The sequence below is a fragment of the Phodopus roborovskii genome, unplaced genomic scaffold, assembly GCF_943737965.1.
Source record: "Phodopus roborovskii unplaced genomic scaffold, PHOROB, whole genome shotgun sequence".
NCBI classification, from domain to species: domain Eukaryota; kingdom Metazoa; phylum Chordata; class Mammalia; order Rodentia; family Cricetidae; genus Phodopus; species Phodopus roborovskii.
Window position 1 is genome coordinate 984,826 of NW_026126539.1, and position 144,179 is coordinate 1,129,004.

Genomic DNA, 144,179 nt, shown 5'->3' on the forward strand with positions numbered 1-144,179 from the left:
GACAGCCAATGATGGAGAGGGAAGAAAGAAGAAAACTCTTACTTTGTGGCTTTCACATAGCTCCAAACATTTACATAATTTGCCATATGAGTGCCATGTGTCTTTCTGTGAGAACATTGCTATAACCCATTTTCCACAAGAATGTTATATAACACCTTCTCAGGTCTCATGTAGGAGTTATTTACTTAAACTACTAACCTCTAAATCTTATATAATGCCTCAATTTTATAGATAAGTGGTAGGGACACTCTGACAGCCTTTGAACTAGTTCCCAAAGCCTTGATAGTCAATACCCAGCACAGCTGCTAGAACACTTCCAGGAACTTTGCCCATTGTCACAGATCTGTGCTGTGTCAGTCAATTAACTTCTTTAGAGAACTAAATGAGATTAGAACTCAGTCACTGGATAACACACCCCATCTACCAGTTGACTGTATTCCCTATGAGACTTATCTAGGTGAGAAGGGCTCCCATGGCAATCTTTCTGTATGGCAATATGCCATGTGACTCATAAAAATGAACTACGTTCATTTAACCATAGGCAATACTACAGGACTCAGATTCTTAAGGAGGCCACAGGGTTGAAACCAGTGCCAAAAGGAAGAGTTAAGTGAAAGGAAGGAAAATTAACCCATTTCTAAGAGAACAATAGAGCAGGGAATAGGTGTTCCAGGTGGTGTGACAGTTGGTGGCTTCTGTTTCTGTGAGGAAAAAAAAATAGCTTGTCAGCTCAGAGTGAGGGGAGGCAAGAAAGTTGTGAAGGCATAAGTAAAATTCAAAGGGTGTGATTTAAAAGATAATGAATTAAGTAGATTTGAAAAATACAGAATTCTCTGCTGATAGCCATAGGACTGGCTTGAGGAAAGGCTCATGAATTCAAGATGAGGTTCAGTCAGATGACATGGAGTGAACACCTTTCCTTTATAAGTGGGCATCCTCATATTCTCATTCTAGGCAGCTGGTAAGAGAGAGATTTTTTGTTTGTTTGTTTTAGAATTGACCCCAAGAATCTCTATAAGATTTGGCAATTAAAGTATCATATCCAAAGTAATTTTCTGGCTTTGATAATGTTATAGTGGCCACTTAAAGAACTTCTTCTGAAATATTCTATGGCTGCCAAGATGGCTCCCAATGCAAAGGATAAGAGAAGAGAACTGATTTACACGTTTCCCCTTCCACCCTCCACAAAATAAACAAATGGAATTAAAAATGTTCAGGATTTGGAGGGAATGGGGCATCACATGTGTACTTTTCTCTTAAATGGTTTTGAAAACTTTTTTTTAAGTACTTGTAAGTACAAAATGAAATACACATTGTTGTGTTTTTCAAGGTATCACTAACAAGCACATTATTCTATGAGAAAAGCCATGTCTTTTGTGAGACTGGAAGCTACAAACCTGTCACACTGAGGGCAAACTAAAGCAAACAGAATGAAACAGCAATCAGTATTAAATCAAGAACGGTGAAAGCAAGAATGGCGAGGATGATGGGATTACTCTCAGGTCACACTGGCAACATGCATGGAAGAGTCAGTCTATGCAGGATCTTTGTTGGACAGGAAAATCGGCCAACTTAAGGCAATTTTTGGTTTTTGTTTGTTTGGTTCGTTGGGTTTTTTTTTTGTTTGTTTGTTTGTTTTAACCTCAGCATTGATCTTTATTTGTTGTAAAGGTTTGCTCTCTGCAGTGGCTTGGTGTCTACCCTCTCTGGCCTTCAGTAGCAACTTTTATCAAATGATGGTGGTCACATATGCTCCCGGGCTTATAAACATTTATGGGAATGATATTACTCCATGATAACAACAATCATCCCTGTGATGCCTGTAATTTACATGTGTGCAGCTTTACACACACACACACACACACACACACACACATATGTAAAACAATAATGTAATTATAAAAACATTGTAATGGTGATGAAATTAATATTGAGTCACAAACATAAAAAATCAAGTTCCACCTTTTGGGGGGGGGCGGTGGGGGCATGGTGTTTTTTTGAGACAGGCTTTCTGTATGTAGTTTTGGAGCCTGCCCTGAAACTCAATCTGTAAACCAGACTGGCCTCAAACTCACAGAGATCCACCTGACTCTTTCTGCCAGTGCTGGAACTTAAGGTGTGGGCCACCACCACCCAGCCCTACTCAGTCCCACTTAATCAGTCATCAAATTTGTAGAATTTGTGGGATTAAGAGTGGGATGGGAGTCAGTAGGTTAGCATGGAGTAACAGGCATAGCAAATATACTCATTAAATAAAATGAAAAATGTTTTAAAGGCTGTATTGCATGGTAATGCAAAGCTGATTTTAGATAATTAAAATCTATAAAATAAAAACAGTGTTTCAAAGAAGAACTTTTCATCAGAAAGATAAATGAAACTGAGAAGAAAGGGCAGCCAAGACAGGTGTTTGTTACTCTCCTCTTTGAGAGTATGTTGCAGAGCATTTTGCAGGGTATTTAAAGGAACCTATTGATGTAACCCTGTTGGCAAGCCTTCACTGTTTTGATGCCAGTAGCAACTTTTATCAAATGATTTCTATTATTTGAGGATATTGTAAAAGACATTGTTTCCCTGATTTCTTCCTAAATCTTTCATTTGTATATAGGAGGGCTATTGATTTTTTTTTAGAGAATCTTGTATTCAGTTACTTTGATGAAGGTGTTTATAAGCTGTAGGAATTTACCAATTTAATTTTTAGAGTCATTTATATACACTGTCATATTATCTGCAAATAAAGATAAAGATTCTTCTACTTCTTCCTTTCCAATTTGTATATTTATGATCTCCTGTGGTTGTCTTACTGTTCTAGTTAAGACTTCGAGTTCTATATTAAATAGGTATGGAGAGAGTGAACAACATTGTATTGTTCCTGATATTAGTAGAATTGCTTTGAGTTTCTTTCCATTTAATTTGATGTTGAATATAGGCTTACTGTGAATTGCTTGTTTTATGTTTATCCCTAATCTCTTCAGTACTTCTATCATGAACTGGTGTTGGATTTGGTCAAAGGCCTTTTTTTTTTTTTTTTTTTTTTGCATCTAATGAGATGGATCATGTGCTTTTTATTTCTTTTCCAGCTTATTTATGTAGTGGGTTATGTTTATTGACTTTTGTATGTTGAAACACACCTGAATCTCTGGGATGAAATCAACTTGATTACAGTGAATGGTCTTTTGATGTGTTTTTCAATTCAGTTTGCAAGTATTATACTGAGTTGTGTGTGTGTGTGTGTGTGTGTGTGTGTGTGTGTGTGTGTGTGTGTGTGTCTTTGTTCAAAAAGGAAACCAGTCTGTAGTTTTCTTCTTTTGTTGGGTATTTATGTGGTTTGAGTATCAAGGACAGGGTAACTGCAACCTTATAGAATTAGACAATGTCCTTTCTGTTTCTATTTTGTGAAATACTCTAAGGAGTATTGGCATTAACTACTCTTTGATGGACTGCTAGAATTTTGCACTAAAACCATCTGGCTGGGATTCCTTGTTTGGGAGACTTTTAATGACGGCTTATATTTCACTAAGGATTATAGATCCGTTAAAGTTGATTACCTGATCTTGATTTAATTTTGGTAAGTGGTATCTATCTAGTAAATTATTCATTTTATTTTATGTATTTATCTGATACTAATGGACAGTACATGCATGACTGTATGCATATTTGTATAGCATTTTACATGAATTTAATAGCAAGGATTGTAAAACCTTTTGTATTGAAACAATTTGTTGACAAATTATGTTTTGAGACTTTACATATATTATTTTCCCATCAGTAAAGTGTGTATGTGTTCATTTTTTATGTGCTTCCTAACAATGAATTGTTTTGGTGGGAAAAGAGGTGCAGAGAATTGAATTCAAGGATTCCCACACTAGGCAAATTTTCTATACTAGATTTTTATTTGTATGGACATGGTAGGCAACAAAGGATCACAAGTTTTGCTTTCATCAATTTTATTTAATTATGCAATATAGTAAATATATTTTCTCATGCCATTATTTACATTAACTTTTCTGTTAAGAGTTTATCAACTTTGCTTTTTTTCTACTACATTTTATTTTATGTGCTTAAAGTGAAAACCCTCTGTACGTCTAAAATAAGTCACCTTGCAGTTATGTATATATTTATGTATTTCAAATATTTTTTAAAGTTAGCAGCATTTGTATTTGTGCTATGTTTCCATGTGGGTGTTCTCTCACATGCATGCATATGTAGAAATCACTTCCATGAAAGCAATACAAAATCTGATTAACTGGAGGCATACATTAGACCACCTGTCTCAGGAACTGCTTGGCAGCATCTATTGACTAAACATGTAAATATCCCCTGTGACCCAGCAATTCAGTTTCTAGGTAGGTTTCAGAAACATATTTATACGTGATGTACCCAGCATTAACAAACTGAAAAGTGCTAAAATATCTCAACTCCAAAATGAAAAACAAAATGCAGGGAACTCACAAATGAACAGACTGAGACAGTGGATCTCTGATATGTAATTATTCTCTCCAAATGAAGCATTTCCAAACAGCCAAAAGAAGGAGTCTCACTGCACTTAGGAAGCTGATAAACAATGCCAGTATCCAGAAGCTAAAGAATTATATAAGAATCTTGAAGCCTCAGAAGTTCCCAGATTCACAATGTCTTTCTTAAAGATTGGATAAGCGCTAAACAATTTTTGGTGAGCAGGAGACTTTTTCAGTGGAAATGCCTGTAAATTGGACAGGAAGTTCAAGGATGTAGTTGATGTAATATGCCATGGGGTTGACTTTCAATTCAGTGGGCTTAGGATCAATGTTCCTCTTATAAGTAACAAGTCACCCACTTATAATCCTGTAAAGTGACCCCAATAAACTCCTTGGTTCACCAAGATGAACTTCTGTGGAATCTTTATAAGTCATGCCATATTCTGTTGCCTTTTTCTTAAACATAAGAAATTTAAATGGCCAAGGTATTAATGAAGACCTTTGACTGCAATTGCCAGACATTTTATGGTAGCCTTCTAACAGATCCTGACTCCAGACAGCAAAAGCGATATCTCTGCAGCTCTGGGACACATTAACCTGTACATTTCTCCCTAAAAGAATCAGCAGTGTCCTATCTACTGTTTACTGCCTCACTCTACCATCAGGACCCTAGACAATGTTCAGCTAAATAAACATTTTATGAATGAACAAAATGTAATCATGACAAATAAGATATGAGGTGATGTGACAGGATTAAGAAAAGAGGCAGAACAATGTCTCTCTACCATTCCATAGGCCGTCAAAGCACTTGCAAAAGCAAGCACCAATGTAGTGAGTTAGGAAAATAAAAACCTTAGAGAACTAACTAAAAGGATGACATCCAAGGAAGAACAAAGACATAAATAATGACATGAGCAAAACTACAATCAATAAAAATGCCACAAAGTAAGCAGTCAAACAAAAAGATCTTAAAGTATTATTAGGGAAAAATGAAAAGCTTCATATTGATACACAAATAAATCTCAGTATTTTATTAATAACACAATCTCCTAGTAAAATGGTTATTTTCTGAACTCTAGTAGGAAGAGGTCAAGGCAGTGTCCCTCAGAGGCACTGTTAGAGATGATTTCATAGTTGTTAATTTTAAATCCTTGCAGAATAAGTAATTTCCTTCCTCCTACAAGCTTCTAGATCTTCAAGGAATAATTGTCAGTTTCAGGTGTATATTAGAAGATGTTTACTGATAGGAAAAGTTGGATCAAATGACATTTAAAATAGAGGATGAGTGTACCCTCTCTACCCATCCATGTAAAGAGAGGCTTGTCTATACAAAAATTAATGTCACCATTCTAAACTGTAACCTTTTTGTTTCTTACAGTACGTATATGTGTCTAAGTACAATCACAGGTAACAAAGTTAAGACAGAGAGAGGCTACTTACATTCTGGAAGGTCCCACAAGTAGGAGACTGTGGGGCCTAGGTAGCAGCACTACCTCCTTTACTAATGAGACAGACCATTCACCGAGGTAATGTTTTTACATGTCTAATTCACAAGCCAGAGTAAGAAAAGGAAAAACAAAGACATACCACAACCAAAAGACAGACAAATAGCTTTAAAGCTACTTATGCAATCCTTAAATTCCAAATAAATTTAAAAAACAATGGGTTATAAACAGAACAAAAGAACTATATATAATAGCATATAAAAATATATGAAGCAAATAGATGATCATTGACAAGAAGTTATAAACAAGTACAGATTTAAAAATGAAAAGAAACGATGTGGGAATTCAGTATAAGCAGAGTCAAGTAGGTCTCTAGGCAAGGAGACCAGAATCCACAAGTAAACTTTTAATGCCTTGTTCTTTGGACCAGAAAGTGTTTAAGTGCCTAGGGTGGTCACAGCTCAGACTGAGGCTGGCATACTAGGTTCTCAATTACTGACTCAAAGTTTACTCTTCCACTACCAGCTTTTGAGGGTTTGAGACAAGACTCAGATCTTCCACTACCAGCTTTTGAGGGTTTGAGACAAGACTCAGATCTTGTGAATTTGTAGCAAAAAAAAAAAAAAAAAGTATAACTTCTCACAACTACAAGACAGTGTTGTCATTGATCTGCAAATGTCCTTTCTCTGGGCTTACTGAAAGCTGCAACCTCATTATTAAGGATCTTCTTTCTCTTCATTCAGTGCTTTATTAATGTATCAAGTGGCATATTTATTGCTAAACTGGTTTACACACATTCATCCAGAATTTTTTTTTCCCTGTATACAGGTACTTAAGGCAAATGCATTGGTCTCTTTGGTCCTTAGCTCATTCATTCATGAAATTAGGAGGTTATTCAGATAATCAAGGACTTCTTCCACAACTGACAATCCATTATTTTTATGTCTTTCAAAGGAGCAATGCCTCTGATGGGATCAGAAAAAAGCTCTGAGATTAAAAAGTCACAAGGTGGTTGTAATGATTGGTGTCGGGATAAGATTTGGAGTGGAGGAGGGGGTTCCTATTGAAGCTGCTGTAGCATAGTGCATGGGATCCCACTAACTAGGTGCCTGAAACAAGAAAGATCTGTTCTGACCATTCTAGAGAACTCCCAGAGACCAGAGTGTCAGCATGGTGACATGTGACCATTACATGTGAGGGCCTTTTTGACTGTTTTTCTCACAGGAACACTAATCTCATTATGGGGACCCACATTCACGGGCTCATCTAAATATAAACACCTCTTAAACGCAACATCTTCTTATACCATGTTATTAGGAATTAGAGTCTCAACATACAGATTTGGGTGAGCAGACAGTGTAAATTCCAAATCCTTCCAAACTTTCTCTATGGTTCTAAGTTTCTCAGGTTCTAAGTTCTCTGAGATCTTATGACCGTTTTGGTGTGGTCTCTTAATTCATTATTTCACATTTACTTATTGTGTATGTTTTTGTATATATATGGGCACACATATGCTATAGTACACATGTGGAAGTCAGAGATCTACTTGTGGGAGTCAGCTCTATCCTTCCACTATGTGGGTTCTAGGGACTGAAATCATGCCATCGGGTTTAATAGCAAGCACTTTTAACCACTGAGCTATCTCAGGTCCCTAGAGACTATTTTGCAGGTAATATATGTCTAAAAGGTTTTCCAAATTAAAAGCAGTTTATGCAAATAAAGTATATATTTATTCCTGTGTGTTCTGCAATATAGAACCATGAAGGATGTCTCATGTAATACAAATCTGTTTTTGTTACTGATTTATGGGAATAAAATTGACTTCATATGTAGGACTAATTTATTTCATCTTATTAGACAAATTTTATAATTCTAACAATTTACTTATACCATATTTTATCTTTTTACTAGTAACAAATCAGGTCATTTGTAAATAACACATATTTTCTTTTCCAAATTTGATAGAAATTTTGCTACTGCCTATTGCCCTAACTAAAATTTCTTGATTATACTGCATAGAAACAGTGCTAGTTACCATTTCCATCATAGAACTCTTTTAAAGTACTTTTTTAAATACCTTATTTAATTAATGAATTTTGCCTTTTTATTATGTTATTTTACAGTGTGTGTGCGCGTGCTAGCACACACATGTATATGTATCACGGTGGGGGGGTTCCACTTTTTTGACATGGCACACATAGAGAGAGAAGAAGATAACTTGAGAGGTTCAGTTCTGTCCTTCTACTGTGTGAGTCTGGAGATCAAACCTAGGTTCAGGACTGGAATCACCCTTACTGAGCAATTTCACTGGCCTGTGATTCTTTGCCTTATATAGTTGATGTTAATTTATATACAACATCATTTAACATTTCTTTTGATTTAGGTCTGTTGTTAACAAATACTTTCTAGTTTCTCTTCCTTCTTGTGACACTCCTGATCCTATGGAATCAGGTCCAGGAATTCAAGTGTAATAGCCAGCTGCTCCACTACTGATCTCTGCTACTGACCTCACTCACCGTGCACACACACACACACACACACACACACACACACACACACACACACACACACACACACACACACACACACACAAACGCACACTCCCAGCTACTGAAAAGGATACTATTTCTACCCCTGCCCAGGAGCTTTGAAGTTAGCTTTGCCATTGTCTTCAAGCATTTATTCCTCATAAGAATTTAATTGTCCATCACTGTTAGCTCTTAGAATTTCAGATTGCTATTTCTCTCATTGTAAGTCAGCCAAAGCAATCCTCTTTGAACAAAAATAATTATTTTATAGGTAACATCCAGTATTTGGACGAACTTGACTAGGTAGGTACATAAAAGGGGAAAAATCAGAAATGAGAAAATACAAAGGACACAATGAACAGCCTCCCTCCTGCGCCATCCCCTACTCCTCAGTTAAAGCTTTTCTCCTACTCTGACTTTAAACATAATTACTAAGTTGTATATAGAGGTGACAGATCGTTCCCTTCCTCCCTTCCATTTCCCTCCCTCCCTTACTTTTACCCTTCCTTCGCAACTTTCACTTTTGAAAACTTGATTTGAAATCTTCCACAAATTTTAGAAAATTCTCAGACTGTTTCTGAATATTGCCTCTACCACATACTCTCCTCTTTCTGTGACTCTGGTGACAAGTATTTAGACAGGCTGGGTGCTTCACTCAGTGCCTGACATCCTTTCTCCTTTGCTTACCCTTTGGATTCTCAATACTTCATTCTAGCTCACTGATTTTCCTGAGAGTCTGTTCTTTGTTCAACAAAGGGTCTCTCTCCTTTTCATTTTCAGTTGCATATCAATATTTCCAAGCCTCTATTCAATACTTTAATAAGCAGCATATTTTTTAAATAAAAAATAATTTTCTGACCATTCCGTCACTTATTGCTACTTGGTCTGCTTCTATTTTTCTATAATTTCTTTAAAGTTTTTTTTTTTTTTTTGTTCTTTCTGTTCAAAGGCCTGGCTGTTTTTGATTAAATGCTAGAAATTATATATGAAAATTATGAAATAGTTTTAAGCCTGGTATAATATATTCCTCCATAGAAGGCTTATGCTATTGTCTTGATAGTATTAGATGAGTGCAATTTTGTATGATTTTAACCCAGTTTTAGGGATACATATCTGTTAACTGTGCTGACTTTTTTTCTTTTTTTTTTTTTTTTTTTTTTTTTTTTTTTTTTTTTGTCATCGCGATACAAGCTGTGGTATCTGGAACATCAACTAAGAAAATGACTTCATCAAATTGGCCTATAAACGAGTCTGTGAAGCATTTTTTAAACTCGTGATTGATAAGGAAAGGTCCAGCCAACCCCAAAAAAGTTGTCCTGAATTTGAATTTTACTAAAAGTAGCCTTAGCCAGCCCCATGGAACAATCTAGTAAGCAGCATTCCTCCCCGGTCACTGTTCAGTTCCTACCTCCAGCTTCCTGCTTGAACTTTTCTCAATGATAGAGCTTGGTCTGAAAGTTGTAAAATGAAACAAACCCTTCCATTCTTGAGTTAGTTTTATTAGTGTTTTATTATAGCTGTAGGAACATAACTAAGATAATATCTAACCTTCAAACCTGCAATTCGGTTTCTAGATGTTACTTTTAATGTTTTTTCTTTTTCTTTTCTTTTCTTTTCTTTTTTTTTTTTTCCTTAAGGTATAGCCCTTTGGGCCTTCATCACAAAGTAAAGGCTGGCCAGCCTCCCTTTTGAGGGACTAGCTGACCCTTATTGCGGTAAATAAGGGTCAGGATAAACAAATAGGCCGAATAGATGTTTATTCAGGGAGAAATAACTTACAACCTAGACAGATGAACACCAGGAAATTCAACCCGATCCTCTCCTGTCCGAGTCACGCCAGAAAGAGAGCGCCTTCCTGGCCCCCTCCGACCTCCTTCCTCAGGTCACCTCCGCCCATAGCTCCACCCCCCAATGGGCGTGGTCAGTGCTACAGAAGGACTACCTCACTACAATTCCCCTTTTAGTCTAAAGAAAAGATTTAGGCTTAATACAAAACTATATACAAAACAGTGAATAACAAGTGTGCTCTAAGAAAAGGAAAATCGAGAACAAAATGACCTACATATCTAGTCCTAGGGTGAGGGCATAATGGAGTTTACAATAGAGTTGTCCTAAGCTGGAAAACGTAAGTCTAGTACCTAATATATCTAACTAGGAAGAGAGAATAATAGTTGTGATAGTTTAATCTTCAACCTCATCAAGACCTGAGAAGGAAAATAACAATACTAGAGTAGACAGGAAATGCGGATGGACAACTTCCAAAACGGTGCAGCAAGGACAGAAACAGCAAGCCACCTGAACAGTCACCCTAGGTCTCACAGCGACGTTGGTACACCCAGATTTGGCTAAGGCCAAGAGAACTTGACAGACCACAACAACAGCAGGGAAATAGAATGGCTGTCTTACCCTGACTTGGCAAGGTCAAGCAGTCTTTTATATTTGTCTCCTGTAAGCACATAGGACTGCATGTCCAAATCAGTGGTCAAGGTGGGGGCAATTCTATGCCCAACAGGCCATTAGCTGAGGCGAGATTGAACTCCAGCAGGAGCAACAACAGTGTCCAACATATTTTCGGGAAAATGCACGGTGCTGTCAGGAGCAACAGTGTCTCATGTCAAAGGAGTACTAATATTAAAACATTTAAATGTCATGTTCTGCATGTCTATGAAGGATTGAAGATTAAGCATCTATATCTGACTAATCTCATAGGTACAGGAAATGTGAGTGAAGATAATCTATAATACTCGGGAACTTAGCTAAAAAGACTGATTAAAACTTTCCTGAGTAAAGCAGGAACAAATACTTAAACAATATAACTATTTACATATACCTACATGTAAATCCCTAAAATAGAGGTAGAGTATAAGTGTCAAGACAAGAGGTAGAACTATAAAGGGCAGCAAGATAAATATCCCAAATTGTATCAATATACAAAATGTCTTGAACACAAGAAAAGTATACATACATAGAATATGGTAAAAAATAATGTGCATAAATATTATAAGTGGAAACATTTAACACAATATAACAAAATATAAACTTAATTTTACATAGCTTACCACATAGGAATGCATAACAATGTAAGCTGTAAAATACTATCTCATTCAAACTCAAATTCTCAAGGAAATAGGCTAATCTACTTATATCCCATCTAAACCATACCTTTACCCACCATTCCCTATTCCTGTCTAAAAGATAAACCCGAGTGTAAGCATCACCCAATCCCAAATAACTAAAACCAACCCAAAGACGATGACTATTATCCCAAATTTCCAAGGGTAGGGAAAGGGGGCGTAGTCATATTAAGATTACTTCCTGCTGAAATGGGACGATGATTGCTCCAATGGATCCTGTAGGAAGAAAATTTTTAGCAACCAAATTTCTCAACAGAACTGGCTGTGACATATGTAGTTAGTTACTGTGTGGCAGAAAATTCTTGACTGTAGTTCTATTTGAAACTGGCCAGGGTGTTGGGGAAGGTGGGGGGGGGGGGCGGCTTCTGCCGCCTGGGGGCAAAACCCAGGTAAATTCCGCTTCTGACACCAGATATTGCGGTAAATAAGGGTCAGGATAAACAAATAGGCCGAATAGATGTTTATTCAGGGAGAAATAACTTACAACCTAGACAGATGAACACCAGGAAATTCAACCCGATCCTCTCCTGTCCGAGTCACGCCAGAAAGAGAGCGCCTTCCTGGCCCCCTCCGACCTCCTTCCTCAGGTCACCTCCGCCCATAGCTCCACCCCCCAATGGGCGTGGTCAGTGCTACAAAAGGACTACCTCACTACAGACCCTGCTAACCTCTCCACGCCCTGCCTCTTTCTCTTTTTAAACTCTACAAAGCTGTCAAATGTACTGCTAAATTTCAGTCTTTTATACATCTCTTCATGAATTGATAGGCATCCCTGAAGAAAAAGAAATGCTCAAACTAGATTTGTAATCTCCTAGTTTCCCTGCCATTGCTCTTGACCCCATTGATTTTTACCATTCCACCATACTCATATTCATGCTTTGTTTTTCACAGAGAGCGTTTTGTTCTGAAATGTGTAGTCTGTCACTATAGATAAACACTTCTCTTTCACTCAAGCTACTGAGTTCTCTTGGTCACTACTATTGTTGACAGCATCTCCCCAACATATGTGGAGGAAACTTAATCCACAGCAATCGTGCTGAGAAGGGAGTCATGATGACTTCACTCTCGTGAAAGAATTAATGATTATAAAAAAGTTCAAAGGGCAAGTCTTATCTCTGATTACACAGTACATGAGTGTTTGTGAGTGTGCTTTATTGCCCTTCTGACTTCTACATTTGGATGGTACCTTAAGAAGACACTTGACCCTTGAGCCTCAGGCTTACTAGGGTTCCTAACATGTGCCAAAAGCATTCTTATTATTCATAAATTATCTCATCTATGGGATTCTATTACAGCATTACAAAACAACCTAAAGCAATTATATAAAACACACATACACACATACACATATATACATATATATATATATATTTAATTTTTTCTCTATCATGAGATGGCTGAGCATTTTACTAACAAAATTGTCAGAGAAACATGTTTTTTATATTCTATATTAAAAGAGGTCAAAGTATTTTAAATTGTACTTCTAGCTCTCCAAGATACAAATCAGACAGAAATGCTTATTTTTTCAATCACATTAAGGCAATCTTCTGTTCATTATATACCAGATTTTGTTATGCAAATCAATGTTAGTAAATATTACACCATTTCAGAAGTTTCAGGAGATGCAATTATATTTTCAGGCTAAAGAAGCCAAATAAGAAAACAAGCTTTAACAGAAAGTTATTTAGGATCAGATCATGATGATTTTCCTGTTATTGAGAAAGTGAGAATGTAGTAGCTAAAGTAAATTCTCTCTCAACAGTTTCTATCCCTGTCACTGGAGTGATTAAAGCACCCTATTTTATTCCAGCCACACCACTATAACACAATACCTTTGATGGGGGTGGGAGGATTTATAAACAGCAGAAACACATCCCTCACAGCTGTGAAGCCTCCAAAGTTCAAGGTTAAGGTGCTGGCAAATTTGGTATCTGGAGAAAGTCTGTTCTTCATTGATAGCACTGTCCATGATCTTACAGAATACAAATAGGCTTGCCCCAGTTCCCTTTATAATGGAAGGAATCCTATTCACAGACCAGGCCTTTCATGATCTAATCACTTTGCACAGGCCTCACCTCTTAAGACTACAGTGTATGCAATCTGGCTCCAAATATGAGTGTTGGGAGAGCCAACACTGTTATCCTAGCATTTTAATGTGCAAAAGGAACGTAATACTTAGTCAGAAATATTTTATGGATAAATAAGTATTGATCGTAAATTGTTTAGCACTATGGTCAGTATAAAGTAAATATTTAACAAAAACATTTCAGCCTTAACCATTATGCTAGGCCACAACAATTTATTTATTCATCTCTCTCTCTCTCTCTCTCTTTTTTTTTTTTTTTTTTTTGACAGGTCTTTCTTGATAGTTGTGAATGTCCTGGAACTCACTATGTGAATCAGGCTGCTCTTGAACTCACATAGATCTGCCTACCTCTGCTTCTTGAATATAGGCACTGAAAGCATGTACCACCATGCCCCACTTGGACCATAATTTCTTAACCATAGCTCCATTGATATTTTAGATAGAAAATTCTGCTTTAAAAGAATTTTATTGTACAAGTGTTTTAGTTAGGGTTTTATTACTGTGATGAGACACCATTACCACAGTAACTTGTATAAAGAAAACATGTAATTGGGGCTGGCTTACAGTTTCAGAAGTTTAGTTCATTATTGTCATGAAGGGCAGCACAGCAGCATGCAAGCCGACATGGTGCTGGAGAAGTAGCTTAGAGTTTTACATCTGGATTGGCAGACAACAAGAAGAGATAGTGAGTCACTAGGTCTGGCTTGACCTTCTGAAAATCGAAAGACCCCATTGTTTGTTAAGACATTTTCCAGCAGCCTGGTCCCACAGCCGCATCAGCCCCAAATAACACACAGAGACACTGTATTAAATATAACATTATTGGCCTGTTAGTAGCACTTCTTATCGGCTAGCTCTGTCTTAAATATTAACCCATTTCTATTAATCTAAGTGTTCCCACATGGTCTCCGCTTACCGAAGAGAGGGTGTAGATCTCTTCCCTCAAATCTCTACATCTTGAATCTCCACTACTACATCTCCCAGAACCCTACTTGTCTCCTAGTCCCGCCTATCTTGCCTTCCTATTGGCCAACAGTGTTTTATTCTTTAACCAATAAGAGAAACATATTTACAGAATGACATCTCCTGTCACCCTTACACACACACACACACACACACACACACACACACACACACTTGCTCCAACAAGGCCACACCTCCTCCAATAAGGCCACAGCTCCTACTAGTGCCATTCCCTATGAGCCTGTGGGGGCCATTTTCATTCAGACCTCCATAACAAATAAGTGTTCAAAGGCCTCTTTGCTAGATTCCAGTAGCATCTCCTCAGTGTGGTAGCCAAAAATATCCCCGAGTGTAGTGAAACATTGCCAAGTGTCACCTAGGAAGGAAAGCTGCCAATGAAACTTCCACACCTCAGCACCAAGTAGCTATAGTCACCACACCCAAGTGGAAATATTGTTAAAATGGATTTTAGAAGGCTAAACTAATATATTGAGATTTTTCATTATTTCTCCTATCAACTTCAGAAAACAGTTTAATCTCTGTCCCAGTTTTTCCTGTATATGGCTATATCAACATAAACATGTGAGCACACACACACACACACACACACACACACACACACACCAAGTATGTGGTATATTTGGTGGTTTGTTTTCATTTTGTTTTTATGTTTGAAAGGATCATACATGAATAAAGTGGGAACTTTATTTATATCCCAATAAAGAAGATAATAAAAATTATCATTTAGGCCATGGAAGCATAAAACTGACCATCCATAGTCTATTATAGAGAAGTTCAAACTTACTAATGACTTCACAGAAAGAAATGCTACAGAGCTAAAAGTACTCTTAAACTCATTAGAAAGCTGATACACTAGAAGTCTGCAAAAGATCTCTCAGTGATTAAAATATATGCAGTGTTATTCCCCTAAACATCCCATATTAGAATCCATAGCACCAGATGATGTGTTTGGCTTGTGTTTGAGGAATTTATTTCATAGAAAAATTACACAGCTGTACTAGTTTTGGGGTTAGCACAAGAGAAGATGGCCATGACATGACAGAAACCCAGGATAAGTATGCCTAATGGGAAGAAGTCTGTCTTGCACTCTTGTGCAAGTTGATATGGCCACTATATAGATAATGTGGAACCTTACTCCACACACAGGAACACATCATATACATGACTTAATGACAATGTTTCCATGTATCTTCTTATAGGAATGCCAGTCACATCACATAAACAAAACCTTCTTTAGTGTGATCCTTTCTTAGCTAATTATATCTTCAATAATTCTCATTCCCAACACAGTTCAAGGATCTCCAGGAATGAATAACACTTTAGGGCAACACTATTCAACAGGTGGTATATTCTTTGACAATTCACTTAAATATAAATCTTGTTTGTGAATCATGTGTTGTCTTAAAATCACTAGTTTGGGAAGTCTTTCCTATGAAGCTATAGCTACAGTTTCACATTCTTGTTTCCTCTTTTATAACAATAGATAGTACATGGGTGGACTTAGTTTTTATGAAATGATATGAATTAATTCAATTTCGTCTATATCATAAGGACAAATGTCCAACTAGTCTCTTTAACTTCAAATAAAGAAAAACAAAACACAAAGTTTTCAACCAAAATACGGGACTCACAGAATTTTATTTTCTTTAACCCAGGACTGCATAACAAGAACAGAAGTGGTACACCAGAACCTCACCAAATACAGACAGTAAATTGTATATTGATGTATAAGGGAAAGTTAGCTTCTGAGTGTTTCCAGCCATGTGGCAGAACAGGCAATGCTAAAGGGAGCCATTCAGGAAAATAAGCACTCCAGAGTTGGGCATGGTGTTGCACATTTTAATCCAAGTACTCTAGAGGCAGAGGTAGGCAGATCCCAGTGAGCATAAGGCCAGCTTTGTCTATAAAGAAACTTCTAGGCCAGCAGCTACACAGTGAGATCTTTCTTCATGCTCACAGTATATTTTCCTATAGAAATTATTTCTTGTTATCATTATACCTATTGGGGAGGTAATTATAAATCAACTAAAATCAAGCACAAAAACTAAAGCATTTGTATGTTTTTAAAGTTTATTGATCAAATTTAACTTTTATTTTCCTTTTGAAATGCTTCATGAAGGGACATTTCTCAAACAAGACATGAGAAAACAGGCATAAGAAAAGATGCTCAACCTTACTGGTCATTAAGGAAATGCCAATTAAGTCATAATAGCATTGCAACACATCTGTTGTAATGCTAAATTTTAAAGCCTAGCCAGACCAGGTGTGAGGAACTTAAGGCAAATGGCACTCTCAGACACTGCTGCTGCAATCTCAGAATGCTACAAGCACTTCTGAACAGGGACTGACAGTTTGTTAAGAGGGGGGTTGTACTGCCATATCACCTAGCTATTGCATCCCTCCTGATATCACTTGGAAGAAATGAAAGCATACACTCATGTAAGAACTTGAACATGAATTTTCAGCTTTATTTTTAATGGCTCTGAGCTAAAAACTATCAGGCATCCATCAATAAGAATAAACAAACTCTAGTACACAGAAATGAGAAGATAAATTTTTCAACAATAAAGGAATGGAAGGGTTCCACTACAGAGATGAACACTAAGTTAATTCCACTCACTGAAGAAAAAAATGTAATAAAAAGCATATTCCATAATTATACCTATAGAAAATTCAAACTAACATATAATAATATAAGATGATATTGTTTTGACTGTAATGGTCCTTTCATGGGTCTGTAGACCTGTCGAAGCTTATCAAATAGTACATATGAACATATATAAAATTTATTGAATAGCAGTTACAAAATAATAAAACTAGTGAAGACAAAATAATTCCTCCTGAAATTTAGATACTATAGGTTGGACTGAAACAATAGCATTGATACATTGATATTAGGACTTAATTACATATCTTTTGTAGTACCCATTCTAACATTCTCCATTTTAACAGGCCTATTATATACCTATATAGCACAAGTTTTGCTGAATTTTGTTTAGCACAAGGGAAATTTGGGGATTCGGAATTTTATAGCAGTAGGGAGCTATTTTTAATGTTTTCTTTGTGTCTGTTTTTGTATATGGGGAAAGTGGCTCACGAGGGGAGCAGGGTTTGTGTGCATATATCCCATTTGGAGGCAAGAAGTTGGTGTCAGCATCTTCCTCAACTATTCATCTTAAAACAAAGTCTTCAACTGAACCTGAAGCTTGATATTTCTGTCTGCCTGGCTACTAAATTTGTGAGGTCCTTCTGCCTCTAATTTCTCAACACTGCATGTGTTGATCAGTTTCGCCCATTTGACACAAACTAGATTTACCTGGGGAGAGGGAATCTCTATCAGGGAGTAGCATCCATCAGACTGACACATCTTTGAGGGTATTTTCTTGACTAGTGATGGATGTGGAGCCCAGGCCACTTTAGACTGACTTTCTGTCTTCTTTTGCCTTCTAGTACTGTGCTAGACCACTCTGACCAAGAGCAGCATGGGAAGGATATTTTATCTGGCTTATTCTTCCACATCATAGTCTAACACTGAGGGAATTTAGGGTACGAACAGAAGCAGAGGTCATGGGGGAAGGCTGTTTACTGACTTGCTTCCCCTGTTTCCCCCAGTTTGCTTTTTTATACAACCCAGAACAACCTGCCCAAAGGAAGCACCACCAACCCTGACAAAAACAAACCAACACACTGGGTTATAGATGTGCCCAGAATTTATATGGGTACCCTGGATCTGAATTCAGATCCTCAAGAATATAAATTTCTACAAATCAGTACATCCTGAGACATTCAACCAGGAAATCAACATAAACAGCAAAATGAGATGAATTTAAAATCAATTAATGTCTTTGTAAATACAATGTTTAAAATGCTTATAAAATTATCTTGGAAAATTAGAGAATGGAGTCTGTGATGGCTAATGTTGGCTTTGAGGACTGCATGAGTAAAAGGATTTAAGAGGCTCACAGCTGTAAAGATTTAGTAAGAAACAAATTTTAATGAAAGTACTAAGTTGTCAAAGGTAACTGCAACGTTCCCAGCCAAACTGAGGCAATGTTGATCAACAGGCAGACAAGACCATAGGAGAATGGGCTTGTCTTGCAAATAGAAGGAAGGTAAGAAACTCTCTGGACCATTGGTATAGGTTTGAGTGCAAAGCTGAAATAAGAGAATGAGGATTTCTAGCCATAGTCTGGAAGGAAGGATAGGAAGGAGGGATGCTGTTCTAGTTAAGTGGGAAACAGATGCAAAAGAGAGAAGGAAGAATTGGTCACAACACAGTGCAGTGGAAACAGAAACTAACATCTGAGAACTGTGTGGATTCAACACTGAGAAGGAAGGCAAGGCAATAAAAGGAGAAGCTGAAGAATGGGTTCAGAAGGAACTGGTTAGTGCTGATAGTGAGCAGCTAAGAAGCTCATTGAATCCCAGGAAGATGGGACACATAAACAACACATTTGAGGGATGATGATCAGCAGTAGCAACTAGTGTTATAACCTGATCCTTCCTGTGGTTCCCAGAATAATGCCAGTCACTCCCTACTAGAAAACAGTGAAACTACAGGAGATAAAATGAAATGTCTTTACTTTCATTAACAACTGTTTCAACACATTCTTGGAGAAAACAATAAATCTCTCATCAGAAGGAGGCTCACTGAGTTTCTGAAGAGGCCCCATTACCTTAGGCTGTATTAATGCTGGCACTCACTCACCTTAACCAGCATGTGATTGAGCCGAACTTTTATCATTGTACACTATCCAACTCAGCAAAACAACTTCATCAGTGGAAAGTTGCCTTGCTATCCAGGTCCAGAAGCAATAGGAAATGGCCATAGGAGGCCAGGAGAGGTTATTTTCTCTCAAGAATATATCTTCTGCCTTGACCAACAACCAATCGAAATCAGAGGTGGGCAAATACAATAGTCAACTCCTCTGTAATAGTAGCATGATAAGACAAAAGCAAGGGAGAGCAAAGCATTTAATGTTTTGGGCACAGACTCTCACTTATATACAATTATGTACTAGCCAAATGATTCCTATTAATAGTTGTAAATTTTTTCTGGCCTATCTGGTTTTAAAAGTTATAATATTGTGCAATTTATAAGTCTGTGAGATAGCATCACTAGATTTGAAAAGACTTTACATTATAAAGCATTTTGTCACAGTCAAAGATTTACTCTTCCTAGGACTTAGTGTTCTGTTATTTAAATATCATAAAATAGCCAAACCTCTATGTACCCTCAGGTCCTACATCCATAAATTCAACCAACAACCACAAAGTCCAAACTGATTTAACAATAAGAAACAATACAAATTAAAAAGTACAATAACTAATTGGGGTTTACACTGTAGCAGGTATCATAAATTACCAGTAGATGATTTATGGTACACAAAAGGATTGTGTAGGCTACATTTCTAAAGGGGACTTGAGCCTCTCTGAATTCAGTAACTGTGTGGGGTCCCAGAACCAGTTCCCATGGATTTTAAAGGACAGGTGAATATGCTGAAAGACAAATGTCCTCACATGTAGATCAGATTGATTTTAAAGAATGTTCTTTTCACTTAGACTTGATAGAATTATCAGCAATGACCCAAACTGGTTAGAATGTTAACTGGAGGAAGGAGTCCTGGATAGATTTAAAATGATGAGGTTAAAGATGGCCTCATAAGGATTGGTATGTTAGAATGTGTGAATAAGTAAAACGAATCTACAATCCAGATTTACCTTTTCACATGGCACTTTTCCTGGAAGCATTATGGACCTGGGAGACTCTAGAAATTTATTGCATATAGAATATGATTATTTTAAGGCAAAGAGAAAACCTTCCAATTCCAATGTCCCCTAAGAAGTCATGTTTCACTATGTTGCTTGTACCAATTGGACTATTTGGGATAAATACCTCTGCTCAAATTCAGAGTCAGAAAAACCCAGAAACTTAGAGATTAATTGTGTCAAAATTTGATAGCCATCTTCTGGAAAAATAATAAAAAAAAAAACAACAAAAAAACTTAGCACATCCTTCTTATGGATGCTGATGTAAAGGACCCAGCTCCTTGCCTTTACCTCCTGGTCAGGGACAAGACCACCACAGAGTGTGCATCCAAGAGGTCTACTGTGAGTAAAGGAGATGTACATGTGCCTTGGTACGCAGTGATGGGATGGATACCAAGGGCTCAGATCAGCCTTCCTGTTAAGCTAGAATTGGTTCCAGATGAGTAATTGCCAAGTGTCTACAGGAATGTGTTATGACAACCCACTTCCACCCCCTTTCCCTGTTCCTTGCCAGTAAAGGAACTGGAGTACATAGCTGGAACCATCTTGAAGACATGAGACAATGTATCACTACAGTGGATTTGAGTTGTTCTCATGTTTGGGAAAGTGCAGCCTGTCCTGGTAGGGACTTTTCTGCCTGTTAATGTCAGAGCACATGGAAAAGTTTAGCCAGAGAGCAGACTCCAGAGATCCCATGTTTTAAAATGTAATTTTCAGTTACCTACAGTCAACTTGAAAACTGCTTAATGAATGGCTGTTTTTAAAACAACCATTTGGATACTATTATTTGTTCTTGCACAGTATGTGAGCCTGTAATACCAAACAGTCTGATTTCTCTCCTCATCCAGTTATCACTGTATCTGGCAAGTAACAAATACCTAGATGTTTGGTATCAAAATGAACCTCCCATTGTTGTTCTGTCAAAACACATAAAATCATTATTTCCACTACTTGTCTTACATCTTTTATTTACGTTTAAAGAATATTGCCTAAGTATTACTATACTAGTTTTCTATCCTATCTCCATGCTTTCCTGCTTCTGTGGACTGTTTTCAGTCTCTCCACTGGCATTTAGATGAATTATCTCTGATTTATTTGCTACTTTACACATGACCCCACTATGACTTTCAATTGCATGCAATAAAATGCAAACACTTACTATGCCCCTGATTCCTCATTGTACTGAACTGCACCCTTCCCTCAAGAAACTGTTCCTATCTCCTCTTCCTTATGGCATCTTTCACATTCCAGCAATACCTTCCTTGAGTGGCTTATCCAGAGGCATCAGGCTATTCTATTTTGTTCTCCACAAGACTCAAAAGACAGTGTTCACTATGTTTTCTGTCTGGAGAGATCTAACAGATCTCTCTAGCCTGGCTAATCCTCAGATCAAGGAAATGTGTTTTAAGACGTGGGGGTGTTGGGGGGCAGAACTCAGTAGCTAGAGTGCTTGCCTAGCAATCAGGGGCCTCTGCATTTGAAACTCAGTACCACATAAACATGGCAGGCTGTGCAAGCCTGACATCTCAAGACTTTGGAGGTAGAGGCAGAGAGGTTAGAGCTTCAGGGTCATTATTTGACACCCATTGAGTTTGAGACCATCTTAAGGCACATGAAACCCTGCCTCAAAAAGCATGTGTCATATGATGAAACTTCCTGATGCGATGTTAACCTAGCATATATTTTAAGTGAACTTTTCCTATAACTCAATTAGAAAATTACTGTATTTTTCCATTATTCATGCCTGCTTGCCCTTCTCCTAACCAGGAAACTATGACATTTTTGATTGTACAGTCATTATATCTTTCTTTGCAATTGTATTATCACACATAGGCTTTGCCCACTTTTTCACTCAACGGTGTTTTTCTTAGAATTACCCATATCAATATGTTTAGCTACTGTTGGTATTTTACATTCTATGTAGTATTCTATTTGGAGTATATAAACAATATTTTGTCACTTCGACCATAAATTAATGTTTGTATTCACTTGTTAAACACTTGCTACAAATAGTGTTGCTATGAAATCTCGAATTTATCTCCCAGAGCATGTGTGTACCTAAAGGTAAAATGTTGGACTTCTCAATCACATGATTTCTAGATATTGTAAATATTTCCCAGTATGGTTTGCTGAGTATAACTTTTGATTACTTGATCAAGGTTTTGGTGCTGGGAATTGAACCTACGACCTTCTGCTAAGTAGGGGCTCTACCACTGAGCCCCAGTCCCAGGCCTTCTTACATTTATTTCTAATATTTTCAACACTTTTTATAAATATAAAGTTTTGGAAGTTAGAGATGGCTTAGCTGTTACAAGCACTAGGTTTAATTCCTATCACACATAATACAGTTCTCAACTGTGTAGAATTTCATTCAGTTCCTGAAAATCTAATACCTTCTTTTGGCCTCTTCAGGTATCTTTTACGTGTGATACACAGGTATACAGGCAGGCAAAATATGTAAAATGATAAATATATACTTAATTTTATTATATAATATGTGTATATGTAGCATACACACGTTTTATATATATATATATATATATATGCTTATTGTAAAGAATCAGTAATTTATGTAGAACTAAAGGAAGTTCAAATTTTGATTTCCAAAAAATAATTTACTAATGAAAATTTGCCAGATTGTCAGAAACTATAAGTCACCTTTTCTCAACAGCAGAGAGTTGATATCTAAGGTCAGTTCTGCATATATGACGTACTGGGGTTCATTAAACAACACTCTCAAGTGAAAACCTCAGGAACAGCTTCAGAAGTGAATGTCCTTTCTTAATACCTGTGTCTTCCTGTCTCTTCTCTTCATCCTTTCCCATGGCCGGCCATAAACACCCAAGTCATTTTACTTCAGACCATTCTAGAAAGGCCATGCCCCATAGCAAGGCGTGTGGGGAGGAATGTGGAAACTGCTGGCCAGAGAATCTGCAAAGACAGGCCTGCTAGCTTTGCACACTCAGTCATCTATCATTTGACAATGACTTTTGTGTTTGATCAGATTCCTTGAAACTCCTTATGCTTTGCGAAAACTGAGCATAGACATAGGGAAATCATGGGACTGAAATGACTCAGCTGGTAAGGACACTTGCTGCCAAGCCTGAGGACTTGAGTTCAATTCCCAGAATCCACATAGTTGAAAGAGAGAACTAACTTCCACAAGTTGCCTACTGAAAATAATACATCTACTTTGTGTGTACCCCTCACAACACACACCCGAAAATAACTTTTAAAAAGATGAAAGGTCATCTTAAGTCTTTGTATGTCTGCACATTCTCAAGCATCCTATGTGAGTCTGGCAGTTACAGCTTGGTTGATTATCTCATCTTTTGTTGTGGGTATCTGCCATACCCCTTTGAATGGGCAGGAAGGAACAATAGATTTTCTTGTAGAAGTCTATTTTGGATCATTAGTATATTTTATTATCCCATTTTCCTGAATCATTCATTGATAACTAGTAAATTATGGAATTACTACGAATAATGTTGTTTTAAAATAAAATTTTGCTGCCATATAAAGGTTTTCTAACCTTTTCTTTAGGATTACACTGGCTATAATCTTCTTTTTCTTCTTCTAAACTTTTTATAATCTTTGTTATATTTTAAAACAATTTCATTGAGCATGTGACTTATACATAATTTAGTTTTTAGATCAATTTGAGGAAAATTTGCATTTTTATTGCATTGAAGTCTTTTGTATTAAATATTCAGTTTCAACTGCCTGGCTTGTCTTTCAATTACATGGTCATCAGTACATTACTCAAGACTTTCACCCTGCCAGAAAGTATCTACATTTATATTTATATCACTGTGTAAAAAGATATTTTTACAATTTTGTCAGCATTTAGCTTTGTTACTAGTCTCTCTTCCTCCATCCCTTTTCTCCTCCTTTCTCTTTTCTAAGGTACTATCTAGATCCTCTAGCAGAATGTTCAATGTATATCTAGAGATTTTAGAGTAGTGTTTATATATCAAGGCATTTCACTCCCCTTTTTAGAATTTACTGTTTTTTTATTAGCATACAATACAAATACTTTTCCTTATGGCATTTTTTAAACAAAGTTTTTTGCTGTTGCTTTTTTCTCTTTCAGTCTTCTTCCCCTTTATCCCTCCTACCGTTGGTTTTTTGTTTGTTTTGTTTTATCCTTTAGGGGGCCACCATCTGGCTCTCAAATAAATACACAGAGACTTATGAGTGCCTGGCCTTACCTTGGCTTGTTTCCAGCTAGCTTTTCTAACAAAAATTAACCTGTTTATCTTTATGTTTCGCCTCTTGGGTTTTTCCCTTTCTTTGTTTTCTATATCTTTCTTTCCTTCTTAGTCTGTGACTGGAGGGCTGGTCCTCCTCTCTTTCTCTTTTTCTCATTACTTGCTCTTATTCTCTACTTTCTCAAGCTTATATTTCTTCTCCTATTTATTCTTCTTGCATGCCAGCCCTGCCTGTCCCTTCTCTGCCCAACTATTGGCCATTCAGCTTCTTATTTGACCAGCCAGATGTCTTACGCAGGCAAAGTAGCAAAGCTTTATAGAGTTAAACAAATGCAACATAAAAGAACACAACACATCTTTGCATCATTAAACTAATATTTCACAACACCCACCCAGCCTTGTCTCCATCTATACCCTCTGTCATCTTCTTTAATATCACATGGTCCTATTGTACCTACCCACACTTCCCAACATATTTTGCCCCCTTCTCCTATATTCTCTCATTGCATATACTCACTCTGACATCCCCTTGTTAAAGGTCTGCATATGGTAGAGAACATGCGAGATTTGTCTTTCTGTGTCTGAGCCACTTAATATAATATATTCCAGAGCCATCAATTTCCCTGCAAATCTCATTTTTTTCTTTATAGCTGAATAAACTCCATTGTGACATTTTCATTATCTGTTCTTTTGCTTATGAGCATTAAGATGGTTTTCACTTCCACAGTGTTGTGAATAATGCACATATATAAGCATAGTTGTTCATGTATCTATGTGGTAAGATACATGCGTAAGAGTGCTATAGCTTTGTCATGTGGCAGTTCTAGATTTAATGTTTGGAGAAAACGTTGGCTGTACTAGTTTGCAATCCTACCAGCATGGTGTCATTTGTTTTGTTGATCTTTTGTTTGTTGGTTCGTTTTTGTTGTTGTTATTTTATTTTTGAGACAGATTCTCACTATGTAGCCCCAACTGGCCTGAAACTCAAAAGACCCTCCTACCTCTGCATCCCAAATGTTGGGCTCATCACTTATTTTCTTGATTATAGACATTCTTGCCATGGTAAAATGAATTATCAAAGTTGTTTTGATTTTCATCTTCCTGATAGTTAAGGATTCTAAACACTTTAAAAAGTATCATTAGCCATTTGTGTTTCTTCTTTTGAGAACTGTCCATTTCATTACCCTATTTATTGACTGGCATTTTTTCTTTATAGGGTTTAATTTTTTTACTTCTTTATATAGAACATATATGAACCCCTTGTCTGGGTTATAACTGACACAAAGATTTTCTCTCATTTTGTAGGCTGCTTATTAACTCTGTTAATGAAAGTAGAGAGATGTTTTGCATCTTTCTGTACAGAAACATTTTAATTCTGTGTAGCCCCATGTGTTGATACTTGAGACCATTTTCTCTCTTATTCAGAAAGTTCTTGATCATATGGCAAACTAAAGTACATTGAAGATGTTAAATTGAGGTCAAATTTATCATCCATTTTGAATAATTTTTGTATGAAACAAGAAATTATTTTGTTATTCTGACAGATAATTTCAATTTTTACTAGACCATTTGTTGAACAGGCATACCCCCAACACAAGTGTATATTTCTGTCAAAAATTAGGTGGCCATGACTATGTGTGCTTACTCTAGGCCCTCAGTTCCATACTATTGGTCTACATGTGTATTTGTTTTGTGGCAGTACCATGTTGCCCTGGTCACTTTAGCTCTGTAGTATAATTTGAGATCAGAGATTATGGTACTTCAGCAATGTTTTACTGCTTAGGAGTACTTTTGGTTATTTTTGTTGTTTTATGTCTCTATATAAATTATTGGATCTCTAACCCCTAGTCCTATGAAGAATGCCATTGAAATTTTGGTGGGGATTATATATATATATATATATATATATATATATATATATATATATATATCCATCTTTTGGTAGTCTATTAATTTCTTAAAATTAGTTCTGTCAGTACAGGAGCATGGCAGTTCTCTCCATCATCTAGCATATTTTTAATTCCTATTTTTCATTGTCTTAAAATGTTCATTGTAATGGCCTCTTACTTTATTTAGTAGGTTTATTTCTAAGTACTTTATTTTGGAGGTGCTATTGTAACTAGGATGTAGTCCTTAAATTTTCTAAGAAAGGGCTAGAGAGTATTCTGTCTGCATGTATGCCTGCAGGGCACCAGATGGTTGTGAGCCACAATGTGGTTGCTGAGAACTGAACTCAGGACCTCTGGAAGAGCAGCCATTGCTCTTAATCACTAAGCTATCTTTCCAGCCCTGAGATATGTTCTTTCTATTCCTATTTTCTCTAGAACTTTTATCTTGAACTTTGTCAAATATTTCTGTGCATCTATCATGATGATTTATTTCTGTCCTTAAGGTTGTTTATACATTGGATCACACTTATTGACTTATGAATGTTGAGCACACCTTTGCATCTTTGGGATTGGGATAGAACCTATTATATCATAATGTATGGTCTTCTTTTGCTTTTGAATTCTGTTTGCAAGTATTTTGTTGACAATGTTTGTGTCTTTATCTGGTTTGTTATCAAGACAATACTGGCTTCACAGAATGAATTTGTTTATGCTCTTTCTCTTCCTGTTTTGAGGAAAAAGTTGGGAAGTGTCAGTATTTCCTCTTCCTTGAATGGGGAGCATGTAGGAAGAAGGACAGGAAATAGTGCAGATGGGGAAGAAGGAAAGACACAGACCAAGGCACATGAGCTGCAGAAGGGGTAGACAGTTCATTGCTTTCCTAGTTTTCACTCTCCATGTTTGTTGTCGTTGTCTTTTTCTGTGGTGGATAAGTACATTGAAATATAATTGAGTTTAAAATGTAAAATCCTAACTGAATCTTCATGGGTTCACAATGATCATTCTAACTCCAATGATACTCACTGAGATATATAGAGTTTGGGTCTGGGAAGGTGCTTGTTTTAGGGGCTGCATTAATCTAGCCACAAAGTGGGGTTTTTTCAAGTTAATTACAATAAAGTTATTTTTATAAAAAATTGATAGAATTCAGTAGTGACTCCATCTGGTCCTAGGTTTTTCTTTTGTGGGGAAAATTTTAATTACTGCTTCAATCTCATGGCTCATTATAGGTTTATTTAAATTATTTATATCTTTTGGATTTAATTTAGGTAAGTCATATGTGTTCAGAAATTTATTCATTTGTCTAAGTTTTCTTCATACTATTCTCTAATGACCATCTGGATTTCACTGGAATCTGTTGTTGCTTATGCACTGGGGTCTTTTCTCTCTTTACATTCCTAAGTTATTTTCTTAATATCTATTTTTCTGTGTTTATTTATTTACCATGTTGGGTATTATAAGGTAGGTCCTGATAAAACTAGGCAAGAACTCTAAAATTGAACTGCATCCCATCTCCTCCTTTTTTCTAATTTCTTAAACATGCAGTTCAACGAATTTCAGCCTGTCCCATTAAAGCAAAAGCATTTTAATACTTGTTGTTCAGATGCCTCATTTATTTCACACACACACACATACACACACACACATACACACACACACACACACACATATATTGAGATTGAGATATAGTTATTCTGGCTAGTTTTATGTCAACTTGACACAAGCTAGATTCTGTGAAAAGGGAGCCTCATTTGAAAAAAAAAAAAAATCTCCATAAGATCAGGCTGTAGGCAAGCCTATAGAGTGTTTTCTAATTAGTGATTGATGTGGGCAGGCACCGCCTATTATAGCCTAGTGGTTCTGAGTTCCATAAGAAAGCAGACTGAGGAAACCATGAGGGACAAGCCAGTAAGCAGCATCCCTCCATGACCTCTGCATCAGCTCCTGCCTCCAGGTTCTTTCCCAGTCTGAGGTCCTGTCCTGACTTCCTTCAGTGATGGACTATGATGTGGAAGTTTAAGCCAAATAAACCACTTCCTTTGGGGACCCTCTCATGCTATATAGGAATTCTTCCTTCTCTGTATCACCTTCTGAAGTTCCTACCTAAAAATTTAATAAATGTTTTTTTAAAAAAAGCCAAAAATCCTTTCTAAGTTTACTTGTAGTTTTAGTTTATCTGTTTTTGGTCATTTAAAATCCAATAATATATTATTTATAATGTAAGTCTTAAAAACTCATCGAAACATTATAGATTAACATATGATCAATATTTATAAATATTCCATGGATACTTGAGGAAATGTTCTATAAATTTCCACAGGAGAGTCTTTTTATAGTGATTTTTAGATATTCTATATACCATTATTGCTCTATGAACCTGGTTCATCAAATATTGAGAAAAGTACATTGAAAATTCCCATTATCATCATGAATTATTAATGTCTCTATTTAGTTCTTATGTAATTGTAAAAAAAAAAAAAACTACTTAAAATGTGTGGTACTGGATATGTTCTAGAATTGTACAATAATGCTGAAATAACTATAATTGGGTAAGGGTAAATTTTAGTTTATTTTTGCCTCAGAATATTGGAAAAACAATCCTTAGTTATGTTTACTTGACTTGTCTAGTTCTATCATTTTGCATTGAGTCATATCACAACCTTATTTTAAAGTATATCTCCTTTTAATTTATTTTGTTTTTTGAGACAGGCACTCGTTATACAGCCCAGGCTAGTCTGGAACTGTGTAAATCAGGTTAGCCTTAAGCTCATAGTGATCTGCCTGCCTCTGCCTCCAGAGTACTCAAAGTAAAGTCATGAATCACGACTCCCCACAACTTACATCTCTTTTAAATAAAGCCAGTTAAATTTATATTAGTATAGTCCTTTCCTTTCAACTGAAAATGTTGCCCAATTACAGTTTCTGCAATGGATGTATTTAGATTATCTTTACTACTCTTCTTTGCACTATTGGTGTGTTCTTTTCTAATATTAATTTTTTCTCACCATGTTCTTTTAGGTTGACTTTTCTTTAATTTTAGTTTTTCATTTCTGCAAGACATTGCCTTATGCAGTCATTTTTATCTGTTTAATGCCACATTAGTAATCTCTATGTGTATAAATGATAGTCTAAAATTAACATCATTCTCTTCCATTCCAACAACGTAAGTTGGACTTTAGAGTCAGTGCTGTGTTTCAAACACCATCCCTTTCCTATCTTGCAGCTGTCCTTTTTAATAACCATACTTTTCATAGGTAACTTTAAACTACTTAGATTGACTTATCTCTTTTCTTCTCTCGGCTTCACTATTCCTTCTCATGGATCAGATCTTCCATCAGCTATCATTTTGTTTCAGAACCAATTCATTTCCTATAGGAAAAGTCAAGTGCCAAACAGCCTAGCTGAGATCACTTTATCACAAACTTTTAACTCAGGAGTATTCAATCCAACACTCTACCACCTACAGTTTGACCTGATCATAAATAGTCCCGGAAAATTTTGTGGTAAACTACAATGTTGAAAAAAAAAAAAAAAAAAAAAAAAAAAAAAAAGAAGAAGAAGAAGAAAAAGAAAAAAAAAAAAAAAGACCTACATTCTCTGGAAATGTGGACAAAGTAGAAGACTCATATCCCAAGTCTGTGCTCAGATGGGGGAGGGGTGGGAAGTGGACTGAGGATTTTGTTTGTAGCTCACCTTTACACTGAGGATGTTTCTTCTCCTGTCCAGCTTTATAAAGGAATGCTTGATGTGGGTCATCACCATCACCTTGCTTAGGCTGATGCTCTGGGTGAGGTCCGTGAGGTCCTTGGATCCTGCAAGTCCTGGAAAAACCAAACTCCAAGTCACTTAGTTTTGGCAAACCTTCTGAGAGGCAGTTGGCTAGAACATCCTTCCAGAACTTACTTTTCTGAGTATCTGTCTTCCTTGGTTCTTTTGGCTTCTGAAGTTTCCTTTCATTTTCTCATCAGCTCAGTAGTTCAATTAGAGCATCTTCAAGTTTGCTTATGAACCATTTATGCTACAGACAGCTTTATGCTTCATGTTGCCAAAACTGATCCACCACACTACTCCTAACTTATAGAAGGCCTCAGGATTAGTACTCTGTCCCTGACAATGATAATCCACCAAGCTGAGGGAGTTTGAACACTTCAGTCAGCCTTTGGTTTATGTTTCCTTGTTAGAAGCACCTGAGGGCTCCTTTTATGACCCTTAAAAGAGAACTGACTTCAAACTTGCATAACCTCCTTAAGGAAAAGATTTAGCATTCTTAATAAAACCTTTAAGTTTCTAATGAACTTTAATGAGACCAAGACATGTATTAAACAAGGCATCGACCCATACGACCCATACTACTGCATGTAAGCTGTAAGTCAAAATTTGTTAACAACTTTGGGGTTTTTAACTTTCCTTTGATGGACATTCTAACTAAATTTATGATTTCTCTAGCAAAAACATTCTTACCAATAGTGAATATTTGAAATGAACCCCGCCATAGAAATTTCCTTTACTTGTAACAAGACTGAAATAATGGCATTGTTCTTAACTAGTGTGAAGAGGTTTCATTAATGACTCTTTAATTAAGAAAATAATCAATTGCCTTTCAATTTTCACCTCAAAGTTTATAGCTATAATGAATAAGCACAACCTACTTTCCACTGTTATAAAAACCTTCTTCAGGGATAAGGGTTTGGCTCAATGGCTGCTCAAATACTTAACCATGTTAAGGCCCCAGGTTTAAGCACCTCTCAAAGGTAAAAGAGGTATTTCTGAATCTTGTGGATATGCTAAATAATCTTACAAAATAATATTATGGTTAAAGTTTTATTCAAATTGAAAAATGGAACTAGAAATGTTCAACTAGGTTATGACCAGGCATATGAACTTAATTTTCATTTCCAGTTAAAACATTTTTGTAGTATTCTAGCAAAACATCCTTCTCTACCAAAATTCATTACTGTGCTAATCAGAAATGCATTAAAATTTTAATGTTCATGGATCCATATGAAAAAATTGAGAACTAGTGTACTCATTCACTCTCTATATATCTATATATAGATATAGATAGATGATAGATTCATATATACATACTCTCTCTATATATATACATATTTCCTAATTTGTTTTAATTTAATGTTATATAAAATTTAGATGTTTTGATAATTTAACTGAAATATAATAAAAACTAAGCACAAGGGTGTTAGAAAAGCTAGATTTCTCTCCAAATGAATTTGAATAAATCTCTTTTTTTATGCATTGATCTTCTGCAAAACTAAACAATCTGAGTCAAGATTACGTGGGTTCAAATTCCATTTAAGATGTTTCCCAGAGTATTAGCCAAGCAACCTATCCTTATCTGTGAGAAATTATACATCAGTGTTAGCTAAGCATGAGGACTAAGTTGTGTAACATCCTCAGAGAAAGAGTGAAGCATGAAGACTTCTATTTAAAGGCCATGCACTGAACTAGCCCACATCAACTGAATTACAAGACTGTGCACTTATTGAGATATCTTTTCATGGTATTCCACTTACTATTTCATTAATATGCATTACCTGTTCTTCCCTTAAAAAGAGGAGAAGGAGCAGTCTTCCAACTACATATGTACCTGGCATTGAATAACTAAATTGAAATCCTGGAAGAAGGGAGAAAACAAAACAAAACAAAAAAGGGAAAAGTTTAGCTTCTCTGAGCTCTTTGGTTAAAACAGCTGCTTCGGGCAGTTTCCACAAACTACTTGATTCTGCACAAAGTCATTCTTTGGTAAATGCAATTCAAGAAGGACCTCAGTGTGTTAAGTGAAAGAATGAAAGAGAAGCACACTCAGAGACACACACAGAGACACAAAGGAGAGGAGAGGAGGGAAGGAAGGAAGGAGAGAAAAGACATTGAAAGGGAAGAAAGGAATGAAGGAAGGAGAGAAGAAGGAAAACACAGAAAAAGAAGCATTATGGTCTTGGTTGGTTAGAGAATGAGAGCCTGTATCAGCACTACAGAATTCCAGAGAGACAGTGTATTGTTGTCTTGAAAGCCACAAAGCTAAACAATTCCAAGAATGTCTGGCAAAGCCCTTTTGGGAAGGGCAAGGTGGGGGACTGACTGGGAGGGGGAGACCCCTCCGCCCCTTCGCAGGGTGTGATAGGATTTGGGAGACCTGGCTGAAACCTTCAGGTCACCCAAGGAACTGCTCTCGCGGCTGGTCCTGTGCGGCAAGGCAGGGGGTGAGCGCGAGGCGCGCGGGGCGCGGAGATGTGCAAGTGGCGAAGCTGGACCGAGTGCCGCCGTGAGCTGCAGAGCGGCCACTGCGAGGGGTGAGTCTCCCGGTGAGGGTCCGAGGGAGGCGGGCTTCCCCGGTGCCCTCCCGCCCGGTGCCCTAGCGGGGCCTGGAACCTCCCGTGACTCCGGCCTCGTCTCCTTCGCGCGCGAGGCGCTCGGTCGCACCCTGGGGACGCACCGAGCGGTGGGTGCTCTCCCGGGCTAGGGGCCAGCCTGCCTGCCGCTGCCCCGGCCGGCGCGCTCATTGGTCAGGAAGTGTCTGCTCAGCAGCCTCCAACTTCTCCCCAATCTCACTGGTGAGTCGCCGGAGAGCGAGCGACCCGGCACCGGGGTCCCCGGGGCATCAGGAGCCCGTAGGACGGGCAACAGGAGGACTTAGAGAGCGGGGGCCAGGGACGCGCGGAGCAGGGTCTGAGGCGGAGGTCCCGCGCAGAGCGGACACCCGAGCCTGGCTGCCGCGGGCGGAGTAGGCGTGTCCTGGGCGGGAGCCGCCACTGGGACCTGAGAATGTGGGGAGGGGAAGGGACTGACAAGGCGACCTGGAGGAGGGCCCTGTGAGTGATGTCAGGTCACCTCCAGGTTCATTTTCATAGCTCCCTGCAGCCTCCGCCTGGGAGTTATGTTTGGTGACCGAGAGCAGCGCTACCAAATTGCACCGGGGTTGATTTGGGGGCTGGGAACTGGCCATTCCGCTGTACAGACACTGATTTTTTTTAAAGCAAGGTTTGTTTTCATTTTAGTTTCTATCGGGTTCTCTCCTCAATTAACTCACTTTTCTAGTTTTTAATTTCTTAACCTAAATGTCTTTTCACGATCCCATATCTTCATCGTTCTTTGAACCTTGGCTTCCTATTATATAATTCATGCTTAAATCTCCCAAAAGGTTGGCTGGCGCGGGGTGGGGAGTGTTCTTTTGTAGCTGGAAGTTTTTAATGACCCTTTCTTATTTAACCTATCCCGATCTATTTATAGTCTTTAAAAATAAGAGTAACTGTAACCGGGTATTCCTCTGAGCTTCTCGGCCAAGCCTATTCCTTGTCTATAATCGGTTCACGTGGATTTTATTAAACTGAAAAGTAGTAACTGACTTGCAGCGTCAGCGTTGGAAAGCTGCTATGGCTGCAGATTGGCCATGAGGGGATGTAGTTGCACTTGGATTTTTTCTTTCTTTCTTTTTCCTTCCTTCCTTTTTTCTTTCTCTCTTTCTTTTTGACTTTCTTCTTTTGTTGTTTTTGTTTGTTTGTTTCCTTCAAGCTCTCAAAAATGTTTGGCCATATTTTGTACTCAGTGTTGTGAGTGTTTGGTTGTATGGCTACACTGTACAAGAGAACATTGTGGATGGGAATTTTCATAACTCACTTCAACCTGGGGAATCACCTACTAGTTAATGTCCTGGGAAACACACTTCCTTCTGAGTACTCCTTTCTTCCTCAGCTTCCACAGACACAATCTAAATATGAAACCGGTTCCTTCTTACTGTGCCTCGGTTTCCACTAATGCGAGCTGTAATTCCAAAGCACCAAGGTAGGGACTTACAAACATAAGCACTGTAATGGTGTCATAATGTGCCCTGAAGGTGAAAATTGCTTTGCCCCACCTTTCTCTTTAGCCGGTCAGTTATGGTTCATGATTTCACGGTTTGCTGATGCTTTGAAATACATCTCATATTCAAACAAAAATAATATTGTATTATTTTGCGGGTATTGCCATGCTTAAATTTGTGGGGTTTCCGTTGAGCCTAAACTCCGGATTCTCTGTTTTCTTATTGTCATGTTGGTATTTGCTTTTTAGTTTAAGCGTTTTAGTATAACTCCAGTGCAAGTAAAATATTTTAAGAACTTAGGTATGCTTTTGCATGTTCTACTGCAAGCATTGACTTTGCACCCTGTTTTGTGTTCTGGTCTCCTTGTCTCCCTCTGTATCTTTTAAAGGTGTTTGGGTATGGTAGATTGGTTCTTTAGGTAATTGAAGATTTGTGATGCATTCCATTTGAGGTACTCTGGCCCAGATTTCCTTGTAAAAAGATAATGAATCATGTAGAATTAGCTGGAAATGAATGACAAAGTTAATTAGGAAGTTAAAGTTGCAGCATTTCTGCTTTTGACCAATGTTGGAAAATATTACTAAGAGACAAAAAGCACTTTTCTGAAAAAATTGCGAAATATTTACATCAGCTTCTCTGGTAGATGAAGAAAGAGGTTTGATTCAAAGATAGTTTTCTCTTGATGCAGATAAAAGGACTAAGTAGCCTTTTTGCATTACACTGTTAATTTCTCTGTAACTATTCCTGCAGTCTTAGGTGCCTGACTCTCAAGAACCCAGTTACCTTTCCACCCTGATCAAGGTTAAGAAGGGGGCCAGGGAGCAGTAACTCAGAACTGAGAAATGCCCGCCTACTAGCTTTTCCCCACCAGAAAGCTTGATGGCGCCAGAGAGCACTTTGATTGTATCGGACTGCCTGCCCAGACTCTTGAGTTAGACTTTACAGACTCGCTGACGCTGATTGAGGCTTCTAGAAAGGACGAAATAAATAAATAAATAAATAAACAAACAAAAAAGCAATACCAACAACAAAAAGACAAAACAAATAAACAAAAGAGCATCTCTTTATGCCAGCAAAACATTTAAGGGCAGTGGAGGCATGTTCAAGAGAAATATACAAACAGATGTGATCAATATTCTAGGGGTTCTGGGGAAACTGCCCTTTATGTTTAGTTCCCTGTTAGGAGTCAAAGTATTAAATTTGTACCTGTCTTTGCTTTGCCCAGCCACCACTACTATTAAAATAGTGATATGATCAATGCAATTCTATATCATCACCCCAGGAACCCCGAGGCTAAGCTAACATGACTTACATAACCATTAAATAAGACATTTCAACACTCAGGTACATTGCATTCCACTTTTATTGAACAGACAAGGTTTTCATTGTCCAGTAACATATTTTCATTTGATAGTCCTTGCTTATAACATCATGTCCTCAGGAGGACAAACTGCTCAAGCCTTCGTACCCAGTCCCAGTCCCTTAATGTCCATAGTGGCTTATTATGGAAAAACAAATCCATACATGTCTGATGAGTCTCCTCAAGGATGCTTCAGATTTAGCCACTTTCTATTCGTATCACCTTACTATGAGTGCCTCAGTTTCTACAGAATGCTCCCCTGAGGATCTGTATCTATCCAAGTAAAGTCTTTGCTGATGAGTAAGTCTCTGAGAAATTATTTCATCTAAGAGCCAAATTCTATGGTTAATTTATTTTGAGTCTTAAACAGCTAACCTGTTGTTTGAAGAATTTTGCTCAGTGATATGTTTTTTATCATCATCATCATCATTAAGAAACACCGGGCCTCTAAAGAAACCATGAAATCTAATACTTGGCCTTATATACCCTTAGTTTTCCACCATAAATGTCTGTAATGATATTTAAGGTAGCTTTTACTTTAATGGTACTGTTACTTTTGAAACAGTGGTCAAAGGTTTATGTAGAATAACTGATTAGCTGTGACAGCTTGAGTGAGTTAGCTGACTTCTCAGTACCCCAGCTTCCCAGAGTGGAAGAGTGGAGCATTAGCACCCACTTTGCAGAGATTAACAAAGGAAATGTATGAGACACTAAGAATTGTACCTACCACCTAGAAAGAACTCCAGAGGCCCCACCTATATTTAGAAGTGTTGATATTTTTAACTTACAAGTTAACTATATATTTAACAAGTGATATCCTGACCTACAAAGGAGAATTTATTCAATTATGTTTGGTTTTCTTCTCCTTCACTTGTACAAAAAATAATATGTGTAATTATGTGTCATGCTGAAATGTAAGCCACTTTTTTATCCATACAGTGACCATTTTCAGAATGCTGTCTAACCAGTTAATAAATACCCTGATCTGCAGGGGAAGTAATTTTGACCTTTAAAAACACAAGTTGCTTTCAAAGTAAAATAAACTACTTCGTTTTTGTTTTTTTAAGCTGTATTTGCATTTTATGTTACTGCTTAGTCAAAACCTCAAGGTATTAGTCAATGATTTTTTTTTTAACTTATAAAAGAAACCATTGGAACAAGATATGGAGTTAACCTTTGACAGGCTAAAGTTCACAAGGATGAGTTTAAAACTTTCTTGATTGTGGTACAGCAATCATTTGCTCACGAATCTCAGGAATAATATAAGTATTTAATCAACTCTCTTTCTGGGATCTATAGTGACAGGTACATCTGTACATTAATTTTGGAAAAACACTTGTAGATGCACCTATCTCTCTCTCTTTCTCTCTCTCTCTCTCTTTGTGTGTGTGTGTGTGTGTGTGTGTGTGTGTGTGACCAGGATCATATGTATGTATATTCTTCATATTTCTTGCATTCAGCTTTAATATTTTGACTCTCAACAAACTGTTTTCTGGTTTTCTAATTTAAAATAAGTTGACCTTTTACTGTTATTTAGCCATATTAGATATATACATATATACATTTTTTCTTTATATTTATTTATGGTGCTTTTATATCTGTGTATATATTTTACAGATTTTAGGTGATGGGAAGATCAGAAAGTCAGATGGATATAACTGATATAAATACTCCAAAGCCAAAGAAGAGACAGCGATGGACTCCATTGGAGATCAGCCTGTCTGTCCTTGTCTTGCTCCTGACTATCATAGCTGTGACAATGATTGCTCTCTATGCTACCTACGATGGTGAGTGTCTCCCTGCCCACACAGAAACCAGTGCCAAATAAAGCCTTTCTCCTGTGCTTTTACTACTTTCCAAAATACATTCGAATGATGTGCAGATTCACTTAGAAAATGCAACATTCATGTGTCAGACAGCAAACTTAGAATAAAGCACAGTGTCCTTATGTGTGAGCTCAGTTGCTAATTGCCAGGCATGTTCAGTATTTTCATGTGTATGAGACCTGTATAATTTTATTTGATTTAAATATACACAATTTTGTGTCAAACTTCAGCCATAACCATTAATCAATTTCTGTTTTGTCACTGAAATTCTAAAAGGCTTCACAGGAGTCTAAGAAGCCTAATTTGAGTCTTGGAAGTTTTTCATAATAAGGATTAGTAAAGATTGGCTCTTTAATGGGAAAACATGATTACAGAATGATGAATGAAGCATTCAGCTATTTTAATTTAATATTCCCAGAGTTTAGTTGGTGAATGTGGTGTGATAGCACACTTTCTCTCTGCAATCATCTTTAAATTTAGCATTTTCCTTTTATTATTCTGTTAGTTTTTAACTACTAAAGATAGTATATAATATTTAATGTTCCATTTATTTAATTGGCCTACTTTTTTAATAACAAAAGGTTAAATATAAACTGGATTTTTTATTACCAATATATATATATATATCTACTCTCCTTTTTCTAGATGGTATTTGCAAATCATCAGACTGCATAAAATCAGGTAAGAAGCTGTTTTTCATTTACTAGTTTATAGTTAATATATAACATTTAAAAGCAAATGTTTACAGTGATGTCTACTTTTGCTCTGCTCATATGCATGTTCATTAAACTTACTGCACCAAAAAACAAAACGTATTTACTAGTTAAGTAATCAACTGACATTCTTTGAGAAAACCATCACTACACTAAGAGGATAACAAATTATATGTTTTTGTGGAACTTACTAGGTAGTTAGAGAAAGAAAATGAACACCTGAATGGTGAGCTTGGGTGTGAAAAAAGAACGACAAGTCATTCATGAGAGAATTAAGAATGACATGTCGTTCATGTGAGAGAGAAAGAGAAAAGTAAAAATGTGGGGAGGGCCTTGGAGCAAGAAAGGATTTTGGGAGGGAAAAGTATAGAAGAAGAAAGTACAAACAAAACTAAAGAAATAAAATAAGTCATGTGGGATGGGAAATGCATTTGGTGATAGAGTATTTGGCATGTGTTCCACCTTAGATTTGATCTATACCTTTAAAAAAATGGAAAGAATGGAAAAATCATGTTCTTGAAAAGCAGTAAACATTAAATTGACAGATAGGGGCACTTCACACAAAGCTTTGAAAAAATTGTGGGTAGTGTTTAGTGGTGAAAAAGGAGAAATGAAAACTTCCTTGAACAGTGGAGTGTTTGAACAACTGTTGAGGGATGATTCTGCATGGGTTGAGTGAGAAGTGATCATAAGAGAGGGGAGAGCAAGTGGGAGATGCCTCAATAAGGCAGGCATGAGCTGCAGAGCTTGGCCTATGGTGAAACCCAGTGGTACTGAAACAACAGTGAGGGTGAACTGGATGAGTGAGGCAAGTGAGTTGTGAAATGAAATGAGGGTTATGAATAAGTTAAAGTGATATCATGTTGTAAAATCCAAAGGACTTTGGTTTTTTTTTTTTTTTTTTTTGTTATTTTGGTTTTTTTTTTTTTTTTTTTTTTTTTTTTTTTTTGAGAGGATGGTGTTCACTGGCACAAAAGTGGAGAAGCAAGGAAATGAATTCTCTTATATATGTTATAAGCCAGGCCTAACCTCCAGATGGGGTGGCAGAAATGTGGTCTAAGAAGCAGGTGTATTTGGTTTGCAACCTTTCAGTTTATAGGTAACAGTAGAAACCTTGGAACTATTTGAGTTTTCAAAAGAAGGAAAGACAAGGTATGGAGGCTTGATTTAAGAAGACATTAATAATTAGAGTAGAAGGAAAATAAAAGAGAAACACATGCAACTTTTTAAGACACAGAAAACAAGAAGGGTTCTTGACCCTTCTACAAAGAGAAGGAAGATGCATCTGGGTACAACACCCTGGGATATGCTCTTCAACCTTTAGCAGCTGGATGTATTCCTATCTGATTTTTCTGTTATTCTTTAAACTTTGCAAGATAATAATAGGAAATTACCTTGGGGTTCTAGGCTGTGCTCTACTGTGTGGAGTGTGTGCCCTTTGGCTATCTGCATTGCTTTTTAAATAGGTATTTTGCTTTGGGTGTCCACCATAATAGCCATGTACCCTCCATCCTGATGTTTGACATAGAGAGCTTAAGAAAAACCTGGTTATAGATTGGATTATAGCCATTTGCTGTTCAACTTTACAGCATGTACTTTCCTGTCCAGTGGTTTTAATCATAACCGAAAATATGTATTTATTCCCCAGGGAAATGACTATACAGACACACTGGTTGGGAGTTACCTAGGGTCACTGCAGTAAAGTTAATATGAGCTGAGGCTGCTAAAGTTACAATTTCCTTCTTCCCCAGGTATCCCTATTCCTCTTTCTCTTTCTCTGCCAAGTTGTCCTGTCATATCTGTTTTAAGAAACTTATAATTACACCCTGACCTTAATGGTTAGTTCCTCTGTTCTTGGTACACTTGAGATGTCCTTTAAATCTCTTAATCTACAGGTTTTCTGTTCTCTTCTATCAACTCTTTTTTCATGTGTGCTGCTTTTGAAGAAATTGGATTCTTTGACTACATAGGCAGATGTTTATAAACTTGTATAGGGGATTTCCCCTCAGGGTTCAGTTAGTACCCACCTCATGGAGTAGCATTGGGGATCTGAAAGCTTACATGTGACTTGATATTTAGGAACATGGCTTTGAAATAGTGTTTGACAAGTACCAATTGCCAAAATTTATTTAAGCTTTATTATTTAATTATAACTCCAAAATCATGGCAAGTGTAAACTGTCTAAAGAGCATTACTGTGGCATAGACATGTGTGCAGCAGAAACAGCCTCTGCGGCATAGCTGGGCTTCTCATCACTTTGGGTGGTGAGTCTACAAGCTGTTAGGGCACTTTCAGATTCAGAGCTACTGTTTTGCCCTAGGGAAAAAGATGAAGATGACATGCTCTTCACCTCACAGATGAGCATGTTTGTACTCTTCTCTCCCATGCTCTTACACATGCACAGACAAAGAGATAGACAGACACATACAGACAAAGGTTGGGGGGAAGGGAGGGAGGGAAAGAGTCCATGTTGCCTTAGAAATATTTCTGTCACTGGAAAGATAAATTCCTTTAGAAGTTGTTTCAAATAAAGAAAACTTTATAGAAAAATCTTTGACTGAAGGAAGTAACACAGAAGAATGAGGAGAGCCGGATAGGTGGAGAGAAGAAAGATAAGACAGGAAGAAATATGTGGAAAAAAGTTGAATATCCAAGTAGCAATTCTACAGTCACATTAAATGGCTAGAAAAGTTTAAGCCTTAGCACAGAAATTCTTGAGCATTGGAGAAGTAGGTATGATGCTTACTTTAATTGAAAGTGGATTCCATCTTTCTCCCAGTGGACAGAAACTTCCTGACAAATGTCCTTCAAGGAATAGAAGGGATGCCACACTGAGACAAAAACTGATTACTGAAGTCTGTGGGGCTTATATATTTTAGACCTGAGCATCTGTGATTTTATAATACACATCAAGTAATGTTTACAATGCATCCTTTAACTTGCTTATGTATGAGTTCATGGGGTTGGCCAGACTCCAGTAAAACAAACACTACTCAACAAATAACAAGTTAAGGCAAGGCTGGAAATTCTAGTATAAAAGCATGTCATTTACTATTTATGAGACATTTAGCAGTGTCAAAAACTTAGACAGAGCTTGTATGTGGTTCATTAGACTTCTTATGTAATTCTAAACTCTTAAATTTACTTTTTCTTGCATTATAACCTCCCTAACTCAAAAGATTACACAAAATCATGTGCTTTAAATCAAAGTTTCTCAACTTCATCACTGCTGACATTTTGGGATGGATAGCTATTCACAGGGATACTGGCATTTTCAAATGCTGAGCAGCATCTCATTTCTAACCACTCTATGCTGAGCATCAAGTTCCACCATCCCATTACAACAACCAAAAACATTCTTCTTCATATGTTATCAAATGTACTTTAAAGTCAGAATCACTCTGATGGGATAGCATTGCTTTAAGCAATCGAGAGTAATTTTTTTTTCTTGTGAAACAAAATCATATCCTGCCAAAGATGTTCACACTTGATTCCTTACATATTCCTTATCCATCAGTTTATATGCTAGCAAAGCCCTTTAAAAAGTGGGGTGGTGTACATGTGTGTATCTGAACTGAAGATTTGGAAATGGAAAGATGACACAGTATGATTTGGTTGCTATTAAGTAGCTACAAGAGTCTTTATATGACAAAAGGTGCATCCCTAGCACAACAGAAGCAGAGGCCTTAGTGTTACAGTCCCAGGAAAGCATGTCCCCAGAGCATGCAGAAGAAATTTAACTCCTCTGATCCTTTGTAGATTTCTTATGTCTACAACTCTAAGATAATAATTCTGAGATGTGTATGATTATATTTCATTCTTATGGGTGAACAGGTGTGGGCTAGGCCTTATCCTAGGCAGCATGGCTCCAGAGCCTGTTCTTATAATCCTTCCCTATGTGGTTTCAAAGGAGATTGGGAGTGTTTGAAACTTTCACCCCTCTATGCTTGTATAATAGTTTTGAGGCACAATGTTTCCTTTTTACTACAGGAGTCTCTATCAGTCTATTTTGTATCACTAGGCCAGATCAAATCCCAACCCCCTTTTTATAAAGGTATTACTTCTAGATGCCATAGATCAATTTTAGGGGACTGAATTTTAGTACATGGCCCTCTGAAGGACACATGCAAATCATGTACTGAATAAACAAGAGGATCCAAAGAAGCAATTGCTGCCTCCAGAGAAACTAGGATACAAGGAGGAACATAAAGAGATTCCTACAAGTTTCCCCAAGAAGAGGAAAGAAACGAGAGCTCCTGACAGGGGGCAGTGAGTAGAGTGGGAGTTAGGAGAAAGAGAAGGGGAGGAGAGGAGAACATGTGGGACTAGGAAGATTGAGTCGGGGGACGAATAGACAAGAGCAAACAAAAAAGAGAAACCATAATAGAGGGAGCCATTATAGGTTTGAAGAGAAAACTGACATTAGAGAAATGTCTAGAAACATATAAAGATGATCCCAACTAACAATCTGAGCAACAGTGGAAAGGCTACCTTAAATTCCCTTCCCTGATAATGAGATTGATAACTAACTTATATGCTATCATAGAGCCCTCATCTAGTAGCTGATGAAAACAGAAGCAGACACCCACAGCTAAACACTGAGCCAAACTCCTGGAATCCAGTTGCAGAGAGGGAGAAGTGATTTAAAAAAGGGGGGAGAAGGGCCAAGACCAGGCTACAGAAACCCACAGAGACAGCTGACCTGAACAATGGGGAGCTCATGGACCCCCAGACTGATAGCTGGGAAACCAGCATGGGACTAACTCAGACCCCCTGAACATGGGTCTCAGTTAGAAAGCCTGGGCAGTCTAAGGGACCTCTGAAAGTGGAACCAGGATGTATTCCTGGTGTATGAAAGGACTCTGAGAGCACATTCCCCATGGAGGGATACTCCCTTATCCAGGAGGCAGGAGGGAGGGCCTCGTCCCTACTCCAAATGACTTGACAGATTTTGTTAACCCCTTCTGGAAGGCATCACCCTCCCTGTGGAGTTTGTGTGGGGAGGTGGCATGGGAGGGAGGAAGGGAGAGGGAACTGTGATCGATATGTATAATAAGAAAAAATAATAAATATAAAAAATACAAAAAAAGAAAGAGAGAGAAAAGCAATTATTGGCACTGTGATCCTAAAGTATACAGGTTCTAGAGAATCCAGGTAAAGACACATGAGTAATAGAGTTCAGAAGAGAGAACTGTTCTCTTATACAAGTAATACACTGCTCAGTTGCTAGGAATCCTGAGCATAAGGCCTGGGGAGCATGAAGAACCAGATGAAACACAAGGAAACATAGACTATAATCTGGAACTTACTTTTACTTTATTTCTATACTCAGCAAGCAAATTTTGATGAGTATTTTCTTACCAACAGTAGGAAAAGGGATGTTCTGTCTACTTGAAATATTTAAGGCAGTGAGATAATGAATAATTTACATTCTGAATTAATTTTCATTTTTGTATGGCTTGACTTAGAACCCTGAAGCAAAATGAATCTTCCAGTATGTGGTCATTTCTATAGAATGCCAGATGGTGGTAATGCCCCAGATGAAGTATCTTAGCACCAACTGGCTTTCTGGCAGCAATAGGGCAACTCTAGTCACTAAAGACCTTTGTGTTCCTCGTCTGCCCATGAGCACAATGAGGAATCCATGTAGAGAAATGGCAGAAGGACATCAATACAGGAAAGATTGCAGGCCGACTCGTCGGCTTTGCAACCCCTGTACCAACCTTTTAGGGCAGATGATGAGTTTAATTATGAATTTGAAAAAAATCCTGCAGGCCATGAGAGCACAGAGGAAAGGTATCTTGGATGAAAAAAAAAAAAAAAAAAAAAAAAAAAACTACCAAAGCAAGCTTTTGCTGGTTTCAATGGAGTATACAGAAACTTATTTCCAGGGACTTCCTTGACACAGAACTGACAGCAATTTTGAGGTTATGCTTCCTTAAAATGTGTCCAGTCATAACACTAATTAAATCCTTTGCAAGAAAGGGATCAAATTATCTCTATCCTGCTCTCTCTTACACACACACACACACACACACACACACACACACACACACACACATACACACACACACACACACACACACTTGTCTTCCATAAAAAAGTGAAACTCTAGTGTTCGATAATTTTTTTTTTATGTATGGTCAAGGGATGGAAAATATAGGTAAGTTAAGTTAACCATTTATTGTGTGAGGTTTAATAGTGCCTAGTAGGCTTCTTTAGACTTAAAATATCAGTTTCAAAGCTTTGAAAATTATGTTTTTGTAAAGATGCTAATGTAAACTGTGGTCAATAGTATTATAAGGGTCCTTGTTTACAAACACCTAGAAAGAGTGAGAGACACTGAAAGATTCATGTGCTGTTGAAGGAAGGGCCCTGCTTGGTCTTGTATAGGTAATGGTAGTCTAGTGCTCCTTACCAACCATTTTGTGCAACTCAAGGTGATTAATTGATATATTATTTGAGAGAAGTTTAAAAGAATCATAAGAAGAAGACACATATCTCCTTAAGTCCTGAAAGTTGTCATTCTTTAAGACCATTTAGCAAAGGAGAAGAGATGGGAATGCTGGTATTTTTATTCTATTCTTGGACTGGTTGAAATCTAGACCCTTATATTCTCTCTCTTTTAAAATATTCTTTCACCACACCTTCGAGAAGACTTCTCCAGAAAGAGAATAAATGCTTTCTCCAAATGCGAGAGAGAAATGCATATTTAATAAGGATTTATTGTGACAATTGGCTCACAAGATTAACTACCAAGTTTTCACTACAAAAGATTAACTGGAAAGTATAGCTTGAGTGACTCCTGCTGCTTGGCCAGCAGAATTGTGGTGCTTTGATTAATTATGGAGCACACACACAGCATAAATTCACATCCCTGCTGTAGGACTGCATTGCTTTGTAACGTCATAGCCATCTTAGTTTGTGTGAAAATGCTGTCCAGTGTCTTCAGAAATCACCTAAAGATGTGTCCCTTGTAATGAGTCCATCCTTAAATGTCTGATTGTATTAGGATTGTATTAATGAGAAGTCTCTAGGGAAGTCAACTAGGGAATTAAATTTATTTCAGGATGGGACACTGGATGCATAGTTGTCATCTCCTGAGATTTGACTTACAGAGATATGTGACTGTTTCAGCAATCTGATGCACACTAGACTTGTAGGACTACATAGAGCATCCACCAGTGATCTGGCTACAAAGGATCATCCTTGGGAGATAGGAACTGGTTTATGTATGACGCAAAAGGCCCATTTTCAGCTTGAATGCCAGAAGACAGCCAGACTTGTATAACCTGCAATTACAAGCTTCTTTGTATTAACTGGAATCTTTGGCATTTTTCTTATCCCTTACTTTCCTTTCTCATCAAACAAATAAGAATTTATTTAACATATCTTTAACACTACTGTCATAGTTCTGTCAATTGAATACAAATCTAGACCTTCATAGGAGGATGGGATCTAATTGAGGAACTTCTCCCATCAGATTGGCCTGTGGTTTTGGCTGTAGGGTATTTTCTTGATAGCTGATTGTTACGAAAGGGCCTAGCCAATAATGGGCAGGTAGGCATGGGCTGTTTAAGAAACATAACTGAGGAAGCCCAGAAAATCAAGCCAGGGAACAGCCTTCCTTCATAGCACCTGCTTTAGTTCTTGCCTCCAGGTCTCTTCTTTGAGCTCCTGCCCTGGCTTCCCTCCATGATGAGCTGTAACCTGTAAGCTAAATAAGGTCTTTCTTCTCCAAGTTAGTTTTGGTCACAGTGTTTTATTACAGCAACAGAAATCAAACTAGGACACCCACTTTGATTATTTGTTGATACATAGTTTAGGAATCATGCCAATTAATAATCAGATGAAAAGAATCAATTCCAGTAAGAGATATGTGCGGAGACAATGAAAATTTCATTTTAAAAGAGATGCAAATGTCATGAATAATTAAAGCACAATCATTTGAAAGCTTCCTGGTTGTTTTTCCACTAAGAAGCTTCTATCATCAGAGAGCTGGGGTGTAAGTTTTGGCCACATCCTGTGTTACTGTATGTGATCTTAATTAAGTCATTTTAAGCTTGCTGCATTTCGTTTTCCTTATCTACAAAACTGGAATTAAAAAGGCCTAATTTTACATGCAAAAAACAAAGACAAATGTCAGCCCATTCCATACTCTCATCTTCCAGGCAGGTACACCATGGGTATAAGCTCAGGTATATTTCATTTAATGTCATATTTCAGAAAAATTACAAGTGTGGCATTTAAATATTTTTATTCAAAATCAAACAAAACCATTTTTAAATAAGAGTTGTGACAGTAGAAACACAAACACAGTGAACTCAAAGGTTGTCTGGAGGACTGCATCACAGAAGAGTATTAGGGAGAACTTGACAAGGCTGATGTGCCAAAAAAGAGTGAAGTTATAGAGGATGTATATGAAGATGAGAGATTGGGGCCAAATGTTGAATGTTGGCATTGGCTAGTGTGTGAACATCAGCTGTATTGTGTAGTCTGTGTTAAAGTATTTGGGACTCCTGTCTCAGCAGTGGGAAATCGGAGAACAGTAAGTTTTAAATGATGTATGTGATAATGGTCTTGTTGCTGAGGGATTTGTGTATATTTTGTTATAGCAAAGGATAGCTGATGGCAGAAACCATGCCTCCTGTACTTATCTGCATGAGGATTATGGTTGCCTAGTTTTGAGGTTACACTATTTGAGGTGCATCAAGTTGGGTATGTTTGTTCACTGTTTCATAGAATTCATTAAATATTGTGCTCAGAGAAACATGTGGTAAAAAAGAAGTGAAGAAAAATTCATGCAGGCTTTTGGCTTGGAACACTGGTAGGAGAAAAATGGTAGGTGAAGCCATCCACCAAGTCAGGTTACTCTAGGAAGAGCTAATTAATAGGTGGGGCAGAGTGTAGGCAGGAATTCACCTGGAGGCCATTTAAATTTAAGGTACTTATAATTGGTTCCTGTAGTAGAACTTCGGGTGAAGATAAAGTCATTAGCCCATGTAAACACAGTTGAGAGCCCCAGGAAGGAGATGAGAAGAGAGCCCAGAATGGTATTGTATAAAGCAATATATTTGGAAATGAGGGAAAAAAAAAAAAAAAAAAAAAAAAAACTCTTTCAAAAGAGACTGAGAATTGAGTAATCAGAAAGGTTGAGAGACAGCCATCCAGGTAAGAGGTCATGCAAGCAATGAAAAAGCAGATGTCAAAGTTAGAGTGCCATTGGGATTAAGGAAGCTGAGAGCCAGACTAAGATAATACTAAAGCAGAGAGAACAAAGACGAGAATTGTGGTAGAAGATGGAGGCAAGTAAAAGATTATGGGGGAATGCAGCCAGCAGTCCCCTTAGACAGAGGGGTCTCCTCTTCTTCTGCCTTCCTCTATCACTGGGTATTGGAGTCCATGCTGTCCTGAATGACTGCATACATGGAGCTAGATGCACAGGAAACTGAACAGTCACTACTTTACAATTTCATACATAATAAGGCCATATCTTCTCTCAGAAGTGGGCTGTAGTGAATGTAAAGTGAGCAGACCCCTGGAAAAGGCTGACAATCACATCAGGGAGCTGTGAAAATAAACTAATGTAAAGATGATAATCGGGGGTGTTCAGAAAGCAAAGAAGTTCCTAGCAGATCCCTGATGCCACCTGCAAAGACAGGTGTGGAAGAGGAGACTGTGAGGATGGTGCCAAAGCCTTTAATAAGCAGAAATGACTGTCTGGAGAGTCAGAAGATGACAGATAAAGTAGGTGAGGCTGAGATGATTGAATGGCGGAAGCCGTAGTAAGAGCTGTGGAGAGTGCAGACACAGCTTTGGCACAGTGATAATGAAGACTGGTTTGGCCTGCTGACAACACTGAGTACTACTGCACAGAGAGAACACAAGAAAGAGGGCTCCAAGCAAGGCCATTTTGCTTGGAGAGCTAGAAAGAGACTTCTGGGAGCAGCCTTAGAACTTCATACCCTCACACTTCCTAGGAGAAACTGACTTCAGAAATGCTGTTCTAATTGTATTTTCTGTCACAAGCCAAGCCCTTCTTTTCTGTCCAGTGGTGGGTTTGTGGGAGCAACCTCTCTGAAGGGAGAGAAGCATTGCTGATTAAGACTAAGGTATGAGAATCATGGGAGGTGCCACATGATCTCTTCATACAGATTAGGGGTTTGGTTCACGTGCTGCCACAGGTGATCATATCACTCAAAAACATAAACAGCATGTTCAGGGAGCATGCTGGAAGACCTCCTGCCTGGCATATTGTTATGATACTCTGTGATAATAGAATTATTAATGATTCATTTAAATTTGTCTTTCTCTACTCTAGATAAAAGCTCAAAATCAATCAGAAAGTTCTTAAAGTGTTTGTTTAAACATTTCTCAGAGGTATGATCTTTCTTCAAAATTTAAAAATCAAACAACTGTTGCATGTCACAAGTCGAGCTGCCCTCTCCCCCACCCCCATTCCTCAACGCAGAAGCATAATCACAGTATCTTATCTGTGATGGTAATAAGGGGGTGAGAGTCACTGTGCTGGCTAGAGGATCAGGAAGCCTAGCTGAAATGAACTATCAGGTAACCACCAGCAAACACCATCATTTCCTTCTTTGAAGCTGAGTAAAACCCCATTGTGTTTCTTTATCCAGGCATTTGTTGACAAAAAGCTAGCTGATTCTGTATCGGCTATTGAGAATGGTGCTACAGCAAACATGGGTGTGCAGGTGTCAATGCTGAGTGCTTATTTAGATTCCTAGCAATACATTTGCAGGGTTGGCATAGCTGTATTATGTTACTTCTGTTTTTAGTATATTGAGGAACATTCATGATAATTGCCATTGTATCTGTGCTGATTTACGTCCCCACCAGCACTGGATAAGAATTCTTTCTCCTGCATCTTCATCCTCCTGTGAGGAAGGAATGGAATCTCAATGTCGTTTCCAACTGGATTTCCTCGATGGCTATGACAAAAGGATTTTATATGTTCATTGGCCATTTGTACTTTACTTTTTTTCTGTTTATTTATTTATTTGTGTTTCTTATTTTACATATCGATCCCAGTTCCCTCTTCATCCCTCCCTCTCTTCCACCTTCCACCCTCCCATCCCATTCCCCCCCCCCCACTCCACATGTAGGGTGATACTGTCTGTCCAATTTTTTTCAATGCCACTATTATTATTTAATTTTTTATCATATTATTAAGTCTTTATGTATTCAGATATCAATCTGTCAGAAACATATTTATATCATATACATATAAACATATACATGTATATATATGTAGTTGTACATATATATGTACATGTATATATGTAGTTGAGTTCTTTATATTTTAAAACATCAGTCTCTGTCAGATGTGTGCTTGGAGAAGGCTTTTCCCCTATGTTGTAAATTGTCTCCACTCAGTTGTTTACTTTGTCAGACAGATACTTTCTTGATTCACATAATTCTATTTGTAAATTCTTTGAATTATTTCTTGAGCTACTAAATTTCTTTCTAGAAAGTCATTGCCTGTGTCTTATCATAGTATTTTCCTCTAACAACTTCAGAACTGCAGGTCTTACATTAAAGTCTTTGACCCACTGTGAACTAACTTGTGTAGTGTGAGACACAGTGTAGCTCGTTTCATTCTTTTACATGTGGAGGCCCAGTGTTCCTAGAACCATTTGTTGAAGTGTCTTTCTTTCCAGCCTACATTTTTAGCACCTTTGTCTACAATTAGGTGACTGCAGCTGTGTGTGTTTGTTTCCAGGTGGTCTGTTCCCTTCCATTAGTCCATATGTCTGTCTCTATGATAACACTACGATGATTTTATTACTGTGGCTCTTCTGTACAAAGTGAGTTAGGTTTTAGTGACACTGATAAACCTGTGGCATTGTTTATTTTGCTTGATTGTTTGGACTGTTCAAAGATTTTTTTTCTATTTCTGGGATGAATACCATTAATTTTGATAGGCATTACATTGAATCTAACTCTTTTGGTGGTATAACCATCTTCACAAGTTAATTCTGTTAGTCCATGAAAATAGAATATTAAACACAGAAGCAACCGCAGATAATGGATAGCCTTGTAGTTATCAACTGAAGTCAATCACTCTCTTCAACCCCAAAATTTTGAGAGAACAAAAGAACAATATTAATACAGTACATACCAGGCCTCCCATTTCAAAGAGCCAGCCCTCAAAGGCTAAAAAGGCATAGTGAGGCTAGCAATTGGTTTTAGAGCAATAAAGAAAAATAGAGGAGACAGAAGTAAATAGATATGGGAACAGTAAAGAAAGAATTAAGTGGGGCAGCTCCAGCCAAAGTTAGAATAAGAAGAGAAAGAGATAGAAACACATCAGACAACCTCAGCCAATCCTTGTACTCAAGAGGCTGAGGCAGGGAGACCACAAGCTCAAGCCCTCCTATACCCCATTGGAGCACCTGTCTCAAAAAGAAAGCAAAAAGAAAGATTAAAAAAGTGCAGGACAAAGCTGGCCTACACAATTAGATATTAGATAAGTGAACTATAAAAGTGTAAGAAAGAGAAAAAGAAATAGAATAAAATTTTATATCACACACACATATGGCGAAGGATAAAGTAAGAGAAATAAAAATTTTAATTAAAAGGAAAATAGAAAAAAGTAAAATGTATAAAAAGAAGATGAAGAAGATCAATGGCCTCTTGTCCCTTAGAGGCATCACTTGTCTAGATAAGGGTACAGAGCCTGCTATATGCACGTGTCCCTGGCATGGTGGGGATGCAGTCTTTCTACCTACTCTAGGGGTCCAGAATCCATCTGTGTGTCATCTTATTTTCCCTTACCTGGCTATCTAGATGCCTGTCTTCCTCTACTGCCTCCTCTATTGATCATTGTGGTGTGGCTTGCAACAGAGTGTGTGGGTCATGGGCTGGTCAGAGAAGTTATATCCCTAGGTGCCTTTCATTCCCTAGGTGACATATGCAGCTGTCAGAACATTCCACTGGGGTATCTCAGTCCTTGGTACCTCTAAGAACTTGCTGTCATTTATTCCACTTCTAAGTAGCTAGTGAGTCTTACTCCTCAGACCAGATTTCCACTGTGTAGAATAGTACAAAGCCCTGATTCAAAATTTTTCCTCTAGCTAGAGCAAACTGAATTCTTTTGTTTGTTTGTTTTTGCTTTTTAAGACACTCTTTGTAGTTTTGGAGCCTGTTCTGGAACTCACTCTGTAGACCAGGCTGGCCTAGAACTCACAGAGATCCTCCTGCCTCTGCCTCCCAAATGCTGGGATTAAAGGTGTACGCCAGTACCGTCTGCCAGGAATTCTTACTGAATTTTCTCTCAAATTGCCAAAAACTTAAAATCGGATTGATGATCAAGTCACTACTTACAGATATTTCCCCCAAGATCTATTAAGTTCTTTGGCTTAATTTTCTGGTATAATGAATTTATTTAGATGAAATTTGGATGCTTTTGATACTTTTGCTATTCTGAAACTAAATGAACTATTATTCCAAAATACATGTATAGCACAATTAACAAGTCTGTTAACTGAAATCCCAGAATCATAATAGCAATATTTGTGACAGAGAAATCTATTTTAATCATATTTCATTTACTCTAATAATGTAATATACACTTAGTTGTGAACACAGCTGTGAATTTTGGGAAACGCAATAGTCTGAAACAGGACTCTGATAATGTGTTAAAAAACAAGTGACACAAGCTAAATCTTGAAAGCAGCTAAATAAACTTATCCATTTGCAAAGTAACTGTTGTGAAACTCTGTGTACTACATACTAGCTAGGGTAATAACAAAAAGGCATCGAACAGAAGTGGGGAGATTTGGAAAGCTGACATCATGGCAAAGTTCCATATGAGACCTAAGGGCAGATTCAGCCTCATTGCAGCCTGGCACTCACTGGGACCAAGGTCAGTGACTCAGTGGCTCCATGTCCAGTCATCCTTGGACTGCTGATCTGCCTTTGACCCCTGCTCCCATCCTTGGTTTTCAGCCTGGTCCCTTGAGGATTTCACTTCTGCCTCATTCCCCAGTTCTGGCCTGTGAATTTCTGCCTCTTTTCTGGCCTGAGCAACTGAATTAGCTGCTCCTCACCTCCTAACCTGCAATCAGCCTCCTTAGGGCCCCATAACTGCTACTGGTTGTCAATTCTTTCCAGCTGCTCTCCCCTCACTCCTGGCCTGCATCTTTCTGCTGCTCTCAGTGGGGAGCTTTCTCCAGGACTGATCACTTATAATTTGTCCAAAAGAGTGTACCATCTCACCTCATGGGGCTGGTCTAATGCAATCTCCACCCAAGCCCCATTTGTATAGAAATGACAAACATTTAATGTGGACAAATGTTCCTTCATTGGAAGGAACAGTTTTTATATGCACTTCAACACAGAAAGCCAAGGTCTTGCCAGCCCCTCAGCTAACTGCCACTACATCTATGAATTTTAAAATCTTAAAGAAGGGAGGAATCCATTTTGCTTTATTTAATAAACAAAAATCTAACTATGATTAAAAGTTCAAAATTTTCAGATAGTTCCTACTCAACTAAATGAGCATTTTAGCAAGTCATTTTCTATTTGACATATTTTATTTATGTGTGGATTTTAGTTTACAAACAACAAATGAAGACAATTTACTGTAAGTTAACTGAGAACTAAGGATCTTTCTAGAGTATCCCCAGTGGACCAGTTTTTATTGCACAGGGTGATGGAATTCAAACCTTTGTTCTGAGTCTTCTTACAATTATCATTGCTTTTATATTACTTAGGTCACCTTAAGATGCATTCTGAGTTATTTCTTAGCTATCATGGCAGAGGTTCTCTTCAGTCCCAGAGTATTCTGCATAGTTCCCTTAGAGGTGCCAGTTGTACAGTGTGTTGATTGTGCCTCACTAAAATGTAAGTTTAATAATTTTGGCCTTATTCTTCATCATGTTTCCAGCAACTAACAATGTCCATAGCATACAGTTATTAGAAATTAGTGGAATATATGAACATGTTCTCTGGTGCCTCATCTTGAAGTCCCAAGCCATTGGATTCTGCTAGGTGATTTGTCAGGGCACCTAAAACACAAGCTGTGCAGTGAAAAGGTGTTCTCAGTCTGCTGTTGTCCTGGCTATGGAAGTCAGGTTTCTTAGTTCCATACTACCTGTGAAGGTACCAAGGTTTAGCCCATTTCTAGCTGGTGCATGTCCTTTGCTAGTGGCCACCTCTCCTCCCTGTCATTTCATATACCTTGCTAATTCTCCCTCCTAAGCTAGACTTGGGTCAGTGAGGAAGCAATTTCTGTACTCAAGCAAGTCTCTGTTCCCACAGTTGTCCTGTTGTTGGGAGAGTTTTCAGCTAAGCTTATACTTGGAGAAGACCTACCAGGTTTTGGGACCAAAGTCTCAGGCAGCCTAGTTTTCCCTCTCCAGCTCCAGTTTTCTCTGCCCATGAATCCTCTGTGTTATTTCTGCTCTCTTTTAATCCCTGAGTTCAAACTTGGGATACCATTATGTAGCTAAGTCTGGCTGTTTTCACCAACCACAGTCCTCTATCACTGTCTGCCTCCCTCATAAAATGCCAGTTCAAATTCCTCATTCGTATACATGAGCATCTATCTTGTTTCCAGGAGCACATTGCAAACAACTAACGTTAAAGGACATATAAGTAGGAAATTTCATGGCAGTTGAGCAATAAGTAGGTCAGAGAATTACAGTGTATTAGAGTTCACTTCTATGCAATATAAAGAAAATCTTCTTATTTCAGATGGAAGTCTACAGTTCTCTGAGCTTGGAGATTGCATCTGTGTACCCACCAAGGTTTACTCAGTCCCAGCTAGTATTGGGTCAGTGGTGGTACTCAAAAATTTTGCTGAAAATATAGTGGGAAGTTTCAGAGTCTGCCTATTCCTGAGGACAAAACCTTTTGGAGAAAGCAAATCATTTAGCATAATCCTCTGGGCCTTCTATAATAGAAAAGGACTATTTACTTATTAAAAATATGAATGTGTAGAGCTAAACAGTCTTATATCATCCCAGTTCTTGGCTTATTAATAGACACGCGGTTTAATAGTGCTCACTAGGGAAGAGCCACTTTACCATTTGACAGCATTCCAGAGGCATCCTGACCTGGTTTGACCTCTTTTTGTACCACTCCCTAGCAAAGGCTGAAGCAAGAGCAGACTGCTTTGAGCACCTCTCTGTAATTGCATGTCACTGAAGTCTGTTGGTCGTCTTTGTCTGACACATGATTCTGAATTACCTGTTTAAACAGGAGAAACATGGGTGGGTCTAGGAGCTTGGGATATACCCATAGTGTTACCAAGGGAACAGTGCAGCCTTTTCCTGACCTTTTATAGCCTTAGTTTTTTAAAAAAGAACATTATTATTCATTATCATTATAAGCAACAGCAAACTTGATAATTTATTTTAAGTGATATATTATTTAAATCACAGTATTATCCTTAACAGCTTTTTGTCAGCAGTCTTTTAGCATTCAAAATGCAAATTACACCTGAAAAAGAAAAGAACTATTTTTAGACTCATGGCACTTTAAGTTAACTGTTATAACATTACACTGCTTTCCTTTATTATTAGCATATGTTTTGGTTGTGAATTTTGAAGGAATCCCTAGAGGGAAATTACTGCTGGCCTTCTCTTGGCTGTGAGCCATACATTGAAATGGACTATGAGATAAGCCTGAAGAATTTCTCTTATTTGGGGACAACCAATTACAGATTGACATTGTAGGACCATTAAAATAGAAGATTCTGAAATCCAGGGCCAAATGAGGTGAAAAACTATATCTAACTACATGCATATTAGGAGAAATTGAACTTGTTTAAGTGTCTAAGAAGATAATGCTTGCTAGATAATGCTTGCTTCCATGGTTTGGATTTTCTTCCTCCCTTTATAAGGCTCTTGAGATTCTTTAGTGTTACCTGGACTTATGGCAGAATAGTGGCATATGGAAAACATTAGCTTCCAATTAAACTGACAGCCATCTCAATTCATCTCAGTGGCCTTAGGCATATAGCCATACTGTGCAGGACTACTTTAGAATTAGCATAATAACCAATATTTGAATATAGGCTGTGGGTCCTAGGTGAGTCTAATCCACTTTTCCATTTACTAGTGGTGTGATCTGTCATACAACTAATTTATTTAGAATGTTTATATCTCAAAACAACAACAAAAATACATTTACCATAAAAACATAAATGAAAACAAACTTCAAAGTATTTACAAACATACTTACCATGAAATTAAGTGCTTCTTGAATGTTGACTTCTGTTTGTTATTATGATGATTACATTTAAATGTCTTTGAAGTTCCTCTAATTTCTCTTCTCTTAGTTGAGTCTGATGGTGAATAGATTCCAGGTTCACTATGTATAAGCTTGTGCCTGTGTGTATGTTCATGTGAGTATGTGTATGTGTTCATAGACATATTGATATAATTAGTCTTTGTCATCAACTTCACTGAGTTTAGAATTACTGGGGAGGTTGAGGCACACCTCTGGGTGTATGTTAGATGTTTCCAGTGAGGAGTAACTGGGGAAGACCTGCCTAGAATGTAGACTCCTTCATCACATGGGCTACGTTCCCAGAGCCAAGAGAGCCCATTCCATTCTCTTGGCTTCTGCTTCACCATGGTATGCCCTGAGCTGTTCTGCCAAGCCTTCCAACACTGAGTGAAACCAAGTCCTGTCCCTTTAGTAACAATATGCAACCTATGTGAATTAGCCAGTGTCTGCAGAAGAGTTCTAACTTTGGGCCTTTGGCTTACTTTTCTCTTTCTTTTGTGGTGATATAAAAGGAATATGCATCTGGGAAATTACACTGTGAATTTTGGTGTTTTCTCGGATTAGTGGTAGTCTGAATGACACTTTCCTAAAATGCTGACCATCAACAATGAGTTCCCAGGCAGCCATGTGATCATGGCTCTGACACTCTTAAGTTCCAGTGTTACTCAGCTACGATGCTAAGTAGCAGGAGTGTATTAAATGTGTTTGCTACTTAATTATATTTTCCATGTCTGAAAAGCTTATCAGGATGCACACCTATTGTAAATCAGGAACGTCTGTATGTGAAATTCAGTTATAAAGTAATTACTCTGCAAGCCAGGCCACCAAAAATAGATCTCTTTATTGAGAGCACAGATGTACGGAGTAATTCCACTGTGTACAAAAGCTTTCCAGGGAGCTCCCATGAGTTTGAAGTGGCCATTGTCTATCTTTCTTTCTCAGAGTCTTGTGCATCCCAAGCTGTCCTTGAACTTGCTGTGCAGCTGAGGGTGAACTTGAACTTCTATTCCTCATGTTTTGCCTGTGTGTTCTGAGATTGCAGGAAAGAGCCAGCACACTGGAACTGGGTATTGATCCCAGGACCATGGGCATTCTGGGTAAGCACTATACCAACTAGTCTACAGCATCTCCAGCCTCCAGTGATGATTTTTTTCTGTGCTGACCAGTGAAGCAACTGTAGGTCTTAGCATTGCATTGCTTGGGCTAGAGCATGAACAGTGATCCATAAGAGTGCTTGAATTGAGTGTGCAGATTAATTCAGTCCCACCACGCCCCATTTTTCGTCAGTCAACACAACACAAGAGCAATTTGGAAGCAGGGATTGTATTCATAAAAAAAAAAAAAAAATGCAGAGTTTCTTGTGAAGGAATCAAGAATGTTTGTAATAAAAGCTGTTTGATTTTTATTAACATTAGGGTCATTTTCTTTTCAGGAATGGTCCCCCAGATTCTAGTTTGCATATTGCTGCCTTCTGAATGGTGATCACTTTGCATTTCCCTGTGTTCCCTGTATTCTTTCTAATTCTTATAGCTGTGCCTTTACATTAGTTGAGGGATAAGGGCAGAGGGTGGAAGAGGAGGATTGAAGTTGCCATTACCTTCGAATATTGTCAAAGGAGATTTGTTTTTTAATGAACTGAAGTTATCAGATAAGTAATATCAGGCGTAGTGTCTGTTAATGTAGTCACAAATGAGTGGCCTAAGGTCTTTGCAGGAAGCATCTGCTGCTAGCTGTCCTAACATATCTCTGACCTCCTTTGGATACTTTCAGAATATTCAGTTATTTTAGGATGTTAAAGTCAAAATGTTATTTGGAACCTGGTATCAGAAGGCTTAGAGAAATTTGGAAAGAACAGGCTGAACACATTTTTGTTCCTGTGCAATTCCCTAAACCCCTTTTCAATGCAGAACAAGAAAAGTCAATGGAGAAATTTAGCTACAGACTAGAGAGGGCTATCTATTTGGTGCACCTGTTATAAACAGATACCTGATTACTTAATCTAATTCACAATGACAGAAAGGTATTTATTTATTTTTATTTTATGTGCATTGGTGATTGCTTTCCTGTATGTGTCTGTGTAAGGATGCTGAGTCTACTGTAACTGTAGTTCCAGACAGTTGTGAGCTGCCATGTGGGTGCTGGAAATTGAACCCAGGTCCTCTAGATGATCAATTGGTGCTCATAACAGCTGAGCCATCTCTCCAGCCCTGTCAGAACAGTTTTTAAATTGAATAGTAATTGAGAAATAAATGTTGTATATTCTAATATGTTTGTTTTTGTTTTGCCCATTTTGTTGATTTTCATAGATGCTTCAAAAACAAACAAACAAAATCCAAATACCCTCATTGTTTTTGAACCCTGTGTTTGATAATTTGCCTTGCCACTAAAATTTACTTTTAACCCCCAAATCAACATCCCAGGCTCTTTTGCAGAGATTCCTAGACATGTGGAAAAGAGAAGAGTGTTTGAATGTCTATTCACACCTGTACTCACTGAGCCAAACAAGAAGATTGTAACCAAGGGTAATTTGTGAGGGCTGTTAATGCCATGTAAGAGATCAATGGCATATTCTCAGTGAGATCCTTAAACAGAAACACACAACTTTAGGTTTGGGTCAGTGTATTGACTATTTTCTCTAAGGCCTACACAAGTTCAGTATTGGCTTTATACATCAGAGAGCCCATCAATAATAAGACTCACCTATACTTGCTTTGAAATTACCAAGAATTTATACTTCATTCTTTTTGGAAAACATTGATGACCTGCTAAGTAGGAATCAGGTTTTTAAAAAAATGAAGTCTATGAGGGAGTACTACAGTGCTGTGTGCTGTGTTCACTTGCTGCTATGACAATCATACTGATTTCAGACTTCCTTTGTTTCATGAACACTTTGCCCCAGGAGTTGTTATTAATGTTAGTATACATACAGGACCAGAAAACTGACATCTAGGAAATATTCTCATATGAACATTAAAATATTTGCTATTTCTAATGCCCCAAATTCATTATTGTTGTTGTTTGTTTGTTTTTTGTTTGTTTTCTTGTTTGTTTTTTGTTTTTTGTTTTGGGGGGTAGGGTTTCTCTGTTTAACAGCCCTGGCTGTCCTGGAACTAACTTTATAGATGAGGCTGGCCTCAAACTCAGAGAGTTCCATCTGCCTCTGTTTCTCCAGTGCTGGGATTAAAGGCATGTGCTACCACCGCCCAACCCCAGGTCCTATTTTTTAATGAGTGCGCTATTGGTATTGTTGGACAGCGGGGAATAGATAGGAAAGAGGAGATCATGTGACATGGAACTATTAGCATTCAAAGATAGACCAATGATTGCCCCTGGCTTTTATGTGATATTTGAGTTACAATCCTGATTTTCAAACTCACTACACTAGCACTTGGCCATTGAGTTCATCTCCTGAACAAGGAGAGAAAATGGAAGGCCAGAAAAAGACACTTTCTTGCCATACAGCCTGAACACCCAGGGGAAACTGAATAGTAGGTAGTGTCTGGGTAGGACTTGTGGGGGCTTAAGTCAGTGTACTAAATGTATGAAGGCTTTGGAGAGACCTCAGGCATGAGCACAGGTAAGGTTCCTATAAACTAAGCAGAAGTTACCCTATGAGTTGTCCTATGAGGGGTTTTGCACTTGAAGAGGAAATATATCTGAGCTGAGAAACACAAGACCTCTTTATTTTCTGACACTCAATCTTCTGGCCCCTGTTTCTCTGTTTATCACTTGTTTAATCTGCTGCATATTAGAACCAGTAAAAATACCTTAAAAATTATGCAATCACCCCCCAATCTGATGTAATTGTTGTGTCAAAGTCTTTCTGTCAGGGTTGGAAAGTACTGCTCCTAAAACTTTCTGCTCAGATTTTTGGGATCTCCGTAACCCAGTGTGCTTTAAACATTGGTCAGACAGATCTTTGCTCCTCTGTGTTCCATTGACCCACATTCCATTCCTGTTAGCTCCCATGCTGCTTACATTAAATACTCCAAACTGATGCTCCAGTCCCTGACCCTCTGCCCTGCCTTTCTCCTGCAAGGAGGGAATCTGTGAATGGAGGGTAGCCTAGAAGAGTGAAGAGAAGGGCAAAGCAAAGACAAAAGAGAACGTAGTTGGGATGTAGTAGAAGACAAACACATGGGAGACTCTGCTAGTCACATGCCCCAAACTTCTGGGTCATTACATGAGTAGCCTGTACACAGACTTAAACACAACAAGAAGCAAGCATTATGCTTCTAACATTCACTTTCTGCTGGTCTTATGAAAATTACTTAATCATGTGCAACTAAACAGCCACAGAACTTAGGAATTCAAAGCAAGTCTCTCTGACTTAAAGGCCAAAATGTTTCCCTAGCTTATATTCTATCTCCAAGTCATACCCATACAATACACCCTCAGTAATGAATACAGTAATTAATGACTTCCCCAGATGCTAGCTGAGCTTGTTTTTAAATTCCCAGAGTCAAATAAGTTGGGAGAATGTTATGAGAAGATTAGTTAGAGAAAAAATGGTGTGTCATTTATCAGCCCAGAACATTCAGAATTGTCATTTATAAGAAATAAGCTCATTATTAATGGAAGATTACTTTGCTTGTCTTTATGTGACTATTTTAAAAATTGACTTTTTTCTTTATAGCAAGGGTAATGAATGCATATTCCTCTAATACAAATTGGGAAATAAAGATAAGCAAATAATACAAAATTAAACACACTTACACCCCTCCCCATAGATATAACTATAATAAGTACCCCAGCATCTATCCACCTAGACTTCTGGGGCTTTTGCATAGGGCTTTTTACATTGTAGCATTTTTTTTTCTACTTACAACCTGCTGAACAACATTCCATAACAATACTTTTGCTTTCTTGTGTTTACTTATTGAAGTAAAATAATTTTGTTTGACTTAAAAAAAAAAAAGCACAGTTATTTATCTAGAAACTGATGTTCAATGAGAAATCTGAAGAGCACGGGTGTGGCTGTGGGTGGACATCCAGCAATTCGAAACACAGAAAGACAATTACAACCAGTTTGACCATTGTGCATGTTTCCTGGGGTCCTTCTACCCACATGTCTACTGCTGACTTCAAAGGAAAGTCAGCACAGTGGAGGTTCAGAGGATAAGGTGCAAATGGAGAATCAACCCATGATAAGAGATTAAAGAAAGATTCATCAAAGAGTCAGCTTAAAAGTGCTAGCCTATGGCTTGCCTTGGCCTATGCCCCCCAAATATTCACCAGAGCAGGACTTTCTTTGAAGTGGCTGAAAGCACTAACACTCAGAGTGAGCTCTGGTCAATGGGATTTATCAGGAGGCACTGGAAGGAGGAGCAAAGCTGCCTGTTCCCAACTCTCTGCTTGTCTCTGAACGCTGTTTCTCTGGGCTAGTACAGATGCTAGGATCCAGCAAGGAGAGCTGGCCTGAGAGGGAATACTAACCCAATTCCCTTATGCGGGGTGTGGGAAGTTCACATACACTCAAGGGACTGATTTTTATCCTCATGAGCTCAGAATTTCAACTAACATCATTATTTTTATTCAAAGCATTTGACAGATGGGGTATGTGGTATTCCAAATGTGCAATAAGACTTGCCTACTACTCCCAGTGTTCATTGTGCAAGTTCATCACTTCTTTATGAGTGTCCAGTAGACTGTGCAGTCCTATGGTGTTCATGTAAGTCACCCACTTCCCAGGAGAGACAATGAATAGATGTGTTCCCCAAATGTCAGTGGCGTTTACAACATCAACTTTTAGGTTTTCAAGAAGAAAAGCTCAAAAAAAAATGTTCAGAGTGTAGTTTTAAGTCTTTGGTTAGTGTGTACAGGCTCCTGGTTTGTGGAGTTTCCACTTTATATGACAGTCTTCTTAACTGGGGGGGGGTGGTGTTGATTTCACTTTCTCCTGCCATCATATCTTTGTTTCCTTCAGAGTTCAAGGAAACTTTTTTCTTCCCTACCATTTTTAGGTGTCCTTTTTCTTTTCTTCCTTTCTTCTTCTCTCCTTCCCCCTCCCCCCCTGTTTTGTTTTGAGGTGATATCTCTTGCCAGCCCTGGCTTTCCAGGACTGCACTCTGTAGAGCAGGCTGATCTTGAACCTACAGAGATCCACCTGCCTCTGACTCTCAGGATTGAAGGTGTTTACCAACACTGCCCAGCAGTGTTTAAGTTTTCTTATCTTGTCCTCTTGTGTTAAGACTAGAATCTTCCTGGTGGATCTTGAGCCAGCAGTGTGTGACCCTGTAAGGATTGAAGAATGAGTTATTTCTTCATGGAGCTGGAGTTTAAGTTTTGGAGAAGTCAAATATGTTCCCATGTGATGAGTATGACACAAGCAGATATGGGTATTGTGGGGATAGTTTTTGTTCAGGTGGAGGACTTAAGCTGGGTTTTTTAAATGCCTACAATTCATAAAGCTGAAAAAATTTAGAAGATTCAGTAGCAGAAGATGCAGGCTGGGACAACCAGGACAAAGTTCCAGAAGCAGAAAACAGAGCTGTTTTATAGTGGAAACTGATCTGACTGGGGCAGATGACTCATGGGAGAAAATGAAGACAGAGGCTTCATTAGCTACATCAGATTAAAATACGCTGTGGAATCCCTGGGATGGTTCTTTTGGCTGGCTGGTTGCTTGCTTGCTTGTTTGGCTTGGTTTTGTTTTGTTTTGTTTGTTTAGGCTTTTGTTTGTTTGTTTTAATGAATGTAAAAGACAGTATTGAAACCTGGGCTGGAAAACATCTTGCTGAAATGTTTCAAGAGCATGAATCTGTTTGCAGAGTATGGGTGGACTAGGGTGGATGGGGCCTGGGGCCAAGGCTTGGGAAAGAACATGGCCTGACATAGAATAAAGACTTAGACTGGAATAGATAGAGTAGACTTTGGAGGCAGTAAAACAGGAACTGAGATGACTCATGGGAGGAGAGGAGAACTGAGATCAGGTATATAACTGCACCCATTAGTAGATATCAGTTGATGGTCATACAAAAGGATTAATGACATCAGTAAATTGGTGGGAACAAAGTGTCCATAATGAAAAGCTCCAAGAAGCTTCATCTGAACACTAAAGATTGTGTGAGGCAGTGAATTTATGGAGTCTGGAAAGAGATGTAGCTTATAGTTCAGAGTCACAGACTTTTTGGGAAGAAATAGGACATGAATCAAACCTTGAATGGTAGGTAGAAATTGGAAAGAAGCAGAGAAGGGATATGAGATATGGGATAAGGAGGTCAGAAGCAAAGGCTCAGCTAGGGAACATAGGGGTATTCTGGCACACCCAGTAGATCTGTCTTGTAAGAACAGAGGTGAATAAAATATAGAGAGGATAATGGGTAGAGGATAGCCTCAAGACCAAGTTAAAGACTTTGTCATTTAACCTGGGAAAGGAGATGCCAGGAACATTTTTGAGTAACGTTGTGACCAGTGTGATATGGTCTGTAGAGTGTTTAATCTAAAAGATGAACAGAATATTTATTTATTTTTATGATTTTTTTTTTAAAATTTAAATTTGAAACAGGCTTGTTTTACATGCCAATCCCAGTTCCCTCTCCCTCCCATTCTCCTCTATTCCCCCCACCAACCTTCAGCCCATCCTCTTTCTGTTCATCAGGAAGGGTGAGGTTTTCCATGGGGAATATTCAAAGTCTGTCATATCATTTGGAGCAGGGCCTAGGCCCTCCCCCATGTCTCTAGGTAGAGAGAATATCCCTCTATGTGGAATGGGCTCCCAAAGTTCATTTTTATATTAGGGATGAATACTGATCCCCTATCAGAGACTCTGTACTTCCCAGTCCTCCTAACTAACACCCATGTTCAGGGGGTCTGTGTTGGTTTCCCAGCTATCAGACTGGGGTCCATGAGCTCCCCACTTGTTCAGGTCAGCTGTTTCTTTGTGTTTCTCCAGCCTAGTCTTGACCCCTTTGCTCAAAAGATGATCAGAGTATGTAAAAAAAAAAAAGAGAGAGAGAGAGAGAGAGACAGAGAGAGAGAGAGAGAGGGAGAGAGAACAAAATGAATTAATCATCAGAAAATGAAGATGTAAATTGTAAATTGGGTTGATATTGAACATAGAAAAGGAGGCATCTAAAACAAGCTAAGGAAGTAAAGTTAGTAAAGGGATGGAAGAGATATAGTCTTATCTGAGAACTCAATCCTAAGAGTCTGTGCTAAAAATGTACTTTATACCACAGCATGGAAGTTGAGAGGTGATTGATTTGGGGTTAATCCAGAGGAAGTTTAAGAGTTGGCCTTGAGGTGTTCATCAAGCAAACACATCCAAAAGGTGCTTAGAATTAGGGGCTTGAAGCTCAGCTGCAAAACTTATTTACTATACCAAGTTGAAAAAAATGCACACCGCTCCACAATTGCTTGAAGTTTTAAAGTAATTAGTTAATTGGTTCAGGAGGTGAAGTACTTTTGGACGCTCACTTGAGCATGTATACTCTGCTGACACCAATGAATTCTCAATTGCTCCTTTGTTTTCACCAACAAACAGTTGAACCTTGAACCTACTGTGAGAAAGAAAGCATGTCGGATTGTAGGGGGTGGGTCTGCTCTACTCCAAGTGTAAAGTAGATGAGCCTTGTGCCTCTTCTAATCTTCAGAATGTAATAATTTATATTTTACCAGTTAAAGCACCTAAAAGTGCATGCCTTGTTACATACTGTAAATACTTAATGTTGTGTATTTATCCCAGTTTTTAAAGATGTGAGAGTGGGCTTCAGAAAATCTTGCAAGCTTCCAGCTAACAAACACATGCAAATTGGGCATGAATTTTAATTGTGAAATGAAGGGAGACCCCAGAGATAGCTCAGTGGGTAAAGGCTCCAGTCCCCAAAACTGGCCATTTGAATTTGATCCTGGGGCCCACACAGTTGAAGGAGAGCACCAACTCCCATGAGTTGTCCTCTCTCCTTACATCCATGCTGTGGCACACTTGTAAACACACACATAAATAAATAAAAGTGTAATAAAAATTTAAAGAACTATAAGCAAGATACAAACACTAATGGCAGGCTTCAGATCCTTACTGAGCTGTTAAAAATCCATTAGCAGTCAGTCCTGCATCCTTTAGCTTTTCAGATATAATTTGAAAGACACAGTGCCCAGAAAAAGTAAACAGTAACTAAAAGTTACCAGAGTGCAGAATGACACTATGTTAACTGCAGGCCCAGATGGCCACAACAAAGTAGTCCTATAATTTTTTTTTCCTTGAAGTAGTAAATGGCAGGAAGTTCAGGGGCCTTAGGATAGAGGACTTGGGGCACTCAGAAATAAAATGAACCCACTATAATAGCAAAGGGACAAGGGACTACAGAAATACACTAGTCATGATGCCATCAGAATGGGCTGTTATATAAATACGAGAAAAGAGCCTCTGTGTAGCTGATGTGAAGAAGGAAGAGTCTCCCTTCCTCTTTCCAGCCTAGTAAAACAATACATCTTCATTTCATCTGATCCTTTCTCTGGTCTTGCAGCTGCTCGACTGATCCAGAACATGGATGCCTCTGCTGAGCCATGTACAGACTTCTTCAAATATGCTTGTGGGGGCTGGTTGAAACGCAACGTCATTCCCGAGACCAGTTCCCGATACAGTAATTTTGACATTTTAAGAGATGAGCTAGAAGTCATTTTGAAAGGTTAGTGTTGACTCTGTCTGTCAATTGAATTTTTTTCCCCCTCTGACATCCATTTTTTAAAAGATGTAGTTGCTGGCCATTACAGGAAATTTGCAAAAGATTAGAGTTGATATTCCCTCCAAGATTTGCAGACCTCCATTGAGTCACTCTGAGAGTAGTAGACTCTAAAATGGATGTGTTGGAATCTCTTAACGTTCCCTGTTTTAATTTTAGATATATGAATTCTAAAGCTCTTCATCCCTAGTGATGATATCTTCAAGTCATTTTGTAGAGGGGAAACATTTAATGGTTGGTTGCTACTGAACTATTTCCACTGACTTCCCTACTCAATCCGGAGTTTTGTTAAAGTTACTGAAGATTTTACCAGGCTTTGTCCTCCCTGAAAAGTGGAGAATGTTTAGACTCATCTCTACCATCTCCACTCATCCATTTATCTTCTGGAAGTCACTTTGTAGGAAAAAAAAATGGGAGATTTTTATGTTTTTTATATCCAAGCAGGGAGAACAATCATTTTGGATCATGCATTGTACATTTACACAAAGATAATTATGTTCTAGTCTACAAGAGGATCATCTACACTAAGTCCCAAATTCCTTTGTACTATTTGTTTTGTTTTTAATCTGAAATTCAAGAAAAGTAACTGGTACTTGAGGCTTAGAAACACACACACACAGACAGACAAATATGTATGTATGTATGCACACACACACACACACACACACACACACACACACACACACAGACCCCTGAAAAGGGACTTACATGGAACTTGGCTAAGGGAATAAACTCCACATTTGTTCTAGGAATGATGGCTTGGTTTTTCTCAGGGTTTAGGAGTGGGGAGGAAGAAAACATTTACTTTTAATTAGACCTATATTTAAAATGTTAATAACAGCCCCAAGTCAGCAATTCTGTTGATGTATTTTCACTAAATGCCCTATTTCAGATGTCCTTGAAGAGCCCAAAACTGAAGACATAGTAGCAGTGCAGAAGGCAAAAACCTTATACAGGTCTTGTATAAATGAGTGTAAGTGTTCTTTATTTGAAATATGTATATGTTGGTAACAAAATACGAATATAATATACATAACCCCATTTTGAAATTTTCTTTATTCTAAAAAGCTGCTATTGATAACAGAGGTGGGCAACCTCTTCTCAAACTGTTACCAGATATATATGGGTGGCCCGTAGCATCAGAAAACTGGGATCAAACATATGGTAAGACTAATTCCCTCTTTGAAATTAATAATTTCCGTATTATGGTATTGCTCATGAAACAAAGCTTCAGAAAGCGTGCTTCACCTTCTGTTCCTTTAGGTACTTCTTGGACAGCTGAGAAATCTATTGCACAACTGAATTCTAAATATGGGAAGAAAGTCCTCATTAATTTTTTTGTTGGCACTGATGATAAGAATTCTACCCACCATATAATTCATGTAAGTGTGTAGGCAGCCACAGCTGTCTCTAACTTGTAGTGAAATTTCCATGTGCATTGTTTTCACTGATAGTTGAGTAATACCAATTCTCCCTTTCATTGCATGAACTAGGGGCAATAAATCCATGCCCTGGCTCTTGGCCCTAGAGGTCCCATGTTAAGAGAATTTTATTAATGATATATTTAGACACTCAGCTCTCTCTCTCTCTCTCTCTCTCTCTCTCTCTCTCTCTCTCTCTCTCTCTCTCTCTTGTCTGTATTTTAGAGAGCTTCCTAGGATCCTCTTATCATGAAAATGACTCCCAGTCTCTTTACATGTTTCATGCTTTGGTTTGTATAAAGTAATGTGTGCCTGGAAACCAAAAATTCCTCTTTGATTAAAATAATAATAATAATAATAATAATAAAGGGAAATTTTGAACAGGGAATTTTGAACAGTTTTGGTTCTCTAAAGATTATCATACTTTTAATCTCAGTTAAGGCAAGTAAAATACCACCCTTTTAAGAGCTCTTCATGTGGAGATGAAGGGTTCTTCCTACACATTCCTTTTGTGTATAATTCCTGTGGTTGGGTTGTCCTCCTCAAAACTTCAGAGATGCCCACCTTCATCTGTCAGTGCTCTAGGTTAAGAATGCATCCATTCTGCTGTATAATGTGTAGAAAGCAGTCTCACAAAGCTGTCATTGTGTCCACTTGTCCTTAACATCAGTGGCCAAGGTGGAACCATACACAAAAGCAGCAGAGTCTTTTCTCACACAGCCAGCCACTGCCCACATCTGCTAAAATCCTGAGCACACATGTCTCTGGGGACATCACAGGGGGAGTCTTCTCCCTGCCTCATTGGTAGGCAGTCTCAAATTTCTGGCAAGATTAACACCAGCAAATGGGTTGTAGAGTAACTGTACTGATTTTCCATGCCTCTACTACCATACACCAAATCAATTTGAAGAATGTAACTTCCTTCTACCAGTTAGAATATACCCCAGTTAACGGGATGCAGACAAACAGGTCCCCCAAGGGATCATACTAGAATATCTAGAAACTGGAAAGTCCTGTAAATGTGTAATCCAGTAATGCACTGGGCCAGGATCTTCATATTCTTTTCTTTGCTATGAATTTACCCTTTGCAATGAATTTAAAATCATTCCCAGGGTATTTTTAGTTTTCTTTAGTTTCATTCACACATCCACAATGAAACCCCTTGGATTACTTAACTGCCCATGCATTTATCACTTGCAAGTATGGTAGAAACTTTTCTAGTTATTTATTTACTCCATTTCTGATTGCTGCACTTAAAAAGAGCAGGGAGAGTGGGCCTAGTTGCATTTTATCCAAATGTTTTACTCGCTGAATAATTTGTTTTCTTTGATATATATTTTTTTATAGTTTGACCAGCCTCGACTTGGCCTCCCTTCCAGAGACTACTATGAGTGTACTGGAATATATAAAGAGGTAAATAAAAGCAGAGGGAGAAAAGAATCAAACACAGACTGCACAGCCATCTGTGCAAACTTTAATAATGAAAAGGGCCAGACTGAAAATTCCTTACATTCATTGATGGGGAAATACCAAAGCCACACAATGCTGAAGTTCCTTTGAAAGAACAGACATACCCACTAGACTAATGGGAATCAAGTAAGGAAGCTTGGAATTCCTCATTTGAATTTTCATTCTTGGTTTTTAAGTCACATGATACATTTTTAAAGCTCAGTTTTAAATGTTTCCATTCACATCTAAATTGGATCATTTAATGAAAAACAAAAAGTGTTAGACTAATCATGGTACAGAGTGTTGTCTGTAAGGACTAAGGATTGACTGATAGAGTGAGAGATACCTGTCCAGACTTTCTCAGAGAATATATGCAGATAGGAGCATCTACTCCCTTTCCATAGCACCTAAGCCATGGACATCACATCCCACACAGCTGTTTTGACCTGGATTTCATTCTTAATATCTCACAAGCTTTCCTACCTTAGGCTTTTATGAATGTGTTCTTTCTTACTGATATAAGGAACTTCAGCAGACAAAACTAGCAATATTGAGTGTGAGTAGTTATTAGAAGGAAGGTGTTTGTCCTGTAGATGATTTTCTTTTAACTTGCTTTGAAACACAGAAGAAAATTATGGTTGCTTTTCATGATCCTAAAGAGTCACATCATGGTAGTATGATCGGAACCACTCTCAGCTAAAATTATTAGCTAAACGTAGCTTGCATTCTTGTTAAGTTCAAATAACATGGAATAAGCTATCTGTTTGAGTGGATACACAACACTGAAATTAATATTGTCATGTTGAAGGTCACAATTAATAGCACAGGTAATTAAGTGGGTGTATGATATCTAAGTAATCTACTTTCTGTGTGGGCTGAAGCTTTTGGCTTTAAGAAGTGTCCTGCTATTTCCTGTTGCAGAGTTAATAGTGAAGGAAGAATGTCAGCTCGTTCCTTATCGTTTTCAGCCCAAGAGTTGTTCATATTCACAATTGTACTCTACAAACTGTCAGTGTTTTCCAACCCTTAGATAGCTTTTATTTTATAGTTTAACATTCCTGATATCAAACTCATAGTCCAGGTGGTGAAGTTTCTTCCTTTTTTCTTTGATAAGCTCTTATGAAAATGATAGACTATTTTGAGAATTATTTCTTGAGTGTTAGTTCATAATGTGAGACAGGTGACATAATGGAATTTTCAATTAAGCTTCAAGACATGTTTTATTTTAAATTTTTAATTGTTGTTCATCCATTATAAAATTGGGGCCTTCACTTGGTAACACATATTTTTTCTGCTATGTCTGTAGAATTAGAAACCCTAAGTTTGCATTTTCAAAAGACTGTACTGACAGAGCTATTCTAGCTACTCCATCTAGATAAAATATCATTTTCTGTCTGCATAGCCATGGTCTAGATTATTCATTGATTTACACCAAATTTCTTGTCTGTTTAAGCACATAAGTTGGTACTGGATTGGGATTTATGTGAGCTGCAATAACAATGATACTCAAAATTATAGTGCCTGAAGCAAAGGACAATATTTCTATTTCCTTTTCCTATCTCAAGGCAGGCAGCCCAGGTGAGGTAGGAAACATGGGACTCCCTATGGCCTCAGTGGCCTTTTAATTTTATTCTCCTAGTCTCAGCTTTCTCTGGAATTTACATTAGTGTGCACGCCAGAATTGGCTCATTGTGCCATTATTCATGTTTAAGGCCAAAGGGAAATAGAAAAGAAGGAAAGTGCTGGACCATTTCCTCTAACTTTTTAGCTAATAGGTTTCTTTGGTTTTTCAGAAAGGGATTACTCTGTGGCCCAGGCTGGCCAGGCTGTCATATCCTTCCCACTAAATATAAAGGAGGCTAGAAAACGTCAGTTGAATTTATTCCTGTTTTTAATGCTACTATAAAGGGGATCACATTTCATTTATAAGTCAAATAATTCAATGTTTGTTTGCATAAGTGCTACTGACCTTTGTGTATAGGTTTCTTTTAACTGTTTTCAGTTCTAACACTATTTTTGATGACACCTTTAGCATTTTCTATGTATGAGATCATGCCATTGGCAAACAGTCCATTTCACTGCGTCCTTTCCTATATACAGATACCGTTCATTTCTTGTGCTTACCGTAGCTGTTCTGCTAGGCGTTTAGGACTCTCTTGAATAGACATCCTTATCTTGTTTCTGATCTTGGAGGCAAAGTGTTCAACCTTTCACCAGTAAGGCTTACGTTAGCTGTGGACTTGTCGTAGTGGCCTTTATTGTGCTGACGTATGTTCCTCTTGAACTTACGCATTTGAAAGTTTTCTTTAAAATTATGTTCAATTTTCCCATCATTTGAGATGACCATGTGATTTTGAACTTCATTTTGTTAATATAATGTGTAACTGATTATTACTGGATGATACTTATATGTTTTTCCTGACATAAATTTATTTTAATCTTAGAAAAAAGTATTTTTATGTTCTGTCAAACACTTATAAACTTATCAGCATTTTACTGAACATTTTATTCTGGTCATCATCATGGATATTTGACCACTCTTTTCCTTGTCTGGTTTTAGGATCATTTGGGCTTATAAAATTTGTAACTTTTCTACCCTTTTCAGTTTTGTGGAAGAGTTTGGAAAGTGTTGATACTGATTCTCCTTTAAGTGGTTAGTAATATGCCAGTGAAACCATCAAAAGTAACATACCTCAGCTTCTTTTTTTCTTGAGCATCCAAAAATTTAAGGTAGAATAATAATATGGATGGAAAAACTTGGCTTTGATCAGATAGTTTTTAGTCATTTTCTCTCTGTAACTGGAGCGGAGTTACAGATCCTAAATAATGAGATAAAAGGACACTGATTAACTCAGGCCCATTTGGTCCTCTGCGAAGAGAATGCACTAAGATACCAGGCTGAAATACATCCAACAAGAATACACACATAACACACACACACACACACACACACACACACACACACACACACACACAAATGAACAGAAGAGACTTCTTCATCAATGCACAGGTCTTCATGAATTTTATTCTGATGACTTGCTGGATTTATTTTCCATGAACCCAATATGATTTTACATTCTAAAGACTATATTTATCATCAATTCCCAGATGACATAATTTCTGTAAGTTGAAAACATGATTTTGTTCTCTTTTAGTGGTCACGGGAACCTATACATACTGACTAGGAATACCATGAAGTCAGGTCAACCATAAAAGTTGTGAATGTTTTCTTCATTAGTTTTTTTTGACAATGACAGCACATACTGAATCTCAAGAAATTTCCTGTAGATAAACTTCTCAGAAATGAATACATATGCACCATGTCTATGTTTAATGACAATTTTTCTCAAAACCAGTTTAGTGAGAAGTGTATCATGTTAGAGCTCTCCTTTGATAAGAGAATACATAGCTATTCTAATTACCAGAGGTGGCAGTTAATGATACACTGTCCTTTAAAAGACAGAAGTAATGACATACAGAAGTATAAATACCTATTCTGAGGAAACAATTGGATACATTCTTTTTTTTTTTTTTTTTTTTTTTTTTTTACCTTTTTTACTTCATTAAGCCCAATTACCTTCTCCTTCTTTGTGAAGAAATCTGTAGACTGGAAACCTAAAATGTTTGCCTGTAATTACAGATATTCTTATGTTCTGTTCAAATGCTTGTCTAACAAGGCAGAATAGGCTAGGGCATTTTCCTATTCTCAATATATCACTGACAGGACTCTGGGCTATCATGATTCTTTTATGCTTTTGTTTGTTCATCAAAAAATACTTGGCTGAACCATGTATTTAGGGATAAAATAATATGAGTAAACCCTTCAATGAGAAGTTGAGTCTGAGGAAGCACAAGTTGGACATGAGAAGCCATGTTTACAGTAATATAAGACATGATTAGAGAGAGGAAGGCTAGAGCTATAAATTAATTTAAAACTCTTCTAAAACTGGTGAGCTCATAAAACATGGAGGCATTTTAGGGATGAGGATAAAGGGCTTGAAATGTGACCATAGTAGATCAAAGAGAGAAAGAGATGATCCAAAGCCTGTGTGTCTAAATCAGAGAAAATACAGATACCTCCCCATTCACTAAATTCCAGGAAAAAAAAATCACAAGCTGAGACTTGTAGTCATAGAGATGAGCATGCTCAAAGAGACTTACTTGCTTGCTCACTCAAAGAGCAAGTTAATAAAAGCTGCTATGGTCTGGAGATGCTCTGATCAAGTAGAAGCCAGTGAAGCCTTCTTGATACACTTTTATTATAACTTCAATATTTTTGTTTAATAAATATTTATGGAACTCATGACAGTGTGACAACTCTTCTAGACAGGGGAAATTTGGAGACAATATGTTTGCTACATTGAACTCAAATGATGCAAGAATAAGAAAGACAAAAGTGAAAAAGGAAATAATAGGACATAATGTAAATTGAGGAAGAATTATGATGATAATAAAATGGTGATGTACTAATGAGTTAATGAATAGATGAACAATTTAGATTCTGTTCATTTAGGCCTTTAAAAAGATCTCTCTGGCTACAGTGTGTACACTGTGCTATAATGCAGGAGGGCCCTTTAGTCCTATATATGAAAGCAGATGGTGGACTTGATAAGAGCAAGTGGATCTATGATGGCCCACTCACCCACTCATCATAGACAAAATGTGAACTTTAACTCAACTAATACATATGGCCTTCATAGTTTCTCTATGTACTGGTGTTGAGATTCATATGGTACAAGGATAGTCATTGGCTTCACTTTGTTCTTTCTGGATACCAGAAAGAGACTAAACCCAGGAGGTTTGCCGAGTCTCGATATATGCATTTTACAAAACATAAAGGATTATTTTATTTTCAACTTGCTAAATTTGAGAAGAGAATATTTAGAGACTGAAAGTAGTTTGTGAAAACTCTGATTCCCTGCATATACAAAACTTTGAAAATCTTGTGTAAACCTCCAGGTGCTTTCTGATAATCTACCCACAGCCTCAGTCCCCTCCCTGGGCCAAGGTAAATCCTCTTGGGTCCTATATTCCACAAGTCCTGTTCTAGAGTTGTTTTTAGGCTCAGCTATGTCTTGTCCCTGGTCCCCAGGAATAGGTATGCAGTTCTTCATACACCATCCCCCTGTGGACAGCAAGTCTCTGTGCCAGCAGTTGTATGTTGTCTAATAGGAAGTTTTTGAGCCTGGTGCCCTTGGTGGATTCTACCTGTAAGCTTCCTAAGTGACACTTAAGATATGTCCCAGCATTAATAGCTAACTAAAGCATAGTTGTGACTTCTTGGTTACTTCTTGATCCACATTTTGTAGATTTTCTTCTGAGGAAGGAAAAGACAGAAAACTGAAAAGAGCTGAGTGTCACAAACAAAATGTCTTTATATGAAATTCCTGTTCTTTCTAGGTTACAACCAGGGTACCTGGATATCAGTTTATCTGACTGGAGAGCTTTCTTCTCTTTCCTGGATCTTGATGCCATTCATTAACAATGACATTAGAGTCTGAAAGACAGTAGTAAATGGCCTTGCTGTGTTCCTCTTTAGTGATTCTAATAAAGAACAGCCCCCCCAACCCCACCAGGATGGGGGAACTAGTTTATAACACCACTATCTGCTATTGTAAAACAGAAATTATTCTAGTCAAGCAAGAATCCTTTATTCTAGGATTAGTAAATATTAGTTTGGCTAATGTGTGGCTACTATATGAATTTTATTTTGTCTTTTAAAAGAGATTGTCCCTTTAAAACTGCTTTTGTTAATGTTAAGATTTATAATTAGTAGTTTTTTTCTTTTTTAACAAATGGATATGAGATGCTTTTATGTTCTTCGCCTCTGAAATGAGCCTTGATTTACTGTCTTTTCAAAGACACAATGGTTAAATAAACAAGAGCTCATTCTTGTCCCTGCCCTGAAGACTAAATCTCTAAATTACAAGAAAGGAAAGCTAATCTTCACTTTCAAAAATATCTTGGTTTCTCTAAATCCCGATACTTGGTATCATTTGGCATGTTACATGTTTCAAAATAACAAGAAGTTAAAGCCTTAGGTTAGAATCTTGCAGCAGTGAGATTGAGTTCTGACAACTAATGCAGGAATTTGGGAAGAAAGATACATGTTTCAATGAGAGCGGTTGTCAGGCTACACCTCATTCATCAAAACACTGCATTCTATGCAAGTGTGCCCTGAGCTAGCAATAGGAGCTTTCATCAGTTCAACAGGCCTAAAAGGTTGTGTTGTGATGTCATCTACCAAGACTCCTCATCATCAAGAACATTTGTAAAGAAGAACTGGACTGCAGAGTCAGCCACACAGTACACAGAAGGATTCTTGTTTTCTCTCCTCATTAGCAAAAGTGTATCTCATATAACAAAGAGAAAATTTCAGAAGACTGATATTAGAAAATTCAAATTATAGCCTTTATAGCCAGCAGTAATACCTTGCTGAAAGCAGATGGGTGTATATGCTTTGAAATATAATTACTTCAAAACACTCCATTCTTATACTTGGGACTAGGTGGTCCCACAGGTTATAAACCAGACATATACTTGTTTATTTACTTCATAGAGAAACAAGAACTCTGACTAGCTTTTAGTAGGAAGAGTGAAGCTGGCAATCACTTATAAGAAATTATCTTTCATTCCTACTAACTTTGTGATTATGTTATTAAATGCAAATTCAAAGCCCCCCCTCCAAAAAATAGTTTCTCCTATAGAAAAGCATGGATAGGTAGTAGTAACATTATAGTATATTCCTCAACAGAGATATATATGCAAAGTCAACCTGAGAAAAAAGTTTAGTAAAAGAAAAGAAGTAATTTTGTAATTACTTAACAAATGCTTTACAACTGTATTTTTATAAAGGCAAAATAAATGTATTAAAAATAACAATCTCCATAGACAAATGGCTATAATTAAACCATTCAAAATGGTATTTCATTACTATGCCTCAGCTCTAATTAAAGAAATCTGTACAAGACATTTCTTTTAGCACTTAGAAAATACTTCCATTTATTGTGTTTTTTCTGTTACCAAAAATTAATATTTTAAAAACCTTAATGTACCATGGTGAATAACAGAAGGCTCCCCAACAACTTATGACTTATTTCTTGCAGGCTTGCACAGCATATGTGGATTTTATGATTTCCGTGGCCAGACTGATTCGTCAGGAAGAAAGATTGCCGATTGATGAAAACCAGCTCTCGTTGGAAATGAATAAAGTTATGGAGTTGGAAAAAGAAATTGCCAATGTAAAACACATTATTTTTCTGGGATACTGAATAATGTCAAACACTTTTGGTTCCATTCCCTCCTCTCTATGCTATTTTAAAGATAAAACTGTAGCTCTTTAAGTCAGTGATAAAAATGCATAGGCCAGTAATGGATTATTGACTTCAGGAGAACCCTTGGAGCTTATAGAATCTCCTGAAATTCAAAAGACACACTAAATTTGACAAATAGCAAAGAATCTGCACTTCACCGCCTACCTATATAATAAACAGTTGCATCAAAATCTTACACTCAGAATGTGAAATCGCCTCATGACCCAGGAATACACATGCAAAACCATGGCATTTTTTCTAAACAATTTTACTTTATGTTATTTTGAAATACAAAGTGTCATCAGAGATCATCTCTGTCCTTCTGCTAAGAACTTGGATAGAGGGTAAATGATGCCACTGATTTCAGCCTCTGGGATTGCTGAGTTCAGGACAAACTGACCTTAGCAACAGAGCCAAGGGGATTTCTGAATTTCCCCTGCTTCCTGGCAAGCCCTTGGAGACTGGGCTAGCACTTTGTTCTCTGAGTCTTCAGATGGGCCATGCAGGCATGAGCAATTGAACTCTGTACCTAGGCAATATGCAGACGAGTGATTAAACCTGGCTTCTGTTCCTTAACACTGCAAGCAAAACCCTCTTCTCTTATGTCCCCATCTGCTCGCCATAGCCATCTGACCTCATCAGAATCTTGAAGCCTGAAGATAAAGAGAGTGATTTTAGACTTGCTAGGGCTACATGAACCCTACCTTGCTCAACAAGAGCAAGACTGCTTGGAGGAAAACCTTGGTGGAGGACAGTTTGATGGATCACTTGTGGTTCTCCAAGGAAAACTGAACTGCTAGAGAAGTTTCTTGTCCTTGGATTTTTATTACTCCTTTGTTCTCAGGCCATGGTCTGAGTAGAGCCAACAGCCTTGGCTCTACAGTTATTACTCTGTATTGTCACTTATATGCTTGTCGCTGTATTAGGCTTCCACTGCATTAGGCTCTGAGGTTGGCATAGGGTCATAACCATCTTTGTATCACTCATGTGTATCTAGCAGTGTACATGTTGCTTTGCATGAAGGAGATATAACTGTCCTCATCAATGAGGAGATAAGTTACCCAAAGGGGACATTGTCACCCAGTCCTCATTTTACACCTTCCTTTGTATGTCTTCCCACTATTAATTCCAAGAACTAACCTGGGAGTTCCTGCCATAACTTTATCTTTAGATTCAATGAACAAAATTAACTTTGATGCAATTAAATGTAGATCACTAATTAGTCACAAAAAAGGGTGATCACGAAAGTATAAAGGATGGCCGTACTTGTAACCTGTCTGTCATGGACTAAGAATTTTCTGCGCTGCCATAAATTGTTGTAAAACTTTTGCATTTCCTTGTCCCATGGCTTAATTTTAACTGGAATGCTGAATTCTAAGGTGAGGATAGAAGATAGTATTTGAGAGACAAATTAGAGATGACTATACCAAAAGAAAAAGTTATAATATGAAACAACTGCAGACTGAATTGACCATTATCCACAAATACTACTTAGTGGCTTTGGACAGTTAACAAAATGTAAAAAAAGATTTTTGAAGACTTTTAAGATTGATGTTATGAAATACTGTTAATTATTACTGAATGTACACAAAATGATGGTATATTTATCCAAAATCAAATTTTCTTATACTACCCTATATTTTATTTTCCAACATACATATTTTTCTAAAATAACAATCAAATATTAAATCCATAGGCTACAACTAAACCTGAAGACCGAAATGACCCAATGCTGCTTTATAACAAAATGACAATGGCAGAGCTACAAAATAACTTTTCTCTAGAGATCAATGGGAAGGTAAGTAGGAAGTTTTCAAGTTGTATGTGCCCTTTCCTGTACTATTTCCTGAGATCATAACATTACATTTTATTTACTGAAGTAAAGTAATGAATTTCAATGACAGTCACTCTTTGACTTCATGAGAAGCCTTGGGGCAGGGGGATTTTGAAATTGCTATTTCTGTTTTTAAGTAGAATAAGATTCAAAGGGAAAATTCCTTTTAAGAGAATTGTGCAGGATTTTAGACACTAAGCAGAACAGGCTTTGGAGAAGTCCATTTTTGAGAGTCCATTATATTGTCATTCCATGTGTGCTGTCAAGAAAGGAGACACAAAATGTCTCTTTAGTTCTTACCACAACATAATTTACTCATAGAACTCCCTGTGCTCTCATCCAAGCCATATATGAAGGTAATCAGAACAAAAATTATAGACAGAATCAGGTAGTAAGGAAACCTGTCTCAGTATCCACTCGTAAGCAGGACTTGCTTGCCAGTTAGATGGTCTCTAACACCCAACTTTGTGCCATTTTCTAATGTAGTAATTAGGCCACATGACTGGGACATGAAGCCACACTTAAAGAAATATGTCAGAACCCCCACAGTCAGAATTCACTTTGTACTATGTCTGTAATAGTGATTCTGGTTACTGCCTTAGTGAGTTCATCATTTCTTACATATGCTTCTTCATATAATGTATTAAGTAAATGTGTTTTGGAGGACTGGTCCAAAGTACCAAAGGAAAGAAAGTATGTTGTTTAGCATAGCACTTTCTGCACAGTAAGGGACCTCTGTGTACATATATAGGAATCTAAGATACTGAGATCTTAGACACTCAATTCCCATGTAAGGAATAATAGATAAGATTCTGTCTTCTAGAGCTCTCAACTTAGCTACTGAAGTTACAAACCTGTATAACTGTCTCTAGAACTAAGATGAATAGCACAAAGCATCTTCCTTTGTCTGACTCCATAGCATCTCAGCCATAGCCATGTTCTGTTCACAGCTGGGACTCTACTCAGGTGCACTGCTGTGTTTGAATGAATTTTTTATTAATATCCACTGTTAAAAGACAGTTTTTATATACTTGCACTGTCATAAACTAAAGAAGCTTTATTTTTAAAGCTATTCTTTGTTGTTGTTGTTCTTTTTAAAAAGCATTTCTTAGAGAAAAGATGACAATGAGCCTAATTTCTAATTGTGCGCTCAGTATGCATAACGGATTTGGTTTTGCTCTTAAATGGTTGGTTTAATTCTTCTATCTAAATAATCATATTGGAGAACTAATATTTATTCAAAAACTGAGGGAAACAATTGACCAAAAAAAAAATCTCAAACACAAACTGGCTATTATATAAAGCATTTTATGATGCAGCTGATACCCTTTAGTGTGTGACCTTCTAACCATAATTCTTGGAACCAAGAAGAGAAAGCAATAATTACTGAATGTTTTATGCCTGCTTTTTCCCCAGCCATTCAGTTGGTCAAATTTCACAAATGAAATCATGTCAACTGTGAATATTAATATTCAAAATGAGGAAGAAGTGGTTGTTTATGCTCCAGAATATTTAACCAAACTTAAGCCTATTCTTACCAAATACTCTCCCAGGTAGGTATATCAGAGCGCCTACATCCTCAACGTTTACATTTCATGTCAGTCTTCAGAAGCTTTGCAGCCTCATATTTTCTGTTGCTGGGTGGTGGGTTTTTTTTTTATACAGAGATCTTCAAAATTTAATGTCCTGGAGGTTCATAATGGATCTTGTAAGCAGCCTCAGCCGAAACTACAAGGAGTCCAGAAATGCTTTCCGCAAGGTGAAAACAAAATCTCTCTTTTCTTAAGACTTAAAGCATAAAGAAATACATGGTTATAAATGCTTACCATGTATACTGTTAGAATGTGCTAGTAATTCCCAAGATCAAAAATGCCCAGATTTGGTTATTTTGCACATGTGTAGGAAGAAGTCACTGTTCTGGGCTTTGCCATCCTATGCTGTCTGCTACAGTATCATGAGCTCATAGCCCTGTAAGGAGTTACTCTTAGTTGTATAGAAAAATACTGCATTGATTTGTTGTTGCCAGAGTGTTAAATCCATCTCAAAGGGACCTTTCTCAATTTATTTGAATTTCAGGAGTTCATAGCACATTGGGCATATATGCAGACAGACATATTTGTCATTACATTCCTGAGGGAGTACACCAACCTGAAGCAAGAACCTCAAAGATTTTTCTCAGGCTTTGTACATTAGCTACACAGTCATTCAGCCCAGGTATTAGGAAAGTGGACAGTACGAACTGAGGAAGGAAAACTCTAACATACTGGTTGTCATCCTGGCAAAAGAATAACTGCTTGAATGTTCTGATTTCTCCACTAAAAATAAATCAACAAATTTTAATACAGGGCTGACATGTGATTCAATTGCATCACTTTTTAAAAAACCAATAAACACTCAAAACAGTAAGCATGGTAGCTCATGCCTATAATCCCAGCATGTAAGAGGTGGAGGGAGTCAGAATGTCAGCATCATTCATGGTTGATTTGAGGCTAGTCTGGACTACATGAGCCTTTGTCTTAAATAAATAAATATAAATAAAGACTGCAAGAATGTTATTTCAGTAAATTACCAATCCCCTCACTGATACTAAAATTTATGTACCCACAGTTTTCCTAAAGTACCTGAACTTCAGTTAAAACATTAAAAGGAGAAATGTGTTTTGTGGTGTATAAGATTTCCTTCCTGTTCCTTTATTGAACATTTCTTCGCGCTTATGCTTGTATGGTGAGCACAATGTTGTATTTTCTCTCCCAAAGCTCTCCTGGAGGCTATTAACTTGTAACAGCTAAAAGTTCTACTGGGACATGCCTCTGAAAAGATACCTTGTTTGTACAAACCCATTTTTTTTTTTTAAAGTAAACAATCCAATCAGATTACATTTTATTGTAGCTTAGGGACAACTGCTCTGTGATGAAAAACAATGAGTACTGCAGGAACTTAAGGCAGACATAAAGACTAGTCTTGCAGAGTGCATGCTCTTCAGTTCATCCCTGACTCCTTGGTCAGACACCATTTTCTTTTCTCTTTTATAGGCCCTTTATGGCACTACATCAGAAACAGCAACGTGGAGACGGTGCGCTAACTATGTCAATGGGAATATGGAGAATGCTGTGGGAAGACTTTATGTGGAAGCAGCATTTGCTGGAGAGAGCAAACATGTGGTAATCTTTTAACACAGTACATCGGCATCCAAGTAGCAGTACCCTGGCAGTTCGTTTGTCTCATTAGCAGTCACAGTTGTTCACAACTTTGCTCAATTTTTATTAATTAGGCAATGAATCTGTGTATCATAGGATACCATTGTTCTCAACAGATTTCGCCTCATACCCCTCAATATCTGGTTAAGTCTCTGCCTTCTTGTTTAATTGAAAGTGCTTATCAGTTTCCTGGAAGCAGTGATTTTAGTGTTCACAGTCACATATTAGACTTACAAGGTCTTCTCTTGCCCAGTTGACCATTGCCTTAAATACCAACAAAGTAAACTACAGTTTACTTGAAGTATGAGAAACATATCCTATTTTCTAATGGCTACTAAAATTAAGACAATGGAGCTCAATGGCACAGTAAAACAATGTACTGAAATGCTACTTCTTGCTTAATTGACTCACTAGTGATAGTGCCAGCTAATATTCTATTCTTCTAAAAGGGTCACAAGAACCAGAGCATTCTGATAGTGATATTAGCTTTATGTATTTAAAAGGACCTATTTAATTGGGAAATTTTGGTAATAGCAGTATTGCTTTAACATAATAATCCTGTATGATCATTTACATCTATTTGTTTGGGGCCACAGTTCATCTATAAATTTACATGTGTTAGCATCCTATTGCATCCTATTGCATCATGTAACTCTGTCTTAAAAACTGTAATGAAGAATGAACTCAGGGGCTGTATTTCTATATTAGACTATTGATAAGCTAATATTTTTTCTGCTTTGAGGTCGAAGATTTGATTGCACAAATCCGGGAAGTTTTTATTCAGACTTTAGATGACCTCACCTGGATGGATGCTGAAACAAAAAAGAAAGCTGAAGAGAAGGTAAAGACCAGTAAGCTCCATCAAAGAAAGTTTATTCATTTGAAAAGATTAACTTTAAAAACATTTAGGAAAAAAAAATTCATCAAAATTTGCATGAAAGCTATAAGCCTAGGACTGGAAAAAATAGCTCAATTGGTAAATGCCTACCTTGTAAGCATGAGAACTTGAGTTCAGTTCCTAAAACCAATGTTAAAAAAAAAGTAGGTGTGGTGGCACACATTGGGGGTTCCTGTGCAGGAAAGGCAGCCTGTTCTGTGAACTCCAGGAGAATCCAAGACTGTCTCAGAGAGGTGTCTGGGAGCAGTAAGCAATGAGATAATAAGCATAAATACATTTAAACAATACCATAAAACTAATAATAAACAGTGAACAAATATGAGTAAATAACAAAGAAACCCACTTCCCACTCATGCAGCTAATGTCATTCATTTAACGTGAGAAGAGCTGCACTGACTTTGGGGAACATAAAGACTGAAGGAACCAATATTCAGGAGCATATTAGCACAAAGCTTGTAGAGCCCTTATCTGTTTTCTCAGCTGAATCAATGGAGTGGAAAGATAATTATATCCTGCAAGATTGGGAGCACTAAATGTTATTCCTCCAATAAAATTGAAAAGTCTGGAGAGAAAAAATAATTCATGAAAACACATTATATGTGGAGCAATGGCCTTTGTCAGTTTCCATGGGAAAGCTGCAGCCAGGAAGGACAGACAGGGCATGAGGCCCTAAAGTCCAAGCCTCTTCTTGTTTTATTTTTTTAAACTAAGGTAAAGAGCCATTGCAAAGAACATGAGCTGAGTGTTGTCAGGCGTTCCTTTGGTAATGGTACACCAGGCTATTTAATTGCTGCTTGTGGATATGTGATGTTTGTATTTGAAGGTTTTGGTTATGGAGATGATTGTATTTCACTTTCAATGCTGTAATTGTCACAGGCCCTAGCTATCAAAGAAAGGATTGGCTACCCCGATGACATCATATCCAATGATAACAAACTGAATAATGAGTACCTTGAGGTAAGTCTCAGCAGTGATGTTGGGGCTGGTGGCAATGTCCCTATAGCTCAGGAATGCAGGCATTGTGTAATACAGCCTAAAACCACAGAGAACTCTAATAACCAAGTTATGTTTAATTTAACTTTTCTTGTCATTGTACTGCACTGAATTTGGTTTCTATATATTTCAGTAGTGCTGAGAAAAACCTTGCAGCCTTTAGAGTATCGGTTCTCAACCTTTGGGCGATGGAGGGTGACACCTTTGGCAAAACTCTGTTTCCAAAAATATTTGTGTTACAATTCATAACAGTAGCAAACTTACAGTTATGGAGTAGCAATGAAAAAATTTATGGTGGGAGGTCACCACAACATGAGAAACTGTATTAAAGGGTCACAGAATTAGGAAGGTTGAGAACCACTGGCTTAGAGCATCAGAAGTAGACATCTAAGTAATGAGTGACAGGCTGCCCACAGGCCCTTACAATTGCTTACATGGGCTACAAAAGTCAAAATCCTTCTACTTTATAATCATTGTTCCTGTGGGTATCACACAGATTGCCAACTCTACTAAAACCAAATGTAACTGAGAACCATTTTGTTAACTCTCCCTGCTACAGAGGTTACACTGGTTAAAGTCACTTGGTACCTGTGATTAGACTTGGCTAAGATACTCAGTGTTGTTCTTTATCATCACTATAACATGACACCCTGGTCCCAGCAGGTGACACACCCCAGGTCTGAGATGACAGTGATGGCTGATCCACCAAGTATTAGTGGGACATGTAGGTTTACACCCCAAACTCCTTCTTTTCCATTAACAGAAAAAACTTAGTAGTCTTTTTTGTTCCCTATAAGAGTGGATTGCCTCGGCCCCAAATTCCAGTTCTGTTGACCTTTTAAATCTTAGCAAATGACCAGAAACATCTCCACCTCACATTCTTTAACTTTAAAAGGCTGATCTCAGCTGTTTGGTTACAAGATTATCAGAAAGATCAAATAAGTATAATATCTATTTAAATAGAACAGTACCAAGCACAGTAGGTGCTAAATTAAGAGGGTGTGATTGTTCACAGTTATGGTATGGGGACTGATAACAATATTGTGAGGTTGGCCTGACCTTTGTTTCATGAGTGGCTATAAAAGAATACACTGAATTTATGATTCAGCTAGAACAGGATTACCTAAAATACATAGCAAGGCTAATTGGGAATAAAGCGTCCTTTGGGAAATTCTTAATGCTGTGTCTTAACTATATTAACTTGTTTCCTAGCAAGACTGTGATGATGGTGGCATTAATAATTCTCCCCCTAATCTTTTACCTAATGCAGTTGAATTACAAGGAAGATGAATACTTTGAGAACATAATTCAAAATTTGAAATTCAGCCAAAGCAAGCAACTGAAGAAGCTCCGAGAAAAGGTGGACAAAGACGAGTGCGTATATCTACTTTCTAGTTGTTCAATCTGGGGCAGACCTTCTCTCTGCTGGCTCTGATTTCTTGACAGTTGCAATACCTCCTTCCCTCAGGAAGTACTGAGAACATCTAATGGGACTGTATTAACAACATGGGCCAGGAACTTCAAACCAAAGCCTCACTATGGCACCCTCACACTTATCTTCATCCCTTGATTGAGTGGCTTCTTACACTGTCACCATCTCTAACATTTTCGTGGACAAGGTTCTCAGACACACCTTACCTTAGTGTAACTTAGCTCTTTAAGCCCATGACTGGGCTTTATTCTATATCCAGAATATTCTTCCGTTATTAGTGCCTACTGGCCAAGCATCCCGTTAGCCCACTTCCTTCTCTGATTGCTTCATGTGACACTTTCTTTAACCCTGCAGAGCTACACAGGAGATGCCAGGAATCATTTTAGGCAAGAGACTTTGGCTACTACTAATCTCTTCATGCTTGTCTCATCAGTACTTCATGGTGACTATTGCTTTTGACCTTTGTTTTTCAACTCGATAGGCAATACCCTGAGATTAACGAGCACGTGTACTGAGTACTCAGACCCACAGAGTTCCTTCAAATGACCTTCTTCCAAGACTTTTAGCACTGTAGAACTGAAGCTGTAATTAGCACTTAGCACCTAGCACCAAGCTTGGTTTCAAGTAAAAGTAGTGATTTACTGAGCAACTGAAAACTAAATGATCCACCTTGATTTAAATATTGATTTAGCATTGTGCTTCATTCATTTTTTTTTCTGTAACTACTATTCTAGAAAAATGATTAGTCCATTTGTCGTTGGGTCCTGGGAAAACAAGTGACAAATAACAGCAGAAGGTAGATGGTACATACAACAGAAGTGGTGTGATTCAGTAATCTGCACCACAGGAAGTAAAAGTCCAAAAACATTTTAAAGGAAGCTTAGTTCACAGCCTATTTGCTTAGGTAGTCCTAATTGAGTCATTCCCAAGAATTCTGATACGACTACAATGCAGCTCCAAGGTCTCCTACACCTGGTTCCAGCTTTCTCTCTCTCTCCCCACCCTTTACCTCCACCCTGAATGCAAAGATCCACATGTCTGCTGCACACCTGCACACTAGAATCACACAGGCAACAACAACAACAAAAATACTGATGCCCCAGCGCATTTTGCATTTGCATTTGATCTGAGGCTTGGAGCCCAAGTCTTGGACATCCCCTATCATCCAAGTACAAGAATCCTTCCTAAGCACCCTCCATGTATGAGCCTCTGAATTAGTCTCTGTTTTTGTCATCATTTTGGGATGATACCTTTTATTTTCCAAAATTTATTTTTCTGTTTTAAAATCACCAGAAATACTCTGGCTATTATTTCATTAAATAGTTACAACTGAATCCTATGATGTGTATTGTAATAAAAGTTCCCTTTATTTCATTTGGGTTTCTACCTATGAAAGTTTCTGACTGATGTGGCACCTTTTTACTAGGGGAAAAGTTGTTGTCTCTTTACTTGTATAATGTATATCCCCAGGTTCAAGTCCTCCCTGATCTTCAGAAAGACAAATCTATAGCTTCTACTTGCTCATGTAGCCTGAAGTCACATGTCATACTCAGATCCTCATTCATTCCCAACAACTAGTAGGAGGAATATATATTCACATGTGTACTGAAAGGACAGGAGAGAGACTATGGACTATTATTAGGTCATATTACAAAGTACATTAGAGAAATGCTGATGCATTAAAATTCCAAGAAACTAACTAATCTAGATGAGTTTGATTAACTAACTAGTAACTCCTAGATAACAGCACTCCATGTGCTCAGTGGGCACTTACATTTACTTCCTGATGTCTACCACCCTTATTCCATCTGAGTATTTGAATCTGGCCCATGGTCTGTAGAACTCCACAGTTAATGCTGTGGTTAGCTAGTTAATGCTAGCTGGTTAGCAAGCATTTCTATGTGACTATATCATTAAACACACAAGTACAACATTTCCACTTAGGCAAAAATTAATCTGTTTTCTAGGAGCTTCCATTTTGTTCCCACCCAGATAAAAACCAGGGCCTCATCTCAATCACACTGCACATACCCATTGTATCTATAGTGCTGTATCTAAAGAAAAGGACTGCATTCACCTGCTCCTGGTTAAATATAATAATGTATAAACAGCTCCTTACCACATATTTCTCATTTGTTTTTTTTTGTTTTGTTTTGTTTTAACTTTTATTGCCAGTTATCTCATGTTTTCACCTCATCCTCACACAGCTATCCCCCAGGGTTTTGATGATACAGCTTGAGTCATGTTCTGTCTGGTCAAATAGTTTTCCTGTGGTTCCTGTTGCTTACCTCAACCTTTGAAAGTTCCCATAGCTCTCCAGAATTCCTTAATAATCCCCTAAACTACCACCTCAGTCCAAAACTCCTGTGGTATTCAGTGCTTCCAAACCACTCCCCTACCTTTCCCTCAATACCTCTGAACTTGCGGCATCTTCTTTTGTTTGTTTTGTCTTTTGAGACAGGGCTTCTGTATGTAGTCCTGGAGCTTGCTATGTGGACCAGGTTGTCCTCAAACTTACTGAGATCTTCTTACCTGTGCCTCCTAAATGCTGGGATTAATGGTGTGCATCATTACACTCAGCTTGTAGCATCTTTTCTTCCCTGGTTTGTCTAACAGATTCCTTTGTATGGCTTGATTGAAGAGTTGCCTCTTTATTCATTGTACCTCCTTGGCAGCTTTTTGTTCACCTATACAGAACTGTCAAAGCACCAGTACAATTTGATGTTGCCCAAGAAATTAATTTGTGTAGAAAGAAATCACTTACTTTTTTATGTCAAAAAAAAAAAAACAAATATTGATTAATAGAATGTGGACCCTTCATATATGGTGATAGCATGTGCAAATGGAATAGCCAATTTGTAACATTGTTGATAATAGCTACATCTCCACATTTTGCCCCCACAGCTGGTGAAGATATACACCACTGTGGCTGTTTTCTGTTAAAACATTTTTTTTAAAACTTAATCTCAAGGAGTGTGCTTGTGATATGTCCAAGTTAATCATTTTGCTAAAGGTCCTGCCCTTGCCCTTATGAAAAGTTCACACCTGCAAAGAACAGGAATTTTAATAATTTTAAAAGTTCATATGGTTTCTGGATGACTATGTATAATTTTTTTTTCTGTGAGCGTGATGTCTCCTGAGGGTTTGGTGCAATTGCAGAGGAATTTCAAACATGTCCAGTTCAGAGAAAAATAGTACTGAACTGGGAGTATAAGTATTGGCAAGATTATTTGGTAACACATCTAAAATCATATACTTCTACTAGTACGAATATTCACTAAGAGTTAATAGGACAAAAATAAGCCCCTAGGTCTTTGTGTTCGTGAACAACAAAGCAGTAATGCTTCCTTTAAAGGTTTTTAGACTTGTCACTGATTTTAAAAAATGTTTTAACAGATCAGTAAATCATTCTCTGATAATAACAGCTAGAAGTTGGATCAATGAGTAGAACAGAGTAGTGGCTAAAAACAAAGCAGCAGTTCTGACTCATTGGATAGCTTCCTTACTTCATGCTTGCTGGTTTTTCTGTTTGGAATAATTGGACAATGGCAAACTGCAATCAGTAGAAACCTAGAGACCACAATAGAGGATCAAAATGTCCCATATTTCCTCAGAAGAAGAACTCTGGTACTTTTACCATGAATCTCTTGGGAGGCTCAGATGGGGTACCACTCTAGTTGCTCTGGCTGGGTCAGTCCTTGGTAGGACACTGTGGAGCAGCCATTAATAGGCCTGCTCAAATAATTGGCAAGTGCCAGTTGCATTCCCAACAGTGTGCTAAGTCCTAGTGGTTCAAGTTAAAAATAAAACATGGACCGATGAAGCTACATTCTAATCAGCACAGACACACTGCTTTTATGGAAAGTCAGGTAAGTACAAATGGTTACATAGGATAGAAGATGTTTGGGTTCTTTATTAGGAGTCCTCAGGATTACCTAATATCAGGAAGGGTAGATTCTCCCAATTCATTATCAGGAAGGTCATGGTCCTCAGACAGATTCAGCCACCAACTGTACCTTAGTTAGGGTCACTATCAAAAGCCATGTTAAGACAATGTCTTTAGTTTCCTGCATTTTTTTTTTTTTTTGTCGTTGTTTTGTTTAGGCCTTAACATACTATGTCTGTGGAATAAGGAAAAAGTGTGAGCTATAGAACTGGAATGAGGTGGTAGGAGTGCTGGGAGGCTGTGGGAACTAGGCAGACTGAAATTAGGACATCTTTACTTACTTATTAGCTCTGAAATCTTAGCCTCTGAGCTTTGTTTTGTTGTTGTTGTTGTTGTTGTTTTGATGGTGGTGTTTTTTTTTTTAATTTTGTTATTATTGTTGTTTTCTTGTTTTTGTTAGTTTTTCTTTTTTTTCCTTTGTTTTTTATTTAAATCAAAAACAATATTATTTTTACATACCATTCCCAGTTCCCTCTCCCTCCTGTCCTCCCAAGACTGCCCATCCCAGCTCCATCCACTCCCCAGGGAGAGTGAGGCATTCCATGGGGGATCATCAAAGTCTGTCACACCATGCAAGGCAGGGCATAGGCCCTCCCCCCATGTATCTAGGCAGAGAGAGTAGCCCTCCACAGGAAATGGACTCCCACAGTCCATGGACTAGGAATAAATTTTGTTAATGCCATCTACTTTTGCCTTAAAAAGAAGGGGATGAAGTAGGAGAGAAAGAGAAAAGGTCTTCTTTTTATTGACAGTAAAATGGCATTAATCACTGTATTGACATTTGTGTACCATGTGGATCAGTCCATGATGAGGTTTGATAGGAAGGAAAGCAGTCCAGCTTTCCTTTTACCTTAAATATATTTTCCCCAGTTCCATTACTTAGTATCTACATGTGTTAGGACAGAGTTTAGGAAATATGTAGTGACTCAGTTCCCCTACCTGCATATTGGAGGTGCCATCAATACTGCCAGGATGATCTAGAAGGTCAGTAAGAGCATGTGGCAAGATTTGAGGAAAGAAAATAAGGAGTGTCAAAGAGTATAATGATCTTGAGATTTCAAGAGAAATCTCCTTTCACCCAGGAATACCTGAAGAAGGCATACTCAAAAATCTATTTATTGTACTGCTTATTTCTAAGGAGTTGCTTTCAGAATAGATGCTGAGCATTGAACACTTCTGAAGAGAAAGGCATTAATTGTCTTCTTTGTTTAAAGCTTTAGATTCTGTGCCTGAAAAACAGGTTTCTTCTAAGTGCTTTTTGCAGTCCACTAAGTTCACTTTATCTTAAAGGCTGTTGAAGTTGGATGTCCACATCTGCTTTTCTTACCTGCTGTAAAGTCTGTGCCCCTTCATTTCCTCACCACCTAGCTTCCTCAAAGAGATGGAAGGGAAAGACTGGTTCCTCTGTATATTTTAGCTAGACATCCTCTTTCAGATGACAGGTTGCTGATTCTAAACAAATTGAGACTACCTGGCAGTACTACATTTCAGAAATTAAAATTAAATTACAGTAATTATATAAAAATAAAGTTCTTCCTCCATTCCCACTCTGCATTCCCACACACAGCCCATGCTCACACATACATAGGTCACTGAGGCAGGAAGAGAACAGGATACTAGGGGCTGGCCTGCACACTTGGAAGGTATCTTTAGGTAGCACAAAATAGCCATTATTTTAGAACAGTAGCAATTCCATTTGTTTCTAATTTTACCTTTATTCTTTATGTGCATTTTCTTTATGTGCTACCATCATGATCAGCATTGTCTGAGTTTTGCAAATAAAAGTGTCTCCATTTTTATAGATTAATTGAAATCAAATGAACTTAGAATTTTTATTACATCACTATCAAATTTTTAAAACATTTCATTTGCCTCATTAATGTATCTTTTCCACTGGTATTTGGGGTATTTCACAACTGACTACAAGTATCAGACACTGAATCTGTCTCTGTTATCACTACCCTACTTAAGATGTAACAATTGATAAAATTATAGTACTTCAAGTTCTGATTGTGACCTGGGACAAAATGCTCTGGGCTTTTGAATTTGTATACTTCTCCAGAGTGGACTAAAGACAGTCATTAAAATTTTGGTGTGTGTGGGGCAAAGCACTACACACTAATGCTCGGTAAACCCCATCACCATAATTCTAATTTTATTGGAGTGTTCCTTGGTTATAAATAGCCACATATGTACTAGAAGATATAATTCACGGTAGACATTTTAATATGTAATCTCTCCCTGTTCAAGAGTTACAAACATTAATCAAAATGCAATCTCAAACTCCATAAAGTAATGTTTCAGAAGGGTGTAAAGGGTCTACATAAAAGGGTTAGCATTTATTTTTACAAAAGCAGTAAGCAAGCCTAAGCAGGCAATATTGTATAAGGTCTGTCTTTGTATGTCTGTAGCTTCTAGTCATGTGTCTGAAGAGTGTTTTCTGAAGCATTTGCGTAGTGCATCTGCTTTTTTCTCTTCAGCATAACATTTCATTTTAAAATAATTATTATTGACCCCCCCTTTTTTTTACTTCACTATTAGGACTTTTTGTTTAATTTAGAACCAAATAATGTGTAAGGATTATTTGTAATTATCCAAAAAAATGCACAGCTGTTGCCACCAACTCAGAATTTGCAATTAAGATATTAACTCTAGAGCCACTGAGACAAGGAAAAATTCATAAATCATTTTGGTGAAAATTTTAATAAGTGTAAACTCTTGTAACATTTGCTATGAAAGTGTTGAGAATATACCAGGGATGCTTTTCAAATCATGAAACAGTGTTTTTGTAGAATTGTCTGAGCATATCATCCATTCTGACCATTTCACTAGCTCCAAAGAACTTCACTTGAGCCTGAATCATGATACCTGTGTGAACCTATGCAAGTGCAATCTAAATGCATCACTTTTCCTTGTAACCACTTTTGGTTATACAAACAGCTTATTTGTGGGTCACATAAATGAGACCCACTTGTTCCATGTAGTTCTGTTTTCTGGGTTTTAATCTAACATTCTGGATTTACAAATACTTGCCTTTCTCATGAGTCACTACAAATTGTGTTGTAAGCAAGTGGCATTTAATTAAAACAAATAAGATGTATTCTGGTAATCATCAATTTGCAGGAAATGTTCAAATATTCATGACTCAGCTGTGATGAAGCCAGGGAGATTGATACGTGAGCCCATCTTTCTTAAAGTGTTTCCTGTGTTAAAATAACGGCAGTAACAAACTAACAGGAAAACACAGGGTAGCTATTCTTTACCACTTCTAGATTCATTATTTTCCTGAAGAGTTAATAAAAACAGAATGAGATTGTTGTAAAGTCATGCACCCTTTTATGTGAAGTTTTAATCATGTTATTGAATATAGCAGAACTTTTCAGATGGTTGGTACATATGGTCTCTGCCAGTTATTTTTAAGAAACTAAAATAGTGCCCGTACTTGACATCCCACAGTAGTTACTGACATTATGAATAGTATTGTGACTTTGTACTGCTTACCTGGTACAGCAGAGACTAGAAAGAGCTCTGATAGGTATTGAGTTGTTCTACTCTTGTGATTTTGTAATAATTGTCACACTGGCTATTGCCCTGAAGTGGAATACCTAGTGAAGATTTAAAATAATACTCCATGGTTGTCTTAAGTGTGTGTGGATATGCTAACATTAAGAAGTCATCTGAGATCAAGCAGTGTCCATTTTCAATGAACACATATGTTAGCTTATTAAAATTGGAATATTTATGTTGTCCATACAAACTTAGTATATGCTAATTGACAGGCATCTTTTATAGTGTCTAAGTAGGAAGAGATGAGAGCAATAGCTCCTGCCATTCAGCCCTCGAATTATCATGAGACCAGTGTTTTGTTTTCTTTTAACTTACTTATACACTCTTGTATAACAGTTATTTATGAATTGTTCTTCTTTCCTAAAACTACACTTGTGTATTTTATAAACTCTAGATTCTGTGCAGAGCCTAGGTCATGATATGGACTAACAGACAGACCACTCTACTTAAAAACCACCTGGATTTTACTTTACAATCATGCGAAGATATGCCTTTCCTCAATTAGCTATAATGTTGAATTTTTATAAATATCTTTCAAAATATTTATTTCATTTTTAATCATGTATGTGTGTATGTGATATATAAACATGGGTACAGGGCCCTCAGAGGCCAGAAGTACCAGATCCCCTGGAACTGGAGTTACAGGCACCTGAGAATTGTCAGATGTGCTTGCTGATAGTTGAGCCTTGATCCTCTGATAGAGCTATTCCTACTCTTAACCACTGCACCATCTGTCCTGGGGCTGCATTTTAAGTACAAGATTTAAGGAGCAATAATTTGCAGTTCATTGTTCCAAGCTAAGTTATCTGAGCTCCAAAAGAGGCTCATTATGAAATTGAAATTGTTAAATCTACTTGAATCTGGTTTTACTAGCCTCTGTTTCATACATTGTCAACTGTTCCAGAATTGTTGGAACCTTTTAATATGAAAGCACAAAGTTAAGCTCATTTCGATATAATTTTAACCTACTGTAGTTCGGATGCCTCCACAAAAATGAAATAACAGATTGTAGACCTAGATATATGTGGAATTTTCAATAGTAGAAATATTTTCCAATGAGCCTCAGTTCTAACATGCTAATGTCAGTTTGTTGATCATATTTCACACAGAGAATTAACATTTATTTTTGTGGTGAGCAGATTGAATGAGATAATGAAGTAGTTTTTTGTAACAACTTCTTATGTTTCCCATAGGTGGATAAGTGGAGCAGCTGTAGTCAATGCATTTTACTCTTCAGGCAGAAATCAGATCGGTAAGATATATTACTAATTAATTCTTCAGTGTTTCTCCACCTTTTTCATCCTACAGTTTTCTGTATGGCCAGTTTTTAATATCCCTCTGAAAGTGACAGTGATATTGAATTATTGGTTCACTTCTTGAAGTATTCATGTATTCATGTACCTCTTTTCACTATAATAGGAAAATTAAAATTAGTCCAGATCACAGTATGTAATTGCTTCTTCCATAGCATCCAATCTGTAACATAAATGATTTATCTTATTCCAATATGCTCTTTGTTTTTATTATTTTTTATTTTGTTACTTTTTTATTTTACATGTCGATCCCAGTTCCCTCTCCCCCCCTCCCTCACTTGCTCCCTCTTACTCTCTCTGCTCCCTCACATGCACCCAGACCACCCTCTCCTCCCATTCCCCCACCCCTATTCCACATGTAGGGCTATGCCATCCAGGTGGGGTCATGTAAATCTGTCAAGTCATTTGAAGTAGGGACTAGGACTTCTCTCCTGTCTCTAGGTCAAGGAAGCGTCCCTCCATGGGGGATGTGTCCGCAAGGTCTTTTGTGCACCAGGAATACATCCTGGTTCCACTGTCTGAGGTCCCTTAGACTGCTCAGGCCTTCTAGCTGAGACCCATATTCAGGGGGTGTGAGTCAATCCCATGCTGGATTCCCAGCTATCAGTCTGGGGGCCCATTAGCTCCTCCTTGTTCAGGTCAGCTCTCTCTATGTGTTTCTGCAACCTAGTCTTGTCCTCTCCCTCTGCATCTGGATTCCAAATCAACTCAGTGTCCAGTTATGGGTGTCTGCCTCTGCCTCCAACAGGCACTAGATGAGGGATCCATGATGGTGGATCTTTGAAAGTTTCTTTTTAAAATTATATGAACTCTTGGAGTTACGGAGCATTAGCCCTTTAAAGTTATTGAAAGTTCGAGGAGCCAACTCTTTGTAGACCCAGTTCTCTTGGTAATTCAGTAAGCAGTCTGGCTTTATTGGAGACTCTCCTATTTTTTGTCTTCTTTCTTGCAAAGTTAGCAAGGAAATCAGAAAGTTGGAAAAACCTCAGTCCCCTAGTCACTTTCAGTTGTCTGCTTGACAGAGACTAAAATCATCTGAGAGGAAAGCCTCACTCAAATTTATCCTGGAGATAAGTCTTTAGGGAGTTTGTCTTGCTTGTTAATTGATGTAAGTGGGCCAATGTAATACAGACAGTGAGCAAACCATCAAACAGCATTCCTCCTGACTTCACTTAGTGATAGACTGTAATCAGGAAGTGTAGGTCAGATAAATCTGTTCTTGCTTCAATTGGATTAGACTTTACCATATAAAAGTATGTTACCCAATTTGATTGTAATGGAGGCCAAGAAAAGAAAAAGTAGAGTGTTTAGAAAGGACTGCGAATATGTATGGCCTAGGGATGGCATCTATGATGTAAAATTCTGTAAATGCATATTCAGCCATGTGAAGAGGAAAAAAGGATATTCTGAACTACACTAGGACATTTGAGACTTAATCACTTTGCCTATAAAACAGTTTATATACTGAGATGGGTAATACAATGGGGGTGACAGTTTTACAAGTATTATGTTTTAGAATTTCCAAGATTCATCAGATTGTGTGTGTGGTAAGTAGTTTGTAGTGTGTGTGTGTTTGTGTGTGTGTGTGTGTGTGTGTGTGTGTGTGTGTGTGTGTCCATTGTACTATAGTCTTGGGAACACTTTAAAATTCATCAATCAAGATGGTTGCATCTTTCTCTTTAAATTACAGTTGAATACACAATACACTATGAATAACTTTGGCTTCTTCCTAAAGTTTAATAAATAACTCCTAAATTGAAAAAATGTTTCCCAACTATTTTACTCAAAAAGGAAAAATAACTTTTGTTGCACTAAAAGTAATGTCAAAAACTATGATTAAAATTAACACATGTGTGATAATATCAGGATTAAATGAATAACCTCACAAGACAAAGATATATTTTTTCTCTTCCTGGGTAAACCTGGGCATTTTTTGGAATCATAAAAACAGACCCATTTTTTCCCAAGGGTTTTTACCATGTTGATAGTCACCACACAGACACTGACAGAAGTGTACTAAAGCAGTAGGGCAGGTTTTTCCATGGGGACTCAGTCTAGGCCTTTATATTAATATGTAGACAGAATTTTAAAAATGATAATCTCAGCATCAATTTAAACTATTCTTTTTATTTCTCTTACTCTGTCTTAAGCCTCACCTTTTGGAAATGTGTTACTGATTTGAAATAGGAATTACTAAAGCTTTTCAAGATATTTATCATTACTTAAAAAAAACAAACCCTGTCTTGTAATTTTGAAGTTTAAGTACACCTGTCCCCATGTTTTTAAACCTAAGAAGAGATATAGTAAGACATTATCTACATTTTTGTTTAGTATTTTTATAGATTCAGTTTTTGAAGTAAAACTTTATCTGTAATTTACTTTGGTAGATGGCATAAAAGTAGGTTACATAAGAAATCTGGAATCTTTAAATAGCATGTAGATAATAACTTGTGTGTCTAAGCAAAACAATCAATTAGCTCAAAAAATAGATATGGAAAAAAAGATTAGTTTGTCAAACCATAAAGCAATAGATAACTATATTATTCATGTCTTTATTGACATTGTAAAAGAATTCAACTAATTGAATTGTAGAAACCTAATGTAGCCTTGATATCTTGATATTAAAATTTTTAAAGTAAAAAAAAAAAATCAATTAGCTCAAAGCCTAGCCTAATGTTTTCTGAAAAGAAAAGATTACTTCAAATCAGACAAAATTTGTTTGATGATCAATTCCCAAGGACCTTTATGATCAATCATGGTGAAATGCATTTCTAAAATCAGTCCCAAATTTCTTCAGAATGCCTTTATCTCTAGAGGTTCTTCCCCTATGACTCTTGAAAGGGAAATTGAACCTAGGACCTTACACATGATAACCATACACTCTCCCACAGAGCAGCATTCCCAGCCCCCTCTCCAAAACCTCTTTTTAATGTTCATAGTTCTGTCAGTATGAGATCTAGTTAATTGTACATTGAAACCCTACTAGGAGAATTTCTTTTCAACATGAAGTGAGGCAACTAGACATTTATTTCTACCTTAGGGCAATATAGCTTCATTTCAGCAAAGTCTAGAAAAGACCTTAGACACTGTCAGGTCTGGACTGACCCTCAGATTTTACTTGAATGAAAACTTGAGCTGTGTTTGAAATAACTTAAAGTTGAAAAGATCAGGAGTCAGTTACTAGAGTGGGGGTAAGCATGCTGGTAAGAAGAAAGAAAAAGTAATGATCTTTTTGTTTTGTGGTCCAGAGACTTAATGACCTAGCCAGCTTGTGGTACTCATGAAATAACCTGTCAGTGACTAGCAACACTGAGATGTTTACTAGTCAAGCAGCGAATTTATTGGAGAAAATCCTCCTATACAAATTTGAGCTGACCAAGTTAAAGGAGCTCATAATCAGCCCCGCTGAACTTGAAGACGAGCATTAGTATGAGCTATAAAAAAAATCATATCTCATATTTGAGGAATGGCATTGAAGGCTGTAATTAATTCACCTGTATCTCTATGGTTAATGTTTAGCCTTAATACCACGTTTTGTAAGAACATTTTATATAATGGGTGGATTTTAATCAAAGTACATAGTGTGGGAGATAATACTCAGTTTAAGTTAATAAAGTACTGTGTATAATTTTTATAACTTAGAGCTAAAAAATACTCTCTTGGCACTGTTTAGCTCAGGCAGATGCATGTGAGCTATGACTTTCACCAAAATCCTCCCAGGACAAAGGTCTATTTTTATTATTTTGTCATTTGAAAATGGTGACAATGGCAACTTTCCAACATATTGAAAGATCTGAAGAACAAAATTGCCTAGGTGTTTTAAAATCACCTCTGTAAATATCTAATACTTGTCCCTGAAGCTCATGAAAGGTTAGGTCATATTTACCCTGTTTAAAAGAAAACAAAATGCTACTTTGTGTTAATGAGACCTTAAATTTCTCTTCTTTTTTAATTACTGAATGTCAGAGCCTTTCACTTATATTCTTGACATCCTGTAAAGTAAAGGCTCAGAGTTTTCCATGTAATATGTGATCATACTATATTCAATTCTTTATCAATTCCAGAACATAGTCTGCAGTTACCTAGTGGGTGCTAGAAGTTTAAAACTTGAAAGGTAAAATTACTGAATTATAAGAATGTGACTTCATTTCTAAGGTCAGGAGTTAACTTCCTTTAGACAGATTGGCCCAAAACAATAGTCCCTTTGCATTAAATAGAGGCAATATATACCAAGAAAAACTGACTGAGACATATTAGTATATATTCTACAGACAGAGTATATAGCAGGTAGATTATTGTAGGAAGACAATGCAAAGGACTAGACAAATGGTGACATTGGGGACCAAGAAATCAGGAAAGTATGATTCATGCAGGTCAGGAGGAGGATGCTGTCTGGCCACACAACAATGATGACCTCCCAAAGCTTATTAGCAGGAGAGGAATAGTGACCATTATTGCACTTTAATCTAGCTACAGAATAGATTAGAGGATAGATTAGATTAGGGTAGATTACAGGTGGGGCAGGAAGTGAGAACATTTCTTAGGAAATTAGTCACTCTAGATAAGAGGAACAAGGGTGAGGTAAGGTGTACTGTCCAACTTCCCCATAGAAAGAATGTGCTTTTGGGAGAACAGTGTACCACTACTATATATGCTGTGCAAACTTCATAAAGGAAAAGAGGCACCTGAGATCAATAGAAGAGGTTCACTCGGTAGTTGTACTCTGTTGACACTATCTTTTCTGCTATGTGCCAATAGGAAAGAAAAAAAAAATAGCAGGCAAGAGACTGGTATCTGGGAAAAGGGAAGTGTTTGATGTTTGATAAGCTCAAGTGTTTTTGAGACTTAACTAGAAAAAGTTTTCAACTTAACAGAAATGTTGTAACAGTCATCAACCAAACTTTTTAAATAAAATAATCTTATTCTTTGAGATTTTCATGACTACTAAACTTTACATAGACAGCTTAGTCTATTAAAAATACACATTCATCTGTGTATAACTGATTATTATTCAGTCAACACATTTTTTTCTGGATGCTAATTATATTCCAAGCACTGTCCGGCTATGGGTTCTAGAGATAATGACCTTAAAAGCAAATGGAACAAAGAAGATAAGTAAATGTGTATAAACACATAAATCTGTGACCTCACACACCTGAGATTTAAGGTGCCAGAATGGGAATGAGCAAATCAGATAAAGAAGGACTCCAATTATAAACAAAGAAATAAACAGAATTTAGAGAAGTCATAGGAACCCTGGTAATAAATGAAATAACATTAAATGATGATGGGACACCTTTGACTGAGTGGCAGTTTATTTTAGATAGAATTGTGGATGGATCCCATTTCAAAGGTAGCCCGAAAAGAAATGTGTATTATTAAGTAGCTCCTTTTTCCAAATATTTACACAAGGGAGAGAACTTGCTGAGTGTAGCTTATAAATTTTCCTTCCCCCAAACTCCTTACAGGAACAAAATCTTAAAAGAAATTGGTAGGTGAATTGTGATGAATAAATTATAGGTTGGTCATGTATAGCATTGGCTCAGTCACTTTGCCACTATCAATTATAAATGATGGTGTTGCTTTCTATCACATAAGACTTTTGCTATCTACCTGGGTGAAACAGATATAGCAGAAACAGGCTAGCAAGCATGATGTCGCCATTAACAATGCCACAGGTAATCTTCACAAATTTTTCATTGTCCTCTCTTCTTTAGTCTTCCCAGCTGGCATTTTGCAGCCCCCCTTCTTTAGTGCTCACCAATCCAATTCACTGAACTATGGGGGCATCGGCATGGTCATCGGACACGAAATCACACATGGCTTTGATGACAATGGTAAAGTATAGGTAACATTTTTCTTTGGCTAAAATACATCATCCCAAGTTTAAGATTTATTAGTATAAAACTCCATTTGTTTACCAGTGTATTGATGACCTAAGTCTCACTACACAGTCAGAGTTCTATTTAAAGTGTGTCTTAAGAAACTCAAAATATTAATGGGAAGTAAGAAATACGTGCCTTTCTCAATCTCCTGTTCTCTCATGCCCACCTCTCTCCTCCTCTTCTCCCCTTCTCTTTCTCCTAATTCCTTCTCTCCTCCCTCCATGCTCCCAATTTGACTCTTTCCCCTTCTCCAAGGGACCATGTATGTTTCTGTTAGAGTCCTCCTCATATCCTAGCTTTTCTGGCAGTGTGAATTGTCAGCTGGTAATCCTTTGCTCTATGTCTAAATATCCATATATATGAGTGAGCACATGCAATGTTTGTCTTTTTTGTGACTGAGTTACCTCAGTCAGGATGGTTTCTTCTAGTTCCATCCATTTCCCTGAAAATTTCAGGATTCCGTTGTGTTTTTCTGCTCCATTGTGTAAATTACATTTTCTCCATCCACTCTTCAGTTGAGGGGCATCTAGGTTGCTTACAGGTTCTGGCCATTACAAAAATGCTGCTATAAACATAGTTGAACAGGTGTAGAGAAGAACAGGAATTTTTGTTTTCATCTTATGCTTAACACATAATTTAGAAACTTGTAAACAGTATGCACTTAAAAGTTGATATGCATCCCTAAACAACCAAGAAAATTTACAATTGTAATTAAAGTCAAACAAAATTAAATTAAGACAGACAATATATACAAAGGCCATAGCAAAAATGTAACAAGTTTTAGTTCAAAAGAATGTTACCTGGACAGCAAATTCTAGAAAAACAGAGAGACAATAAGAAAACCTTAAAGAGAGACATGCTAAATGTATGTTAACTCATTAGTCAGAGCAATAGTCTTAACCAATATTGACTATTAATATTTCTACTTTTAAAATGAAAACATACAGAGGCATATAACATGCTTGTGCAATGTTATAAAACCTGGAATTGGTAGACTCAGCATGTAAATTCAAATTTTGTTTCATTGCTATTTTCTTATTCGGTGTATCATAAATATTTAAAACATGATAAATTTAAATGTCAAAACATATAAAGTATGTAAGTAAGTGCATTTGAAGATACAAAAAGGAAAAGATCAATATCATTTAGACTCCAGAAGAGGAAAAGGATGCTTCTTTTTGTGCTTAAAGCTGAGGGAAACATGGAGTTAGTTTTCATAAAGGGTCTGGGAACATGAAACAGGTGCCAGAATAACAGTGATGACCTTTGAAAGCCTCGAATATCAAGTTAAACAGTCTTGGTTCAGATGGAAAGCATCAAGAATAGGACAGCCTGCTTTCACCATGAGTGTTATCCAGTGGCCTCAGTTTCAGTATCACAAACCAAGTATATGAAATACCCATTGATCCCATGGCGTGTTGACAGATAAAGTTCAGGATTTCCCAAAGAAAGCAGGACTTGGGGGAGTTAGCAGTTTCTCTCATCATCTGTCCCATGCCATGGTCATTCTCACAGCAGTATTTTAGTCCTTCCCACATTAAACTAGAGATCTCAAGATGGAGGAATTGTATCCATGTGAGTATCCTTGCTATGATTTATTGTTTTGCAAATTGACACAGAGGAGCTGGAACAGCACATAGGAGGTCTCTCAATGTTTTTTTTCTACAACTGCATGTGAATCTACTTCAAGAATTTCAATTCTTAAACAAGGAGCTTAAAGAATCTTATTCTCGTTTTTATTGTAACAAATTTCCTTTTTGCTAAATGAATACATTATAGGAAGAAATTTTAACAAAGATGGAGACCTCGTCGACTGGTGGACTCAGCAGTCTGCAAATAATTTTAAAGACCAATCCCAGTGCATGGTGTACCAGTATGGAAACTTCACATGGGACCTAGCAGGTGGACAGCATGTATGTCATCAGCATTCTCCAGAAAAGCTTTAGCCGTTCAATCACAAGAAAATGCTGGTGCTTTCTGTAAAATTCCTAACAGAGACTCTTTCTTTAAACAGCTCAATGGAATTAATACACTAGGAGAAAACATTGCTGACAATGGAGGCCTTGGCCAAGCATACAGAGTGAGTAGTTATCCCCACTTCAGTGATGGGAGTGTTCATTTATCACATATACCCATTTTAAAGCCTTTTATAAGAGGCATATATAAACAAAATGAAAAATGGGAAATGGGAATCACGAGAAGAGCAAGAGAGTTGGGCATGTGTTCATCATAAGGGTCTGTAAGGTTGACATGAGGTGATGGAGCCAAGGTAAGAAAGAAAACACTCAATGTTACAACAAAAAATATAAGATGTGCAAACCTGTAAAAGACACAAAATATTTCTAAGAAATAATCCCTGAAGTAAATTTCTTCGTAAATATGTCCCTGAAAACAATGACTTCAGGGCCATTCATCAGTACAAGTGAGACCCTCATCTTCTCAGTAAGTAAGGCAGCCTACAGAGGGAATAACCAGCATAAACTGAAGACATAACATTAAGCCATAGTCTGCTCACTGAGAAACAGTTTGGGACCTGGTTGTGATGGATCTAGTATATGGACATGTAATTTCCCCAACTATTCTTCTTTAAGAATTATTATTGTTGAATAATAGATTCACTAGACTCAGCCTTCCACTTATCTTTGCATGTAACAAGTATTTTATTTACTTATATTTTGAAAATTTCCAATATGAGCACTGTATTTACATCATTTTCACACATTTCTCTACTCTCAAGTCCTCTTGTGCCCCCCCCACACACACACATTAATAGCCTCCTTTTCTTTACTGTTACCTATACATACATGCAAAGACTATGGAGTACTTCTAGTGCTGCTTGCATGTATGTATTTATGGTTGGGATGGATAATTCATCAAGGGCTCATCACTATAGAAATTGGTTCTCCCTCTCTAGGCTGCCATTAATACCTGCAGCTCTTCATCTGAGGTGAGGCCTTGAGAAATATTTTCCATCCACAGTGTCACGTTGGCTGTCAGTGTCATTATACAGGTCTTGTGTAGGGAACCCTACTGTTTAGATTTTATGGGTTCACCTTCCCTGTAATGTCTAGAAGGATTTACATTACAGCAAGTGTCCAAGGCCTCTAGCCCTTACAGTTCTTCCACATAAGTAATTTAAAGGACTTTGCTTTGTATGCCATACCATTTTAGGAACTAGAGATATAGCAACACAGCTTCCATAAAAGAGTACAGTTGTTGAGGATGTAAGTAAGAATTAAAAGATGACCCGATGAATGCCAGTATGGAAGGGGAAAAAAAGGTAATTCCACAAAAAGATGGAGGTATGATTATTTAGAAGCAACAAGGAGGAATGAAGATGAATTTGAGTGTACCTCTTGACACTGAAGCACCATGTATGAGAGAATGAGCAGTCTGTTTGTGATGGAACAAAGGATAAAGTATCCATAAGTGAGAATCAGGTTTTCAAAGATGGCATGGGTAGAGTGTCTGAGGACTGAATAAGATTATTTGGTAATCACTGCAATGTTGAGGGTCAAGGGGAAGAGAACCTTAGTGGTTTCCAGGAAGGTAGAAGCATCACAACAAATGGAGAGATAACTGATGGGGCCTGCAGTGTGCTCAAAACAAAGGATCACCCAAGTATGAGGCATGGGAGAAGAAGTCAGATAAATGTCCCAGCTCATCACTGGGGGATGGTAGACTATTACTACCTCGAATGCTGGGTGATTAATGTGTCTGTTTCTCACTAGGTAGCAAATAGTGGGCATATAGTTAGATTCATTGGAGATGGTTTGCTCCTTTTTGGACTTGTTTGGACAGCATATTAATTGGGACTGGTATAATGCTTAGTTTAGAGGAAACTGATCCCTGTACCAAGGCCAGACCCTGCCCTGTGGATCTCGAGTATCCCCATCCTTATCTTACTGTATCCAAGCACTGCTATCCATAACCCTTTGGGTATGATCGCCAGATTAACATGCAGCTAGATATTCAAGAGTATCCTCCATTGATCTTGTAATCTTCATTCAGGATTTCTCTTTCTTAGTATCCTGTCCAGTGTAACCCTAAATAGTCAGTTTCTTTTCAGCTCAGAATCCTCCAGACTTCCATTGATTTTCCCCCTCCCTTCACTATGATGTAAATGCTCATGGAGAAATTGTCTAAGCCTGTTACAGAACTTGTTATTAACCATCTCTCAGGACAGTCTTCCTTTGTAAGGTGTGATGATAAAGACTTGTTTTCAATGTTATGCAAACCATTATCCCCTATGTTGTAATCATCACTGTGTTGATTCAGCAACCGTCCCTATCACTCTGTGTTGACCGGAAGTGGTCAAGTGTTAGTAATTACCACCTTTGATGATTCTGCTATACTACTCACCTACATCAGGCTGATAATTACAGTAATAAAGGAAAGTGCAATTGTACAAATACATATGACACTATATGAGTGTTTTGCATGTAATGACTTGCCTCTCTGTTAGATCATTAACTCACTAAGTGGGAAGAGTCATAAACCTTCCCTCTATCTCCAAAATCTTTAGAAAGTAAAGATTTACTATTCTATACTGATAGTAGAGATAATAAAATACCTTTATAACTTAGGTAAACGATGGATGTTCTTTATAATAAGGTAGAAAGGATGGGCATGATGGCTCAGTAAGTAAAAGTAATTGCCACCACACCTGACCACCAGAGTTGAATCCTTTAGATCCACTTGGTAGAAGAAGAGGACTGCCCCTGCAAGTTGTCCTCTGATTTCTACACATGGATCACAAATAAATAAATGTATTTTAAATATTTACAGAAATTACAAATGACCTGTCTCAGGAAGTTTATTATTAATTCATTTTAAAATTTCTCAATAGTAAATATAAATCTTCAGAACTTTTTCTGATGCTCAGGTGGCCAAAATGCCTTTCTCGTGATGTTATTGGAAGTTAGTCTACTTTGTCCTGTGTTGAGCAGAACAGAGTAGTTCCCTCTCCTTCAACTCAGGATCACAGGACACTAAGACCTTAAGGAATCTCAACAGAATCCCTTAACCTTTGGCCAAGAATCACTGAGACTGAATCTGATGTAAGTCTGTTTTTCTAAGAGTGGTAGATAACTAAGCTAAATATAGCAATTGCAGATGACTCCTTTGGCAAACCATTCCTCCAACAAGCTCTATCCATAGCCAATGTGAAGGTAATATTTTTGTCATGTATTCAAGTCATCCTTTCATCCAAGTGACATTTCATCTGACATGCCAGACTCTTGTCATCTACTAATGAGTCCCTTATTTTTTCTGAGCATTTATAGATGCATTCTAGTCTTCTTCCTAATCCATGAAAGAGTTGATGGTTACCATGTTTAAATGTATGCTTGTAGTGATTTGATATAAGAGGGGAATTACTTGGTTACAAGATCTTTTGCAGAAGGTTTTATACAAATTTAGAAATTATATACTTTTATTTTACTACTTAGGCCTATCAGAATTATGTGAAAAAGAATGGTGAAGAAAAATTACTCCCTGGAATTGATCTAAACCACAAACAACTATTCTTCTTGAATTTTGCCCAGGTATTATGTCTTTCATTATTGACAAATATGAAAATCACTTTAAGTTGTAATTTCACAGCAAGTTGGATATTTCAAGATGTTTTCTTCTTTTAATCAATTAGGGTGGAGCATTTGACTTGACTAACTTTCATTGTTTGCAACAAGATTGTCGGATCATGTTCATTATAAATTATTATATTCCTGATTGCCTTTCATTGAACATTATTTGCAGTGTAAATTGTTGAATGTGAATACCAAATTAATTTTGCTTTACCCCAACCTACCTATAATATTCCATGATTGCACCTAAGCATGTTGTTTTCCTTTGTCTATCTATGCTTCTAGGTGTGGTGTGGGACCTACAGGCCAGAGTATGCAGTCAATTCCATTAAAACAGATGTACATAGTCCTGGAAATTTCAGGTATGTGGTTATGAACAGCAGCCTGTCTGTTCCAGTGTTGACTCCATTACTTTTGTATTTCAAAATTGACTTTTTCTACTTCTTGATTTGTACCATTTAAGACTACTGTGAATGTGTAGGTGTGCATGTATATATTCATACAAGCATTTGTGTAAGTGCATGTGAGTGTTCTTGTACATGTTTATGTATGTATGCATGCATATGTTTATGCATACATGTATGTGTATGTGCATATGTCTCTGTTTCTGTCTACATATATGTCAAAGATGGGACTCAACAGATCACACCAATAATGTTTCCACAATCACAGTTCTGCCTGTTCAGTCCTTGAGAAATCATATGTCCTATGCTCAGTGCCTGATGGATTGCAACAAACATGTCACTTCCCAACTGTGATTTGATGGAAACACCAGCTAGTAGAACATGTTCCATTATATGCATGTAGATGTGAGTTCCAAATGACAAAGAGGTTTTCCTTCTACAATGTGGGAAGTTTTTACCGGTTGGAAGTTCTCCAGAATTGAATAACTTATCTCCAACACTTCAGGAGTGAAGACATTTCATCACAGGTCAGAGAACAGCCCAGCAAGGCTACCAGGGGAATACTCTTTGAGATAGAAGAATGCAAACATGCAAGGAATCAGTGTATCAGAAGAGAATCACTGTAGATAGAATGTTGAGTTCTAGATCCTTCTGTCCCTTAGACTGGCATCCTAATGCCATTCCTTTTTCTCACACTGTAACATTGAATATCCCCTTGCTACAAATACCAGCTTCCAAGAAGAAAACTGAAAAAAAAAATAGTTGTTTTCTTTTAATAAAAAAAAAAAAGTAGTATATTGGAATACAGAGTTTGAGAACAAAAGAGAAATTCTTACCTCCAAAATGTAAAACTCTACTTAAAATGAATGTGAATACATTACCTAGAAAATTAACTACTGACCAAATCAAACATAATTGTAAAGTCGTAAATAGCGTAGTTAAACATCTAAACTAGCACGGGTAAACTTGGTTTGTCCTCGTGTCACCACTTGTCATGTCCTAGTGTCATTGTCAGTGGTACCATATAGCCTCTGCCTTAGGAATTCCTTAGAAATTCCTTCATGCAACAACAGCTCAATGCATTTTGCTTTCCCTATAATGTGAGTTAAAGTTAGTCCTGTTAATTAACTTATCTTTACTAGCTGCTTTTGGTTAACTACTTTCCACCGAAAGTCACTGTGGACTTATCCTCACTATGGTTAAATCCAGGAAGTTTTTAGTTTAATTTTTAAGTCTTTTGTTTGTTTTGGTTTATTGTTTTGATTACTAACACTGCCAAGTTTTAAAAAGGAGCATGTTCTAATTTAAGTTTTCAGGAATTAGAAATGTAAGAATCTAGTTCTGAGACATTTATAAATGCTGTGTATATTCTTATGAACATAAGCAGATCTCTAGAGCTAGATTCCTTCAGGTGTTAGTATTGGGCTACTGAATGACCTGTCATCTTTGGAGAATAAGGTGTTACACATTAATATTATTTTGTTTTGATAAGACAGGCCATTGTGACTATTGTTAGTTACATTTTGATCTCCTAACCTAGTGAGATCATCATAGCTAGTGTGCCCAGGCCTGTTTATCCCTGTGCTAGTAATGGAGTTCTTTCATTTCTCATTTGGAATTTTTATTAGAGTTTCTCTGGGCCCCAGGACTAGCTATTTTTTACTGGCTTCAGTTTCGTGATGTATAACAACTAAATTATAGAGAGAGTTGCTGGAAGATTCATGGTAATGGATATCAGTCCCTATTATCTCAGACGTGTTTGAAAATTATTACTGGATTGTTTTGTTTTATTTTTTAAGATAAGGGACCTTGACGGAGTACAAACCTTTATGTAGAAAGTTATGTACTCTGAGGGTTAGAGAAATGGTCCAGAGGTTAAGAGTGTATGTACTGTTCCTGCAGTAAATGCTGGTTTGGGTCCCAGCACACATATCAGGAATCTCAGAACCACATTTGACTCTGTCTCTAATTTGGCTTCCCCTGACACCAAGAGTGCATATGGCATGCATAAATGAACAGACAAAACACTAATACACATGAAATAAAAAATTAAGAAAGAAAAAAAAAGTAATGGACTTGACACCATTTCCAAGTTAAGTTATTCCTTCCATGCTAGTGGTTGTTCATTTCTTCTGTTATGCATAATTACACATGTAATGAGTGTTGGCTAAGTAACACAGGGAGGTAGGTGTGTGACTGCATTCCAAACCAATATTTTCATATAAACATGTGAGTCATTAATATCTTTAATTTTCTTGATTCTGACACCAAAGATAACTCCATTTTTCATTTATAATAAGAGAATTATGTTTTAAGAGTGAATGGAAGTCCAACCTTTTGTGAAAGACAGTACTATTTATTGGAGGTAAAGGGATTTCCTTGGCAAGACTGAGGTTATGCTTTAGTTTTTGAGACAGGCTGTTTCCTGCCAATTCAAGTAAAACATATTTTACAAGAACTTATTCAAGGTATTATTCAAAATTGGTGCTAGGTGGTTTATCTAAAAATATTTTCAAAATAGAAGATTGTTAAATCCACACTGAAGCAGTTGCACCATCAAAAACAAAATATAAACTATTCCAAAGATGAAATTCCAGTATGTTTATAAGTATAATATTCCCAACATTTTATGCAGCTACTTTCAGCCAATGTGGACACTGGGGTTCCCTTTATAATTTATCATGCATAAGATAACTACTCTTTGAATTCCTCGTGTTTCTTCTGTTCACATTACATTTTAGCATTAACTCCTGATATTGGATTGACTATCAGAATGGGTTTTGATGAGTTGTCTAACACTCCAGTTAGTATCTATTAATCTACATATTATCCTACATGATAGAATATATGCTCATCAACATGGCTTTGTCATGAATTATAGAAAATTATAGTGACTAGATAGGCTCTTCATAAAAGGAACCAGTTAAATTTGAATCTAAGTCATTAATTTTAAAGAAGTAATACCCGATTATCAGAGGATCTATTAATTAAAGTCAATTTTTCAATAATTTAAAAATCCCATTTACTATCTGGGTGTGGTTGTGTATGCCTTTGATCCCAGAAAGCAGAGGTCAAGTGATCTCTCTAAGTTTGAGGACAGCCTGGTCTACATAGTGAGTTCCAGGACAGCAAGAACTACATAGTGAGCTTATGGCTCAAATAGATAGATAGATAGATAGATAGATAGATAGATAGATAGATAGATAGATAGATATCCTCAATCACATAGATATTCAGCTTCCTAGATTTTTGATGTTTTTAATACAAATGATTATTTCACACCAGCACAATTGACTATTTTACATAACAGAGCAGAAATTTTAAATGAATCATGTTAAGTAAACAATGAAAGTTTTTATCTTCTGTTAACAAAAATGGTAAACACACAAGTGCCAGAGTTTTAATGTAGCATGAAATCCATGTAAATATTGTATGCAATACTAACAAAGTATGACCTCACTTTTAGAGAAGAGATTCATTGTATTCAAAATGTACCCAGTCTTCAAAATGATTACTCATATCACCTATCCAAACATTTGGTGGTATAAATACCATTAAACATTAATTGCAAGCCTGGGAAAGAAAGAGAAGCCCTGGTGTGTTGTTGACCCGATTATTTACAATCAAATAATACAGAAGTCTTGAATGGGAAAAGAGGACATACACAGAGATGGAGAGCTTAACTGTACCTGGATTGTCAACTCCCAGTTGTATTTCCCAAGATTAGTGTTTCTTTGGGGTGTTATATGACTTTAATTTCAACAATGGTAGATCTCTATGAGTTTGAGGCCAGCTGATCTACATAAGTCAGATCCTGCCTCTAAGAAAGAAAGAAAGAAAGAAAGAAAGAAAGAAAGAAAGAAAGAAAGAAAGAAAGAAAGAAAGAAGGGGGAGGAAGGAAAGCAAAAAAAAAAAAAGTGAGAGAAAGAAATGTAGAGTTAAGGCATATATTTGGACATTTTCACTGATGTAATTATTCCTCTGTATACAACACATACTGAGAAAGGGGCTTTCTTTACATAACAACAAAACATTGAGTTTCTTCCATTTAGTATGTTAAAACAACATCATTCAGGGAGCTTTATCCTCAGGCTGAGGATGTCTTTAGCCACCATCACTGCCCCTCTCCCAGTATCTAAATGAGTGATATCACACACACACACACACACACACACACACACACACACACACACACACTATAAGGGTGGCTAAACCTGAACCCTAAGAGTTAAGACTTTCTCTGAAATAAAGTATTGTTGTGTAGCCCAGGCCATCCTTTTACTCAATTTATACAATTGAAATTTCTTAATTTATTCTCTGCTTACCTTATGAACACACACACACACACACACACACACACACACACACACACACCCTCCGTTTCTCGTGATTCTACAGACTGGAAGTCTAGATGACAACATAGTCAGGTTCTGCAATCTTCTCCTAGACCTGGTGGTGGAAGGAGTAGATTTATTTTTTTTAACATTTCAGATATGAGACACTTTAAAGCCATCATATTTAGTTAGTTCTAAGCTCCTAAACAAAGTTAGAAGTCAGTAGTTGGTCAATGTATTATTCTGCTTTCTAGATGCAAGAACCCAAAATAATCACATGAAAATAAAGATTAAGGTGTAGTCTTCAACTCAAAACTGCAGAATCTTCCAAATCCCTGACACCTGAGTACTCAATGTTGGCAGAGCCTTCACTTTTCATATTCACATTCTGGAATATCCACATGCCATTCTGTCAAAGGCTTTTTCAGGGCCTCATTTGCAATAAGGGGATGTTTATGTCCTTCTCACAACCTTCAGAATTGCATCCAAGTCCTGTACAGATTAGTTGTCTCCCTCCCAAGTATACTTATAGATAGAAAATTTTCAACATTGACCCCCAGTTAACATCAAACCCTGAACCCAGAAGATATATCCTTAAGACTACCTTTAATGGTCCCCAAAACAAGCAGCCCAAACATTATGTCTTTCCAAGGATAGGGATTTGAAGCCATGAAGTAAGATGCAGCGGCACCCAAATATGTTAACAGATGAGACACTGGGACCAGACTTCCCATTCTGACCTCCCTTCAGTGAGAAAGGAAAGTAATGGTGCATTTCTCTTTTAGTTGTTTTGTAATACCAAACGAACAAGTACCTATGCAGTTTTTCCTTTCATACCATTCTTTGATGTGTGGGTTGTCATCATGACCAAGTGATGAGTTCATTCATTTAGCATGTCCTGTGTCAGAATGTGCTGGTAAATCACTTAGTTGCTTTTGAAGTAGGCTACCCACAGTACTTTGCTCATAGAGATGATAGTCTAATGGTATAGCAGCTTTGAGAAGGATAAGTGCAAGGATGTAAATTAGATCATAGTCATAAAATAATGCTATCCTTCTTAGGGTTATCACTGCCCTATTGAAGCTTCATGACCAAAGCAACTTAGCGAGGAAAGGATTTATTCGGCTTATGCTTCCAAACCACTGTTCATCACTGCAGGAAGTCAGACAAGAACCTGGAGACCAAAGCTGATGCAGAGGCCATGGAGGCATGCTGCTTACTGGCTTGTTTCTTGTGGCTTGTTCAGTCTACTTTCTTATAGAACCCAGGACCATCAGCCCAGGAGTGGCATCACCCTTAATGGGATGGACCCTTCCCCATCAATCCTTAATTAATTAAGAAAATGATCTACAGGAGTGCCTACAGCCCAATCTTATAGAGGCATTTTCTTAATTGAGGTTTCCTCCTCTCAGATAACTTTAGCTTATGTCAAGTTGACACAAGACTCTAGCACAACTGTCAAGGAGGTGATGATGAAGGCTGGAAGGTGTTAGCCATGTCCTGGCTGAGAAGTGATTGCCCCAGGTTGTGAGCTTCATCACAACAGCAGGTTGTGGTTGCTGTAAGCAATGAAAATACATCCGACTGGCATAGTTTGAGCTATATGTGGAATTGGAAAGAAAATTCACGACTAAGTCTGGATTTCCTTCATGTGTTGCTGGAATTAGGTTTGAGAATTATAAATTTTGATTTAATTTTGTAAGGATCATCCAGACTCCTGCATGTAGAATGTCTGGAGGGGAGACTAGTGCTGCAACGTGTATGTGCACTTACCTACCACTTGCAGAGAAAGCCATGCACTTACCCCCCCACACCATATACAGAGAGAGCCATGTCCTTACTCTCCACATACAGAGTGCCATGCACTTACTTACCCTGCACATAGAGAGTATTATGTACTTGCCCTGCCTATACAAAGAGGGACGTACTCACCCTGCACATATAGAGAGTGACATACACTTACTGACCCTGCATATGGAGAATGTCATGCACTTACTCTGAACATAGAGAGTGCCATAATCACTTGCTCCTCCTCTCCCCTCACTGCAGAGCACTTACCTCCAAGCTTCACTTCCCAACCTCAGGAGAGGGTGATGTGGCTGAGGGCTGGTGTGATAGTGCCACCTCTGCTTTGTGTCGACCTGCTTCTCCTTTCAAATGCTGCTCAGTTCAGACAGTGGGTTGGTGCCACTCTCTGTGGGGGAGAGAGTAGTCAGAATATAATATTTTATATATATTCATATATAGTCATATATATAAATGTGAAATTGTCAAACAACAGTTAATCAAAATTTAAAAGAAATGCATACTTAATAAAAACACTGAAAGAGCTTTCTAAAATTATTAATTATTATATTATGTTTACTATAAAATGAACTATTAAAACACTATTTAAATGATCTGAGCTCTCTCAAGGAAGTTCAAATATCAGGACTTTCTTTTTATCTTTTCACTAAACTCTTCTCACAAAAACCACATTTTCAAATATTGTCTGTTTATCATAAAGGAACATGTAGCATATTTTTAAATTACCAATCCTTACAGTCTAGTGACATTGTAACAACAGCTTTAATAAAATGTATCAGATGCATCTTGCAGTTAAAAATTCTGAAAAGTCTTGAAACATGTTGCAAAGTCAGTACTCACACCTAAGATCACTGTTAATGAAAAGGATCTAACTCATCATACCAAATTTCTGCTTTTGAATTCACTCAATTGAGCTGCATAGAGAACTTCTGGGGTGGGAGTGGGGGCTGGAGATATGGCTCAGAACTTAAAGGCTGGGCTCACAACAGCAAGGACAAGAGGACTAAGAGGACATCTATGGTCTCCTATGTGATATGGACTAAGTGTCCAGGGCTGATGGTAACTTTTTTTGTTGTTTCAAAGGATTATTGGGACTTTGCAGAACTCTGCTGAGTTTGCAGATGCCTTTCACTGCCGCAAGAATTCATACATGAATCCAGAAAGGAAATGTCGGGTTTGGTGATCTTCACAAGAAGCATGGCAAGACTCTTGAAAGCCAGAGAAATAGGAGCACTCCCTTCAGAGAAATCGGGCCCTGGAAGTTTCTGCAGCTACTTGGGGACAATTCACGGAGATGAGCACAAGCTAACATACATGAAATTAGATTATTGAATCCACTGTGAATGGAAGGGGGAGGAAGCCTAAGGTCTATCAAATTAATCACTTTACTGTGTAAATAGTGCTTATTTTCAATGGCAGTGTTACTGGTCATTTCTTTTTCTCACACACACTGCAAGTGTAATACTGTCCACAGAGAACAGTCTTAACACTTGAGGCAGACTACAGCTTCAGATCAAAGGGAGGAAGATGTTGAATACAGCTGGGCACCAAAGCACAGCTATGATTTGCCTCAGCACTCATTTTGTTTGCAACATTCATGCTCCTTGAAAACTCTCCCAAAGAACTCCCAAGCATACTGTGGCCTTAAGGCTTATGGAGGTTTGAACTCACTTTACCAATCATAAGTTATTCATTCATTCAACATTGTTTTAGTTTAAGCACTCTTACGACAAAAATGAGTATCTGAAACTATTCCCCATTTTACCCACTTTAATGACATTGAAATTTCTTCACCCTCTGCAATCTTTTGAGCAATTTCTTGCTTTCTCTGCCTCTCTGATTTGGCCTTTTTTTAAAGGATTTGTAGTAATGTGTATAAAGAATTCTATATTTAATTATTAACTACATGTATGACTGAATAACAATTACTGTAGGTAATCATTGAATATTGAAGTTATATGGCAAGATATATAGCTCTGAAGATCTGTAAAGTGATGTGCAGACAAAAATGTGGGACTTCTTAAACCTGCAAATCATATTGGTGAAAAGTTTTAAGTACAAACTGAGGGTGAAGGTTACCATTGAACCACTGTCTAGAGATACATAATAGTGTGGTTTACAAACAGCATTTTCAAGATTAAGTCTGAACCCAAGAGTGGCTATAAAAGGGCCTACCTGTATCTGTGTTGCTCCTTGAGTTCTTATCTATTCAGGTTTGTCATCTAATGGAAATATTTTGATAATAAATCCAAGTTGTGAGCCCCTTATAGGCCTGTGTGCAAGCCATCTAGTTATAGAAAGCCCATGTCTGAGAAGAGACAGAAGGCCTCCAGCAGACCTGCTTCTGGATTTCTACAACATATGGACCCTGACTGGATTCCTCCTAAAGTGCTCATATTCCCTTCTTTTTATGGTTTTTCTACTTACTTTAGTGCATTTCACTATTCAATTAAGATTTTACAAAAGAGGTGCACTTCTACAACCCTTATTTTTCTATCAAGTTGTAAAAATGAGAATATTTCTATCCAATATATTGGTTTTGATGCTCTTGTAAAAATCCCATTTGTCTGTAAAAATTGGTACTACAATATAATTTATAAAACTGTATATAACTGAATTATACAGTTAATAAATGAACACTCCTTCTGAACACAGTAATACAGCTACAACCTGTAAGAAATGAGACACTGCCCTAGCTCCCTGCCATCAATTCAGTCCTCCACATATATTATTCAGATCTTCTAGCATCATGTACTAGTTTTGCCCCATTTTATCTTTTAGTCAATTATGCATTCTTTCTTATCTGACTTCTCTTTGCCTTACATCTATAAAATTCAGTTCTATAGTTGGTTTGTGTGTGGATCTGTCACCGTCAAGTAAGAGTCTATTGTGTGACTCAACTACAAATTTTCCATCCTATTGTTGATGGACCCTTAAGAAGTTTCCTGGTTTGGATTGTCACAAATGATACAACTATGCATTATGAACTGTGCTTACATATTCATCTTTACTTGAACCATTAGTGAAATCACTTTCCCAAGTCTTTTAAAAAATTATTGTAAATATTGGAAATAGTTTCAGACTAACCACAAAGACACTTCTTCTTTGCCCTTTTGCCACAAACACTATCATCATGGCTAATTATAGTATATGTATATTATTGTTTCTTTTAAATCAGCTTAAACACTTGAATATTATTCATGGTGGTAGTAGTAGATCTCAGTTAAACAGCTCTCTCTGAGGTTATTTTTATTCCTGTCTGTGAGAGCAACTAAAGAGACAGAAGTGAAGAGTAACTCGTAGCATCTCCACTGGTAATTCATTGAAGCATAAAGCTTCCATTCCTATATAATAGCAACTCTGGTGCCTACATCCCTACTGTGCATATAAAATCCTTGGGACTGAGGGACATACAAAATTAAGAATAGCAATTTCTTCCCTATTCCTCACACATCCAGACACCACTTTTTGTAGCTGGTACTCAGAGCCCTGTGTCTCTTGATTCCTACCAACCCTTTGTCACGTCACATTACCTGAAACTTTAAACATAATCTCTCTCATAAATCCACTCCCACCATGTTTAAGTTCTCATCAGGGAGAGTTTAGAAGCAGAAACACCAAGGACGAAGCTCCTGGCAATATGTGTTGGCAAAGAGTCTCCTTCCATACCACAGTGTATGTGTACAAGGCCTAAGGTTGCTCCCCAGAAAGTTGAGGACTTGCCCTACTTCTTCTACCCTGCCACTGCTGCCAAAATGACCTTGGGCACATGTCTATTCTTTGGGGCAACTGCCTCTCTTACCCAAATAGATGACAATTAGATTCCAGCAGTTTGTACCAATGCTGCCTTCCCTTTAACTTGTTACCCAGCAAACAAGAACCAAAATTCTAACAATCTTGGCTGTGATGCTGTTACCACTAGGCATGTTGACAGGGCAAAAACTTGCTAATTTCCTCACAGTGTTTATAATTCCTATAGCAATAGAGTAGAAGGCATCTATTCTTTTGTAAAGAAAATAAGATTCTATTGTGTAAAAAGGAGTATCATCAGAAGTTTTTGTTTGTTTGTTTTTTAATTAGCTCCTAGTCTCTGGGATAGAAAATAACAACAAATATTTTCATAATGTTATTTCTATACCTAGTTGACTCTGTTTTGATCCTACCAATCCGCATGTAAACCTACACACACCATTTATGCCTTGAAAAATTTTTAAGATTAAATGGAGCATTGGTTTCTATGCAGTCTTATACTTTCTTCATAGTTTCAAACTAAATCCTTTTTAAAAGAATAATATGAACTATTTTACAATATTTTCCTTTAAAGATAACCAGTTTGCTGATACGAGTTAACGGGAGCAACAATCATAATTGGGTGACTTAAGCTGAAGCCCAATATACACTGTTCCTAAACTGGAGAGTTGAACCATTCAGGTGGTTTAGTGAACACAGGAGCCACATGTGACTGTAATGAAAAAGGCATGTTTATTGCATCCTTTTTGTCCAATTATATTTTCGTAGTGTCAACTCTTTTGTGTTTTGCATTTCCTCTAGTAAAATGAAAACTATCCCTGCCATTTTCAACCTCTTAGACAAAATGATCTTTTATTTTGTTAGAAAAGGGGAATTTGGGGTATACAGGGGAAGTTTGGAAGAAAAATAAACATTGCCCCATGCCATGAATAATTATGGGATCTCAATGTGGAAAAGAAAATGCCTGGAACCTAATGTGTCATGCTTAATGTTTATGACCCAAGGTTTTCTTTCTACCAAGACTATTGACAATTTCAGGCCCACCTGGAATACATAGTGTTATAGGTCAGCCTGGGCTACAAAATGAGATACTGCCTCAACTACAACAAAACAAACAAAAAGCAATAATTATTTTTAATAGAAAAGGGAATGTAGATAGCACAGAAATGGGAAGAATGATCAAAAATCAAAATATAATTTCCCACAATAAACTGTAGTGTGCAACAAGCCCTTCAGTTTGGTCTTTCAAGCAGGCTAAGGTTTTGGTCAAGGTCTCTTCTCTTGGGAAAGACAGTCTCATAGTTTCTTAAATTGCTGCTAAGCACTGAGTTGAGAAGATGGGATCTTCCAATGGTTCTATGACAAAGAGGCATGTGCTGAGAGGGCTTTGAATGATTCATACACTTTTTTTTAGCATTTCTCCAGGGTCAGACCATAGCACTTGCCAAACCCAGACAAAGCGTCAAGACACACCTCAACCCCAACAAAGAAGTTAAACTGTTTACTGTCCAGACCTAAAGACTCTGCCTGGTAGATATGTTTGGGCAAAGGCTAAAAGTTAGAGGTTGAAGGAGAAGAAAGAGCAGAACACAGCTAGCCCAGCTGAATAGTTGCCTTTTATGTGCTTATGCTTTAAGATTTTGGTTGAAAGTGTGAAAATCAAGCTCAAGCTACTTTAACAAAAAAATGGAGATTTCATCAATCTCTGTCACCTGATTTCAGCAGGTGTGGATGACTCAGACCATTCCAAGGAATCTTAAAAATAAAGCTGGAGCAGCCTGAAGCATCCTGTGGGTCAGAGGAAAGACAGACCTTTAACTGTACCACACACCCAAGCCATCTTATGAAAAGCCACCTGTCCTGTTCTAGACCATATTAGAACAAATCTCTGTGATTTCTGGACATGGAGGATAGAAACTGTAGTCTTCCATAATACCTTACAAACATTAGGACCTTTGATTTCTTCAGGAGCAATGTCCTAAAAACATCTTTCTAGAAAGAAAGGAAATGAAATGTCCAATGCACCAGTAATACTAAATACCTTAAATATCTGTCTAGGTTTTACTGTGCATATTAATGCCATATTAATTTGTCTTAGCGAAATGAATTAATTCTGCCTTGCAGATTGGATATTTAAGAAAAGTTACAATTAGTGAAAAATGATAGGTAATTAGAACAATATTTAGCATGATCCAGACATACAGTTTCAGTTTACTATATTAAATTGTGAAATAATATTTGTAACTTCATTTTACAAATGATATATTTAAATGGAAGAGTTAACTGGTTTGTCAAAATCACTGATAAAGACTTGCCCAAGGCCACCTGAAGCCTAGAATCCCATAAATTTATCATCAAAGTTCTCCTCCCCACTATGAAATGAATTTAGTTATTCAAAATAGACTTATCATTTACAGACAAGAATTCTGAAGATAAACATCTTTTAAGAAATGTTAATGAGTCCCTGGGTTGGCCCCGATCCTGCTGCTCCTGTCTCCGGTCCCCATCGAGAGCACCCTTGGAGCTCGGATACACCCTCACCCATCCCCACTGCCAGCCAACACCCCCTACCCTGTGCCCTACCCTACCCATGGTCCTGCCACTCTGGCTGAGCACTGGGACAGAGGGTGGAGCCAACAGTCTACCCTACTTCGGAGACTTCTCAGAGCAACTCTGAACAAAGGAGACCTGACTATCCATGCAGGACCACCCATAATTTCCACCTGCTTGGTCTCTGACCCCGCCTCCAGTCCTCTACTGGAGTCCTGGGCCCCTCCCAGAGATCTGCCTATCTCTGCAGGACCACTGTGAGTACCTGATGGCATCTTCTACTGGATCCTCATCCTTGACCCCATCCCTAGGTCCCTGTCTGCAGAGAAACCTCCTAGAGAGCTTCGACCACACAGAGTTACAGATACTGAATCTCAGACCCACATAAGCCCATCGGGGAAGTACCATAGAGAGAGGGAGAGACCCCACCAACACTAACTGGAAGAAGCTATGGGAAGAAGGCAATACAAGAGAACACCTAACAACAGAAAGACAAGCATGACACCACCAGAATCTAGGGAATCTACACCAACTAGAATGGAACACAACAACAAAGCAGAGGAAGCAGAAGGGTACAACTTAAAAATTACCATCACAAAAATGATAGAGGCCCTCAAAGAAGATGTGAGAAATCCCTTAAAGAAATGGAGGGAAAAAACAAACAAAAAAGTGGAAGAAAGGAACAAATTCCTTAAGGAAAGTACAGAAAGCTAAGAAAAAACAATTAAGCGGGTGAAGGAAACAGTTCAAGACTTGAAAACTGAAATAAAGAAAATAAAGGCAACACAAACAGAAGGAATGCTGGAAATTGAAAAGCTGGGCAAAAAATCGGCAACTACAGACACAAGCATAACCAAGAGAATTTAAGAGATGGAAGAGAGAATCTCAGGCGCAGAAGATAAACTAGAAGAAATAGATTCATCGACTAAAGAAAATCATAAATCCAACAAATCCTTAACACAAAACATCCAGGAAATGTGGAACACCATGAAAAGGCCAAACCTAAGAATAATAGGCATAGAGGAAGGTGAGGAAGCCCAGCTCAAAGGTGCCAAAAATATATTCAACAAAATCATCGAGGAAAACTTTCCAAATCTGAAGAAGTACATGCCCATGAAAGTACAAGAAGCATACCGAACCCCAAATAGGCTGGACCAAAGAAAAAAGACCCCTTGACATAAAATAATCAAAACACCTAGAATACAGAATAAAGAAAGAATATTAAGAGCAGCAAAGGAAAAATGACAGGTAACATATAAAGGCAGACATATCAAAATTACACCTGACTTCCCCATGGAAACCCTCAAGGCCAGAAGGTCCTGGATAGATGTTCTAAAAGTATTAAGAGAACACGGATGCCAGCCTAGGCTACTATATCCAGCAAAACTCTCAATCACTATAGATGGAGAGAACAAGATACTTAATGACAAAACCAGATTTTCCCAATACGTATCTACCAATCCAGCCATACAGAAAGTATTAGAAGGAAAACTCCAACCCAAGGAAGGTAACTACGCCCACAAAAATGTAGGAAACAAATAATCCAACTACACCAGAAACCAAGGGTAAAGCAGAACTAATATATTCACAATACCACTGCCAACAACAAACCTAAATCAAACAAGCATCAACAATCAATGGACCTTACTCCCTCAACATTAATGGTCTTAACTCACCTATAAAAAGACACAGGTCTTTTTATAGGTGTGGGTTTATTTCAGGGTCTTTTATTTTATTCTACTCATCCACATGTCTGTCTTTTATGCCAATACCAAACTGTTTCTATTAGTATAGCTCTATAGTAGAGTTTGAAGTCAGTGATGGTGATACCTCCAGAAGTTCCTTTATCGTACAGGATTGTTTTAGCTATCCTGGGTTTTTGTTTTTTCATATGATGTTGAGTATTGTTCTTTCAATGTCTGTGAAGAATTGTGCTGGGATTTTGATGGGGATTGCAGTGAATCCATAGGTTGCTTTTGGGAACATTGCCCATATTTCCTATATTAATCCTATCAATTCATGAGCATGGGAAATCTTTTTATTTTCTGATCTCTTCCCAAATTTCTTTCTTCACAAACTTAAAATTCTTATCATAAAGGTGTCTCATTTGTTTATATTATTTGTGGCTATTGTAAAGAGTGATGTTTCTCTGATTTCTTTCTCAGCCCATTTATCATTTGCATATAGGAGGGCTACTGATTTTTTTTTTTTTTTTTTTTTTTTTTTTTAGTTAACCATGTATCCAGGCACATTACTGAAGGTGTTTACAGCTGTAGGGGTTCCCTGGTAGAAATTTTGGAAATTTTGGGATAATTTATGTATAATATCATATAATCTGTCAATAGTTTAAGTTTTACTTCTACCTTATCAGTTTGTATCATCTTGATCTCCTTTTGTTGCCTTATTACTCTAGCTAGAACCTCAAGTATGACACTGAATAGATATGGAGAGAGTGTACTCCATTCTCTTGTCCTTAATTTTAGTGGAATCACTTCAAGTTTCTCTCCATTGAATATGATGTTGGCTGTCCCCTTGGTGTATATAGCCTTTATTATGTTTAGGTATATTCCTTATATCCCTATTTTCTCCAGAACCTTTATCATGAGGTGTGTTATAATTTGTGAAAGGCTTTTTCAGCATCTAATGATATGATCATGTGTTTTTTTTTTCTTTCTGTTTGTTTATATGGTGGATTACACTGACAAATGTTCATATGTTGAACCATTCCTGCATCTCTGTGATGACACCTACTTGATCATGGTGGATGATTGTTTTTAATCTGTTCTTGGATTCAGTTTGCTAGAATTTTGTTGAGTCTTTTTGCATCAATGTTCATGAGGGAGATCAGTCTGTAATTCTCTTCTTTGTTGCATCTTTGTTTGTTTTGTATCAGGATAACTGTGGCCTCATAAAAAGAATCTGGCAATATTCCTTCTGTTTCTATTGTAGGGAACAATTTGACGAGCATTCTGGTAGAATTCTGCACTGAAACCATCTGGCCCTGGGCTTTTTTGTGTGTCGGGTAGGGGAGACTTTGAATTACTGTTTCTATTTCCTTAGGGGTTATAATTCTGTTTCAAAAGAATTATAAATAATCTTGTCTTGATTCAATTTTGGTATGTAGTACCTATCAAGAAAGTTGTCCATTTCTTTTAGGTTTTCCAATTTTGTGGATTACATGTTTTTGAAGTAGGACCTAATGAGTCTCTGTTATTTCCTCTGAGTCTGTTGTTCTGTCCCCTTTTCATTTCTGATTTTGTTTATTTGGATATTCTGTCTCAACCTTTTGGTTAGTTTGGATAGGGGTTTGTTTATCTTTCTTTATTTTCTCAAAGAACCAAGTCTTTGTTTCTTTGATTCTTTATATTGTTCTCTTTGTTTCAACTTTATTGATTTCAGCCCTGAGCTGATTATTTTCTCCTGTCTGATCCTCCTTGGTGAGTTTGCTTCTTTTTGATCAAGAGCTTTCAGGTGTGCTGTTAAGTCCCTTGCATGAGACTTCTCCAAATTATTTCTGTAGGCACTTAGTGCTATAAAACTTTACTCTTAGCACTGCTTTCATTGTGTCCCATAAGTTTGGGTATGTTGTGGATTAAATTCCATTGAATTCTAGGAATTTCTTTCTTATTTCTTTCTTGACCCAGAGGTGGTTCCATTGAGAGTTGTCTAGTTTCCATGTGTTTGTAGACTTTCTGTAGTTTGTGTTGTTGTTGAACTTTAACTTGAGCTCATGGTGGTAAATTAAATACAAGGGGTTGTTTCAATTTTGTTTTTTTGTTTTGTTTTGTTTTGTTTTTGTATTTGTTGAGATTTTCTTTATGACCAAGTATGTGGTAAATTTTAGGGAAAGTTCCATGAGAAGGTATATTGTTTGTTTGTGTGTGTGTGTGTGTGTGTGTGTGTGTGTGCGCGCGCGCGTGCGTGTGCGTGTGTGTTTAGGTAAAATGTTCTGCAGATATCTATTAAATCCATTTGAGCCATAACAACTGTTAGTTTCCTTGTTTCTCTGTTAAGTTTCTGCCTGGCCGACCTGTTCATTGGTGAGAGTAGGGTGTTGAAGTCTCACACTTTTAATACGTGGGATTTGATGTGTGACTTAAGATTTAATAATGTGGGATTCGAAGAAGATTCAGAAATCCTGGATGTAGTCTGTAAGGCTGCTTTGTCCAGCTATTTTGAATGTAGGATCACCTGGTACTCTGTTTCAGGTGGTCTGGCTTGATCAAACCACATTAGTCTGCAAGGAATCCACATCTTTTCATTTTCTGTGGAAAAAAAAATAGAAATCCTTTTCCCCAGTAACTTGTCCTTGAACTTAAATTTTGGAGTCAAAGCATTTTTTTAATTTAATTTATTATTTTACATGTCAATCCCAGTTCCCTCTCCCTCCCTCCCTCCCTTCCTCTCTCCCTCCTTCCCTCCTTTTTACCCTCTCTGCCCTCTCATATGCACTCTAACCACCCTCCCCTCCCATCCCCCCACCCAAATTCCATATGTAGGGGAATGCCATCCAGTTGGGGTCATGTAGATCTGACAGGTCATGTGAAATAGGGACTAGGGCTTCTCTCCTGTCTCTAGATTAAGGCAGTTATCCCTCCATGGGGGATGTGTTCACAAAGTCCTTTTGTGCACCAGGGATCCTGGCTCCACTGACTGAGGTCCCTTAGACTGCTCTGAATCTTCTTTGAATCCCCCATGACAGCGCCCCTTACCAGCAGGAAGTAGTTTGGGAAGAATGACACCCAATTCCCAAATATTGTCTATAAATGTTTGTTTTCATTTAAATGGACTTGGTTATATAAAATAAATAAATAAAAAGATTTAATGATGTTTCTTTTACAAATGCGGGTGCCCTTGTATTTGTGGCATAGGTGTTCAGAATTGAGATTTCTTCTTGATGGACTTTTCCTTTGATGAATATGAAACATCCTTCCCCATCTCTTTTGATTAATTTTAATTTGAAGTCTATTTTGTTAGCTATTAGTATAACATTTCCTAACCCTTTACTCTGGGATAATGTCTGTCTTTGAAGTTGATGTGTGTTTCTTGTATGCAGCAGGATGGGTCCTGTTTTCATATACATTCTGTTAGCCTGCATCTTTTTATAGATGAATTGAATCCATTGATAGTAAGAGACGTTATTGATCAGTGATTCCTAATTCCTGTTATTCTTTTGGTTTTGATAGTGGTGATAGTAGTGAGTATGTTTCCCTTCTTTGAGTGTTGCTGGTATGAGATTAACTACTTCCTGTGTTTTTGTGGCTGTAACTGAGTTCTTTGGGTTGGAGTTTTCCTTCTAGTACTTTTTGTAGAGCTGGGTTTGTGTGCAGGTATTATTTTAGTCTGGATTTGTCATGAAATATCTTGTTTTCTCTATGTTGATTGAAAGTTTTTCCTGATTTAGTAGTCTGGGCTGACATCCATGGCCCCTTAGTGTCTGTAAAATCTCTGTCCAGGGCCTTCTGGCTTTTAGAGGCCCTTTGAGAAGTTAGTTGCAACTTTAATAGGTCTGCCTTTATATGTCACCTGGCCTTTCTCCTTTGCAGCTCTTAATAGACTTTCCTTATTCTGTATGTTTAGTGTTTGATTATGTAGCAAGGGGACTTTTTTTGTTGTTGTTCAGCCTACTGGTGTTCTATGAGCTTCTTTTACCTTTATAGAAATGTACTTCTTAACGTTGTGAAAATCTTCTTCATGCATTTGAATATGTTTTCTGTGCCTTTGAGTTGGGATTCTTCTCTTTTTATCCCTATTATTCCTAAGTTTGTTCTTTTCATGGTGCCCCAGATTTCCTGAATGTTTTGTGTTGAGAATTTATTAGATTTAACATTTTTTTGATTAGTGAATCTACTTTCTCTATCATACTTTCAATGCTTGAAATTCTCTCCTGCATTCTGTTAATGAAGCTTGCATATGTAGTACCTGTTCACTTTCCCAGATTTTCCATTTTCAGAATTCCCATGGTATGTATTTCATTTATGTTTTCTATTTCAGTTTTCAAGTCTTGAACCATTTCCTTCAGCTGTTCGATTATTTGGTTTTTATTGGTGTTGCCTTGCTTTCATTAAGGGATTTATTGACTTCTTCCAATTTTTTGTTTGTCTTTTCCTTTACTTCTTTAAGGGAATTTTCCATTTCCTCTTTGAAAGCATCTATCATCTTCATAAAGTAATTTTAAAGTTCATTTTCTTGTGTTTCAGCTGCTTTGTAATGTTCAGGTTTTCCTGTTACAGATTTATAGAATAGATTCTTTTTTTTTTTTTTTTAATTGTCCTGGAAACATGCTTTATTTAGGTCATTCCTTTTCCTTGACGTTGCTGGGTTTCTTTTCGTTTATGTAAAAATAATGAAATCCTTTTTCAGCTGTGATGAGCACAGGAAGAAAACACATGAGCACTACCTGGAATTACTGGCCTTTCAACTGGCACACAGTGTTTTCTTTCAACATCCTGCCATAGAGCGATGGGTTCACTGGGTTTTGCCCCTCCCAAAGGAGACGAACACAGTTAACAGTTTCCAGTGGGGAAAGCCAACAGGGCCCCACATTATTGTAAAAAATCCCAGCTGAACTCATTGGATCCCTCCACTACAGATCAGCATTAAATAGATGAGGGACTAGTGGTGACAAGAAAGGGCATCAACATTATTGGGAGTCAAAAGAAGGTAATTGGGATTTCTACACAATCAAATTCATTGTAATGTATGTATACAAGATCAAAATACATTATATATTCATATGAAAATGTTACAATGAGGGCTGGAGTAATGGCTCAGTGGCTAAGAGCACTGGAAGCTCTTCCAGAGGATCAAGGATCAATTCCCAGCACCCACATAACAGTTCATAACCGTCTGATTCAAGTTCCAGGGACTCCAACACCCTCACACAGACATGCATGCAATCAAAACACCAATACGTGTAAAAATAGGAAAAACAGTAAAAATGTCACAATGAAAAATATATAATTAATAGGTTCTAATATAACCTTTAGAAAAAATATACAAGGATGTTGTTACTATGACACAGAAAGGCACCTGATACCCTGAGCAAATGCTTCAGTGTTAAAAAGATGCTGAAGAAGGTAGAATGGAAAGGAAATCCCTCAAATGAGAGTCAGATGCATGAGCTCAGGAACTGTTCAGAATTGATTCCACCACTTAACCAGATCCCTAGAACAGAATTTAGGAACAAATTAGGGGGGACAGTGAAGCTATCATGGGGAAGTAGTACTCACAAACTAACAAAAAGAAACACTTTTCTTGGCTTGGGAATGGCATGCACAGGGCCATGGGTCAGGGTGTCATTGTAGAAAAAATAAGACACATGGTGAGCTATGTGTATGATACAACTCTCTCCACAACATCCTCTAAGAAGCATGAACGAAGCCCATAGCTGAGTGTGGGTTTTGTAAGGTCAACAAAGAGGGTTGTTTGTGTCATGGCTATATTGGACCTGGGCCCTAAGTCATGTTTATTACATGTATGTCCTTCATACCTGCGCCATAGTTCTGCTATTCCGTGAACTCTCTTCCTTAGTGCCACTTAGGTCTAACCTTACTTTTGGTGTCTGTTAATGCTTCAGCCTCTAATGCCACTCTTACTTGATCATCTTCCTTAGATCGCTTTTAAGTAATTATTTCACCATCAATTCAACTTGATTAGGAGTACAGAAGTATAGAATATATTCTTACAGCAGGGTATACTGGTCTTTTCTCACAACCCATATGGCTTGTTCCTGGACCTGTTCTTCTACCTGGTTTTCCAACTGGTGTGGTTTATGCCTGTAACCTATGTAGTCAGTTGGGGTTGCAGGGAGAACTAACCACTGGGAGGATATTCATGTGCATGGAGTTAGGTGGCCGAGTGGGTCCTGCCAGTATGGCACTCGTTGTACCACAGGGATTGGGGCACAGTCTGGAGGCAGATCTCTCACCTGCCTGTGGGCTCGTGGGAAGTAGGATTTTTTTAAATGTATATTATACCAACAAAAGGCTTCCTTATTTACTGACTGAATGTCTTAAGTTGATGCCCTAGTTTTAAGAATTTAGAAATCTGTTCAATTTTAGATTCTGTTGCTAACTTAGTACACTGAACAAATAACTAATATATTTGCATTGCCACTATCTCAAAAAAGCAAATGAGGATTAAGGCTTTCTGGAAACCAGAAGATAGCAGATGATGTTACACAAAGCAAACTCCTTAGAACAGGGAATTGTAGCATAGCACTAGGATGGGGAGCCAAGGAAGAATCTCAACCTGGACAGAGTCAAATTGAGTCAGAGATATTTATGATTGAAATAAAGATTAGCCAAAAGGCCATACAGTAAGCCATGGTCTCTCTCAGCCTCCCTTTCCTTGCCTACAAAATGGCCAACATTGTAGTCATCTCTTGGGAAGGACACTATATTAGTTGCTAAGAAACTATTTTCAACTGTACTGAAGCTTAAAACTGTGATCCTTCTCTCTAGCATTTCTATGAATGTTGAAAATTATGAGGGCTTTATCTAAAAAATTATTTTTTACTGTATTATCTTTCATGTTGCTAAAATGAGTCACTTTAAATCATTTTTCTCACCAGACATTTTTGAAACAGAAAAAAAGGAAGTGCAATCCTTTAAGTAGGGATTTCTTCAAAGGAAAAAAGAGCAAAAAACAAGAGCACACTCAAAAAAAAATTGAAGCTTAGAACAAGATGAAATTTGGGGGACACAGCTTACAGTTCGTTATACTAGCATCTCATTCACTTTGCTGAGAAAATACCATTTGGCACCAGAGAACCAGGCAAAATGGTCTAATGCTCTGAAGCTTAATTTCCTTAGAAGTATAATTTAAAGATGTAAAAGCATTTGGCCAGTTGGATATGTGGTGTGTGAAACAGCATTCCTTGCTGCCTTTATGCAGCCATGTTTATGAGATAATTTCCCAAATCTATGAATATGGAGATTATATGGCAAAGGGGAAGTAAAAGCCATAGATTGGACTGAATTGGCTCCTCAGCCAGCTTTATAGAAATAGATGATTCTGGGCTGTCCAGACAGACCTAATCACAAGAGTCTACAAAAACAGACTAGGGAGAGAAGAAAAGGTCAGAGTGATATGATGTGATGGCTTGACAGTTCTTATTTTGAAAGTGGGATAAAGCTACCATAAGTCTTGAGAAGCTGGATGGAAAAGACAAAATAAATAAATAAATAAATGATCTCTCATAGCCCCTAAAAATAATACAATTCCTGACCAGTTACACACATTGCCAAGTTTTCTGATCTAAAGAACAAGATAAGTTCCATTTTTTTATGCCACTTAGTGTGTGAAATTTTCTATAGAACTATACAAGATATGCAAGCACACATTCAATGCATAAAATTCATAATTAGTTAAACATTTTCAAAATTATACTGTATAGATAATATCTTCTAATGATAAAATATATGAAACTATGAAATGTCAGAATTATTATTCTCTACTTATCTATTGTTAAGTAGAGGAGTACACACCACTTTAAGATAACAAATAGTTTATACCACTGTAAACTAAAATAAGCAAATATAAGTGGCTCACTTATGCAAAACTAAAATCATAGGTTTTATAAAATAAACATATTTCGTCATGCAGAGGCTAGATCTTGAGCAATTAATCAGCTTTGCCTAACAAACAGCTTTTCTTCCCAGCATGCAAACAAATTAACCACTCAGAAGGCCTTTTCTTGCACAAAAACTAATGTGTCAGGAAACATTTTAGGCATATCCACTAAATAGGTAAAATATGAATTGTTTAGTCAGCACTATAAGAAAATAGAAACTCAGGACCATGAACCATGGAAAAACTAATCATATGGAAGCCTTGAGGATGGTTTTTTGATTCTTGCTTTTTTGTTTTTGTTTTTTTGTTTGTTTGTTTGTTTTGGTTTTTTTTTTTTTGTTTCACTTGGCACATTGCATTTTCCTGAAAAAATTATTTATAGTTTTTTTTTTATAATGAATTTCTATTTTATCAGGAATTTCTGCACCTCAGCTTTAAGAATGATGTCATTGAAAAGACATATTGCTAGTGTTTAGACATAGAACAAAGGATTACCTGCCTACAATCCACACCACCAGAAAAGCTAGGACACAAAGAGGACCCTAAGAGAGACATACATGGTCCCCTGGAGAGGGAGAAAGGGACAAGATCTCCCAAGCAAATCGGAAGCATGGGGGGAGGGGAGAGGGAAATAGGAGAAAGAGGAGGGGAGAGGTAGCCATGAGGGAGCAGATTGAGTTGGGGAAAGAATAGAGAGGGGCAAGGAAAGAGATACTACTATAGTAGAGGGAGCTATTATAGGCTTTAGAAGAAATCTGACACTAGGGAAATGTCCAGAGAAATATACAAGAATGACCCCAAATAACAATCTTAGCAGTAGGGAAGAGGCTACCTTAAATGCCCTTCCCTGATAATGAGATTGATGATTACATTATATACCATCCTAGAGCCTTCACCTAGTAGCTGATGGAAGCAGAAGCAGACACCCACAGCTAAACAATGAGCCAAACTCTTGGAATCCAGTTGCAGACAGGGAGGAGTGATAAAAAATGGGGGGGTCAAGACCAGGCTGGAGAAACCCACAGAAACAGCTGACCTGAACAACGGGGAGCTCATAGACTCCAGTCTGATAGCTGGGAAACCAGCATAGGACCAACCCAGACTCCCTGAATGTGGTGTTAGTTGGGAGGACTGGGCAGTCTATGGGACTTCTGGTGGTGGACCAGTATTTATCGCTAGTATATGAATGGACTTTGGGATCCTATTCCACATAGAGGGGTACTCCCTTAGCCTAGACACATGGGGGAGGGCCTGGGGCCTGCTCTAAATGATGGCAGACTTTGAAGACTCCCCATGGAAGGCCTCACCCTCCCTGAGGAGCATAAAGTGGATGAGATGGGGGTAGATGAGGGAAATAGGAGGACAGGAGAGTGTGGGAACTTGGATTGACATGTAAAACAAGGTTGTTTCAAATTTAAATTAAAAAATTATTTTTAAAAAAAGAAAGAAAATGCTACCACTAAATGCATTATTTTGTATGCCAACTTAAAAATGGAAATTAAAAAAAGAAAGAAAATATATATTGTTCAAATGCTTAAACAATAAAAATAAAGAAGGAATCACTATACTGGGAATATTTTTAGCATTTTAATTGCATCACCTATAAACTATATATTTGCACTGCTCAGACTTTTTTACACTTGCAAAGTTCTGTAAATAGCAAAATAAATAAAGCTCAGGCCAGCTTTTATTAGCTCGTTAAAACTGATTGTTAAATTTTCAGGCATTTTTAGGTATTCGATATCATACTGGCAGCTTGAAATATGGCAACACTACAGCTCAGGTATGGCTAGTCTTTGTTTTTCTCAGGTAATTTCCATTCAGCACTTGCTAGCCCACACTGACCATGACACACAGTCTTTGAAATTGTAACCAGGGTCAACATCTATACAAGTTAATCTTCATTGTCAAGTTGACTAGATTTGGAATCACCAAGAAGACATGCCCCAGGTGTGTTTGTGAAGTTATTTAACTAATGAGAAAAGCTCCTTGAATGTGGGTGGCGGCACCCCATGATTTACAGTCTCAGACTGGATGAAAGAGGAACAGGAGAAAGTGAACTGAATGGCACCTTGTTTATTTCCTAATTGTGAAATGTCACATGATCAACTTCTGCATACTCCCACTAAGCTGGGCTGGATCCTCCAATCTGAGCCAAAATAAACCCCTTAAGTTGCTCCTTGTCAGATATTTGGTCATTCCAACAACAAGACTTAATCACACACAACCTGGAAGACTTCAGTTTTACATATTTGTAACTTCTCCTGAAGATAGCTAAAAGTTTTCTATATTAACAGAAACAACATAAGAATTTTCCAAAAAATAAAAGTAAAATGTACACTTTTACACATCCACACAATGCAGCATGTGGATTAACAAACTTGAAAACATAGAATTCAGTAAGAGCTACAGATCAAAAGTTTGAATTCCTTCCTCCACTTGTACCATGAAGCTTGATAATAATAGACGGGCCAATAGGATTAGGTCTCAAACACAGAGCCACCATGATTGGGCAGTATGCTTATTAAAGAGACTGGGAAAGAAAGACTCCTGGCCAATGTTGCCTTCTGAGGATACAGTGGGAGAATGGCCAACTATCAACCAGGTGATGGGATCTCACAAGATCCAAAACTTACTACTGTTGTCACTCAGGCTCCAGACTGAGAAAACCTTGTTGCTTATATACAATCCAGATGACAGGAGTGGCAGCTTGTACTGATGTACTGTAAAAATAACTAGAATATGGCGTTGCATTTGACAAGGAAAGTGGTAGAGTTCAATGAAGCAGAGATTGTCTTTACTTATGGATATTTGCAAAGGCTTAAGGAGATACTCCATTAGGATCAGTTTCAAAAGAGGACAAACTTTTTCAAGGAGAATGGTAGGATGGGAATACCAAAAAAAAAAAAAAAAAAAAAAAAAAAAAAAAAAGAGTGCAGCCTGAGTCAACATTGATAGCCAGAACCATTCTTCAAAGACTCGGTGGGTTCATAGCAAAATAACCTGAAATAAATTCTGAAGGATGCTAGAAGCCAAAAATGAGGGTTGGGAATTCCAAACTAAAGAAGCTCTAATTTTGGAAGGTCATTTGAAACAATAAAGCATAATTTTCTGCCCAAATCAGAGGATGCTAAGCATGAACTTGGAGACCCAGTAAACAGCCAAAAAGCAGAATGTTATCTGCATTATTGTGCCTTTGGGACTTGTAACAGCACCCAGTATATTGTAACATTTTTTCCCTTGATTGAAAATTAGAAGCTAATTTGAATCATTGTCTTTAATCCTCTTATCAGAAAACACACCTGTTAAACTATTTTCAGTACATGACAATTCAGACGACTCCAAACCATTTCTTGAATCACTGTTTGAAATGATTTTTGTTTCCTTTCATGATATCTTGTCAGTATAAAATGTTAAAAGGGATATTAATGATATGCAGAAAGTAAGTGGAATATAAAATTCATGTTTCTATCTTAACAGAAGGCAAGGACAAGGGAAAGTTGACAAGGAATGTGGTTTTCATTCTGCCCTAGAGTCTTGAGGCAGGAGAAACAGGTGTTACCCATAGGGAGGCCAAGGCTATGCAAAAGAAGACATGGATCTGAATGAATAGAAGGGGCTAATCTGCCCTCAGTAGAGTAAAGTAGGGATGACAATGGGACCTTTACTTCTCAGAGGCATAACAAATCAGTGACAGTGTAATGATGGTGCCACATCAAGGGTGACTGGCTGAAATCTTATCAAACAAAAGAGTTATATGGGCGCTGTCTTAACAAGACTTATACAGGAACAAGTTCTAAACCTCTCAACTTCTTCCCACTATATCTGAGTTCTAGGGACCTCACATGCAGCCCATATTAAAGCAAGTCTGGGATGCTTGACTACCGAAGCATCCCTCCTCTATGTCTTTGTTTTGTGCAGAACTTTCCCATTAATGCCCATTTTCTAGTACAGCTCCAGTGTCCACAAAGGCACTGCTGCTATCCTCACCAAGGAACAGTCCCCATCCTTAGTGACTCAGTTCCAAGTGCTGCTGCCAGACACCAAGGTCACTGTCATTTGACCCAAGGGTGAGATATCCTATTACTGCCAAAGATTTCAACATAGACACTATTACACCTACTATGATAGTTTTGAAATCTTGTGCTTCCACATTCCTATAGGGGTAGTAAGTATCTCTCTATCAATTTATCAATATGCATTATTTGTTTTCTCTCTTGAGATCCCCTTGAACCTGGATTTGGCTTTTATCCTATGGCAATATTCTGAGTGATAGGAATGAACTGATCTCAGAACCTCCTTTCTCCCAAACCAGACTTTTGAATCCCACAAAGCATGTCACTTTGCTCCAAAACTTCTGCTGAGCATGCCTTGTATCTTAAATAGCTATGAAACCTGGACAGAAGGTACCTGTGTCAGTGTGCTGTGCATTTATAGTTGGTTATCATCTGATAGACTAATAGTATATATTTCAGCTAGCCTCCAGCCTCTGGGTCATCATGTTCACGGGACAAACATAAGATGGGAAATAGAGACAAAGAGGCAAAAACAAGAGAGACCCTGATTCATCAAAGTAATGCTAACAACTCAGCCATTATCAAAGAAGTTTCCTCTTGCAGTAGATGGAAACTGACTCAGAGACCCACAGCTGAACAATGTAGAACAGAGATTTTGGGATGGAAGTTAAGCAGAAGAGGAGGCAAAAGACTGTAAGAACTTGGGATAGGTGTTGGAGTTGGTAGGTGACTCCAATGCACAGAGACTGTGGCAGCAAACTGCAAGAGAGTGAGTAATCAAGATAAAGTGTCTGGTTCTGTGTAATTTAAAATTTTATATCGTTAATGTTATTGATATTCCTAGAAATCAAGGCATCTAAAAAGCTTCCTAGGCCTTGTCTACTATTACATCTAGATGACCTACCTTATGTTATATTAAATATATTGAAATGCAGTCATATACTATGTGGAATATAAGTTATGTGCAAATAAATAGAAGTTTTCATATATCAGTACCATTTTTAATTTAAAACATATTTTACCTCCCAAACTCTGATATACTTGCCCTCCAATAAAGTATTCTTTATACTGTTACAAAGTGGATTTAAGTATGGCATATAAATCATACTCTGAAGTGGAAAATATATTAAAATATTTCATTCTCTGACAGTAGTGCCCACACATGTCCCTCCATCTCCTCAAGCACTGTGGGCCCAAGTTTGATGGCTCTTGGGTGCTATCTTAAATGTGTTACAGTAGGTGAACTATTATAAAATGCCAAGTAGAAACTAAAAACAAACAAGGGTTATTAGAATACATGGTCTTTTAGGAGTAGAGATTCACTAGATTTAATCCTTCTTACAAAAGGTTAGCCAGCTTATTGAGTCTTGGCTCCATCAAAGACTTGGCTTTGGATGTGACTCATCCAAAGAAAACTGCCCAGAAAAGTGCACCTGTCACACAAGGGCACCCTGCTAGAGATAGTACCAAGGCATTTGTGAAATGAACAATACTTCTTCTAAGGGTGTTTCCCAAAGTGTCTCCTGACCCTAAGCAGAGAGCAATGAAGTCTAAGCTAATAGGCCAATATGCACTGTGTCACTCACATCTTTGGCTTCCAGCTCTTCTTTTATAAGCCATTTGGGGATTTCACTTGATGACTTGAAATGGTTAAGATTTGGCAACCCCAGAAATTCTTTCTAGTGGATTTACTGATACACTATATAACAATAAAAATAAATCACTCTTCATGACAGTGTAAGCTCCCAAAATGTCTGTTGCTCTGGTTGATCTGGTAACTAAGAAACCCATTCATCATTTAGTCTTCTGAGGGAAGAGAGAGGATTCTTCCTTCCTGGCACTAATAAAGCTGTGTGTTTATTATGAAAAATGTCTGCAAGAAATCAGCTTTATCAAGAAATACAAAAGTAGTGTAATAGGCCCTGTGCTCCAATGACTGTGGCTCATGAACTGTGAAAAACAAACAGTATTACTTTACATTTCTACCCTTGAACACTAGGATATAACTCTTCTTTAATCCAAAGTTATAAATAAAATTGTCATGTAAGACCAGTTTTTAAAATCTGTGAAAAAGTATTTAAAAACCATGGCTCATTCTGAAATCAACTGGGTTTGGCAAACATCTCACTAATTACAAACCTATTTTGTAATTTGGAGTTAAGCCAGGCCATTAAGACAGTCTACACAAAACAGTCCAGGCTAATAAAGAAGAAACCAAAAAAAAAATTAGGATGAACCCAAGATGAGGAGACCAGATGCCTAACACCTGGTAGTTAATGAAGATGGAATCAAATGGTAAAAATAGCTAGAGGAATGGTTGGGGCGCATAGTAATAAACTCCATGAAGATTATTTACAGGAAAAAAAAAAAAACCAGCACGAAGGAAAGAACCCAAATGTCCAAAACTAATAAATCCTAAACCAGACAACTCCAAACTAAGTCACGAAGGATCTCAGCGAAAGCATTGGATTTGAATTAGATAGGAATGGGAGAAAGAGCAGAAAACTCACATGCCGAAAGTATGCAGAAACTGGCCATTAAAAAGTTCAGTTGTCTCCTTGCTGCTTCTTAACAACTGCCCAAGGAGAGACATTAGTTTCAGACATAAGTGGACCTGTCTTGAATGATGATGCTTTGACCTTGAGGCAGTCAGTTCATCTCACTGTGGTTTGATTTTCCCTGAGGGACTTGGACTAGATCAGGTCTAAAATCTGCTCAATCTCCAGACATAGTTCAGAGAAACATGTTTGAAGTTTCAGTGTAAATAAGCCAAGGAAATTGCACCTGTGAGTGGTAACAACAAAAACCAACATAGGCTTGTCTCCCCTCATGGGATTGGCCTTTGGTACCTAAATACAAGCTCCTTATTTCCTCATTGGGACATAATTCCTTGGACCTAGAGGACAAAGTGACTGCCCACATGACATAGTGCAAAGTTGCTTGTAGTTTTTTCACTGTGCTTTGTTTTGAGATAGATTCTTATCTCAGATGTAACTAAACATCCCTACTTTATTGCTAATGGTCAATTGATTCATTTTCTTTCCATCAGGACCAGTCACACAGTGCGGTAAATAAGGATCAGGATAAACAAATAGGCCGAATAGATGTTTATTCAGGGAGAAATAACTTACAACCTAGACAGATGAACACCAGGAAATTCAACCCGATCCTCTCCTGTCCCAGTCACGCCAGAAAGAGAGAGCGCCTTCCTGGCCCCCTCCGACCTCCTTCCTCAGGTCACCTCCGCCCATCGCTCCACCCCCCAATGGGCGTGGTCAGTGCTACAGAAGGACTACCTCACTATAATACAGTAGTTGAAGTCAGTCTTTGGAACCTGATTCTCTGCATCCATGATATCAATACCATTCTTTATTCCAGCTTCACCCACACATACACCCAGGAATGTCCATGACAGACATCCTCATGTACACAGTAGAAGACTCCCTGGGAGGAAGAGGCAAGTTTTCCAGGACAGATACCTGGACTATACAGAATAAGAGCTTAAAATACACTAGGTGAGTAACAAAAAAGAAAGACATAACAAAATTTGCCATGTCATCTGCCTGTAAGGCTCTGCTCAGTCATCCAATAAAGTCCTACCACACCCCCCACAAGAGTCATGGGTTGTTTCATGTGACAATCTTCCAGATCAAAGCAAAACATTTACTAAGAACAAAGGCTTTAAGTCTAAATTCTAGAACTCAGAATGGAAGAGAGATAAACTCAGAGTCCATCCATTTTCACAGTGTACAAGTAATCCTATTCTTCAGTCCTTTGATTATTTATCCTCAAATGCTATAATATGATACTACATACTTTTCATTTGCTTTTGGTCACTAGTGTGGGCAAGTTTAAAGCTTAGGGGATAAAAGAAGAGGCACTGGAGGGAAGAGCATTTCTATTTTTGAGTGCTGCTAACTTACAGGTGCCTCTCTGAGAATGTTGAGTAGAGTGTCTCATTGGAGCTACAAGCTGTCAGGTTTCCATTTACAGACATGGAAAACAAGCCTTGCAGATGTTGGATTGCTCAAACACAGTTACTCAGCTAGAATAAAAGTGGGACCACGATTAAAATCCAGTTTATTTATTTCTGACCAAAAAATGTTCATGGGGCTGGAGAGATGGGTCAGTGGTGAGCAGTGAGCAGGTAAGCTGCACGAACATCAGGACCTTGGTTCAAATCTCTAGGACACATGTCTAAGCTGGGAATGATCACTAATGCCTATCGCCCCAGCATCAGATACAGACTGATACTGAGTGCTCACTAGCCCCCAGCCCAGCCCAAATGATAGGCTTCAGGTTCATCTCAGGGGAGTAAGGCAGAGAGCAAGAGCGTGACAGAGCAGAAAACTTAACATGGTCCTCTAACTTTCATCATCTGCACACATGTGCTTTCACACACATACATACACCCCTCTCCAAAGCATATTTGTAGTTGGGTAAAATTATATATATATATATATATATATATATATATATATATATATATATTCAAAACAATTCCAATATCTTATTTCCAGAGCTGGTGACTTGTTCAATTTCTTTCACTAGACCCTGTGCTCTGTCCCTTCAGGGCCCAGCTCAAAACTATTCATTCCACATCCCACCATTTCTTCATAATGGCATGACACTGTTATCATTGTATTATATCTCCCACAAAAGCTGTTGAAGTCCTAACCCTCAGCACCTGAAAAAGTAATCATATTTGAAAATGAAGTCATTACATACACTCAGGTTAAGATGAGGTCATTAGAGTGGCTATTAATTTTATTCAATCATGACCTTATAAGAAGGACATGGAGACATATGACTGGTGTAACTCAGCCTGGCCTGAAAGTTCTGAACTTCTTGCACCCACCTCCTGAGTGCTGGGATTAGCTCACATACCCAGCCTCTTCAACGCTGTTACTGCTGCTAATGGTGATGACGATGATATTGTTTCAGACCTGGAGCCTCATATCCCAGATTAACCTTATACTCATCTTGTAGCAAAGCTGGCATTGTACTGCTGACACTCCTGCCTATACATTCCAAATGCTGAGATTAAAGGTGTGCACCATTTTCCTCAGCAAGTTTCACTTTTTAGTAGACTTTATGTTTCATCAATACTACAAGAAGATGAAGGTGAAGAGAGGGTGATGTGTCTATAAGCAGAGGAGTACCCGATTGTAAGCAAGCCACTGAAACAGGGAGGTGAAGGGCATGAAGAAGATGCTACCTCACAGCTCTTGGAGCATTCTCATGCCTTAATCTTGGACATCTAGGTTCCAGCATTGTGAGCCAATACTTTCCTGTTGTTCAGCCCACTATGTCTGTGATGCCTTATCCCAATAACCCTGGAAAACCATAAGAGCTGCTACTCAGTAAACCCTGATAACACACAAGTGATGAAAGAAACCATGCAAATTACACAATACAAAATTACTTAAAAAAAATCAAAGACTTAAAATGGAAAAGTAATCAAACATTTGATCAGTGCGTATTTATTCTACCCTATTCAAAACATGAAGGCCACCAGAGACAGCCAAGTATTTTCTTTCTATTAACTGCTCATAATATAAAAAGGTTTTGGTATGAGATGTTATGTTAATGACATCTCAACCTGTATTCTCCAAGATTCATGCATGGGATGGTGAAAATTATACGTATTTTTTCAACTTATTTAAGAAATTGATATTACTCAGAAATGGAAAGATCATTACCTGATGAAATTCAGCCATAAATCCACTCAGTGCAGACAGGCTGTGACGGGAATGACATAGGCAATAGACATGTACATGCAAGGCCAAGCCTCATTGATAACTGTACACTATAAGAGTAGCTTCCAGTGAGCCCAGCTAGGCCATACATCCACATGCTTAACCAGATAGCCAACTGTGCAGCAGGAAAAGAACTTAAATAGCATTTTAAAATATTGTATTTTAGGGACTGTAGATAGGGCTTAGTGGGTGGGGGATCTTGCTATGGAAGCAAGAAAATTAGAGAACCATCCCTTAACATCCACGGAAGAGTCCAGCGTAGCTGTGCATGCCTGTAACTGCAGCACTGGGAGGCAGACAGAGGACCCCAGGAACTCCCCAGATGGATGGTCACATTGAAAGAAAGAATGCAGGCTAAGTGACAAACACTGCCACAGAAAGACTAGGTGAACAACAGTAGAGGAACACACCTATGTGCTCCTCTGACCTCCACAAGAACATTTATAGAGTATGAACCCAAATACTCATGTGTGCACATATAAGCTATGCACACATACAAACAACATACACTCTTTATAAAACCCAGAAAAGATTGCACTTCAGTCAACCCAATTTACTGCAATTATAGTGGTAATAATCCATGCTATATTTTACATATTACTCACAGTGTGACTGTTTGGGAGACAGGTTCACTGGGAAGCACAGCTGTTGTGCCCATAGTTGTGGATTTAATATGGAGACTGGGAAAATCCTCAGTGAAGGGATCAGTTTATTCATGTGTATTGACACATGCATGGGTGCTGATGCACTTATATGGAGGTGTGGGTAAAAGCTAGATTTCAACTTCAGGTATTAGTTATCAGGTGGCATCTGACTATTCTATTATTTTTGAGACAGTGCCTGCCATTAGAATCTGGGGCTCACCAATCCAGCTACACTTGCTGGCTTACATTCTCTAAGAATCTTGCTGTCCCCTCTTTTTCAGCACCATTGAAATCCATTGACAAATTAGTTTAAAAGAATCTACTAGAATTAAGATAGCCACACTTCCAGTCTATTCCAAGACAGACTGGATAATAAGCTACATATTTAAGGAAACTGCCCTATTCTACATTTTTGTGTTTTCTGTATCTCATTAGCTACCAACCAAAACATTTCTTCTAGCACCAGCTCATTTGAATGTATTATTCAAGAAACTATTTAAAAATTTACTAAGCAGCTATTAATTTTTTATTTGTTCAGCAAATATTTCCTTTGCGTCCACTGTGGACCAGACACCATCCTAGTGCACAGTGGTAAACAGACCAGGTGTAATTTCTGTCCTCATAAAAATAACCTTGAGATAACATCCACACTTGTTTTGTTGCAAAGAACTGCTAAGAAGTAAAATGTTTTCATATGTTGTTTCTGGCTATGGCAATGGCTACACCCACACAAGAGTTCTTGAATCACAGAACAATATTCAACACAAGTTTCAGAGTCAACTGTAACCTGACAGTCAAATCTGAGTGAAGCAAAGAAAGCTGTTGTTTGTCACAGACACCTTTTATCTTCTTTCCCAGAACCCCTTCTTCTGAGGATTTTCCCAGTCTCCATATTAAATCCACAACTATAGGCACAACAGCTGTGCTTCCCAGTGAACCTGTCTCCCAAACAGTCACACTGTGAGTAATATGTAAAATATAGCATGGATTATTACCACTATAATTGCAATAAAAGCCAGACAGCTACTCAGTTTATTGTCCATTAAACTCTAAACTCTAGAAAATACTGACATTAACCCCCCCATTTATTTTTTGTCCTGTGACTCAACAGGACTTTTAGCTTCAACTTTCTAATCTATGACCTTAGTTTTCCTTCTTTGTATGTTTTTATTTGTAGGGGTGAGATGAGAATGTGGGTGCATATGTGTGTATCCATGTATGTGTGCATGTTGGTGTACATAGATATGGAGGTATTGGTGTGCATGTGTATGCTGGGTCATGAACACATGGAGGGATCAGTATATTCATGTGTATTGACACATGCATGGGTGCTGATGCACTTATATGGAGGTGTGGGTAAAAGCTAGATGTCAACTTCAGGTATTAGTTATCAGGTGGCTTCTGATTATTCTATTATTTTTGAGACAGTGCCTGCCATTAGAATCTGGGGCTCGCCAACCCAGCTACACTTGCTGGCTTACAATCTCCAAGAATCTTGCTGTCCCCTCTTCTTCAGCACCATGCTGGACATGGGTTCTGGAGAGCCCTTTACTACAGAACTCTCTCCCCAGGCTGCTTCTTTGTTGTGCCATGTGCCATTTCCCTCCTACCATGTCCAAGTCAAATATTCATCTCAAAAATAAATAAAACAACACCTTCTTGACTCTCTTACACATGAGACAGACTTCATTGAAACCTTCAGCAATCAGTACTGATGAATAATGCATAATAATAGTAGGTACTGTGTCATAATGACACCAACACCTGAAATTACCAGATGCCTATTCTGGCTTAGCTCTGCCATGTTAATCAACTTTCTCCTCAACCCCCTGCACTTGTGAGTCTTGAACTCTCTTCTGTTCATTCTTCACACAAAGAAACTGACCCATTTTTCTTATTACCAGAACTTTTGCCAACCTATTTCTTGTTCAGGAGATTATCAAGACCTTTTCTGAAATAAAAGCAACCTCTTCTCAAAGAAGAGATCTCAAAGAAGAGTTTGTTACTCATTTGTGAGATCCCCTTCTCGAGCCTGGTCATCCACAAGACTATTAGTCAAGTTCCTTGGAAAATATAAAAAGGATATAATGATGTTGAGAAGATATAAGTAAGAAGGCAACATTTGGTAGGATTTCAAAAGATTAGTAAGTGTCCTCAGGCTCATTCCAATGATGGCGTGAGTGTATCATGAGTGCAGGAGATGATATAAGATAGGATAGAGTAATGCAAGAGTACAGAACAAGATGGTCCAGGGATACCCTAAATAGAGCCCCAGGTCAAGTTAGCCAAGAATACTGGTTGTGAGAGAAAGGAGTAAGGCTTTGAGATGATTACCCCAAAGTTTTGGTCTTTATCATATAAACAGTTTGTATTTTCAAATGTTAGTTCTAAACCAAGCATATGTCTACAATTGAAGGGCTTAAACTTTGACACTTTTACAACTGAATTTAGATTTCAGTTCTCAGAGAGGGGAAAGCAGGTGTCTCTCCCAACAAAGAATGATTTATCAACAAATAAATCAAGAAAAAAGGCCTGAGTTAGCCCACAATGTCTTAAGGACAGTTCCTGCAACCTCCTTGAAACTTACCAAAGTATGTCCAAAGATTAAACCTCAGCCAATTAAAAATATAAGAATTGCAGCTTGCTTAACCGATTATGTCTAAGATGACCTAACCATTCCCGAAACCCCTTAGTTGCACATATTGGTCCTCTCGGAGCTGTATGGGCATAATGACCCCCTTGTATGCTGTCATAATAATAAATGTTCTTTGATACTCTTTGAGTCTGGGGTCTTCAACTTTCTTTGGACCCTAAACAATCCCAACAGACAGGGGGTTAATGAATTTGAGGGCAGCCTTGGATATATAAATAAGTCTTGAGAAAAAAATCAACTAGAAATTGAACTGACTCAACATATAATAATAGAAGCTTAGTGTGATAGGCAAGCTGGTAAGAATTAAGTGTTCAAAATGCTAAGATACTGGAAGAATCTAGAACAGAGCTTCCTGCTGAGAATATGGAAGTAAAGACATCACTTATAGCTCAGTGAGCATGAAAACACTGGTCCCTTCAGTCTGTAGGAATGAAGAGAGGCTGGAATAGTTAGAACTTCTGTTTGTCTTTATCAACAGCAGTCTTTGTCATTGACATCAGTGTGCAATAACAAATGTTATGTGCCATGGACACTATGCTGGGAAGCTCTCTCAGAGGAGAAGGACATTGCACAAGTCCAGATGAGCTGTATGAACACAGCTGTGGTCATGGCAAAGAGCACATGAACTTGGTAGCTATTTACAAGGTAGAATGAACAGATGTTAGTAATTGACTTCTTCAGAGAAGTGAGGATGAGAAGGAGAAAAATGTATTCATCACAAGAGGAGGTTAGAGAGGGAAAACTTATACCATAAATGAAGGAGAGCCAAGATGGGGAACTGTGAATGGCGGAACCTGGGTCCTTGGGGAGAGTTGTCATAGGCAATACTGAGTTCCTATTTGTAATTTATTTTCTGCTCTATCTCTATAGCACAGAACTCTCCCTTGTTGTTCCCTAAAGACATGCACTTGACAGTCTCAGCACTCTGAAAAGGAAAGGTAGTGAGATAACATAAGATTTAAAGATGTCTCTTGTAAGGAGTTAGGTTTTTCCTCCCGCCGCCGCTGGTCTTGTCCCACTGCCACGCCAGCCCCAATTAATACACCAAGACTCTGTATTTGATATAATGCTGTTGGCCAGATACTAGTTTCTTATTCGCTAGCTCTGTCTTAAGTATTAACCCATTTCTGTTAATCTATGTATTTTCACGTGGTCTTCTCTTACTGGGGAGCCAGCCGGCATTCTGCTTTCTCCAGACTCTCCATCTTGACTCCTCCTTACTCCTTCCTCTTTCCTCCATGTATCCTAGTCCCTCCTATCTTCCTTTCCTATTGGCCAACAGTGCTTTATTCATTAACCAATATGCGAAATATATATACATAATAATATCTCCCATCAGTCTCTCACAGTGGAGGACTAAAATTCAGCAGCTTGTGACATCCTAGTTAAGGATTGATGGGCCCAAAAAAGCAAGGGTCTCCAAACAAGTCTTTCTACTCTATTTAAGAAGCAAGCATTTTTCCAGGAGAGCACTTTCTGTCTTCAATTAATTGATGTGTAGGAATTCTCTGGAACAAAGGCCAGAGTTATTGCTGGTTTTTAATACTGCTCCCCAAAGCAAAGCTTTTCTGCAAATAACAAGAATATCAGCTTGGCCTATCTATATTCCTGTAGTCATAGATGATCTCAACTGTCACTCTCAGCTAGAATGAAACTTAACTATTATACATCAAGTTGTATATTGTATATATATTTACATGTTTTACATATGTAATGTAAATTACATCTACATATGTACGTATATAATTTCTAACATCTGTGATTGATTTGAGTGAGAATGGCATATTATCAGCCTATACATTTGAGTGCTTAGTCACCAGGGAGTGAAATTATTAGGAAAGATAGAGGTTGTGGTATTGCTGAAGAAAGTGTGTCACTGAGGATGGGCTTTGATATTCAAATAGCACCTACCAGACCCAATCTCTCTCTCTTTCTCTCTCTCTCTCTCTCTCTCTCTCTCTCTCTCTCTCTCTCTTTCTCTTTCTCTCTCTCTCTCTCTCTCTCTCTCTCCCCATGCTTCCTGTGCACCAGGATGTTAAGCTCTCAACTACTGCTCCAGTGTAAGGAGTAAGGTTTTTTCCTCCCACTGCCAGTCTTGTCCCGCCGCCGCACCAGCCCCAATTAACACACAGAGACACTGTATTTGATATAATCCTGTTGGCCTGTTACTAGTTTCTTATTGGCTAGCTTTATCTTAATTATTAACCCATTTCTATGTATTTCCACGTGGTCTTACCGAGAGCGGAGGAATGGCGGTTCTGTTCTCTACAGACTCTCCATCTTAACCCCTCCTCACTACTTCCTTTTTCCTCCTTGTCTCCTGGTCCCTCCTATCTCCTTTCCTATTGGCCAACAGTTCTTTATTCATTAACCAGTATGGGAAACATATATACATAATGGCATCTCCCATCACTCCAGTGTCATCCCTGTCTGGTTCCTGCCATGATGTCAATGAATTAACCTTCTAGAACTGTAAGCAAGACCCCAATCAAATGCCTTTTTCAAAATGTAAGTGTTGCCTTGGGCATGGTGTCAGCTAAAAGACAGTGAAGCAATACTTTTCAGTTCACAACAGAACACCTATTAAAGAATAGGGGAAATTTGCATATTAATGAGATTGATGTACTTGTTTATTAATACATAAAGAATAGGTTATTAGCTTAATATTAGTTCTGAGATATCAAGCATCATTATTTTCCAGAATTTATCAGTATTGTAACTTTATTACCATCAATTCTGAGAATTCTGCTTTGGGTAAGTACAAAATGGCAGAAGCATGTTTACAGTCATTAAAAAAATGTATTAGTAATTCTTTCCTAATTCCAAGTAAAATTTCACTTACTAATATCTTATGAAACTCACATCAGCAACTGAAACAGCAATTTAAAAACAATACTATCTACAGGTACAATATTTTGACACTTGCATGGTCAGGAATGACAGTATGAAAATGTTGTCGTTTCCATAATAATATGCTTGCCTAAGAACAGAAAATGTTGTCTGTACAGCACAGTAAAACACCGCAGATCATAACATGCAATTTTCTTGAGATCTGTTGTTGTTTCAGCAGTGCTTGTTGACAGGGCATGGTGAGACGGTGTGCACAGTGAAAAGTGGGAAGATTGTGTTTAGCACCAAACCTACAGGGAAGTCACGTAGTGTAACTGCCAAAACACCCTGACTTACATTATATTTGATTTTGAGATAATTTTTTATCATTGTGCATTCCTAAACCTTTACTGATACTAACATTTTCACAACCCCCACATTCCTTCTATGACCCCACATAGGCTCTGACCCACACTTTCAAGAAGACATGATCTTGTCTTACAATAGCTGTTATAGCCATTTTACTAATTCAAAACACATTCTTGTGAGCTGCACCCCATTCTCAGTATAGAATGGTTTACCAAAATCTCTTCTACCATGGAGGCTCCCTGTTTGTCTCCCCAGTATTTTCCCTGAGTACCTCTAAAAATCACCCAAGACCATCATCCCAGACCATTTAACCCAGAAATCTCTTAGTGTTCATCTATTGATGGGCAGCTGAGGGTAAGAACCATGGACTTCCCATGCATTTTTGACTTTCTTCAATATTTATGACTGACTGCCTTCCCCAGAAGCTTTGAGAACACATATGTAAGAATTGAGAGTCTCAGACTTTTCAACTCTGAGTGCAACACTGTACTTTCTATTTGTCTTAGAACTTTCCAAGTACAGAATTTAAGCTGAGAATGTTTTTCTCCAGATTTTTGAAGGCATTGCTCCACATTCTTTTAGCTGAATGTCTCAGAATGGGACTATTTTTGAAAACAAGGTCTTTACAAAAGTAACAAATAAAATATGGTCATTAAGGATGTACACAGGTTCAAAATGTCTAGTGTTCTGATAAAAAATAATTGATCTGGGAACAGAAACACACAGAGAAGGACAGTGTGTGACCAAGATGGCCACCCACAGGCCTCAAAATATGCCAGTTGCATTGATGCCTTAAGCACAGACTTCCAGGCTCCAGGCTTGTGAAAAATGTGTGTTTCTTGGGCCACCCAGACTGTGATATTCAATTCTGGCTCACTGGTGAAAGAACACAATCTGCTTTACAGGATATTTTCTCTACTTTATTTTCCAACAACATATGTGTGTGTGTGTGTGTGTGTGTGTGTGTGTGTGTGTGTCACATTTTGTATTTTTAAGACTATTCTTTTGTTCTCTGAATTCTCCCTTTATAGTAACATTTTGTATATGCTTCAAGGACACAATATCTTTTCCTCTATCCCTGAGGACATTAAATGGTAGTTTTCATCCCCATGTTTTCATGTTTGTGCAGTTTATTTATGAGCGTCTTTATCTTTCAGACTGGAGGTTTTGCTGGGTGTCTGTTTGCTCATATTTAGGATTAAGGCAAGAAAAAGGGAGATTTGAAGTTAGTGAATGCTCAGTGGGTTTGTTGACTGATCTCATGCCCTTTGATCCTTAACTCAAGGGTTCAAAACCACCAGCTTACAGGCAAAGTCTGCAATGAATGTGTCTGTGCTTTGTTTTGTTTTTCATTTGGATCTGTGATGCCTTTAAATTGGTATGTTGTTTTTAATTACCCACAAACCTCACTGCTCCTTTTAGATTTAAGCAAGGCTTTTAAGTCTGAAATTCCTACCTACATCTTTGTTTAAACCAGTGGAAACCTTTCTCCTTGAACA

General features: G+C 37.7%; 1 protein-coding gene across 2 annotated transcripts; it reads left to right on the forward strand.

Annotated features, from left to right (window-relative positions):
- The first annotated feature begins 32,655 nt into the window (after positions 1 to 32,655).
- Mme (membrane metalloendopeptidase) lies at positions 32,656 to 114,772 on the forward strand. 2 transcript variants are annotated; one of them, XM_051198662.1, is made up of 23 exons: positions 32,656 to 32,808; positions 37,294 to 37,463; positions 38,148 to 38,183; positions 64,942 to 65,103; positions 66,050 to 66,130; positions 66,226 to 66,321; positions 66,421 to 66,539; positions 67,926 to 67,991; positions 75,134 to 75,268; positions 77,037 to 77,138; positions 78,591 to 78,727; positions 78,840 to 78,933; positions 80,207 to 80,335; positions 81,114 to 81,212; positions 82,146 to 82,226; positions 83,533 to 83,636; positions 92,401 to 92,459; positions 98,238 to 98,357; positions 100,185 to 100,318; positions 100,420 to 100,485; positions 103,856 to 103,951; positions 104,276 to 104,352; positions 111,618 to 114,772. In XM_051198662.1, the coding sequence occupies exons 2-23, from the start codon at positions 37,304 to 37,306 to the stop codon at positions 111,715 to 111,717; spliced, it is 2,253 nt and encodes a 750-aa protein (XP_051054619.1). In that variant the 5' UTR covers positions 32,656 to 32,808; positions 37,294 to 37,303; the 3' UTR covers positions 111,718 to 114,772. The 2 variants fall into 2 exon arrangements, with proteins under 2 accessions (XP_051054619.1, XP_051054618.1); XM_051198661.1 differs by lacking the exon at positions 32,656 to 32,808 and adding an exon at positions 33,348 to 33,496.
- Positions 114,773 to 144,179: the final 29,407 nt, after the last annotated feature.

What these genes read in the sequence shown, in the direction of transcription:
- Mme (XM_051198662.1), top strand. Translation starts at nt 37,304, where the DNA reads ATGGGAAGATCAGAAAGTCAGATGGATATAACTGATATAAATACTCCA. An exon ending in ATCAGACTGCATAAAATCAG is followed by an intron (nt 38,184 to 64,941) that starts GTAAGAAGCTGT and finishes CTGGTCTTGCAG; the next exon opens with CTGCTCGACTGATCCAGAAC. An exon ending in CTACCCACCATATAATTCAT is followed by an intron (nt 66,540 to 67,925) that starts GTAAGTGTGTAG and finishes ATTTTTTTATAG; the next exon opens with TTTGACCAGCCTCGACTTGG.